The 144,179-nt window shown below is 39.2% G+C and overlaps 2 protein-coding genes and 1 non-coding gene across 5 annotated transcripts; 2 read left to right on the top strand and 1 right to left on the bottom strand.

Moving 5' to 3' along the window:
- Positions 1 to 13,953: 13,953 nt before the first annotated feature.
- Positions 13,954 to 86,863, top strand: ADAM28 (ADAM metallopeptidase domain 28). 3 transcript variants are annotated; one of them, XM_047091828.1, is made up of 24 exons: positions 13,954 to 14,069; positions 19,578 to 19,681; positions 26,282 to 26,358; positions 29,167 to 29,245; positions 30,612 to 30,688; positions 32,527 to 32,719; positions 35,423 to 35,494; positions 36,394 to 36,465; positions 41,378 to 41,547; positions 44,485 to 44,569; positions 52,106 to 52,236; positions 53,508 to 53,685; positions 55,946 to 56,035; positions 58,276 to 58,471; positions 63,526 to 63,628; positions 66,276 to 66,435; positions 67,389 to 67,469; positions 67,778 to 67,856; positions 81,495 to 81,603; positions 82,558 to 82,636; positions 83,301 to 83,366; positions 83,881 to 83,946; positions 85,239 to 85,298; positions 86,098 to 86,863. In XM_047091828.1, exons 1-24 carry the CDS (start codon positions 14,012 to 14,014, stop codon positions 86,116 to 86,118), a joined length of 2,406 nt encoding a protein of 801 aa, XP_046947784.1. In that variant the 5' UTR covers positions 13,954 to 14,011; the 3' UTR covers positions 86,119 to 86,863. The 3 variants fall into 3 exon arrangements, with proteins under 3 accessions (XP_046947784.1, XP_046947785.1, XP_046947787.1); XM_047091829.1 differs by lacking the exon at positions 85,239 to 85,298; XM_047091831.1 differs by lacking the exons at positions 67,778 to 67,856; positions 83,301 to 83,366; positions 83,881 to 83,946; positions 85,239 to 85,298; positions 86,098 to 86,863.
- LOC124521448 (U6 spliceosomal RNA) lies at positions 60,133 to 60,237 on the bottom strand. Its single transcript, XR_006964532.1, has one exon. It is a non-coding gene; the product is annotated as a U6 spliceosomal RNA (small nuclear RNA).
- Positions 86,864 to 119,163: 32,300 nt separating the features above from the next.
- On the top strand, positions 119,164 to 134,730 carry ADAMDEC1 (ADAM like decysin 1). The gene is made up of 13 exons (XM_047092322.1): positions 119,164 to 119,277; positions 120,961 to 121,037; positions 121,982 to 122,060; positions 123,492 to 123,568; positions 124,614 to 124,800; positions 125,019 to 125,081; positions 125,975 to 126,046; positions 126,212 to 126,381; positions 126,741 to 126,822; positions 127,539 to 127,669; positions 129,108 to 129,285; positions 132,449 to 132,534; positions 134,046 to 134,730. Exons 1-13 carry the CDS (start codon positions 119,164 to 119,166, stop codon positions 134,050 to 134,052), a joined length of 1,323 nt encoding a protein of 440 aa, XP_046948278.1. The 3' UTR covers positions 134,053 to 134,730.
- The last annotated feature ends 9,449 nt before the right edge of the window (positions 134,731 to 144,179 follow it).

Below are 144,179 nucleotides of genomic sequence, written 5' to 3' on the forward strand. Positions count from 1 at the left end.
CCATACGTTGGGGAGCCCCCCATACATGGGGGGTATCCCTTACTTTGTAGAATGGGTTCAGGATTTCTAATCCGGAGAAGCTGGCCCTCCTTGTCCTACAAAGGATCACTTGGAGGGCCTTCTTTGATATGCAAATGTAGGACACATTTTTCTAGGAATAGTGGATTAGTATATAACAAGTCCTTTCACTCTCTCTCTCTTCTTAATGGTTAAAAAGTTGCAATACCCATTTGGTATGCAGTAGATCTCTGTGGCGAACGTGACGATTTAAATAAAGAGCACTGGGTTTTCTAAGGAGGAAAAGGTCAAATCGCAACCTCTATGCCCTGTGATGATTAACTGCATGTGTCAACTTGGCTAGACCGTAGTACCCAGATACTTGGTGAAGCAATATTCTGTTTCTGTGAAGGTATTTTTTCAGATGAGATTAACACTTAAATCAATAGACTTTAGTAAAGCAGATTACCCACCATAATATGATGCGTGGGCCTCATCCAATTTGTTAAAGGCCTTCATAGAAAAAAGACTGACCTTCCTTGAGAGAGATGGCATTCTGCCAGCAGACTGCTTTCAGACTTGAGCTAACATCAGCTCTTTTGGGTCTCCAGCCCGCTGGCATACCCCGCAGAGTTTGGAGTTGCCAGCCTCCTGAATTGTGTGAGGCAACTCAGGGAATGCTTCGGGCCTCTGAATTACGTCACACGGGAGAAAAGGGAATTTAAGCTGGAGAGTTGGGCTTTAGATAAAGATTTAAGTTTGATTGAGAAGAGTTAGGTTTGAAGCAGTATAGAACTGTTATCGCCTTTAGATTTAGTTACTCTGGAACGAACAAGTCAATGTGAACAGCATCTAACTAAGCCCATGTGAACTAAGAACCTTAATGCCCTATCTGAAACACCATCGTAGGGAAGTGTAGGGAAGGTCCAGGGCCTATAAAAATGCTTCTACAGTATGGACCAGTTTCAGATCAATAACTATACAATTGCAATAACAGACCAGCCAGAATCCAATCCTCATTCTACGCCCAATATCTTGGAAGGGCATGCCATTCTATCAACTATGTAAAGCTGTAAAAGTTATTGAGTGATTTTTGGGAGTGGGGGTAAAAGAGAAATACGATGGACTTCCGGACAATAGTGTGTAAGGAGGGCTCATACAGGTTACTGAAAACTTTTCTCAAGTGAAAAATCTGTACCAAAATTCTAGGTTAATAAATAACAGAATTCTTCCTAGAAAAACTTTCAACAATCTTTAATTTAAATTTGCTCATTTAACCAATATTAACAAATATTTATTGGACACTTGCTCTGAAGCAAGCACAGTTACAAGTCCTGGGAATAACTTATTGAACGATTACTTGCCCTTATGGAACTTGACATTCAGGTGGGCAGGAGACAGACAATAAAAATGAGGAAATAAGTAAACAAATGCATAATGTAGAATGCTAGTGTGTGATAATTGCAGCAGAAAAAAATAATAAAAGACAGGGGGGATAGGTTGTGCTAGAGAGGAGAAAAATGAAAATTTCTGATCAGGTTACCTCTCATCGAGAAGGCTATGTTGGCCCAAATACCTGATGTAACTGTTACTGGAGATGTCTGTGCTGAGTGCTTAATAATGCCTATTACTTACCCCATTGGTGAGGGAGAGATTCCTGCCCTATTGTTATGGGGATGGCTGAAACATAACCCCATACACTGGAAAGATGAGATCAACAACAATTTATGTCACAGATACTCACAACCCAGAGCTGGAGAATGCCCATGGCATGCACCCCACACCCAAACACCCAAGGGTTGCACTAGGGCATGGAGTGAACCAGGGATTGTGAGAGGTAGGCTTAGTAGTATCCAGGGGATGGGGTACTCTCCACCACCACCCCGAGCCCCCCCCTCCCCCTGCCCCGGTTCCCATGGAAGTATGTGATTGGCTTGTTTGGATAATTCTGTAGGTTCATAGGGAACTGAAGCCTGCTATTCAGGAGATAAGCAGGAACTGTGCCTGCCTGGTCCTGTTAACCAAGGGGGCCTGACCCACGGAAATAAGGGTAGAGAGGGAAACTCATAGTTAGGCCAATCCAGGCCCTCTGGTGTTTCCTCAGATGTCAAGGAAGGCATAATATCGTATCTTAATTTTAGTTCTTATGCCAGATGGAGGGCTGGGGGTGGGGGGTGCAGGATGGAGCACAGAAATTGAAGGATCCGTTATGAAGATGGACAGTGCCCATCCTCATTGAACCTGGATGACAAAGTGATCTTCTAGCCCTTGGTACTTAATAAGCCCTCATCAGCTTGTTAACTACATTAGATTATGCAAATGGCGAATCAGCTTGATTAGACCCAATAAGTCTCTGCTGATCACCTATTGCTTTTAGATTCAGATTTTGCATGCGGAAAGGAAAGACCACGTTGTATTATGCGTATACCTAGGAAATATTGTGGGTTCAGTTCCACAACACCGCAATGTAGTGAATGTGGCAATAGAGTGAGTCAAATACATTTGTTGGATTTTCAATGAATATAAAAATCATATTTACACTGTACTGTATAGTCTATTAGGTGTGCAATAGCATTACGTCTAAAGAAACAACATACCTACTTTAATTAAAAAATACTTTATTGGGGCGCCTGGGTGGCTCAGTCGGTTAAGCGGCCGACTTCGGCTCCGGTCATGATCTCGCGGTCCGTGAGTTCGAGCCCCGCGTCGGGCTCTGTGCCGACAGCTCAGAGCCTGGAGCCTGTTTCAGATTCTGTGTCTCCCTCTATCTGACCCTCCCCCGTTCATGCTCTGTTTCTCTCTGTCTCAAAAATAAATAAACGTTAAAAAAATACTTTATTGCTAAAAACTGCTAATCGTTATTGAGCTTTTAGTCAGTCATAACCACTGATTACAGGTAACCATAACAAATATAATAATGAAAAAAATTTGAAATATTGCAGGAATTACCAAAATGTAACACAGAGACATGAGGTCAGCCAATGCTGTTGGAAAAAACGGCACCAATAGCCTTTGTTGGTGCGAGGTGGCCACAAACCCTCAACTTGTAAAAAAAAAAAAAAACAAAAAAACCCACACAATACCTGCGAAGTGCAGTAAGACGAGATATGCCTGTACAAAGAACCTAATGGAATGTAGCAGGTTTTAAACTAGCTAATAATTTTGTGCCAGAGGGTTATTGGCTGGTTATAATAGCAAAACCTAAGCAAGAAACTAAACTCTTATGTAAATATAGTACCTGAAAGGCGATAACAAAATCTCTCGGCCTTCTTATGTAAAAATGTATTTACTAAGCTTAGAAGCAAATCGCTTTCTTTCATTCGTGTCACGGTATCTACTTACCACAGGTAGGAATATGATAAGTTAGAAAAGGGAACCCTGAGGCTTTAAAGGGGTTTTGGTTTTAAAAGACTAATCGCTATTTTTCCTCCTTTTATTCTAAGACTCGGCTGTTGATGGCTTGTGGTTCATAGGCTCTGCTTATTTTTTAAGTGATCCTCCTCTAACCATTAATTCAGTGTGCAAACACACATTTAGTAGCTACTCGTTTCGAAGAATTACGCTGGGGTCTTGGGATATGATGATGACCAGCCCACATCCTAAAGGAGAGCTCAGTTTAGGGGAGGGAAGCCCTGTCAATAATTTTGTAAAATATTTTGATTTTTTGGTATTGATTATATAAGGTTTAAATTATTAAAAACAAAATAGCAACCACTACTTAAGAATCAAGAAATACAGAAAGAAAGAGATAGAAACCGTCCATCTCCCAGCACGTATAGGGGCACCTGGGTGGCTCAGTCGGTTGAGCATCTGACACTTATTTTGGCTCAGGTCATGATCTCATGGTTCATGAACTTGAAACCTGGGTCAGAGAGCCTGCTTGAGATTTCTCTCTCCTTCTCTCTCTGCCCCTCCTCCATGCATGCTCTCTCTGTCTTTCTCTCTCTGTCTCTCTCTCTCTGTCTCTCTCTCTGTCTCTCCCTCCCTCCTTCTCTCCCTCTCTAAATAAACAAACAAAAAAAGATTGTCTTTCTCTCTACCTTTCCCCATCCCCCCTCTCTAAAATGTAAATAAATGAATAAATAAATACATAAGAAAAGAAAAGCTTCTCCAAATATTTTGGCTTTTTTTCCCTGCTTTTGTTTTTCATTCCGAATAGGTTTGTGAGGTTCTATTCAGATTTTGATCATTTTGTATATAGCTTTATTGCTTTACTTTTGTTCTAGGATCATAATGTAGAGACTTCCCATAGTACCAAACTTCATTGCACAGGTAATTTAAAATAATGGTTTAATATGTCACTGAGTGTAGCAGGTTCCATAGCTACCTTCGTATTTGGGGGATAATTTGGTTTTAACCTTTTCCTTTAAAAATAATGTAATTAACGTCTTGCTGCATCAAGCCCGTTTGCTACCTCAGACAATTTTCTTAGAGTGATTCTCAGTGGTGGAATTCCTTGTTTCAAATATACGAAAATATTTAAAAATGTTGAATCTGACGACCCGTCTGCCTGCTCTTGGAGATGACGTTCCCACTTTAAGTTTGTGCTTTTGGTTGTTCTGTTACCGGAAGTGGAGGTAGAGACGTGACTAGGTGAAATTTCAACATGTGTGCATCGTGTGCAGAGGACAGAGAGAAGGAATATATCCAGCCAAGTTAACACCTGCGCTCCGTATGCCCCTTGCCATTGGCCTTTAATAGCATCCCTGGAGGCGCTGACTCAGCACCAGCTCTGAGTGTTTTTTTTTCTAGGTGCAGGCTAAACAGTGGAGGCAGTGCCTCAGTGTTCAGGCACCTTATAGTCCGTCTTTGGCTTGAAGGAGCGGTATGGCTGTGTCTGTTCCAGAAGCAATTGCAACGGCACGACAGTTTAGAAAAGTTTTCATTAAGTGAAAACTTAAAGATCCTGTACTCAAGGGTGCCCGGATTTGTCCCACATGCTTGGAAAAGATCAACTGTCTTTGATTTTTCAATGCTACTTCCTTCTCAAGGTTGTGGCAAGAATGGATCCCCGCAACGATCTCACAGTTCTTGAGTTCGAGCCCCGCGCCGGGCTCTGCGCTGACAGTTCTGGATGTTCCGCTTGGGATTCTCTCTCTCCCTCTCTCTCTCTCTGCCCCCTCCCTACTTTGCACACTGCCTCTCAAAAATAAAACAAGCAAGCACGCAAGCAAACAAACAAAAAGATGGAATGATCCATGCTAATGTGAAGACTGGCATACTCTGATCACCCAGAAGGACTTTGCTCCCTTCTCTCTTCCTCTTAGGAAGACCTTGCATCCTTGGCCTAAGTAGGTGGGGACCGAATTATCTTTTCCTCCTGGTTCCGGTACTAACACCCTCTGCTCGTATTTCTACACGACCGTCTTTGAAACAATTAAATTGGAAAGCAGAAAGGATAGTGAGGATTCTGGGTTGAAAAGAGATTTTCGTAAAGCGAGGAAAGATACCATCTTCCACATGTGTAATTCCTTTTCTGCCCTTAGTGACTAGAAAACCTGGGAGTAGAGGCATTATGGTCCTGGGAGTGAAACAGTTACAGTAACGTCTTCCTGGTGCTCCAGTAAGAACCAGAAACAGACTCAGTTTCCTGGAGCCCCAACATCACCCCTCCATAGTGACGGCAGGGACCGAAGGCAAGAAGGAAATGGCAGATACAATGAAATTTCCTTATAACCTGCAGGCCATTGACAACTACTTGAGGAAGGCAGAGTAAAGCTTTCTCCAGGAACTCCTTACTGTCTTAAGGCTAACGTTTTGCTAGAGGGAAAAATAACCTTAGCTTAACAATAGCTAGGCCTCCAGTCATCTGTGTCTTCTTTAGCGTATGAAAATCTGTTGGAAAACTTCCTCTTGACTTTACCTCCCCAACTCCCAGGTATATAATCAGTCTCTCCTCAGGGTCCTGGGACAGCTCTTCCTGCCCCCAAATCCTGTCCCTGTGCTTTAATTGTAGTGGTGAGTCACACATAGCGAGTCCCTGGGGGACACCGAGGTTTTTCTTTCCAGGAAGCAGCAGGGGCTCAGCGGGCTAAGACCCTAAAGTCCTGTATATGATAACATACAGTCTGAATGGGCGGTCTCTGTTACAGAGTCATGAGGAATGTCGCACATGCGCATAGAGCCAGGTTGCCTTCCCTTGAGGTTTTCACCACATTCCTTAGGCAGGTGCTCTACCATATAATAAAATCACCTTTTTTTGCACCAAGGATGTCTCAAGAATTCTTTCTTGGCCTTTGGCTCCAAACTGCCCCACCATCGCCCCAAAACCTCATCAGGTGCTTTTCTGGCCTTTTGTATTTTAAAAGACCTCTTTTTCCCTTTTTTTAAAGTTTTAGGAATGGGGAATGATCTAGATAAGAGTTCCCAGCCATGTTGAAAAACTGTATTGTTGCTGGGGCCTCATTTCTAATTTTTGCAAAGAGTTGCAAGGTAAGGACAGTTGCTTTCAATACCTCAAGGGATGTCAACCCAAAAGACGTTGTAGGTTGCTATACCCATCTGGTTCCATTTCATCCTGTGAGTATTTCTAGAAGCTTCCAAGTACCAATGAAAATATGCATCCTGCTCAGGTTGTTTAGTCTAATAGCTGGCTTTCTCAATTTGGGTGCGTGTATACACTCATTAGATATCTTTTAAAAGATCCTCATTTAGGCCATTTGAGTGTTAAAGTCATCCTCAGTGTAATCTTCTTAAAACTTTCTTTTGACATTCCTCATCTGGGAATTTCTAGGCTCTGCCTGAACAGAAGTATTCAATCTGCCAGTCCATTTACCAAAGGGGGGCTTTCTCTCTGTCTCGCTTGCTTGTTTGCTTCCTTCCTTCCTTCCTTCCTTCCTTCTCTTTCTTTTGTTCTTTCTTTCTTTCTAATTTCTTTCTTTCTTTCTTTCTTTCTTTCTTTCTTTCTTTCTCTTTCTTTCTCTCTTTCTTTCTTTCTTTCTTTCTTTCTTTCTTTCTTTCTTTCTTTCTCTCTTTCTTTCTTTTCCTTTCTTTCTTTCTCTTCTTTTTTCCCCTAAAAGGGTATTTCTCTTAAAACACTTCCCCAGAGATCTCCCTTACCCCCCACTGCTTTAGATAAGGGCAAAACCCTAAAGCTGATTTGTAGGGTAATTGCCTCTCACCTCTCTGAAGGAATTCTCTGATTAAAAGCTCCTGAGTGGCCACTGAAACTGTTCAGTAAACCAAGGTACACAGACTAGACAAATCAAGTGCCAAGGAGGATTCTCCGATGCCCCCCACCACCGGCTCCTGCAACATAGATGAGCTGGACCAGCTGAGCTGTGGCTGCCCACTGCATTGCTTACTGGGAGCTGGGGGAACCCTAAGGGGTTAGGCCAGAGGTCTTGCCTGGCTCCCCAAATCTGTAATTGAACTCAAAGGATTCACTGCTTGGGGTGCTTTAAATTGAACATCACCCAAGGGAGTGTTGAAAGCAACGATTACTAGCAAGGAGACAGGGAGATTGCTCTCAAAGTGCTGTCTCATGTAATCCCTTTCCTGTGGTGTCTTGTAATACACAGAACCATGGCCGAACTACTGCAGCAACAGTTTGTTCACTTTCCCTTTTCCCTTCCATCCTTTCCTCCACCATTTCCAATAGGATATCTAACAATCCCTTGGGCTTTTGGGGGGCGTCCTTATACTCATGTGCTGGTCAAAAAGCCGGGACAAGTCTCTCCACATAGAGGTGACTGGCCAGCTTGGGATTTCCCCCAAGGACAAGAAAGAGGCTTTCCCTGGGGAAGGGCCCCTTTACCCCCATGCTTGTTTCGTTTTTCCATATCCTGGCTGGCTGGCCAACTGTTAGAAGATGGAGGAGAGGCAGCAGAGTAACCTCCAAACTGAGAAGGCACTTGGAGACCAAAACGCAAAGCAGGACCCCGCATACAGTTTACACAGAGTTCTATTCAGAGTAACTTACTGACGGGGGAATCGGGCCGATGATGATCCTGACACCTGCACAGACGTTCTCCACCAAGTCCAAACCTGCGTCTGCAGATTTTGTAAAGTGAGGGGATCTGCAGAGGGTGTGTGGCAAAGTCAAAGGGTCCACTTACTTGGTAGCTAACATTTAACAGATCTCGCGATACCACTGGTGCACAGGAGTGGGGGGGGGAGGGACCTATATTATCTCTACCAGTTATCTAAACAACTTTACGGAAGAGCAGAATAAGCCTCCCTGCGTTTCTGTTGGGGTCTCCATTAATGTCCAAGGGGCCTGGAACATGTAACCCAGGGAAGGTCATCTCACGAACACGGATGAGATGAAGGGCCAAGTGTGGAGTCGGTATTGTGGGCACGTCTACAAAATGCTTTTCAAATGTATGATAGCCTCTGATCCTTGTCAACTCCAGCGAAGCAGAATGCTAAAAGTTACCCGTTACATGACTTTGGAACCTAACTTTATCTATAATCAAGGTTTACAAGAAAGTCATAATCCCTATATAATACAGCAAGAGGCAGAGTGGGACTCGAACCAAGATCCTGTGCTCTTCCTCACGATACAACAACACAACAACATCTACTACTGTAATTGCCAGATTTCGGTGAGAAATAAGGGCGATCGCATCTTCAAAGCATTAGCCAGGTTTCTGGCACTTAGTAAGTGTTGAAAGAATTAGCTCTCACCATCATTATTTTGTTTTTAGGGGTAGTCGTCTAAATCTCTATTCTGATAATGTCTTGCAATGTGAATTTGGAAAACCTAATTTTTTTCTGAACAAAAATACCCAATCGCGCTATTAGAAAGAAGTTATTTCTGTGGATTAATAACTGGGAATCCCTTGCAAGATGACTGTAAGCTCAGTCCATAGCATTGTTATAAATTAGTGTGCATGGAGCAGGAGTAGCACAGGAGGAGTTCTCTCTTGGGCGTGGGGATAATGTGACATGTGTTTCACTCAATAGGAGTAGGGGACCATGTCCCCAAACCACATGTCGTGTGATATTCATGGTCCCTGTAGTAGTTGTAATGAAAGAACTTTTTGCAAGACGAATTAATATAAATAAAGCCCACAATGAGATGTTACATCATACCTGTCACAATGGCTAAAATTAACGACACAAGAAACAACAGGTGTTGGTGAGGATACGGAGAAAGGGGAACCCTCTTGCACCGTTGGTGGGAATGCAAACTGGTGCAGCCACTCTGGAGAACAGTGTGGAGGTTCCTCAAGAAATTAAGAATAGAAACTACCCTATAATCTAGCAATGGCACTATTAGGTATTTACCCAAATGATACAAAAATACAGATTCTAAGAGGCGCATGCACCCCAGTGTTTATAAGAGCATTATCAACAGTAGCCAAACTATGAAACTATGGAAAGAGCCCAAATGTCCACTGACTGATGAATGGATAAAGAAAATGTGATGCACACACACACACACACACACACACACACACAATGGAATTTTTGGCCATCAAAAAGAATGAAATCTTGCCATTTGCAATGACGTGGATGGAGCTAGAATGTATTAGGCTAAGTGAAATAAGTCAATCAGAGAAAGAAAAATATCACATGCTTTCACGTATATGTGGAATTTAAGAAACAAAACAGATGAACATATGAGAAGCGGGGGGAGTGAAGAGAGGGAAACAAACCACAAAAGACTCTTAATGATAAAAAACAAACAGGGTTGATGGAGGGAGGTGGGTGGGGGGGATGGGCTAGATGGGTGATGGGCACTGAGGAGGGCACTTGTGATGAACACTGGGTGTTGTGTGTGAGTGATGCATCACTGAATTCTACTCCTGAAACCAATACTGCACTGTATGGTGGCTAAAATTGAAATTAAAAAAATTTTAAAAATAGATTAATAAAAATTCTTTAAGGATTTGGGATGCACAAGATTGTGGGGATCGACAGCAAAGACTGTGACATGCTTTTTAACCCCTATTTTGAAATTTAAGTAAAGAGGCTCTTTTTTTATGAATAAAATAATAATTTGAGATAGCATAGAAGTTTATTCATCCACAGAAACTTATTAGAGATTGTGACAGGCCAGAGAATTCAAGAGGCCCTGTAGATGGCCATGTACAGGTCTGACCCTTACGGCATGCTGCTTGGGTCTAAAGCTTGCTTCTTTTGCAGAACAACTGCATGGTTTTGCCTCACATCTTTTTACCTTAGTGCATTCCTTTTAAAAAAAAAATGCTAATAAAAGTATTACTTAGTTCACAAGAAAGTTGTGAGGATAAAAATACATTAACTCACGTATAAAAACTCAATACGTGTGAACAATCATTCTTTGAAATAGATCTCTAGCTTGGTTCCAGACCTATCTATTTGTTTATTTTTTAATTAACAACTGGACATCCTGTCTCCATGTGACACATCCCAAACTGGTATTTTTCTTCTTACCTGCTTTACTGCATGAATCCACTCTCTCAGGGAATAGTACAAGTGTGTGTATAAGACATATACCTAGGGGCGCCTGGGTGGCGCAGTCGGTTAAGCGTCCGACTTCAGCCAGGTCACGATCTCACGGTCCGTGAGTTCGAGCCCCGCGTCGGGCTCTGGGCTGATGGCTCAGAGCCTGGAGCCTGTTTCCGATTCTGCGTCTGCCCCTCGCCCGTTCATGCTCTGTCTCTCTCTGTCCCAAAAATAAATAAACGTTGAAAAAAAAAAAGACATATACCTATATCATATGTATCATATATATATAAATATGTATGGCACCATTGATCACTATAGTTTATCACAGTCTCTGAGTGCTAACTTGTGCTTTTTCACACTGTACCGCAGTACTCTGAGCTAAGCATGTTATGAAATGTATGTGGCTCACTCATTTAGCTATTCTTTCTGTCATTTATTTTCTGCTCCGGCAAAGAGTTTGACCAGTAACGATGAAAGATGTAAGCAGTAACGTCGCATCTATCACAAGAAACAAAGGGGAAAATTAAACTAAATGTCAGAATTCAACTTTTGGGGGACGTGGGTGGCTCCGTCTGTCAAGCGTCTGACTCGTGGGTTCAGCTCAGGTCATGATCTCACAGTTTGTGAGATCGAGCCCCGCACCTGGCTCTGAGAGTACAGAGCTTGCTTGAGATTCTTGCTTTGCCCCTCCCCTACCCCCCCCCCCCTTTGCACACATTCTCTCTCTCTCTCTCTTTCTCAAAACAAATAAACTAAAAAAAAATTCAATTTTTATGTTTGCTCCATACATCTTCTAAGAAATAATGAGGAAAATAGAGAATAAAATTCATTTAGAGATTGGTTTAAATTATTTGACATGAGAGGGTACTATAAATATAATTCTAGGCTATGCAGAGTGACCAAAACTTCTGAGAATGACAGCTGGAAAGGCATGGTATGATTACAGATTTAAAGAGAACTGAAGGACGATCGTCAGTTTAAAAATGTCATATGCATCCCTACGCAGACCGAGATCATTCTTCATTTCCAATGCACTGCCCACTGAAATGGGCAAGTGTGCAAGTTGCCACATTGATTAGAACCTGTCAGTGGTGCCCATTCCCTACAGGGACAAAGCCAGAAATGAACTTGTTCTGTTTAGTAGGATCTCTTCCCATTCTTCCAGGTACTCTGCTCCAACGATGCTAAAGTATTACCGTAAACGAGAACGACATTACATCCTCATTTTTTCTCAAAGTTAATTTTTCATTGACCTCATTGTTCCTGCCTCCAGGAAGTCTTCCTTGCCCTGCTAAGGGTCGCCTCTGACCCCCATGCCTGCATCTTTCCTAGCCTAAAGCACAGTGTATCATAATGTATAGGCAGCACTCACTTAGCACATCTTTGTGGGACATGTCCTTGCCTATCTCCCTCGCCAGGCTGTAAGCATCTCAAAGGGAATGACTACATTTTCAACTGTGATCTCAGGGTCTTTCACCTTATAGGTACTAATGAATGTGCATGGAATTAATGGGGGAAATCATGTAATAATTAAAAAGTGGGTATAAACTTAAAAAAACATTTTTTAATGTTTATTTTTGAGAGAGACAGAGACAGAATGTGAGTGGGTTAGGGGCAGAGAGAGAGGGAGACACAGAATCTGAAGAAGGCTTCAGGCTCCAAGCTGTCAGCACAGAGCCCGACCCGGGACTTGAACTCACGAGCCGTGAGATCATGATGTGAGCCGAAGTCGGATGCTCAACTGACTGAGCCACCCAGGCGCCCCAAAAGTGGGTATAAACTTTCTGTTCCCTGAAAAAGACAAAGCAGTAGAACTTGGATTGAGAGAAAAGAAACCCGGGAGATTCCTAATCCTACAGCTGAAATGCTCAGTAAGTAGATACAAAAATTCCCTTGTGGTTGTTGGCTGATGCCTATATGACATTTTGAGAAATCCCTTTTCATTGAAATCTCTCTATTACAAAAATGCGCTTCAGAATCCATAGAATAATGCCTAATTTTAGTGGATTAAGAATGGATTTAATAGTAATAACCTCAGGATTAGCTCATGGAATGTGTATTTTATAGGAATATATATATATATACATAATTTCTCAACAGAAATAAGACTGAGTGTATAAATCAGCTGTTAGAATGTGTGACTAAGAGCTCAAACAATACTAGGTTCAAATTCCACTTCTGCTACTTACTAGATAAAATGACTTTGGGCAAACTTTTTTTTTTATTTATTTTGTGTGTGTGTGAGAGAGAGAGGGAGTGCAGGGGAGGGACAGAGAGGGTGAAAGAGAATCCCAAGCCCTACTTGGGGCTCGAACCAGGGAACCCTGATATCATGACCTGAACTGAAATCAATAGTGGGACGCTTAATCGACTGAGCCCCCCGGGCACCCCTGGGCAAACTTCTTATTCTTATTTACTATATAAAGGAGGACAGCTGAGTCTCAATCTTTTGAATCTTTTATCTTTTTATTTTGAAGAGGCTTTTTTTTTTTAAGTTTATTTATTTTGAAAGGTGGGGAGGGGCAGGGAGAAAGAGAGAATCCCAAGCAGGCTCCACACTGTTAGGGCAGAGCCCAACGTGGGGCTCGAACCCATGAACCGTCAGATCATGACCTGAGCTGAAGTCACGAGTTGGACTCTCAACTGACTGAGCCACCCAGGTGCCCCTGAATCTTTTATCTTTTTAAATCCCAGGTTTTTATCAACAAAATAGGGGTAAGATGGCATTTATCATACAGAAGTGTCGTAAGAATTAATATGATCGTAATATCAAGGACCTGGAACTTAGTAAGGGAGCTCACCACGAGCCATTTAGTGAGTCATACACTGTGCTATCTGGACATGCCTGCTCAGCCTCACTACCACCAATGACAGCCCCTCAAGGTTTTTTCTGGAAATTACGTCCTTTGGGTCTAATAAGGCTTTTTCCCACTCCTGGTTGTTAGTGATGACACTGAAGATGCCCTTGGAGATCTGAACAACCCTGAGCTTGTATTGTCCTACATTCTTATTTCAGGATGGCTCAAGCTCCCTGAGAGCACCATTGTGTGAGAGCAGAATACAAGGTAACTGGAAAAGAGAATTTTATCTAATAATTGGAGTGGATTAGAAATTGCTTCACTGAACCGCATCTGTATGTGCGGGAAGAATGCCATTCGCAAATACATATATAGCAAATACATCTGTAAACATAGCATATATTTAGCAATGCATATATAATACATAGCAAATACATATATAAACATTTGCATACATTTATAACATACATAATAAATGTGCACACTTACCAAGGTCCATCCAAGCCAGTTAGCCCAAGGTAGCTTCGTGGGCTATAGTCATATACTGGAAATGTACTACTCCAGAGTGGGGAATGCGGGAAGCACGAAAGAAAGAGAAACAATAGCTTATGGTAAAGGAGCCTTAGAGCCAGGAGGCAGCCAGAACTTCCTCCTGCAGGGCCATTGTTGCAGGACAACAGCTTCAGGGTTGTGCAACACCTTTAGTAAACACTTCCTGAAGCAGAGACAAGAATGAACCCGGGAGTTTCATTCTGTCTCACTTGAGAGGAGTCAGGAACAGATCAAGCAGTGCACCCTAAGCGAGAAGGGCAGGCACTCTGCCCCTGGGCTCATCCAGCATGCTGCAGGGGCTTCTTCTGACGGTCACGGTCACGTTCCTCCTTTCTCCAGTTCCAGGTCGGTGTTTAATTCCTTTTTGGGTTCTGTTAGATACGCCAGTGAACTGCTTGCTTTTCACCTTCTCTCAATAGCTTTTTTTTTTTTTTAAACCAATTTTACTCACCAGTTGGGCTGGTTTTAGTCTGCTGTTTGGGGGGGGGGCTGTGACTGCTGTAAACCCTCAATGTAAAGGAGAGGGAAGGGGACGACTTGAATCCATTTTCCTATGTCTGATATGGGAATACATAGCCATCAAAGGGAAAACTTCATACAGCTTAATTGAAGCAGAGAATATGATCTTCGTGTCACAAAGCGGAATTCGTCAAATCCCGCTTGTCATTTTCAGAGCAGTAAAGATGCAGAGGATTTGACTAGCTACCGCTGTGCACAAGGCTTTCAGAAAGTATCCGCTGTAATTATAGGGACCAGTTTGGCTCGTCGTGTTCCTTTTGAGTGCACGTTTTTATGTTTGGTCCCGCCATTACTGGTGATAATAAGTATGACTAATTAGGAATAAACAGGTGACCAGCTTGATATTTCTAAAGCATTGTGCTATTACCTGATCAAAACAAGGTTATCGTTAAGCTTAAATGGATCATTTATTTCTATTTTGCTGGTTATCAAACACGTAAGACTTCAAAAGGAGAGAAATTTTACTTCTCCATAATAAGTGACTTCTGGCATGTCCCTCCATTTCTGAGAAATTCACCAATTAGATGTTGGTTAAATTTAATTGGGTAACACATTTCCTTAACTTATTTCTATTTCCAGAGCTTATTTAAGTCACCACATTAGCTTCGGTGCGTGAAAATCCTTCCCATTCAATCTTTTCTTGGGTTTTAGAGTGCTTGCGGAGACGTAGGAATGGGAACAGATCATCAACAAGAAGTATAGGGTTAGGGAGGGAAAGATTCTCTTCTCTCTCGCACTCTCCCTGCTTGGTCACTAAAAGTAATTCTCCCCACCTCCTCCCCACTGTTTCTGATTTCTTTTCCAGGCTTGTGAGAGTTTTACTTCACATCATTAACTATAGAACTGTACTGGGCATTTAAGTTATTGACTTCAATTGCTACTTTGGGAGTCAACCTTAATAGAAACCTTCTTTCCCTACATGTCTCCAAAAGTGCTATCTCTAAAAATTCTTTGGGATCCCTCACTTGGTTGGCCCCTGAGAATTGCTTGGGAACTAGCTTTATTGAACAGCATAAAGATCAAGCAGGATCCATTAACAGCTAACCCTGGAGTCCACCCACATGACAGGCTTTTCACCACATTGGGCATACTAGCTGATTCTGTTCTCTCATCTTTGCATTCACAACATGGCACCAAGAGACGGCTTCCTTAGAAACCATGCCTAAAACTGTGATGTCTTCAAGTATTTGGTGGTGGGGACAGAGGGTTTGCAGTATCTCTTGTGAGAACAGGGTGACCGACAGACAGTTACCCCCTCATCTTCTATCTTGAACAGAGAGTCCCCCCTCCCACTTTACCTTCCATTTTTTGTTTTCAAGACTGTCTCCTTGGCAGTGAGTATTATTCCCACTGATATTATTCCTACATGGATTTCTTTCCCAGCCAGAATGTAAAAAATAAAGCAATTCTCATTTTCTCATCTCTTCCTTTTTGTTGATCTGCCCCCACCATCCAAAGAAAAAATATGTGCCTCGGACCACGTCTTGTGCCCAGTTTCCATAGACATGAAATAAAAGAATGAAGTATAATTAGGCCAGCTGTTTGTACGCACTTCACCATCCCCTGAGAAAAATAACTTCTAGGATTTCATCATAGGAAAAAACCCAAATATTTAAAAGGATGTAACAGTTGTTTGGGGGTGAGATGTACGTGCACTGACAAAAGAGAAAGTTCTTTAATATATTTCAACAGGATATCCAGAGGGTACAGTACTTTTTAAAATCATTTTGTTTCAAATTAACAATTCTTTCTTATCTTCATAAAATGACTGGATGAGCCTCAAGAGCATTTATAATTTAATCTTCATAGCCAAAATGATAGATTTAAGAGGATGGATTTTTCCTCGATGTTTGTCGTCACTTTTACTACACTAAGCTTCAAATCGCCAGAGTTTGAGGGGGTGCAGCGTAGCCCAGATCTGAAGTCAATATTGAATAAACTCTGATCCAGGGCTTAATGTCATGTGTTTAGTTTGGAAAGACATTCTTTAAACGATTTGGAACAGATTTGATCAAAAATGAAAATGCCAAATATTATATACAAATGTGCTAAACTCCAAAATTGCCCCCAAACACATTAAAACAAAACATGGCAATCCAGACCAGTGCCTGTGATATTAATCTTGCCAATGAGTATTCACTTTTCTAAAACCAATATACAGTAAAATCATTATCTCAGGCAATCCAAAATAATAGTTTTGTTTTTTCTCGATCTAGTGTTGCCGGCCAGAAGTAATCCAACGTGTGAGTTCTGTGGGAGAGAGTGAAAGCGAGTACTAAAATGAATTAGTAGAAACATATTGTGTTACATCTCGGATCTGTGTAATCCCAGGATGGCAGTTAGTTGTGTTTGTTCCACAGGCTTCCAAGTAATTAGCCTGATTTTATTCAGCTGGGAGGAGGCTGCGTCATTTCCATCAACCTGAAGGATGATTGAGCCAAACGATATTTCGGTTCTACTGTGTATCTCTAACTTGTGTCATCTGTGATCATTTGAATCTCATTCTTTCAGGGGCCTTCTTGGTCCCACAAAAATAAGAGCCATTAAGAGAAAGTCTGTTTCCTGTAGAGAATGTACTATGTTGCAAGAGCGCCGAAAATCTGTTGCTTGCACACTGAAGATAGTGAGAGGTTGCCAGAGGCTTTTTAAAAAAGTACTCTGGTTTCTTTGTTGATAGATTTTATTTGCCATTTGGAAGTGTGCAGCCATCAAAGAGCTGGAGGTAAATTTCTCCGCTAATGTATATATTTGACTTCGTATTTAAGTCAATTGGTAGTTTCCGATTTCATGAAATGTTAAGATTTAGATACTAAGTAGAAGCATGGAGATGCGTGTATATGTCAAGAAAACTTGCATTGGCCGGATGGCCTGTTTCCCTCACCCCTTCTGAAAGGGGAATGTGTGTGTGCTATCATTTTTTGCTTTGATAAAAAGAATCCACCGGATAGTTACTATTTTATGACCCAAGGGCAACTTGGGCTGATATTTACTCTTGGAATAGTGTATCATGGATGAAAACCAATTTTCAAACAGCATTGTCAGAAGAGTTACTTTGGCTGCACATTGGTGACTATATGGCTTCATGAACTCCATATTAATGGGACTAATTGCACTGATTGGACATAACCCACAAGACAGCATGTGGTTGCCTTATGGTGTGCTTGTTTGGTATTACAGGTTTGCAAGAAGCTTCAGGGAATTGTGTCAATGCCGTCAGTTAATTTGTGGCAAGAGTAATTTTCTGAACCTCTTGGCATCTTATTATTTTGACATAATTATGATAATTAGGAAAATTTTAACTCAATGCCAAAATGATCGATTTAATGCTCCTTTAGGCTTTTTAATTTCTGTTATAAAATTTTTTGATAAATAATATTATTGTTTTCCTTTACAAAAAATAAATTAAATAGAAATAAAAATGCCCAGTGATTATCTCTGCAACAGCAAGAAGGTCTTGAGGTATCTTATCTAGTTCTTGAAGTCTTGTCTATGTAATGAGACTTATTTTATCTAAACCAATCAAAACTTTATCCAAATGATCCTCATCTCTTCAAAGAGATTACAGAGAATTCGGTATTTGTTTGCAGAAAACCATAGACTACATGAACTGTCCTTAAAGGTCATTTAATCTTCTGTCTTTTCAACCAATTAAAAAATTAGAACCAAACCCAAAGTTCCAGTATCCTAGGGTTGATTCCATGATTTTAAATGTTTTCAAAATGTTTTCAAGAGTAAATCTCAAGTAAATCTCATTGAAAGAAAAGCTATTGCATATCCCTTTAATGGCCTGGTTTTTACCTAATGAGATTTAGCCAATGGCTCTTAAGTGGTCAAGTGCATTTAGCCATCCTAAAATGATAAAAGAAAATGGACATAACTAGGAATTTTTTAAAGTTTCTGCTTTAGGGTCGCCTGGGTGTCTCAGTCAGTTGAGCATCCAACTTCGGCTCAGGTCATGATCTTGCGGTCTGTGAGTTTAAGCCCCGCGTCAGAGCCTGGAGCCTGCTTTGGATTCCATGTCCCCCTCTCTGTCTCTGTTCCTCCTCCGCTCGTGCTCTGTCTCTCTCTGTCTCAAAAATAAATAAGCATTAAAAAAAAATTAAAGCTTCTGCTTTAGTTTCTAAACAACATTTAAAAACAAATATTCTCTGGTACATCTTTGGGATAAGCGTACAAGTCACCCAAGATGACTGACAAAAAATGCTCAATGTTATTTGTTAAAAGATCAAAAAATAATATAAATTTATATTACCATAGAATTTAGGTTTGAGTGCTTTAATAAGTTGGGATTATCTTTAGAAAGCACTCTAGTCATTCATTAGCCAGAGAACTAAAGCCCTTCCAGACCACAGTGTTAGTAAATTGCCTGCCTGGGCCCATACTTTGATTTTTGGTTTCTACTGCATCTATATTCTGGGTAGACCAGTAGCCCCTTCAGAAGCCAAAGAGCTGATCTATTGACATTTACTTAGACACTATTCTACACGGAGGAAGGACTCCATCAAGTGGGAAAATAAAAAAGAAAATAGAAAATTCAGTGTTAGTTTTCGGAAAGCTGAATCCATCTCAAAAATAACTTGTAGAAACAATGCTGAGATGAGAATTCAAAATGTAGATAGAAGGTTGGATGAGATAACTGTTCAATTGTCTTTCCATATGGCTCCAGGCTCAAAGTTCCCTTCCGGACCAGTAATAGTGCTCTAATTGTTTGCTTCTCTAATTTTTATTCTTTTCATGCTTTGTATGCAAAAATAAATTTACCTGTATTGCAAAAGCCAAGCATTCTATGGAGCTGGCATTGGAACTTTATTACTGCATCATAGTTTTCTTCGTTAATGTAAAATATTGCTATTGGACAATACGAAAAAATACTAGAATCAGAAATGGCATACATCATTGATTTCATTTTTGTAGCACTGTGGAGTTTTCAGAGTGCTTCTACTCAATTATGCTGACACTGATAGAAGATTGTCTTAGAAGATTAGTTTGGTTTCTGCCTTCCTGTGCTGGCCTGTATTGCTTGCTACGTTCCTCCGCAGAAGATTCAAGGTAGCAAAGAGAAATGGAAAAATCCAAAAGAAATACTTTCACAAAATAGAGATACACTTGCAAGCTTTCAGTGGGGATGTATGTGAAGGTCTAGGCTAAAGATCTGAGGGGAAGAGTGGGTTTCTGATTTTGTCTCTCTACTCTTAAATTACTCTGGCGTAAAACTCAGTTAAGCCTCTGTATGTGGCATTATTGCCGAAACGCAATACGGCTGATTATTACCAACCGGTTTGTTTATTTCTTCTGCTTCACTCAATCTGCTCTTACCTTTTTTTCCCTCCTCAGTAAACGCGATAAAAGAACTCTCTGGAGTGAAGAACTATGAAGTGGTTTATCCCAGAAGACTTCATTCACTACATAAAAGAGAGGTCAAGGAGCCAGAACAACAGGTACTTCTTTTGACTTAACGAAGAGTCTTGAAAAAAAAATGCATATATTTACAGGTGGTATACATATAGATATATAACTCTAATATATAAATATATACACATATTTATATAGAGACATTTTCATTTGTTATTTGACCTGTATTATTTTTATTAATCGTCACAATAACCCAATGTTCTATTTTGAGCCTCATTTTTTTGCAAATTAAGGTTCTGACGGTTGAAATAAACTGTCCAAGGTCACACAGAGAGTAAACCTTAATACTTTTATGGTAATTTCTAATTCTGTGTACTTCCAAAGAAATTAGATACAGTTTATTTTATCTATTATCTACTTATCGATCATCTGCATATCTATGTACACACGTACAAACAAAACCATGAACATTAAAACTGAAGTAGAAAATAAAATATTGTGAATCAATTAATATATATATGCATATTAAGTTAAGATGAATTACTGTAATTAAACATGAAATTTATTTTTGTCTTTCCTAAAGAGAAAGTTATTAAAGTTTGTAGAATTCTTACTACTTAATGAAACAACACAGTCTCAGTCAAAAGCTAAAAGCTAAAACATGATGATCCATTCAACAGTTTTCTCATTACCTGCACTCAGGAGTCTTCTGCTGGGAGACAGGAAAAATTCAGATAAATGAGACACAAATAATAACTTGTAGAAATATTGTAAGATGCAACTCACTGGGAGTACATATCCCCCCCCACTGGATAAGCTTTCCCACAGATGATTTCTTCTAAAGCAAACATGTTTATAATAGCAGAACTCATAGGAGACCCTGTTTATTGAAATGATTCTCTCTCAACAAAATGTTTCTGGTAAATTTAAATGGGACCTGTATGCACTGGGTTCCTCATCAGTATGGCCCTCTTCAAATGCTTTCCAGTATTCTCTTAAAAACGCCAGATACCTTTTGTCACTGAATATTTTGAGGAAAGTTAATACACGTCCAGTGTTTTAAAGTGAATCCCTCATAAAACAAATTTAAGCTTTTGAACAGTTTATTTTGTTGAAAAACTCTAGAATAATTACTGACACCTATTAGATGATCAATCTTAAGTTTTGGAAGAATTGAGTGGATGGATGCAGTTGATACAATGTGCTTGATATTTATTGCCAATACATTATTTTTCTAGTCCACAACTTGATTCACTGATTGTATAAGCCTTATCTTTTCTTGATTCATAGTAAAAGTAAAGGATCCGAATTCAGAAGGCTTGTTTGTATTCACATCTTAACTTTGTTAATTTTCTCTGTTAGACACTGATGAGCTTCAGTTTTTTTCATCTTAAAATTGAGATAATAATAGGAATGCTTATTTTATATGGCTATTTGGAGAAAACTTACGTGCAAAGCAAAGCAGGATGCAATTATTAACTCCCTGCTCATGATTATGCTATGGCACTGTCTTATATAACTCACCACCTTCTACTTCTGACTAACTGTCATGGCTCTTTTGCTTAATATAATGGTTTATTAAGCCATTTTATTATCTTTCTGCTTCTCAACACAACCTCCTTTTTAGTCAGCTTTGGTAATCTCAAAGCCTTTCTTGGCATTATGTTTATTTCTACCACTCGGCCCTTCTTAGGGATTTTTTTTCCTATTTAACATGTTCTCCCCATATGTAACACCCAGTTCATATTCTATTCTTGTAAAGTAAACATGGAATATTTGTATATGTACTGATAGATCCTTTTCCTGGAGTCATGCTTCAGGAATGGCCAGTGTTACACCATTTGGCTCTTGATTTTCTCTTAATATTGATTTCACTATCATTATCGTGTGTGTGTGTGTGTGTGTGTGTCCAAGTGACTGTGAGAATAAGTTTAATCTTCTCATCTGGGTTGAAACTGCCCACGTCAATTAAAAAAAAAGTGTTTTTTTTCTACCTTTAACATCCTCTGCTCCTCCTTACCCTCACCTCTCAATCTGTCCTATGGAAGGTATTCCATAAATGTTCATTGATTCAAAGAAATCCCCACAGAACACATCCATCTTACCTTTTGGAGGAAATAAAAACATTACACCAAATTCCATAGACAACCAAAGGGAAATGCACCTAAACGATTGGAGGGGTTTAATGTTCCTTTATAGGGTGAATTTTATTTTTATTTTTGTCGTTTTGTGGAGTATATTTGCAAGAGTCTCCTTGCTGCCTTCAGTTGTCGACAGTAGGAGGTAACATGTGATTAGCCATGAAGAATGTGACAGGGCGAGGACTGAATGCTTCCGACCATCTCACAAATACATGTAACTCGGTCATATTTGCCTTTTAGTATTATTCAACTAGCATTGATGTTCTCAGGTGCTGGTTGATGCCTTTGAAGTATGGGCCAGCAAGAATGTGATCAAACCATTAAAAACCACAAAAAACAATTCCTGGCTGAAGAAACATTCCAAAGGCATTGATCTGCTTTTCCCAGTCACTGTTTTCATCCTCTGATATTTCAGAATCTCACCTCCTTTCCCTCGTCACAGATGTCTAGCTCTCATTCTTACAGTTCCTGGACTACTGTGTATAGAATCACCAGATTCTAGCAAATAAAAATACAGGACACCCGGTTAAATTTGGATGTCAGATAAACAATGAAAGCTTTTTTTTTTTTTTGTATACGTCATCTCCAATATCATCTGGGTCATGTTTGTATTTAAAAATTATTCACTTTATCTGGAATTCAGATTTAACAATGCCCTGTATTCTAGGCGGCGATCATACCATGGGGCTTTTTTCACGTCCCTATGAACGTGTTCTGTCTACAAATATAAGGTCCTGTGCTGCTGCATGTCTGATATTTCAGGCCTGCCTGGTCAGGCTTGCTGAGTTCTGCCATGACACTTGTTTCACAAGCATAGACTATAGAAGCCAGGGCCTCCTTGTCTATCTAACACGCAGCAGGCACATTCTCTTCCCTTCCACAGAATCTTCTCTTTTTGTTCAGCTTATGGCCAATAAGAACTCTGTTATACAAATAAGCCAAGTTGTTAGAAGCTATCTTCGTAGGGGAAGGAAACAAAAAGAGGTTAGAGTGGGAGAGAGCCAAAGCATAAGAGACTCTTAAAAACTGAGAACAAACTGAGGGTTGATGGGGGGTGGGAGGGCGGGGAGGGTGGGTGATGGGGATTGAGGAGGGCACCTTTTGGGATGATCACTGGGTGTTGTATGGAAACCAATCTGACAATAAATTTCATATATTGAAAAAAAAAGAAGCTCTCTTCGTGGCTTCTGCATTGAGACTATTGGTCCTCCTTGTGCAAAGGATTGATTAGCAATTATTCAAAATAACTAGAATTTGGAATGCATGTGACGGAAGGGATCTCTACATCCTGAAGATGTTATATACATTCTCAGTGAAATTAATCACTTCTCAAAGCAGGGAAGATGAGGACTTGTATACTTATTATTATTTTTTTAATATTTTTTAATTTTTTAAATAATTTATTGTCACATTAGCTAACATATAGTGTATACAGTGTAGTCTTGGCTTTGGGAGTAGATTCCTGTGATTCATCACTTCCATACAACACCCAGTGCTCATCCCAAGAAGTGCCCTCCTCAATGCCCATCACCCATTTCCCTGCCCTGCTACCCTGCCTCCCACCCTTATCAACCCTCAGTTTGTTCTTTGTATTTAATAGTCTCTTATGGTTTGTCTCCCTCTCTGTTTGTAACTTATTTTTTCTTCCCTTTCCCTATGGTCTTCTGTTAAGTTTCTCAAATTCCACATACGAATACAAAGATATATCTGTCTTTTTCTGCCTGGCTTATTTCACTTAGCATAATACCCTCCAGTTCCATCCATGTTGTTGCAAATGGCAAGAGGTTTTCCATTGTGTGTGTGTGTGTATCTATATCTATATCTATATCTATCTATCTATCTATCTATCTACCTATATCTTCTTTACCCACTCATCAGTTGATGGATATTTGGGCTCTTTCTATAATTTGGTTATTGTTGATTTATCCAAAGGATACAGGGGTGCTGATTCATAGGGGCACATATACCCCCATGTTTAATAGCAGCGCTATCAACAACGTACGTACTATTAATCAACTGTGCCCTCTACTGGTCTAGAGAACAGGTACTGGCTTTACCTTCAGCTGTGCCAAGAGCATGGCCCCATCCTTCTGACTTCATCATGCCTGGCATCATGAAATAGTCCTCTGAAAAATTTTCTGGAGGGAATACTCAGGGGCTGAGTAGAAACTTGCATGTTTTTTTCATTATTGTATTTTTGGTTATGCTGTATATGCATGGCATAAAGAAAACTGAATAAGTATTTGTTGAATAAATGAGCAAATGGATAATAAACAAATGAACAGATGGGCACATCCATGAATTAGTGTAACTGGAATATATTACCCATATATCTGCATAGAAATGTATTCAGTAAGTACTTAATTAAGGTCCCGGGTGTTGGGAACTTAATATTCAAAGGTAATTCCTATCTTCCCAGGATTCTGCCTATACAGCCCACACACTTCCTTTGAGGCCCAAACTGCCAGGCTCTTGGCTCATGTCACAAAATAAAACATCTGGCGGCACAGTACCTTCCTTATGTTGGGAACAATTTCAGGTGTTAGCTGGGTCCACCAGCATTTCTGGAGGCCTCAGACTACTGTATGTCATGGCAACAGTTGTAATACTGGAACCACACCTCCCTGGGACTTCGAGGGCTTCCTTGGCTATTTATTTTCTGTGTGCATGGGCATCATCTTGACTTCATCCTCTTGCTCCCCTCCCAGGAACGTCCAGGATGGTGGCCTTCTCAATCCACCCACTAAACCTTACCCATGGATGGTGTTTCTCCTGGAGGAAGTGTTTATTTATATGTCCCTATGGCCAGCTAACCGTATTCATTGGGCTCCAAATAATTTCCATCTAGTGGACACTGTCCAAATCAAGGTGCATCTTTCCTCTCCTAACCCATAGTTCAGGACCCAGGTTGTATACAAGTAGGATACGCTTTTTATTAGCAGGCATTGCTTTCCACCATGGACTTGTACTTGGAAAGTACAGTTATAACATCACCTAGAACACCCTCTTTCACAAAGACTTGTTTTCTTCCTTGCTGTTTCCTTTCATCTATAATCTCTATGCAAGTGTTGGCTAAAACTTCCAGTCCAAAAGCAACAATCTTTTCTAAAACCACCACCAAATAAATTTTAGGTGAAAATCTACAAAAATCCATTGCTGACAGGAAATGCATATCTGGAAGCCTCTTCTGGGTGGAAGATTACATTTACTATCCTCCAAATATTTTAATTCCATCTGGCCTTTCTTAAACCTGAATAATAAGTGGTTACAATGATTCCCTATAATTTTTATTTTCAACCCTGAGGTTTTTTCCCCCCCAGCTCCTGGTGTTTATAAACATGAAGTGAATTACAGCAGCCTCTCCTCATCTAGATCCACACATTGTACTTAGGAGTTTTTGACTTCAGAGAAGACTCCAATAATTGATCATTTAAAGGGAATGTGGGCCATAATGGTTGACTTTGGAGGTGGCAAACCCCGGCACAATCCTCCTGATCTGGAGGCCCAAATTCACTATCGTCCCTTGCTGACCTCAGGTATTGCTCTGGCCAGGAGACAGAGGAGAGAAGAAAAGCAGAGAAAACCACACTCAGTCATATTTGGTCTGCCATATTTAGATCTCTTTAATAACAATGTCCTGGCACTCCGCAGGGAGTTTTTAGATTCACTGTTTTATAGAACAGAATCAACATTCAGCACACAATAACATCTTCTTTAACACACTTCTGTACAGTCCTATCTCCTCTTGTATATAAAAAAAAAAAATCTCAATTTCCAACCATTCTCCTTTTCTCCATGAGGTTTATGTGAGGTAATACTTTCCCATTCTGAACTCCTAAGACTTATTTTCTTCCTGATGACTTCTTTCTGCTTTCGAATACATATTTCTGTTGTTTTGTCCATATTCTAGCTTCCATTTAGCCTTGAGAAGACCTCCAGACCAAAAATCATCCGTAAGAGTCTTTGAGGTCTCTGGGTCTGTGTGCTTACTATTCCTTCTTCTCAAATAACTTCCCCACCCTGCTTCACCTGGCTAATTCATGTCTCCGCTTACATGTTACTTCCTCAGGAAAGCCTTTTCTGACCTTAAGATGTTAGACACCCTACACTGCATTCATATTTATGTCCCTTATCATATAAATCATTTTTATTATCTGTATTTCCACAAGATTTTAAGCTTCCTGACAGTTGGCATCAATTTTTTCTTGCTTAGTGTTCAATTTCCGGAACCAAATAGAGTCATGCTTATAACTCAAATAATATTTGTATATATCATGCCTATAACTGAAATTATATTTGTAAAATGCATGGGTGGATGGGTGGATGGATGGATAGATGGATGGATATACAGATCTCAGGTAATTTGTCCATTCAGGTGGCAGAGTTGTGTGATTTGTTAAAAGAGACCAGAAGCAGACATTTGCTATTATGTGGACTACTGCTAAAGAAAGCAGGCATTGTTTGCTGATGATTAGAAGATGAACGCAGCCAAAGCAATTATTTGTGTATTTATAACTACCAGCGAATGTTTGTGCATTTTTGCAGGAAAAATTTGAAACTGAATTGAAGTACGAAATGACAGTTAATGGGAAAATTGCAGTGCTTTACTTGAAAAAAAGCAAGTAAGTGTTTTTACTTCTCACATTACCCTCATCAACAAAACGTTAGCAGGTGGAAACTGTGCTGAATGAGTCTGTTTCTGCCTAAGGCTCTCAAAAACCTCAGCTAATAAGCTTTTTCTCTCGACTGGCCCACGGGGTTGGGTGAATATATGTTCCTACTGAAGTGGTTTACGTTGAGCAAAACAATAGTTTATTAGTGTTTCAATTCTTCTAGTAATAAAACACAGTGAATGAGGTACAAGCAGATATACATTTTATCAAGTTCAAGGAAAAGGCAGATTTCTAGACCTTCCCCTACATTATTTTGTTATTTTAATATTTTAATTTTAAATTTATTTATTCAAATTCAAGTTAGCTAACGTACAGTGTAGTATGCGTTTCAGGAGTAGAACCCAATGATTTATACTTGCATATAATCCACAGTGCTCATCTCAACAAGTGCCCTCCTTAATGCCCATCATCCATTTAGCCCACCCCCCGCCCACCACCCCTCCAGCATCCCTCAGTTTGTTCTCTGTATTTAAGAGTCTCTTACAGTTTGCCTCCCTCTCTCTTTGTAACTTATTTTTCCTCTCCTTCCCCTGTGTTCATCTGTTGTGTTTCTTAAATTCCACATACGAGTGAAATTATATGACATTATTGTATTTTATTTACTAGTACTGAAAGATTAGATTTGTTTATTTATTGAGAGAGAGAGAGAGACAGAGAGAGCACATGGGCTGAGGAGGGGAAGAGAGAGAGGGAGAGAGAGAGAGAGAGAATCCTAAGCAGGCTCTGTGTTGACAGTGAGGCTTGATCCCATGAACCTCGAGATCATGACCTGAGCTGAAATCAAGAGTCTGACACTTAACCAACTGAGCCACCCAGGTGCCCCCTGAAAGATTAGGTTTTAAAACAATTCGCAGTCATTTCCATCAGGAAAAAAACAAAAAAGGATATATCTAAGTTAAATAACCCCTAGGACCAGTTGGGCTCTCCTGATTCCAACCCCAGTGCTCTTTCCCACCCAGTTACACACTAACCCGCCCACTTTCTCATGCAATTACATTGTCCTCGGGCTCCTCATTCTCTTTATTCACGCCAGCCACAGGCAACATTTCTTGCAAATTTCATGGCCTCTGCTCTTGCCCAGATCTTGATCATCCTACATCTTGACTATTTCAAACGTAGTTTCCCCACCGAATTCTGTGCTTTCAAGCTCTTTCAATCCTTTAATTATCCTATGTAGTACAGCAAGATTTTTTTTTCATTCAAATAGACTCTTTGCCTTTTGCAAAACTTCACAACAGCCTGGAGTTTGGAAATCACGTGGCAGGGTGGAAATAGTACAGGTGTGGACTTGAAGCAGACCTGGATATGATCCTTTGCCACTGGAACTGTGTAATTGTTAAGGAACCTGGCCTGGATCCACCCAGCCGAAGAACCAAGCGGCACTCAGGGATCTCGGAAGGCAGGAGGTTTATTTCGCACAGGCGGGCTCAGAGAAGGTCACTCTCCAGAGGTCTGAGTTCGTAAGCAGAGGGAACAATTTATAGTCTGTGACTTACGCATTCCGCATTAGTAGTAATTTGGCCAGTGTGGCAAGAGGGGTAGGAAGAGGAACCGGGAAGGGAAGTCTTTGGGCAGGGACTGGAATTTCCCTATCAGTCCTGTCGGCCACCTTATAACAGATTTTTCCCTATCATAATCTCATCTGGAAAATAATGTGAGTCATATTTACCATGTAAGACTTCAGAAAGGATGAAATGAATGATCCATGTAAAGTGTGTAACTCAGGTGGCATTTTACACCTACTAGTTTCTTCCTTTTCTCCCCACCCCGCCTCTTTAAAAGGTATATCCAGGGGCGCCTGGGTGGCGCAGTCGGTTAAGCGTCCGACTTCAGCCAGGTCACGATCTCGCGGTCCGTGAGTTCAAGCCCCGTGCCCGGCTCTGGGCTGATGGCTCAGAGCCTGGAGCCTGTTTCCGATTCTGTGTCTCCCTCTCTCTCTGCCCCTCCCCCATTCATGCTCTGTCTCTCTCTGTCCCAAAAATAAATAAACGTTGAAAAAAAATTAATAAAAGGTATATCCAGACTCTTATGTGCTGGTGGGTCACTGAAAGAACTCAAAAAAGCTTGGTGAAAACTCTGGAAGGGCCCTACCTACCAAATGCAGGTCAGTTCCCAATAGACTTTCACTGCTACGGTTGTTAGCAGTCGCTGGGAACTGAAAAGGACTGGCGAAAATATAGTTATCGTAAACTGGTGAGGGACGCTGCCCTTTTTAGTCATTTTTATCAACTCTACCCTTCTCACTTCCATTTGGAAATGGAAATTTATCTCCCCTAAATAAGTATAAAAGTCTGATGAAAAGGCAGATACTGTTCCATGCTAGTCAGGCATATCTCTGGCCCTCTCAGTCTTCATGCTTGTATTAGTCTTGAGGGGTTAGGAGGATGAGCTCAGGAGCTAGAACATTCCTGCGCATCCAGTGAAAGCTTTCATTTTGATAACTGGACTTTTTAAAAAAATTTTTTAAAATGTTTATTTTGGCGAGAGAGAGAGAGACAGAGAGAGAGAGAGAGAGAGAGAGAGAGAGAGATGTGAGCGGGGGAGGGGCAGAGAGAAAGGGAGACAGAATCCAAAGCAGGCTCCATGCTCTGAGCTGTCAGCACACAGCCCGACATGGGGCTCAAACCCATGAACCGCGAGATCATGACCTGAGCTGAAGTTGGACACTCAACAGACTGAGCCACCCAGGCACCCCTGATCACTGGACTTTTCAATTAGCGTGAGTAACCATGAATTTGTTTTTCTTTTTTTCTTCAGGGGTCTCCTTGCACCAGGTTACACGGAAACACATTATAATTCCACTGGAGGGGAGGTCACCACCAGCCCACAGATCATGGTAAAATAGAATATCCTAGATTCATTGTCAATCAGGGTATGACTCACACACCCAAAGGCAGTGTCATTGGCCATACAAACAGGGAAAGTGAAAGCATTTACGACATTGGTGCCTTTTCCAGCAGTCGTAATTTCTTAATTGATCCTCCAGTATTCGTACAGTTTGACAAGAACAAACGCATTTCTTGACCCATGGTCAAGACCCATGGTAACCCTTTCCAGCCTTCAGGGGCTCTCTCTAGGAGAGTAGGCAGGAGTTGCTCATCTTCATTAGAAGAGTGAAAAATTGAATACGTCTTGTGTCCTTTTTTTTTTCCTTTTCTTTTCTTTCTTTCTTTCTTTCTTTCGAGAGAGAGAGAGAGAAAGCAGGGGGTAGGGGCAGAGGGAGAGAAAGGGAATCCCAAGCAGGCTCCATACTCAGTGCAGAGCCCAACATAGGGCTTGATCCCACAACCCTGGGATCATGGCCTGAGCCAAAATCAAGAGTCTGACACTCGACCAACTGAGGTACGCAGGCGCCCCTACATCTCATGATTTTAGTCAATGCCAATCACCTCACTGGATTGTATAGTCTCTTGATCTCAAGACTATTTCCTCAATGACAGAACTGTAGAATTCTGTTTTTTTGTAAATACTTTCTTACTCTTAACTCCTATTTAGAGAAGGCAACTGTGTTAAGTAGTGTGAGGGGTATTTTATCATTTCCATCTTTTCTGAGCTCCATTTTGCTTTTGGAAGGCTTTCACTCATTCTCCTCATAGTGATGGCACAGACATTTATGTGGGTCAATACTCATCGGTCCCAAAGCAGAAAGGTGTGCTTGATTAAAGTACATCCATATGGAAAAGTGCTACAGTTGGGCATTTTTCTCCAAATGGAAGCAGAGATGTCATACTAATCCAGTTAATCTGCTGAAACTTTTTGATTGCATCAAGAAACAACAACACAATCTGGAAAACCTATTCATTGGAAAGAGCTTGTAGGTGTCAGAAAAAATAATTAATGAGCAATCAGCCCAGGGAAAGAATATTGATGTTTTGGGGACTTGGGTTTTCAATTTTCATCTGCATGTTGTTTCTTCCAGACTGAATTCACCCCTCTTACCCTTTTTTCTGCAAGACTTATATTCACACCAACATTTAACAAATGTTCCTTAAGCATTGGGCTAATTAACTAAATATTAAAGGTTTTAACCATAAAAATCTTCTTAACCATTTTTTTTTTGTATCTCTAAGTTGACTGTTGTTCACCATAAAAGGACTTGAAAATATTATAGATCTTGTTGCCAGATTTCAAATTCAGATTTAAGAGTGGATCTAAGAACACACACACTTTCCTTTACAAAACTCTTTTTTTTTCTTGTTTAGGATGACTGTTATTACCAAGGACATGTCATTAATGAAAAAGTTTCTGATGCTAGCATAAGCACGTGTAGGGGCCTAAGGTAAGGCTTCAAGAATGGTTTGCGTATATCTGCGGTGATGGGTGAGTGTGTGTGTTTTAATAAAGCTGAAGAGGGGCACCTGGGTGGCGCAGTCGGTTAGGCGTCTGACTTCAGCCAGGTCACGATCTCGCGGTCTGTGAGTTCGAGCCCCGCGTCGGGCTCTGGGCTGATGGCTCAGAGCCTGGAGCCTGCTTCCGATTCTGTGTCTCCCTCTCTCTCTGCCCCTCCCCTGTTCATGCTCTGTCTCTCTCTGTCCCAAAAATAAATAAACGTTGAAAAAAAAATTGTTTTAAATAAAGCTGAAGAATCTCAAATATAATGAATTATATTGTAGTTAATTATGAATCCTAAGGGATCAAGAATTTGAAATTTGAAGGAAACAGGTCTCTTGATAGTGGTTTGTAAATTACACATTTGAATTACTTGCAGAAGTGTGTTTGTTTGTCTGCTTTTTTTAAAAAGTGGGGTTTTTTTGAGCTCGAATCTTTAGGAAACAGGAGCTCCTCTCCACCTTCTCTCTTTACTCTAAATTCCCTCTTCAGCTTGTCCTATCCAAGCCTATGACATCATTTTCTTCTGTAGGCATCTGTCTACAGTGAGATATCTCTTCTGATGCCCAGACTTGATTATCTAATTTTGTCTTCCATATCTCCACATCTCTTCCATATCTAGATAGCTTAATGAAATCTCAGTCCTGATGAACCCCAAATCAAACTAATGATTTCCTCCCAAATCTGGTGTTTTTCCAGTGGTCCCTATGCCAGGGAATGGTATAATCAACCAACTTCTTGCCCAATCCAGAAACCTAGGTTCCTTGATGATTTCTTGCCTCTCAACTACCCACTTTCAATCCATTATCAAGCCCCATTGATTATATGTTCTAAATGTTCACTGAGATTATTCAGTACATTCTCACTCACTGCCACATCCTAGTCCAAGGTAGCATGATCCTTTATGCAGATCATTGCAACAAACCACCTACTTCTCTCTTCACATCCAGTCTTGTCTTCTAATTCAATGTACACTTAGTCCAGTCTCTTGCTATATATTCTTATGCTTTTTCTTCATAGCTATTATCTGTAATTATGAATATTACATATAATATATGTACTTGTGGGTTAAATGTGACTCTCTGATCCACATCCATCTTCCTTGTTTGACTATAAGCTCCACAAGAGGAGAAACCACAACTCTTTTCTTTCTTACTGTCTGCCTTTAATCCAATGACTAATGAATAATGGGAAAGCCCTAAATATTGGTGAAATGAATCTTAGCTTGGGGCTCCAGCAGGGATAATTGATAAGAAATTGATAATATTTGTTGTTCAAGTGCTTTATATATTATGTCCTTCAATCCTTACAATCATTCTAATAGGTAGGTACTATTCTCATTTTATAAAAGGAGAAACTTGAGGCTGTGTGGGTCTAGGTACTTTTCCCATGGAATCAGAGCTAAAAAGTTATAGACCCAGATTTTTAATCCTTATTTATAGGACTCCAAAGTCTTAATTCGCAGGCACCTTTAATGCAGACAAGGCTTGAGAATTGGAAGAACAATGGGTGAGAATCAGGAAATTTCCATTCTAGTGTCAGCTCTGACACAACAGGTGAGCTATGTGACATCACAATAGTCGCTTCTCTCCAACGGGCCCCATTTCCTCATAGAAAAAATAAGTTGAGGTCATCTCTAAGTATATCTTCAGCTGCAATGTTACCCTATTTTCCGTGGCCGTGAGCTTGAAATTATACGGCACTGGTAACTTTTTGCGATCTCTAAGTCTATAGTGCTTTCAAAAGCAGGAATATTTTTTAAGAAGCCTGGGTTCTCATGTTTTCCAGGGGCTACTTCAGTCAGGGAGATCAAAGGTACTTCATTGAACCTTTAAGCCCCACAAATCAGGATGCACAGGAACATGCACTCTTCAAGTACGATCCCGAGGAAAAGAAGGCTAACAGCACCTGCGGGACGGATGACATATTGTGGGTACACGGATCTCGGCAGAATGTGGTTCCACCTGCCACCAGTCTGGTGGTATGTATACTTTTATTTTTTATTTGCAGCGCTCGCATGTATGTCGTCCTGGTTGCCCCGTCTTCCAGTCTCAGTAGTTGCGATTAATGGAAACTCGATAGTCGTTGTCGAACTAGTAGCCCTATGGTAGGCTCTAGAGACACTAACATCTTGTTGTACATTGATGATTTATTTATTTATTTATTTATTTATTTATTTTTTCATTGATGATTTATTTAATAAGTATTTACGGATCGACTATTATGCGCAAGGTTAAAATGCGTAAGGTTAAAACCTATCGATGCGTAAGGTTAAAATGAAGTGTAAATATGATGCTTGCCCTCTAGGAAAAGGCAACTTCGCCAATGCTACAACACACAACAAAGGTCTAAAGCATTACTTTGATGTTAAATATCCTGCCGTCTTAATGAATGAACTCATTCAACAGATTTCTTTCTTGGAGTGCTGCCATGGGTGCTGGGGATGTAGCAGTGAGCAAAAATAAACACAGGATGTGTCCAGAGGAATTTAGAATGCTCTTACATACATGAATTCATCTTCCGGTCACAGAAGAAAAGTGAATATGGCTTATTTGAAGCCACAGGTGGATCTAAAAAGTCATTGCCATAATTAGTCTCCTTTCCTTCCGGAGACACTATATCTAATCATTTCTTCTGTTTTCAGAATCCATTAAGCACGGGGAAGAGGTGGTCTGAATAAAAGAAAATCTCAATCCGCTGGGTTTGATTTGAGTTCACTTTGCTGTGGGTTTAAATTCTACCCGTGATATGGTATCTAGGAACCCAGAGGAACCACTCCTAGAGACGAAGACTCAAGGATTATTTCCAGGTTTTGGCCTGAGCAAATGATGAATGGGAGTACTGTTAACTGAGGTGGGAGAATGAGGGAGAAGCAGATTTTGTCTGCAGTTTGGGAATCGGTGGTTGTAATTTTGACCACGTTAAGTTGTGGTATCGGACATTCGAATGGATGCATGAAGTAAGGAGTTAATTATAAGAGTCTGGCCTTTAGAGAAGAGGCCAAGACTGGAGATATACGTTTGATAGTAATTAGTGCAGGGTTCCTATTTAAATAAGGCAGAACACATAAAAAGCTACCGATGCCACATAATTTCAAGCTCATGGCAGTAGAATATAGTATAACATTGTGATTCCCTAGGAAGATTGCCTGGGTAAAGCAAAGGGTTGAGCTTTAATGACAGCCTCTAATACTTAGTGGTCAAACAGAGGAGAGGGTTACAGGAGTTACAAACCCCAAATGGTTAGGGCCCCGCTTCCCTCCGTAACCTCACCTACCTTCTGCTCCCCACCCACCGATGACCTCCCCCATTATGTTCTGACAAACACAACCTGTTTTCTCTGTGCTTTCAACATGCCAATATCAATTCGATTTAGAGTCTTGTTCACTTTTTTTTTTTCCTCAGCTGGAATTATCTTCCAATGTGTCTTCCCTTTCCTGGTTTCTCATTTTCATTAATAATGTCTGCTGCACGACCAAGTCTTCAGAACTAGCCATATATTCTGAAATAACTCCCTTGCCACTCAATATCCCATCACTCCATTTATTCCTTCGAGTAACGCTAAGGTCACCACCTGATAGCCCTATGCCTGTTTGTCTACTGGGAGCTCCTTAAGCCCATGGACCATGCCTGGTTCACTACCTTATGCCTGGTGCCCCCAGCACTGGTGGTGGGGTTAGGTGCTAAATGAATGTGCTGCTCCTGTGGAGGGTGGGAGGGAAGTGCATAGCTCACTAGATGACGCCTAGAAGTCTTGCTCATGGAAGTTTATTCACCTGTTAAAAGACAAGCACTTCCTGAAATGCAACATGATAAACTTTGATAGTTTATCAGTTAGTACGAATAATGTATCTGCTGCTTTTCAGTGGCACAATCCACTATGAAATGTGTCTTTTGTTGTCGTGGTTTAGTGGAGAAAAGGGAACAGAAAATAGGGAAGCTTGGAATGTGGGAAAGAGATCTAGTCCTGCCTAAGGAGAAGCAAGCAGAGGGGCACCTGGGTGGCTCAGTTGGTTGAGCGTCCAATTTCTGCTCAGGTCATGATCTCCCGATTCAGGAGTTCAAGCCCCGCCCTGCATCAGGCTCTGTGCTGACAGCTCAGAGCCTGGAGCCTGCTTCAGATTTTGTTCCCCCGTTCCCCCCCGCCCCGCCCCTCCTCTCTCTCTCTCTCTCTCTCTCTCAAAAATAAACATTTAAAAAATAAAAATAAAAGAGCAGACTAGGTGCCATGGTAGCTCTGGACATTGCACCATTGCTAAGGAAGGAGGTATTCACTGGGAGAGGAATGAAAGGCTACTTAAAAACAAAAGCTACAAGAAGAAAACACTGGGAGGTTGCGGAAGTCAGAGTTTCTCTATTTCAGGGCAGGAGAGTGGGAAGAGTCCATGGTTCAAAAAAATCCAAAGACTTTGGTTTTAGTTCCAGCGCACTTATTAGTTGTGCAATCATTTAAATTCTGACAAAATGAAGGGGTCAGACTAGAATATCACTGATATCCCTGCTAGTTCTGGTATTCTGAGCCTCTCATCATAGTTAATTCTGGTTGGTTAGAGTTCAAATGATAATGTTGTCTTTATTGCCAGATACCAACCCATCTCTTAGAAAATTACACATTTCAAAGAAAAGAATGACTTTTGCGGAGAATGATGTTGTCTCAGTAATTTTCCTTTTTATATTTATTATAGAAATCAAAAGACCGGAAGGGTCGGGAACGTAAGAAATACATAGAGTTTTATTTGGTCCTGGATAATGGTGAGGTAATTATACCAGATACCTATGTCTTTTCAAATCTCCTATATAAATTTATTGTGTGAAATATTAAATATATGGATCAGTTTTCAAAAATCATGAATACGAGCTATTCCTTTTTTTGAATTGTTCTGACCCTAGGAAATTTGACATTTAATTAGAGTGTTAATGACTTCTCCTTTTCAGGAAGGTACACCTGATATGATATGTATAAAGTGAATTTTTTGCACTTTATCCTTTCTTTTTGTCTCCAAACTTAGCTTCCAATTAAGTTCCTTTGTTATTTTGTCTTTCATTAAGCGGTTAAATCATTGGCAAGTTAGAATATATGCTCATCAGAAAGTGGTAAATGCATAGGACTCATGAATGGAATCTTCTGAAAAAAGGCACTTTTGGGGGGTAATATTCATTGTTCATATTCTTTTGCAAGAATTCATTTTCATATATTGGAAATCTAAGGTTCACATGTATGCTCCCACAAGGAGAAGTTTTATGCTATGATAATCTAAGTTAATTTGTTTAAGTCATAAAGCTTGGCCTCTAATTCTACTAAGTTCATTTACCATTTACCATTCATATATATATTTTTAATGAATAGCATATTCCTTGCACTGAATCTGCACAGCTTATGAAACCATGGTATTTAAGTGGAAATACATTTGGGATAATTCCATAGAGACTTATACTGAGCTCCTACTGAAGGCGTAAAACATCATCTCTACTCCAAAAGTGCTTTAATTTAGCTAAAGCAGTAAGGAAGCATTTTGCATCTTTTAACTGTTAACTTTCATAACTGTTTGTTCATTATAACCACTGATAAGCAAAATAACCTGAAGTTGTCTTTTTTCACTTCTAATGATATTCATTTCTATCAATGCCCATATCTTGTCTCATTTCTTGTTTGTAGTTTAAAAAGCACAATCAAGATCCAGAGGAAATAAGAAAGAGGGTGTTTGAAATGGCCAATTATGTCAATATGGTACGGTATATTTTATTAAGTGCAATTTCAACAATTTGTGAGGCGGTGCCATTGGGTTTTTCTACGAATGCTCTTGAAGCAGGGAAAGAAAGTCACCACTCCTGACTAACAATGCTTGATTGGCTCTTGAACTTTTGCTACTTAATTGAATATTAATATTACATGATAGAGATATTTCTCACCTACTTGCCACACTGTTCTCAGGTTGAAGAACGTATAAGAGATGATTTTGTTTGAATCGTTTTTGTTTTTCTAAAGCCTGGGGAGACATCACTGACCAGCAAATCCCAACAGAAATCCAAATCTATGGAAGAACATGGAAAAACAAACAAAATCAGCTGAACGCTGGCACAGAGTTATTTCATTTAATCCTCAACACAACTCTGAGATATTTCTAAGCCTTAATATTATAGCTAAAGAATTAAATCCTGGGACGCAAAGGAGCTTGCCTAAAATCACAAAGTTAGGAAATGGTAGACATAAGATTTGAACTTAGATTGGTTGGATTTCCGAGTCCATTTCGATTGGAAAGATGTTGATCTTGGTCTGTAAACATGATTTTATCATCTAATCCACAAAATCTTTAAAAAATGATTTCCGTATCCCTTCTGTTTAAATCTTAATTGTTAGCGTCTTGTTAGTTAAACATCTAGTTAGTCTGCCTCCTTAGATGAGTGAGTCACTTTGTGGCAGCCTGCAAGTTCTCTAAGGATAGAGGAAAAAATGAAAGTGGATTCAATGACCAACATCATCTGGGTCTCGTCTTCTCACCACAAAGACTTCTCCCAAAGAACCCCAAGAATTGGCCATATTTACTGAGCATCTCCTTTGTAAATTTGTTTTTAAACATTTATCTGTTATTGAGAGACAGAGAGACACAGAGCATGAGCAGGGAAGGGGCCGAGAGACGGAGAGACACAGAATCCGAAGCAGGCTTCAGGCTCTGAGCTGTCAGCACAGAGCCCGACGCGGGGCTCGAACTCACGAACCGCGAGATCATGACCTGAGCCAAAGTCGGTCGCTCAACCGACTGAGCCACCCCGGCGCCCCACTGAGCATCTCCTTTGTGACAGGAACTTTTTGATGACAGAAATAAAGTGGGGAACAAAACTGACAAATATCCCTCCCTTCAAGGGAGTTTACATTCTTGTCCAAGACAAGCATAAAAATACCAAATAAAGAGTAGGTAGGATGGTGATTATAAATGCTATAAAAAAGTAAAGCAGGATAAAAAAAAAAGAGAGAGAGAGAGAGAGGCAGGTTCCTCTCTCTGTGTTAAATAGGTGAAGCCTAAGTCCAAGATGTCCAAGGTGACATTTGAATATGGAAAGGAAAGGAGAGAAGCATCTGACCCTAAGGGAGCATGTGCAAGGCAGAGTGAGGTTCTGAGGACAGAACCCAGATTGTCCTATTTGAGGAACAGTGGGATGGCCATTGTGGCTGTATGTGGTAAGCCATGGAAAGGGTGGGAGCAGATGACACATGACAGGCAGCAGTGGCTGGAAACTGCAGGTCCTTGTAGACCTATGTAAGGACTTTGTTATGCTGCATGGGTGAGGAAGACATTGGGGGACTGAGCTGAGGTGTAACATGTTCTGATGTGTGTCCTTAAAAAATCACCTTGGCCACTGCATTGAAAATAAACTGAAGGAAAGCAATTGGCAGAAATAAGACCCGATAGGGGATTGTTCCCTAATTCAAGGCAAGAGATGATGGTGGTTTGAGAAAAAGCAGTGATGGTGGATCTATTGAGACTAGCTGGTCTCTGAATACAGTCAACAGAGTATATGAGGTAGATGAGAGATGAGACGTGTGAGAAAAGGAAAAGATGAGGTGACATCAAGGATCTTGACCTGAGCAACTTGAAGAATGGGTAACGTATTGGCAATAGTGACTCAGAGGAACGATTAGCATTTCCATTTTGTACACATTCATTTTGAGATATCTTTTTGTATAAAGATTTCCAGGGGGACATCATTATGTTGTATACCTAAAATAAATATAATGTCATAGGTCAATTGGATTGACAAAAGTATTGTTTCTTAGCGGAGGTGACAATGGGCAGTGGGTTACTACTTTTTATTAACTGTTCTATGACTGAGTACTTTTTAAAAATACGTTCATGTTTCGTGTTACATTTTTATATTTAAAAATGAAAATATTGGAGACCCTACATTTCAAAAATCAGAGAAAATGCTAGGAAATTTCCCTGAGATCAGGGGTAGACATGTCCATATTGACAATGACCCCCACGTGTCTAGACCCTACGAGGTGCCACATTATATCATTGTATGTATGTGCCGATGGATCATTAAGGATTAAAGAGAAGATTCGTGGGTGAAAAAAGAAAAAAAGATATCCAGGTAAAAATGCTAGATATACAAGATTGTTTGAAGTTTTGAAGTCTGGGTGGAGAGATAAATCCAAAAGTCTTTTTTTTTCAAGTTTATTTATTTATTTTGAGAGAGAGAGAGAGAGAGAGAGAACTCGCATGAGCAGGGGAGGGGCAGAGAAAGAGGGAGAGAGAGAGAATCCCAAGCAGGCTCCGTACGGTCAGTGATAGGCCTGATGCAGGGCTTGAACTCATGAACCGTGAGGATATGACCTGAGCCAAAATCAAGAGTCGGACACTTAAATGACTGAGCCACCCAGGTGCCCCTCAATGCTCAGAATGGCATAAGACGTGGGCCAGCGGACTGTAGCCTGTGGGCCGTATCTGGCATGCTGCCTTTTTATAAAACGGTTTTATTGAAACATGGCCACACCATTTGTTTACGCATTATCTGTGGCTGCTTTCCTGCCACAGTACTAGTGGTGAGGAAGAGTTACAACAGAGACCACGCAGCTTCAAAGCCTGAAGCAGTCTCTATCTGGACCTTTAAGGAATAAGCTTGCCAACCTTGGTGTAAGATAACCAAAGGAATGGTGTAAATAAGTAGAAAAGAGACCTAAGAACAGGTCCTTGAAGTGCTTCTTTGAGGAGAGGTCAGAGTACAGGAGAAACCGATAGAGACCAGGAAAGAGGAGACAAAGAGCTTCAAGGAAAACCAGGGGACAGTGTGGTTCTGGAAGCCGCTTGAGACAAAAACCCATCAAAGGAAGAAATGATCAATGACGTTAGATGCTTCTGAGGACTGAGGATTGGCCATCGGATTTAATAGCGTAGAAGTTACCAGTCGCCTGCATGAAGAACATTTCTGTGGAGCGTTAGAGTACGGGCACGATTAGAGTGAGCCCAACGAGAATAGGAAGTGGAATTAGAGACAGCAGATACAGAAAATTCTCTTCAAAAATTTCGCTATAAATCGAAGCAGAGAAATGGTGCGTAAGTGACGGGGGGAAGGGTCGTAAAGAGATCCTCCCCACTGTGATGGGTCATTCTTTTTATGCTGATGGGAATGGTCCGTGGAAGGCTAAGCAGAGACAATGCAAGGAGGTTGGAAGAATTGTGGAATCATCTCCTTGATCTGGGGAGAGATTGGAGGTCTAGCGCATGAGTAGAGAAGCTGGCCTTCGGCTCACATGAGCATTCCTCTGTAGAGTAAAGAAGGTGAGCACAGGTTGTTGGAAGAAGTTTAGCTCAGTAGGTAGACAGTGGTGGGAGCCAGTCAAAGTTCTCTTCTGATTGCCTCTTTACTCTGAGTTTGGAAGCAAGGGCATCTGCTCAAAGTGAGGTTTCAATACTTTAAAAAAATTTTTTGTTAATGTTTATTCCTTTTTGAGAGGAAGGCAGAGCGCAAGGAGGGAGGGACGGAGAGACAGGGAGACACAGAATCCGAAGCGGGCTCCAGGCTCTGAGCTGTCAGCAAAGCCTGACACGGGGCTCGAACCCATGAACCTCGAGATCAGGAAGTTTAACCAACTGAGCCACCCAGGCACCCCAGATTTTGACTTTTCTTTTGATGGTTACTGCATTCCTCAATGCTTTTATTATTTTCCAAACTACTTAAAAACATTTCTTCAGGTTTCTCAGCACAAAGTTGACCCATGAGGAAGCCTGTCACCATGGGTTTTTTTTTTCTCCCCCAGCTTTATTGAGATATAATTGGCATAGCACATTGTGTGGGTTTAGCTGTTCAGTATGTTGGTTTGATATACTCATAACACTGCAAAATGATTTCCACCATAGGTTAGCGTCATATAATTACCATTGCTTTTCTGCGGTGAGAACATTTACGAATTACTGTCACCAATGTTAAGGTATATAATATGGTATTACTAACTATAAGTACCAAGCTGTACGTTATATCTCCAGAGCGTGTTCATCTTATAACTGGAAGTTTGTACTCTTACCAACACTGTGCAGTTACATCAACTATAGTAGCAACTTAAACTTTTGAGAGTAAGCATATTGTCTTATAAGTTTAACTGATTATTTCTAAAAGTTACCCTGTATGCATCATTGGTTATTTGGCTCATTCCAGGTTTAAGAATCAGAGGACCACTTCATTGCGACTCACGGGTGCAGAGCTTTTTCATATAGCACGCTCTTTTTTCAATGTCCAAACCAGCACTGAGTCAACCTTACTAATTCTGGAATGTTCTGACTCAGGGAACAATGCAAAGCATTTGAGTCATTACACTTACATTGAAGTCATAGTAGTGAACTACTAACTGAAAATTATAATCTGCCTTAAGGTGGCAAGCAAGAGAAGTTTATTTTGACAGGACTTTTGCTCTGAAAAACAGCAGTCTCCAGACCTGAAATACCTAAGGGTGTCTGCCTTGCCTGACTATGGGGGTGCTAGCATCCGTGAAAAGAGGTGGTAACTTCCATTTCACAAGTATGTTTGGAAAGAAAGTTTTTACCATGCTGGGAGAAATAGGTTTGAAAATCTAAAGTACATTGAAAATATTGAAAGATAACATTACCACCTATGTCATTCCTTTGACATGTATTCTCTTTGGACAGCTTTATAAAAAGCTAAATACTCATGTGGCCTTAGTTGGTATGGAAATCTGGAATGACAAGGATAAAATAAAGATAACCCCAAATGCAAGCTTCACCTTGGAAAACTTTTCTAAATGGAGGGGAAGTGTCCTCCCAAGAAGAAAACGTCATGATATCGCTCAGTTAATCACGTATGTAGAGTTTTTCCCTTTTGTGTGTTAAATGGTATTTAGCGTAGAAAGTTTCCAAAGCCTGGGCAAAGCAGGTGGTTTCTTGGGGTATAGGGTAAGAGGAAGTGGCTTACACAAAGGGGATAAAAGTTTAAAAAGTATTAGATCGAATCTTGTGTTGAATATGCCCTAACTTTTGTTATAAGTGTTTCTTTTTTTTCTTTTTTAAAGAAAAGCTAACAATTTAAAAATGATTCATCAGAAGTCTGTTTTGATTGGGTATACAGAAAGGAAAGACGGGTTTAGATAATGGCAAGAGAAGTTTCAATTCAGTGTTTTAAAAGTCCTGACTAGCTTTAAGTATTAGTGAGGACAAACTTCTAGGATATAAAGAAAACTGCATATCATATTCTAATCCCACACCTCTCTACCATACTGCTGAAGTGACTAATCAAAAACAGGGGCAAGGAGGAGAAATAAATCTAGTGACTATAAATTAACACAAAACCGCTGAGCATATGCCTCAAAAGAAATCGAGAAATTTCTTTTGAGGCATATGAATATGCCTGGAATAGTTTGCAGCTGGAATCAGATAGAAGGAAACAGCAATGAATAATTGAAAATTATTCAAGAGTTACTTCCTAAGAAAACAGTAGGTGTCATAGCACATAAGAGGACTAGGTCCTGTCAGAATTAATTAATATTCTGAATTGGTTATTTACTACACATGACACATCAACCCACAACTCCCTGACTTAAAATAAGTCTTCTTGACTTATGTTTCTGGTTCCCTGCCTGGTAGGGCTGGAGCACAGGGGCTGGTTGGTCATCTCTGTCTATATAACTTTCAAGTGGCTAACTTGGACTGCCTCCAGCATGGCAGCCTCAGGGGTCTGGGCATCTTACAAGGTGATTCTTCTTACAACCAGAAGAAGCATTGTAAGAGGACCAAGAGAAAGCCTCAAGTCTTTTCATGAGCAAACCTCAGAAATTACAGCGTCACTTCTGGTGTATTCTGTTGGTCAAGAGCAAGTCGTAGATCTACCCATATTCAAGGGAAGGTACTACACAGGATAGGGATACTGCAAGCCTAGCTCACTGGGGGTTATATCTGAAGAATAGCTGCCATAGTTCCTTAATTTTGAAAGGTGAGTGCCTTAAATTTTCAAGGGTTCACCGCAGGGTGAGCTCATTTTGTTTGGAGAAAGTTAGTATTTTTTTTCAAGGACTCACAGCTCATAGGTAGTAAGGTAATTCAACTCTTACCAGCCTGCCTCCAGGGCCATGCTCAAATTATAGTAAATTCCCATACTTTGAACCAATAGGGTAGAGAGATAAAAATCACAGACAAGATGACAAATGCATAGATAAAAAATGACAAGCCAACGGGAAGAGTAGATTTCCTGTCTAGACTGGAATAAACTGGATAAAAGTACTAAAAAGATATGGTGGAAAGAAATAATTGCACTTTCATTCAAAAATTTACCTAATCGGGGCGCCTGGGCGGCTCAGTCGGTTAAGCCTCCCACTTCGGCTCAGGTCATGATCTCACGGTTCGTGGGTTCAACCCCCGCATCGGTCTCTGTGCTGACCGCTCAGAGCCTGGAGCCTGTTTCAGATTCTGTGTCCTCCCCCTCTCTCTGCCCCACCCTTGCTTGTGCTCTGTCTCTCTCTGTCTTTCAAAAATGAATAAACATTAAAAAAATTTTTTTTAAAAAAGAAAAAAAAATTACCTAATGAATTAACAAAAGGTTGTGTCTATACCTAGGCATAACAAGGTAAGAATTTTGTGGTACAGCTATAATCTATCCACTAAAAAGAGTAAATAGCTAACTCTGTAACGGGGGAAGATTTATTTATTATAAATGAGCTGGTAGTGAGAATTGAACCCACACAAATGCAGACTTAAGTATAAGTAATTTTTTTTAATATGAAAGTTATTGTCAGATTGGTTTCCATACAACACCCAGTGAAGTATAAGTAACTTTATAACATAATTTTTAAAGAGGATATAAATACTGCAAATCTTTAAAATATCAGGTATAATGCAAAATATCATTTCAAAACAATAGATATCTGAAAACTGTCCAAAGGAAGTATAAAGTGGGACGAAGTTCTCTAATTTTCCTTATTCTGCATGGCAAAATCAGTACTCTCCATTCTTGATTATGATAAGTGGGAAAATATAGGTTCAACTTTTTATGTAAATGCATCTACTAAGGGCATTTTTTAAGTAATGCATTCTTTGAAAATTACTAGAGGCAACCCAGGGTCAGGCTCTTGATCAGATCACAGAATAATAACAAAGGCAGCACATGGAATCATTGCAAATGGAAAGAAAAAAAAGTGAAGAAGACTAAAAAAAGAAATTAACATTACTAAAACCAAACCAATAGTCTATGCAAATAAATGTAAATGGCTCAAATTCCTTTTAAGAAATATTTCAATAACATAAACGCTTCATAACGCAAATACATTCAGAATGGGCCCAAATTCCAAATCCCACTATAGCTTAAAACAGTGCTAAAAGTGAACGAAAGTAAATGATATAAAAATATATGAGAGAAAATATAAATTAAAACAAAGCATATGTGAAAATATTAATATTCAAATTATATATATATATATATATATGGACAAAAACATTCCTGTTTATTTACTTCCTGGCAAGAGATGAATTCCACAACAAAAAATATACAATAATGAATGAGAGATATAAAATATTAAAAATGATTATATCCGGTGATTATATCCGGGTGCTTATATTTAGTTGATATGACAACCATTGCACATTAAAAAAAATGCCTAATGCAAATTCAAAAACTGAAGGAAATATTTAAGAGTTATTATTTACAATGTGAGTTTCTCTGTTAACCATTTAGAGTCCTGGATGAGTTGTCTATAGAAAATATCATTTAGAATCATAAGTTGTTGTATCAATTATTTTCTTTCTTTCAGAGCAACAGAACTTTCTGGAACAACCGTGGGCCTTGCCTTCATGTCTACAATGTGCTCTCCTTATCATTCTGTTGGCATTGTTCAGGTTTGTTTGAAGATAAATAGTTGTTTCTGCAGTTCAAGTCTGTCAAATGCTCTTTTTTTCTGAATCATGTAGGGTTTTTTTGTTGCTATGGCAAATAACATGGATTGAACTTCAAATGTTGAAACAGTCTTGCATATCAAATATAAACACATCATTGCCATAACGTATTATCTTTTTTATTTATTGCTGGATTCAACACACTAACATATCTTGAGGTTTTCTATATTCTGTTTAATCCTGAGGGATACTAGTCTGTAGTTGTCTTTTCCTGTTATGTGTTTTTCATGTTGTGTTATTAGAACAAATATCGGGTAAATCTGGCCACATAAAATGATGTGTGCCCAACGTTTCAATTTTATGGAATGTTTTAGTAAAATTGGTATTATTCCTTCCTAAAATGTTTGGTACAATTCATCAGTAAAACTATATGGGTCTGGCATTTCTTTATGTTTTTAACTATGAATACAATTTCTTCCATAGATAACAGAAGTATTCAGGTTATTTATCTTTTCTCAGATGATATTAGCAACTTATGTCTTTTTCTTATGATCTTACTAAGGACTTATTAATTTTATTGATTTCAAAGAAGGAGCTTTTGCTTTATCGACGTTCTCTACGGTTTTCTTGACTTCAGTTTCATCGATTTCTGCTCTTGATTATTGAATTTCTTTTGCTTTCTCTGCATTAATTTGCTATTCTTTTCTATTACTTAAGGAACATTTTTAGATTATTCATTTGAGGCTTCTCTCTTTTTCAGATATAAACATTTACTGCATAAATTCCCTACCATGCACTGCTTGACTGCATCTGTGATATTTGGATATGTGTGTTTTTATTTTCATTCAGTTAAAAATATTTTCTAATTTCTTTTTGGATCTCCTTTTTGGCTAATGTATTGTTTAGAAGTATACTATAATGATTTCTATTATGATTTTCTTTTAGTTTCATTATATTATGATCTGAGTATTCATTTGCTAGGGCTTCCATAACAAAATACCCCAGACTGTATGGCTCAAACAACAGAAATGTATTTTCTCAGAGTTCTGGAGGCTAAACATCCAATATCCAGGTATTGGTAACTTTGGTTTCTCCTGAGGTCTCCCGCTTGGTTTGCAGATGGCTACCTTCTTGCTGTGCCCTCACATGACCTTTCCTCTTTGCACACATCCCTTCCTCTTCAGTCATGTTGGATTAGGGCCCCATCCTAACTTATATTCTCATTTAACCTTAGAGGCCCTATCTCCAAATACGGTCATGTTGGGGGTTAAGATTTCGATATACGAATTGGAGTGTGGGGGGGTGGGCACAATTCAGTTCCTAATAATCTGGAACATACCTCGTAGAATGTTAATATTTTAAAATTTTTTGAGGTTTGTTCTTGGTCAGTACTGCATATGAACTTGAAAAAGATTACCTTCTGCTGTTATTGAATGGAGCATTCTATAACTGGCAACCATGTCAAGTTAACTTACAGTGTTCAGTTCTTTTGAATAGTTTATAGAGAGTGGTTAAGTATCCAAGTATAATTGTAGATTTGTCTATTCTTTCAATTCTACAAATTTTCACTTCATGTATTCTGAAGCTCTATGGTTAAGCAAATACACAAAAACAGTTGTCATGTCTTTTTGGAGAATTAATCCATTATTGTTTCATGTTCCTCTTTTTTCCTGACATATTCCTGTTCTGAAGTCTACTTTGTCTGATATCATTAGAGTTACTCCAACATTTTGTGGCTAAAGTTTGCTTGATGCAACCTTTTCCTTACTTTCACTTTTAGCATATATTTTTCTCTACATTTAAAACTTTCTGGCATATAGTTGAGTTTTACTTTTTATCTAACCTGACAATCTGTCTTTTTTTTAAATTTTATTTTTTATTTTTTAAAATTTACATCCACTATCAACAATGGCCAAAGTATGGAAAGAGCCCAATGTCCATCGATGCATGAATGGATAAAGAAAATGTGGTGTATATAAATATATATGTACATATTTATATATATATACACATATATAATGTAATACAATATATATTTATGTATTAATGTATTAATGTAATACATTATATAATATAATGTATAATAGTAATACAATGGAGTATTACTCTGCAATCTCTTTTATTTCCTATATTTAAATCACTTATGTGTAATATAATTACTGATATTGAACTAAAAGCTTCAATTTTTTTTCTAGATGTTTTCTATTCCATTTAGTCTATTTTTTATGCCTTCTTTAGGATTGAGGATTTTTAAAAAATAATTTCCTTTATCTCCATTATTGGCTTTTCACTGTTACCTTTGTTTGTTTATTTTTAATGGTTGCCCTGGTTTATTATATACCTCTGTTTGTTTTACGTTGAAATGATACTGAGCTGCATCACTTGTAATATAAGAATGTTATAAGAGTACACCTCTAATTACTCCCTTCCAGTTTTGTGCTATTTTTATCATTTGTTTAACTTTACATACATTATAAATACACAATATATTGTTGCTAATTTTTCTTAGACAGTCATCTTTCAGCACAGTTTAAAGTAAGAAAAAAATTGAGGCACCTATGTGACTCAGTTGGTTAAGAACCCAACTCTTGATTCAGGCTCAAGTCATGTCCTTATGGTTTGTAAGTTGAACCCTGTGTTGGGCTCTGTGTTGACAGCATGGAGCCTGCTTGGGATTCTCTCTTTCCCTCTCTTTCTGGCCCCTCTCTGATCTCTCTCTCTCAAAATAAATAAATAAACATTTAAACATAATAAAAGAGGGGCGCCTGGGTGGCACAGTCGGTTAAGCGTCCGACTTCAGCCAGGTCACGATCTCGCGGTCTGTGAGTTCGAGCCCCGCGTCAGGCTCTGGGCTGATGGCTCGGAGCCTGGAGCCTGTTTCCGATTCTGTGTCTCCCTCTCTCTCTGCCCCTCCCCTGTTCATGCTCTGTCTCTCTCTGTCCCAAAAATAAATAAACGTTGAAAAAAAAATTAAAAAAAAAATAAACATAATAAAAGAAAAAGAGTATTATGTTTATCTTAGCTTTATCTACACTCACCTTTATTTCATTCTCAACCCTCTCCATTTCTTTGCAGAGTTTCTATCTGGTATGATATTTTTTATTTCTTCCCAAAGATTCTTTGAAAATATTTCCTGTAACACAGGTGTGGTGTGGGTGAATTTTTTAGTTGCTTTCAGATGACTTTATCTCTCTTTCTTTTTTGTATACATTTTCATTGAGTTTGTAATTCTGGCTTAGTAATGTTTTTTCTTTCAGTACTTCTAATAATTTCACTTCACTGTCTGCTGGATTACAGAGTTCCTGATGAGAAGTCTGCTGTAAACTTTATCTTTGTTGCTCTGAAATGTATCTTTTTGTTTTCTACTTCAAGATTTTCCCTTTCTTTTTAATTTTCTTTAGTTCGATCATAATTATGGTATAATTAAGTGGACTTTGGGAGAAATGGGTAATATATCACATTTAGTGTTCCTTGAACTTCTTGGGCCTGGGGCTGTATCTGTGATTAATTATGGAAAATTCTGGGCCGTTACTTCATCAAATATTTCTTCTATTTTATTCTCCTCCTTTTTTCTTCCAGGGATACAAATTCCTATATCTATGACCATTCTATATTGCCCCTCAAAAGTTATATGCTCTGCTTTTCTATTTGTTTTCTTTTTTATCCTTTTTGCACTGTGTGTTTTCATTTGGGTAATTTTTGTTGAACTGTTAGGTCAAGTGATTATTTTCTCAGCTATTCCAAATCTATTGTTAAGCCTGTTGAAGATATCGTTCGTCTCAGTTACTGTCTTTTTCATTTCTAGCATTTCCATTTGATTCTTTCTTATAGTGTCCAGGTCTGTTGAAATTTGTCATCCAGACTTGTGTGCTATTCATCTTTTCCACTGGAGCTTTTACCATATTAATCGTAGTTATTCTAAAGTATCATCTGATAGTTCTAACCTCTGTGTCAGATATGAGTCTGGATATGTTCATTGGCAAGGTAGGCCTTTTTCTTTATTTTTTTCTTTTTTGTTTTTTTTTGGATGCCTTATTATTTTTTGTTGAAAGTCAGGCATCCTGTGAAAGGCATTATCTGAGGGGTGTGTGTGTGTGTGTGTGTGTGCGTGTGTATTTTTTCCTTGCCTGGAAATCATCACTTCTTTCCTTCCTCTAGGCCTCTTGAGTAAGGTTTGAATCAATCTAGCAGGAGTTGAGTTGGATTGGGGATTTTGTTGTTGTTGCTATGACTAGCCTCAGTGCATCACAGGCTTTAAATTCCTCTCACATTATTTTATGTTTAGGGTGAAGGCTGGTTTTCCAGAGGGTTTTTTTCTCAGTGTGTGCTTCATACTCATTTTTAGGTCTTTACTGGATCCCCCAGAGAGTTTCTTTGTGCTGCAGACTCTCTCCCTTTGGTAGGTGGTTGTTACTTGTTACTGGATGATCGTTAGAATTTTGGTGGGCAGAGGGCATTTTCTTTCGCTTTATTAAACCTCAGTCTTTGGTAAGTCCTGTGTCCTATAGTGTCAGGGGTAGGTCCTTTTAGTGCTCCTGCTCCACTGCCAGAGGTAGCGACCTCGCATGGACATAGCCCAATATGTATTCCTGCCCTTCCTTCTCCTTCCTTCCAGGGGTAGAAGCTTTTCACGTGTTTTATTTTCCTTCCTGTTCCTTTTCTATAGTTGTATTGAGACTTTACCAGTGCCCTGGGTGGCAGGATTTGTTGCTCTTTCTCTCAGAAGCTTAAGCCCTTGGTTTAGGGCTAGAATTAGAATGAGGCGAGTGACACGCTCATTTCACCCTGGACCTTGTCATGTTTGTGCCGTAGCAGAGAGAGGAGAATGATCTTCGAGTGATTTCATGCCTTTTCATGCTCCTGTTCCCCTCCCCCAGGCCCACACTATGAGGGAGGCTTTCTCAGAGCTTTCACGTGGTGAGGTCTGTGTGGAGAAAAACCCATGAGTAGGTGAGAATTCCCCTATGTCTGAAGCTCCCACGTTTGGTGTATTTTCTTGCTGTACCACACACACTCTAACTATATGGGTTTTAAGATTATTTTATACGAGTTATTGCTGGAACCTGGTCTGTTCCAGGTAAACATTCATGTCCTGACTTTCCCTGTAGCTGCCAGCCTACCTTTCCTTAGGTTGCCTTGTGGCCTCAGCTCTGGATGAGTTCTAGAAAATTGTGAATTGATGGTCCAGTGTTTTTATTGATTGTAAGTTTGGAAGTGATGCTCTCCCCAGACGTCTACAATGTGGTGGTAAGGAACAGAGGTGGGGGGGGGGGTTCTCCTTTGCCTTTGTCTCGTTTTGGTCTTAGGCAGGTCCTGGGTGTCAGAAGCAAAGCTTTCTTAGGGATTCTTTCCATCCTTCCCACAGCAGCAAAATTCTGCTTTCTATTTTTTGCAGATCTTTTGAGGAAGAGTTTTCTGACCATCCCTCAGTAGGAGAAAATCTCGATGAATATTACTATAGGATCCTGGGCTCAAGATGTTTGTCTTTTTGTTTCAGGAGTAGAGGGTGTGTGTGTGTGTGTGTGTGTGTGTGTTTAAACCCATCCGTTAACCATGTTGGGTCTTCCGTTCTACCCTAGGTTTTCAGAGATTACTGTTTCTTTCCCCAGTGGCTTTAGGTTTCTATTCCTTAAAGGAGAAGGTTCTGGATATGGCTTCAGGCTCTTTTCTTGCAGCAGTTGCTACTTTACTCCTTCTGGACTACTCCACCAAGACAAGTTCTTTCTGTTCTACTACCTGGCTCCCAAAGTGTGCCCTGAGCTCCTAGAGGAGGTCCTTGGAGAAGAGTCTCTAAGTGTATGCAAAGCACCCTTGTTTCTGAGGTCCCGCGGATTCTATACTCCGGCACTGGCCTGTCCCAGGCCTTTAACAATTCACTTAAGAAGTTAAGTGAATTAACTTCCCCACTTGTAGGATCCCTGGCATCTCCTCCTCTACACTTTGCTGGAGACAAGCCAGTTCCGTCTGTCCTTGGGAGGGCCTATTTTTAGTTTTCAGGTTCTGTGGATGTTCTGCAACCACAACTGACTGATAGAGTCAAGGAAAATTATCATTATCTGGCTAGCCCTTGTTGTTAGTACAAGAATAATGCTTTTTCCAGCTTTGTACATCCTAGGTGGAAGTGGAATATATATAATATATATATATGTGTGTGTGTGTGTGTGTGTGTGTGTGTATAATATATCTTATAAGTCTGGGTTTGTGACAAGCTTTGTAAGATGAACAGAGGAGATAAAATATGTACTTTCTAACCTGAAAGAGTTTACCATAAAGTCGGAAGTGGAATCGGACTACTTAAAGCAATACTTAAAATATATGATAATAGAATAGAAACCTGCAGTAGGAATCCAGAGGAGAGAATTACTGATGAAGATTCACGTGGTCAGGAAAAGTTGCTTGAAAATAAACTTCAAAGGGTGGATAGGGGGAAGAGAGAATAGAGGTCATTCCAAAAGAAAGAAACATTTCAGTTAAGAGAATAATGAATTAAAGGAAGACACCATGCATTTAAAGGGACCTCAAATAAGGCAATCTGCAAAGTCTAAACACATTTACATTTTTTCCAATTTTTTTTTTGTTTGTTTTTGTCCCCATTTGAGTAACTCCATCTTACTAAAATAGCAAGCTTTACTGGTTCTTCTTGACAGGACGATACAATATCGTGAATTGTAAATATGAACTTCCCATCTTACACAGGTGTTCCTTATTTGCCAGCCTTGTACCGTGCCTTCTGGATCTCTTTATTTCGTTCTTTGACATGAAGTAGATAAGGAAATCAGGCGTCTGTGCGTGGGTGTCATTGGCAGATTCCTGTCTCCCCTGTGGGAAATTAACAACCTTCAGTGATTCTCTAGTGTTGTGTTATTGTTCTTGAAAAACCTGGAGCCCCCAGTCCAACACTTCTAATCAGAAATCATCTGGTAATGAAGTTGCCTATGGGCTGGACTTCATGCCATGGGGCAAGTCTAGAACTGACTGAGGTCTAGCTTGGCAGTAACAGAACTGAGAGAGATACCAACGGTACTAAAGTCCTAGGTTAACAAACACTTTTGGATCCCTATTAGCTAAACACATCCAAGACCCCCAGTCAATTAGAAGGCATTGAAAAACAAGCCAAGGGGAAGGAGGTAGATCAGTTTTAAGCAATTCTGATTCCTTATCATTTTTGAAGACCTTTTGCCACTGTCTCTCATGGCAGGAAACCACAAAAATGTTTCTCATTAAAAATATTCCCCATTTACAAGAATAAAGAGAAAGCAGTGTGCCCTGTAATGGGCATTCAGTACCAAAGTTGTGTGTGTGTGTGTGTGTGTGTGAGAGAGAGAGAGAGAGAGAGAGAAACAGACAAACAGAAATAGAGACAGACAGAGGCAGGAGGGGAGAGGAAAAGGTGGGGAGAGAAAGAGAGATGGTGATTAGTGAAAAATCTGAAGCTGGAACCATTCAATCTACCCCACTTAGTGGAACTATTTAATTATACCCTGAGTGATAATTTATTTTAAAAACCAGAGGATCTGTTTTCCCTGTTCTTGCCCTTAGGACCACAGTGAAAATGTGCTTAGAGTAGCAGGAACGATGGCCCATGAAATGGGCCATAACTTTGGAATGTTTCATGACTCCTATGTTTGCAAGTGCCCTTCTACAATATGTGTGATGGACAGAGCACTAAGGTGAGGCTTTCTTGGAAAGATGCGTTCATATCCCTGTTTTTGGTTCACTCTGGACTGTGCTGTTCTTTTGTCATCTTTGGCAACACATCCAAGACTTTAAATATCATATAGCATAATCATGAATGAATACACCAAACCGCCTTCCCCCTCATCTATGTGCATTTTTTTTTCATTAACTAAAGACATCATTTAAACATATTGTGTCTTTGCTGTTGGGGTGACTTGACATTTTTAACTTCAGATTATCTACACCAGATCTGGTTTCGGAAAATAATTGGTATTTATCACATTTTCAATAAATTCAGATTGGGTAGTGGTAGGGAGAAAGTTCTGGGAGAAAAATCTAATTAAAGAAGAACGTTCTCGAGGAGCCTGGGTGGCTCATCGGTTGAGCGTCCAACTTCGGCTCAGGTCATGATCTGACGGTTTGTGGGTTTGAGCCCCGCATCGGGCTCTGTGCTGACAGCTCCGAGCCTGGAGCCTGAATTCAGATTCTGTGTCTTCCCCTCTCTCTGTTCCTCCCCTGCACACACTCTCTCTCAAAAATAAATAAAGATTAAAAAAAATTAAAAAAAAAAAGAAGAACGTTCTCCCAGAAGGATAAAGAGATTATACATTCCTGCCTTGCCTAAGTAAACTTACTGTGGAATTTTATCCTTAAAAATCCCATAGTCCCTTTCATATATATATTTCCTCTCTTGTATTTCCCTTTCCCAGCTCACTCAACCTAGGGTTCCACAAAATTGTATTATGGCAGCATGCCAGCTACATATCTTATGTTATCTCTCTCAGATACTACTGCGTTTTTAAACCTCATCTTTATTTGTGAAAAGAAGAAATTCTATCAAAAGTAATTCATCCGGGGTGCGCGTGTGGCTTAGTTGGTTAAGTGTGCAACTCTTGATTTAGGCTCAAGTCAAAATCTCGCGGTTTGTGGGTTCGAGCCCCGCGTCAGGCTCTGTGCTGACAGCTCAGAGCCTGGAGCCTGCTTCAGATTCTGTGTCTCCCCCTCTCTCTGCCTCTCCCCCGCTCGTGCTCTGTCTCTCTCAATCTCAAAAATAAACATTAAAAAAAAAAAAAGTTGGAGGTGTTTGTGTCCATCCGGAAGGGCTAATTTAGGCACAGAAATGAGCTCATGATTTAGCCATTGGGCACTGGATTGGATTTCATCTTTTGGGGCAGGTTTGGGGTGTATCATCCCCAATGTGTGACATTGCTCCCTTCATGTTCAGCATGACTGTGTTTCATTCTCTTCTTCCTTGCCTTCACAGCTTCTATATTCCTACAGACTTCAGTTCCTGCAGCCGTGTCAGCTATGATAAGTTCTTTGAAGATAAATTATCAAATTGCGTCCTCAATGTTCCATTGCCTACAGATATCATATCCACCCCAATCTGTGGGAACCAGTTGGTAGAAATGGGAGAAGACTGTGACTGTGGGACTCCCGAGGTACCACCAAGTACTCTCTGTGGTTTTTTAAAATAATGTTTGTTTATTTATTTATTTTGAGAGAAAGAGCGTGAGCAGGGGAGGGGGAGAGAGAGAGGGATAGAGAGAATCCCAAGCAGGCTCTATCTGCCCTGTCAGTAAGGAGCCCGAAATGGGGCTCGATCTCACAGTTCGTGAGACCTGAGCCAAAGTCAAGAGTCAGACACTTATCTGACTGAGCCACCCAGGCGCCCCCAACCAAGTACTTTCTAAAATGATTGAATGTGTTTTTCAGTTGCTAAGAAGATAAACCATAAACCTGTATTACGCAGGCTCACTCTGAAATTGTGTGTTTCTATAATTTTGCATATGTTCAGGCCGGCTTTTCTAACAATGAATGATGCATTGCTTAAAAGACTTCCTACTTTCCATCTTGGGGTCCCTTCCCCATTTCTTTTTCTTTTTCTTTTTTTTAAGAACAATCAACAATTGAGTTTTGTACTCTCTTCCCTCCCATCTGGCAGACATACTTAATGGCTCCTATGTGCCTACGACCTCTTGAGCGGTTACTTGAGGCACAGCACTGTGACAGTGCTCAGAGTGCAAATAGCTTGGCCAAGGTCACAGAGCTGGTGAAGGGAGGAGCCGAGACGTGGACCCAGGTGTTTGTGTCAGCAATCCCAGAACCACCCTGCCCTGGGATTGAGTTCTTCCCTTTGGGACTGAAGAGTTTTTATCGTTAGGAGTCCTGGCTTGATCCCACCGTATTGATTTGGCAGCCAGGGTTCTGAATGGGACCTTTGCCCCCATTTTGCGAAAACTTGACATGAGTAGCACGTCAAGCCCTCGAGGGGTCAGCTTTTCAGTAACTTCAAAATATGACCATAAATTTATTCATTCTGTGAGAAAGCAGAATCTTTTCCAAGATGATGTGTATATTTGAAATAAGGGTGGGGGCGCCTGGGTGGCTCAGTCGGTTAAGCGGCCAACTTCGGCTCAGGTCACTATCTCGCGGTCCGTGAGTTCGAGCCCCGCGTCAGGCTCTGTGCTGACAGCTCAGAGCCTGGAGCCTGCTTCACATTCTGTGTCTCCCTCTCTCTCTGACCCTCCCCCGTTCATGCTCTATCTCTCTCTGTCTCAAAAATAAATAAACGTTAAAAAAAGAAAAAGAAAGAAAGAAGGGTGAGAGTTTTAACCCTAACAAGTTGTAACTCTAAATATATCTTAGGGATACTAAGCAGCTATAAGAGGAACTTTCTGAGGTAGGAATTTCCCCAAAACCTCATGCAGGTACCTGATTTCCTAGAAGCAAGGTGGGGAGAGCAAGACAAAGTCTATTGTTTAACACAGAGTTGGATTAAGAGTCAAACTTGGATAAAGAACTACACTTTTAGCTTTTTAGTGTCTGCCCTGGAGATTAAATTTACTGCTGGGTAGGTTCATGACTTCAACTAATTATGTTTTTAATTATTTAGATAAATTTTATTTTATTATTTTTTTAAATGTTTTATTTATTTTTGAGACAGAGAGAGACAGAGCACGAGCAGGGGAGGGTCAGAGAGAGAGGGAGACACAGAATCTGAAGCAGGCTCCAGGCTCCGAGCCATCAGCACAGAGCCCGACGCGGGGATCGAACCCACAAACTGTGAGATCATGACCTGAGCCGAAGTTGGACGCTTAACCAGCTGAACCACCCAGGAGCCCCGATAAATTTTATTTTAAAAGACTGTTCCTTTTCCTTTTGTTTTCACTCATATTCTACTAAAAATAGATCACTTGCAGTACTATAATGGGAGGCTGAGCAAACTAGAAGAGATATTCAAATTAAAGAAAGAAGGTGTCAGTAGCATTCAGGTCATAACAAATCACCAGTGGCTCCAAAATCTGTTTTTTTTTTTTAATGTTAAACTTTGTTCTTTTATTTTCATGAAAATTATATTCAGACTTACCAAAGTAGGGTTTATGTGATGAACAAATAATATTTTGAATTAATATGAAAATAGGGGCGCCTGGGTGGCTCAGTCGGTTAAGCGTCCGACTTCAGCCCGGGTCATGATCTCGCGGTGAGTTCGAGCCCCGCGTCGTCTCTGTGCTGACCGCTCAGAGCCTGGAGCCTGCTTCGGATTCTGTGTCTCCCTCTCTTTCTGCCCCTCCCCTACTCATGCTCTGTGTCTCTCTGTCTCAGAAATAAATAAACATTAAAAATTTTTTTTAAAATATGAAATGAGAGCAAAATTTGAGGCCCAAACCAGCATTTGTATTTATTTCTGGTATTTCTTAGGAATGTACCAACATTTGCTGTGATGCTAAAACTTGTAAAATCAAAGCAAGTTTTCAATGTGCATCAGGAGAATGCTGTGAAAAGTGCCAGGTAAGATTATTACTTTAGTCTCTTTTAATAATTAAATACTGTGTATTTTTCTATATTAAAAATCTCCGAGATTACGTTGAATAAAATAGCAGAGTGCTAGTTTTCTGTCTATAAAGTAACGCTGCTTACCATTTATATATGAGTGCTTTACAAATACAGGCTATTCGATTCTCCGACAACATTTTAAGTTAGATATTATCATCTCATTTTGCTTTTGAGGGAATAGAGGTTCAGAATAGAGAACGTGTAAGATAATAGGGCCGCTGAATTGGCAAACTCCAAACTATCAGTTCCAAAGCCAAAGCTGGGGACTCCTACCTGCCACTGCTTCTGATGAAGGGCCTTCTTGCACCAAACCTCATAATTGGTTGCATATTTCTTTTGGTGGAAAAGCTTTTATTTTAAATCTTGTGGAGTCTCCCCTATCTTGACACTTAGAAGTCACTTCAGGGTGAAATTCTTGGAAAACAGATATAAAGGATTCTGTGTCCTTTTCTCTGTGGGGCTCATTGACTTTCCTTTCAGGTTCAAGTTTAGAATTTTACATTCCATTGTTGCATAGGATTCTCTATTATGATTATTTGTTTATGTGTCTCTTTACTGAGTTAGACTGACTCCAAAGGGCAGGGGGCTGATTCATCCTCGCCTAGCACAGAGTTTCATGCATTTTAAATGCTCAAAAACTGTTCTTAGAAGGAATGTGTAGAGTTATAACGTACCAGATTGTGGGTAGTATTTGGGAGAGATTGGTTTCTTTTAATATCAGAGGGAGAAGAAAGAAAAAAAAGAGACCAAAAGGAAGAAAACTTGAGAACATAAGTAGCTTTCAACAAGCGTTGAATAAGGGCTATTTGTTAGAGATTGTGGGAAATTAAAAAAAAAAAAAGTAGTCTTTGACTTCAATGAACATGCTGTTTCTTTAGGGTAATGACATACATACCTGAAACATATGAAAATACCGTGCATGATTAAATGCCCAGGTAGACGTTATAAAGATACATGCCCTTTGTGTAGCTTTTCACTTAATTTTCATAATGGCTCTGTAAAGGCAGTATTAGAAAGGGAATTGGGTTTTCAGAGTGATGAAGTCCATTTTCAGCACCTAGCCCCTGGCAGAACCAAGATTCAAACCCGTATCTTCCAAATCCAAATTTAAAGTTCTTCCCACCCTGTGTAGAAAGGAAGGACTGTGTTGTGCACTGAAGAAGACAGAGGGGGCTTCATGGAAAATGAGGCTGTCGCTAGTCTTAAAGTAATGTGTAGAGTTTAGATAGCAGACAGAAAGAAAAAAAATCCCCAAAAGAGGAGACTGAGGGAAAGAATAAAGATAGAACAGGAGGTATAAGTGTGGCTCAGGGGACAGCTGGTAAGAAAGCGAGTCTGGCTGGAGCAGTGGGGGTTGAATTTGGAGGGTCTTGTATGCTCTTATTAAATTTTGGATTCCATTCTGTCATCACTGTAAAGATTTTGAAAGTTTTCTGATGATAGGGGAGCATGCCTGCTCACCTCACCTAGGGAAAAAGATGCCTCCAGTGTCCTCACAGCCTTCCTCAGATTTGCATAAATGGCAGAATTGGTTTGACTAAGATTTCTCTGAGGAAGTAAGACCAAGGTTTGCAATAATAGATGGCGATGCAGTTAACACATCAAATGTGCATCCGGTTATTTCTTCTCCACAATAAGTCATTTCATAGGAAGAAGTGAGTTGAAAAGAAATATTTGAGCATACAATGAAAGGAATTAAGGATTAGGAAACACGACGCCTGGGAAAGTCTCAGAGCATACTGATCTGGTGCTTGTAAAAACTTATTTTCTTTAATCCAGAAGGTTCACTTCACCAACACATCTCTGAAGTTGCACATTTAAATCTTGAAAATCTTGACAAAGATGCATTCGGTAAAGGAAAAGATAAATCCCTTCTTGGCGTTTAAGATGAGGCTTGGTTTTCTTCTGTATTTTTCTCATTGATATTTCTATAGTGCTTGCATTATAAATTCGGAAATATTGATTACTTAAGGACTCCGGCCATTGGGCACAGTCAATAGAAGTGATACAATAGACGTCTTTAGTTTATACAATGCAAATGTAAGCATCATTCTATCTTACCGAAAGGCAACTCCTTTCCCCAAAAAAAAGGCCAAAAGGAAAAGATTATGCGCATCAATTTGAGATATTAGGTTAAGTCAGGTGGGGGAAAAAAAACAACAACACAACTTCTCTTCACTTTTATTTCCCTGCAGCTTAAAAAGCCTGGTGCAGTGTGCAGACCAGCAAAAGATGAATGTGACCTGTCAGAAATGTGTGATGGCAAATCTGGTATTTGCCCTGATGATAGATACCGAATCAACGGCTTCCCTTGTCAAAATGGGAAGGGCTACTGTTTGATGGGGATGTGCCCCACTCTTCAGGAGCAGTGCACCGAGCTGTGGGGACCAGGTAGGAGGGCAGACCCCCGTGTTGCGGGCATTCCTGCCTCTCTCTCTCTGCGCACGCAAGGAAAAATCGTATTATAACGGGCAACAGTGTTTAATCATGGCCAAAGTAGTCTTCTGTCCCAGTCTTCTTTCTTAGAAATGGTGCATCCGCTCAGAATCCGGGATAAGTGCATTTTTAAGACATATGGTCAATTTGGGGACTGCTAGATTCAGCAAACAAAAATAAGGATGGCCCAGTTAAATTTTAATTTCAGATTAACAATGTTTTTTAGTATCAGTATGTCTCATGAAATATTTGAAGTAGACTTATACTAAGAAAACTTGGTTTATCTGAAATTCAGATTTAATGAGTAAAGCAGGAAAGAATATCCAGTGGGAAAAAGACAGTCTCTTCAACAAATGTTGTTGGGAGAACTGGACAGCAACATGCAAGAGAATGAAACTGGACCACTTTCTTACACCGTACACAAAAGTAAATTCAAAATGAATTAAAAATCTTAATGTGAGACTTGAAACCATAAAAATCCTAGAGGAGAACAAAGGAAGCAACCTCTTTGACATTGGCTGTAGCAGCTTCTTTCTAGATATGTCTCTGGAGGCAAGAGAAACAAAAGCAAAAATAAACTATTGGGACTTCATCAAAATAAAACGTTTCTGCCCAGAGAAGGAAACAGTCAACAAAACTAAAAGGCAACCACTGGAATGGGAGAAGATATTTGTAAATGACGTATCTGGTAATGGGTTAGTATCCCAAATACATAAAGAACTTACAAAACTCAACACCGAAAAAATGAATAATTCAATTAAAACATGGGTAGAAGACATGAATAGACTTTTTTCCAAAGAAGACATCCAGATGACAACAGAGACATGAAAAGATGCTCAACATCACTCATCACCGGGGAAATACAAATCAAAGTTTATAATAAGATATCACCTCACACCTGTCAGGATGGCTAAAATCAACAACACAAGAAGCAACAGGTGCTGGAAAGGATACGGAGAGACGGGAACACTCTTGCCTTATTGGTGGGAATGCAAACTGGTATAGCCACTCTGGAAACCAGTATGGAGGTTCCTTAGAGAGTTAAAAATCAAATTACCCTATGATCCAGCAATTGCGCTACTAGGTATTTACCCAACGAATACAAAAAGACGAATTCAAGGGGATCGTGTACCCTGATGTTTATAGCAGCATTATCTACAAGAGCCAAGATATGGAAGCTGTCCAAATGTCTCTCAAGTAATGAATGGATAAGATGTGGTGTGTGTACATATATGTGATATATATACATATAAGTATATGCATATATACTTATAGATGTGGTATATATATATACACACACATATATATGTGGTATATACATATAAGATGTGGTATATATATGGTGTATATATATATATGGTGTATATATATATGATATATATGTATATATATATATATATGGTGTGTGTGTGGAGGGTATGTGTGTATATATATATATATATATATATGGCCCAGTTAATATATATATATATATATATATATATATATATACACCCCCCCATACACACAATAGAATTTTACTCAGCCATCAAAAAGAATGCGGTCTTGGCATTTGCAATGACATGAGTGGAGCTACAGAGTATAATGCTAAGTGAAATAAGTCAGAGAACGACAAATACCATATGATTTCACTCCTGTGGAATTCATGTGTTCTTTGCACAGGGACCATGTGAATCTCTGTATCGTTCCAATATTAGTATATGTGCTGCTCCAGCAAGCACACTCACATGTGCAATTTAAGAAACAAAACAAACAAAGAGGGAAAAAAAAGAGGGAGGTGAACCAAGAAACAGACTCATAGCTGAAGAGAGCAAACTGATGGTTCCCAGAGGGGGTTGGGGGGCATGAGTAATAGAGGTGATAGAGATTAAGGAGGGCACTTGTGATGAGCACTGGGTGACGTATGAAAGCGTTGATTCACTATATTCTACACCTGAAACTAACATTGCAACTATGTTAACTAGCTCGAATTTAAATAAAAACTTAAAAGAAAAACAAATTTCACTGGGTCTCCTGTGCTTTATCTGGAAACCCTGATCAAGATCCTTCTCAGATGAGTACACCCCTGGAAGTCTGTGGAGGGGGAGGGAGCGGTGTGCCGGGAGATGGGCAGAGTACAAGGAAAGGGGAAGAAAAGAAAAGAAGGGCTGTGGGAATGCAGAGGAGCAATCTGGGAAAGCCAAATCTCTTAAATGTCCGTTTTGTCCGTCATACTGGAATTTTAGAAGACATATTCTCTGATTACGCCATAAAAATAAATTAAAAATAAAAGCATAACTTAATCTCCAAAACTATAAACTGAAACTTCCATTGTGCTCAACAGATTGATCAGAAAGGCAATTTTAAAAATATCAGTTCTCCGGACTTTCTGCATAGGATGTCCATTGTGCATGTATATTTAATTTTCATACCCTCCTCTGCAACACTTCCAGATTCTTACCTAAGTGGCTGAAGGAATTTTTTAAACAGGGGAAATACGTCTTCCTAAAAATACTTGACGAGGGCTACCACATGCCAGGAACTTTTCATAATCCCTGAAAATATACATAAAACAAGAGAAAGGAAAGCAACATTGATCGCTGATTTACAACACACCCGGTAAAAGAGAAAAAGAAAAAGAAAGAAAGAAACCTGAGAAATACATGGACTGTATTTCCTGAATAAACCCTTTGGATCAGGCAAGGGTGGGCTGAGACACAGTTTGAGGAGAACGCTGGATACCCCTGGTGCCTCAGGAAGTGCGCTGACCCCAGGATTCTGGCCTCAGCAAACCTCCCGATCACAGGTCAGGCGGACACGGATGCGAAATTACAGGTGGAAACAAGGATGGGTTTGCGGGTTAAAGAAACATGGCTTCCTTGGCTGACGTCAGTATATAGCAGAAACCTGGGGAAAGAAAAACTTGAGCACAGAGGTGAAGCTCTGAGCTTCCCCTTTAGTATCTGGTGACAAAACCCTGCAGGAAATGCTTTTACATGGTCCTTTTGCCCGACCCTTCACTATCTGCCTCACCTGCGAATCTGTAAACTTCCCAGTACCTAGACACTATGTATTTTGTTCACAACTGTGTTCCCAGGGGGTCCTAACACATTGCCTGACTTTAGTAAATGTTCAAAATTATTGAATCAATGTGGAACATATTTATCTGATATTAGAATAGGAGAGATCTTTTAAATCATACATTCAAAGGCAGCCCTTATAAAAGACCGGAGAAGCAGATTTGCCTCAATGAAATTCCAAATTTTGCCGTTCATAAGGGCTCACAAATTTATTTCAAATTAATTTTCGAAGTTTGAAAAGTCTATCGCATATATATAGAAGGAGGTCTCGAGATCACTATTCAATATCAAATCATTTCTGTAAGTCAGTTGCCATTCCAAATATTAGAAATGTGGCCCAGGCATTAATAGGCAATTTGTCATAAAGAAGTACAAACATCGGGGCGCCTGGGTGGCGCAGTCGGTTGAGCGTCCGACTTCAGCCAGGTCACGATCTTGCGGTCCGTGAGTTCGAGCCCCGCGTCAGGCTCTGGGCTGATGGCTCGGAGCCTGGAGCCTGTTTCCGATTCTGTGTCTCCCTCTCTCTCTCTGCCCCTCCCCCGTTCATGCTCTGTCTCTCTCTGTCCCAAAAATAAATAAAAAAAACGTTGAAAAAAAAAAAAAAAAAAAGAAGTACAAACATCTAAAGAACATTAAAATCATCTTAACTCACTAGCGAGAAGTAGAAGTACTGACACATTAATGAGTCAGGAGACATAAATATAGTAAGAAACAGGAGCGAAAAGTTGATTCCTTCCACGTTTGTCAAATTGGCAAAGCTTTTCTGCAGTTAATGCTCAGTTTCAGTGAAGCTGTGACAAAACACCCAGTTTTATAGTCTGGTAAGAACATGAGTTAGCACAGTCTTTCCAGGAAGAATTGGAAAAATGTATGTAGAATCTAAAAAGAAAATGCACTCCTTTCCCCGGGAATCGTATTCAGGAATATTTGTTTACAAAGGATTTTCAGCCAGCACTTTTTAAAAAAATTATAATGAGTAATTGGGAAACATCTCAAAGTCCAAGAGTGAGCATGAGTGAAAATAAATTATATAATATTTATGCAATGCAATTTTTATAGCTATGATTCTGCAGAATATGTAGTCATTGGGGAAAGGACAAGTGTATTGTTAATTGGGAAGCAGCGTGGTACCGGGAGTATGAATGATACCTTCCACAACATTAGCACCAAGACCTCTGAAGCTTGGGATTAGGAATCTGCTTTTCCTTATTATCCAGGCCTAGTTATTCACTTTTCTCAGTGTAGATATTTTATTTTATTAAATAACAAGGAGCCTGTAAATGTTACTGAGACCAAACAACTAAGAAAATACGGTAATAAAACTCATTTTATCATCTTGGACATTGTTCTGGAAGGGCATGGACAGTGAGTTGAGTTACAGATAAACCCAGAGGTTAAGGCACTTGGCCAAGGTCACACAGCTGCGATTTAGCTCCTGAACCCTGAACCACTGTATTCTGTTGCTCATCTGATGGGGCTCTAAGAAAGATTACATGAGAAATGAAATACGTGATGCTTATTGTTGTGCGTGCACAAAGCAGTTTGGCTAAACGTTGTAAGAAATGGTATTTCTCCTGGCAAGTATTACCAGGAGAGCATTCCAATGTCTGCCTGTGGGTTGTTAATGTTCTGATTGTGGCTCTCCAATTAAGTCTTTACATTTAGATGGAGTTTTCTTAATCTTAAGCATGTCAGCCATATTTCCAAATGTGTAGCTATCCATTGTTCAAAAAATAAATATTTAAAACATCATTTTAAATTCTAACCAGCTTTCTTAGTAACAAATTATTGCAGCCTGTATTTCTGACAAGGGTCAATGGGATTATGCCCTAACAGTGCTTCTCATGCTATGTATTTCATTAATTTGATGTTTCATGAACCCTCTGTGGCATCGAACGCCTTATCTCTTTTCTTTTCTAATATGTCCCTGCTGACCATGCCTGGTTCCAGGGACCAGCGTTGCAGATAAATCATGTTACAGCAGGAATGAAGGTGGGTCGAGGTATGGGTACTGTCGCAAAGTGGATGACACACGCATTCCCTGCAAAACAAAGTAAGTGGCCTTGTTGTTTGAACCTTCCTGCTCCACAGACTAGGGGACTCACTCTCTTCCAGACACACATTCTGATTCATTCCAGTTAAACAGAAGTGAATTTGGACATCGCCCATTTGATAAGCATCCATTAGGTGACTATTATGTGCTAGGGTTTCAGGCTACCGACTGAGTTAAAAAGACAAATAAGAAATGATCTCTTTTTTCCAGTCCCTCACGGCCGGTGTTTCAGATGACATCGAGTACAGTCGTTGTTAAATAGAGTGAATGTTTGGATGAAACACGCAGCAGTGAATGGGCCTGGCTGGAAATCTATACGTGGATTTAATAATATTCCTTAGGTGCTTTTCCACCTAAGTCTTTCATTATGATTCAAGGAGTAGAGACATTTGTCTACTCAGAAGAATAACCAATATAATGCTTATATAGTTTTATTTAAACTTGCCATGGTAAAGCATAAGAGACTCTTAAAAACTGAGAACAAACTGAGGGTTGATGGGGAGAGGGAGAGAAGGGAGGGTGGGTGATGGGTATTGAGGAGGGCACCTTTTGGGATGAGCCCTGGGTGTTGTATGGAAACCAATCTGACAATAAATTTCATATATTGAAAAAAATCTTGCCATGGTATTACAGAAAGAAAAAAAATACAGTAAGAAAAGATTGACAGTTCATCTGGAGAATTTGTTTTACTTTTTGTATTGATATTCTGGTGGGGAAAATTCTAGCATATCACAAGCAATGGGCTTGAAATTTCTCTTGATGTTTATTTATTTATTTGGAAAGAAAGAGCAAGAGAGTGAGTGGGGGAGGGGCAGAAAAAGAGGGAGAGAGAGATTTACAAGCAGGCTCCGTGCTATCAGTGCAGACCCAACGTGAGGCTCAAACTCACAAGCTGTGAGATCATGACCTCAGCCGCAATCAAGAGTCAGACATTTAATTGGCTAAACCACCCAGGTGCCCCAGGACTTCAGATTTTTGTATAAGATCTTTTTTTAATTCCACAGTTTTCAGACGACTTTTAAAATTCAAATTATCACAGATTAAACTTAGTACCTGCTCCAGATTTTACACAAAGTACTGCATAGCAAGAGACTGAAGACGGTTAACATTTCTCAACGCTTTTCTATTAAACAATAATTGTTCTAGATGATAAGTATTACCAAACTATATTTTGGACATAGTATCATCTCTTGGGGGTCTGGGTGGTCTCTCCTTTATAAGAAATCGGGACAGATTTAAAAGGGAAGACAGTTATGTAAAAAGAAATGTGTATGTGTTTTGGGGGGACCAACGTGTGGTTTGTGAGGTAGCGAGTGCGAAAGAGAGCAGAGTAGCTCCGTTTCCCTATGAGCATGTGCGCACGCTATTGTCCTGTATAACCGTTTGTATGAGCACTGGGTCATTTCCGCAACTAGCGGCACAAACGTATCATTCTTTCCACGGCCCGACCTCCTAGTCACTTCTGAGTAGTCATTGGCTGTAGTGGAGACTACGCCTGGAATTCTCTGTGCTCTAGAGCCTTCTGTATAAAGTGACTCCAGAAAAACACCTTCTCCGTTTTGGAGAGAATGTATGCCTTTCTCCACCCCGCAGTCACATTTCCTCACAGCTACCAGAAGCATCAGAAGAATCTGATTCTGTCACTCTCAGAATAGTTTTTCCGAGCCCTCCTCTGAATTCTGCATGAAGCAATTGGCTCCAATTTTATTGGCATCGACTTGACTCACCTTGGCAGTAAGTGGATGGCTTTACTGAGTGCTGAGCTGTTTCATCTTTATTTGCAGGGAGATAGTTCTTCCAGTAACCACACATGATGCCTTGCGTGCCACCCAAGACTCAGCCTTAGATAGACACAGTTACAGTGGGGAGAAATCCTCAGTGCAATTCATGAAAATAAGAAGTAACCTTAGGGCACCTGGGTGGCTCAGTCGGTTAAGCGTCCGACTCTTGGTTTCCGCTCAGGTCATGATCTCTCGATTCGTGGGTTCGAGCCCCGCATCAGGCTCCGTGCTGGTAGCACGGAGCCTGTTTGGGATTCTCTCTTTCTCTCTGCCCCTCCCCCATTTACACTGTCTCTGTCTCTCTCCAAATAAATTAAGTAAAAAAAAAAAAAGTACCTTAGCTGAAACAAAATAGAAACGGACTCCCTGTGTGCCCTTCATGATGTTACAAGTCCATTCTCCTTTATCTTGAAAATGACCTTCATTCCCAAGTGTTTCTTTTGGTCTGTCATGGCTTCTCCAGCTCCAGCCACTGCATTCCAATAAGCCAAAATGAGGAAAAATGAGGAATAAGACATATTCTTTCACGTAAGGCCACCTGCAAGAATTTGCACGCAAGATTCTGCTTTCTTGCAGTTGGCCGGAAGTTAGGCACTTGGCCAAAAATTAGCTGCCCGAGAACCTGGGAAATCAGGATTTTGTTGTGTTTTGTTTTTTTGTTTTTGAGTAGCAGTGTTTCTTGTTACTATGCACTAGTTCTATTACCGAAGAACAAGGGGAACTTTGATATAAAGGAGAACTAGGAATCTCTGCTCTAGGGAGAAATGCCATTAATTAAATACCGATAGGGAGCTGTGTTACATTTGTGGAAAACTGCAATTTGGATCCTGGTATTTTAACTGCAGCAAATTTTGGCTTTTCCTCAGTGATGCCCTGTGTGGGAAGTTGTTCTGCCAAGGTGGGTCAGATAATTTGCCCTGGAGAGGACATATAGTAACTTTCCTGACCTGTAAAATGTTTGATCCTGACGACAGCAGTCCAGAAATAGGCATGGTAGCTAATGGAACTAAGTGTGGACACAGGAAGGTAAGTTGAAAGTGTAGCTTTTAATCAAAATGTTCTTTGGTCTTGTTTTTTTGTCTTGATGTTTGCTACTCAAGGCCTCCTTCTGTTCCACGGAGGACAGTTTTCAAAGCAATACTTACGCCATTCTTTTATGCATGCCTACATTCACCCCGTCAATATTATTTAACAAGCAACTATTATGTGCTTAGTACTAGGTTATTAAACCTAGGTAAATTTTATTGCCCCCAAATCAGTAGGGTCTCAATAAATTATAAGCCATTCTGATAATAATAAAGAGAATAATAAAAATACTACTCATTTTTAGATAAATGATAATTGTTTGAATATTCCAGATGACATGATATTAACATGTTTTCCATAATGTTTTTGTTTGGAATGGGTGCCTTGTATCATGTGCAATGCTTAGCTCAGTGCTAAATATTTGTCTCAGGAGTGGACTGAAGGTGTAGATAAACAGAAAGACCCATGAGGAATGAAGTCAAATAAGGAAATATTCTCTAGAGAACTTTCTAAATATTTAAAATAAATATTATCTAGATCCCATATTCTTATTTGCAAAAGAATGTTGTTATTTCCCTAATAAAAAGGTCAGTTTGGGGGCACCTGGGTAGCTGAGTCGGTTAAGCATTCGACTTTGGCCCAGGTCATGATCTCACGGCTTGTGGGTTCGATCCCCACATTGGGTTCTGCACTGATAGCTTGGAGCCTGGAGCCTGCTTGGGATTCTGGGTCTCCCTGTCTCTCTGTCCCTCCCCCGCTTGTGCTCTCTCTCTCTCTCTCTCTCTCAAAATAAAAAAAATAATAATAATTTTAAAAAATTTTTAAAAAGGTAAGTTTGATAACAATAGTAGTGGCTAATAATATAAGACTAAATTCCAAAGGCTGAGCAATTTGCAGAACTGAAGCCATCGGGGATTGATGTGAACTCAGTGTTTTTTTCACATCACTTTCAGGTTTGCATTAACGCAGAATGTGTGGATATCGAAAGAGCCTACAAATCGACCAACTGCTCCTCCAAGTGCAGAGGGCATGCCGTAAGTTTTGAAAACGTTTCCCCAAGCTCGCCGAATCTTTTGGAAGTTCGGGTCAGTCCTGACGATGCTAAAGTACCGTTTCAGCGCTGAATGATACTAAGTCTGCCTAACCGCTCAATAGTTTGGTTCGATGTAAAAAATTTTCTTCCAGGCATCTGGTATTGAAATTCCCATGATGGATCCATACACTACGGAGGTAGTTGCAAGGGTGCAGAGCAGGGGTTAGTCCTTCTTCTGAACGGATGAACAGGCTCCTTGGGTTGGTGGTCAGCCCAGTGTGGAAACTGACAGGATCACTGCTTGTCTAGGTGTGTGACCATGAGCTCCAGTGTCAGTGCAAAGAAGGATGGGCCCCTCCTGACTGTGATGACTCCACAGTGGTCTTCCGTAGGTAACATTATGCATCTTGCTCTCCTCTTCCAAGCTTGTAGTTCGTAGTACATTAGATTTCGTCGCCTTTTTTTCTCTCCTCTTGGAATTCTCGTTCCGTAAATATTGAATCTAAAATATTAATCTTCAAGGTTTCTAACAACTTTTCAATCATATTTTCTAGTCCTTATGCTCCTGCTCGACATACGAAAAGATCTCCTCAAATTTTAGAGCTGCGATCTTATTTTAATTTCCCCCATTTTCTCGCTTTATGATTATTCTATTTTCATAGCGGGCTTGGCTTAATGTACAGATATAGAACTCTCATAAAACTCTCTAAGAATCTGGCTTCGGTTATTTTTGTAGGTTCACTGCTGTCCCTTGAATCATCTCTGTTTCTTTTGAGTTTGATTGATTTGTCTTTCACCCTGTCTCTTATTTCACTGTGCTGTTTTTTTCTTCAGAATATGGGACCCTTGTTGAATGTGGGATTAGGCTGACTCGAATTAGCTTGCATGGGTTTTCTTTGTATGTTTTTGTGCTTGTTGTACCTCCTGATACCTCTCTGGATGGGACATCTGGATGTGAGCTCAGTCGGTAGATAGAGAGACCTCCCTCTAGGACTTCGGAGTGGTAAGCAGCCAGGGTGGGAATCCTCACCTCCAGTCACCATGGTGAAGAGTACTTGGCCCAGGAGAGAGCTCTTCATTGCATTTACTTCCCGAGAGAGCTGCTTTTCCTCCACGCTCTTTCCTTGATCCTCCCTTGTCTGTCTCATCTACTGTGGGCATCTGCAGTTAGCCTCCATTGTGTTCCTCAGGCTCTTGAATCCCCCATTGCTTCTAGAGAGCAGTTCTTGGGTCTTTGCCCAGAGGCATAGCCCACTATTATTCTGCATACACAAGGGATGGGGGTGCAGGTGGGGACAGGCCTGACCAAACCATCTGTCCCAAGTTCAGATTCTCTGTTGGCTTCCCAAGAAAAAAATGGCATCTACTTCTGACGTTTGGGCTATTTAAAAAAAAAATTGTTGGTTCTGGGGTGCCTGGGTGGCTCACTTGGTTAAGTGTCTGACTGTGGCTCAGGTCATGATCTCATGGTTCATGGGTTCAAGCCCTGCATCGGGCTCTGTGCTGAACGCTTGCTCAGAGCCTGGAGCCTGCTTCAGATTCTGTGTCTCCTTCTCTCTCTGCCTGTCCACCACTTGTGCCCTGTCTCATTCTGTCTTTCAAAATTAAATAAATGTAAAATTAAAAAAAAAATTTAAAACAATTATTGGTTCTTTGCTAGACTTCTTAAGAAAGAATAGCATTTACTTCTGATGCTTAATTATATATATGCTTTAATACATATATATATAATTCTGATGCTTCTGAGCTATAATTTACTTTGTTTCTGTCCACCTAAATCCCCTAAAAATCCTTTTAAACTATGACTTCCCTCATGTTGAACTTTGTTTCTTCTCTTGATTGGCTAAATCACTTCCATTAGTAATTTTTTCTTTCTTTTTACATGAAACTTAACGTTTTTAAGGATTTAACTCTGTTGCTAAGTAGAAAACATGAATAGCGGATAGGATTGGATTAGATTTTTTAACTCACAGTTTTAACTTCATGACTCTTGAGAAGTAGATACTGATATTCAAAGTTCAAAACCTGAGGCTACCCTTATTTTGTTTGTTGGTGTCGTTAAATAACCCCTTAACAATAATGTTTCTTTTCTCTTAAATGTTTTCAGAATTGCTACTTAATGAAAACCAGTCATCATGTTATGCCTGGGTAATGTTTTCTTTTTATTATTTCAATTGTTTGACAGTGAGGTGTTTCAAAGTGAGGATTTGTTTCTTCAGTTCCAGGAATGTGTCTATTATTACAGATTTTAAAATGGATTCTGTTCCACTTCTTTGGTTTCTAATTCAGAAATATAAATTATTTGTATCAAGTATCTTGACTAGATGGCCTTATTATCTTTTTTCTTGGCATTGTCTATTGCCTGTTAATTTTTGGGAAAGTCTTTCAAAATTATTTTCTGTAAAATACAGTGAATTTTTGGCAATGTTAAGACTCCTATTTATTAGTTATAATGACATTTTATTATATTTTATTTTTTTTAGTTATAGTGACATTTTAAAATATTCAGTGACATTTTTGAGTTTCCTTAAAGCACTTTTTTTTTTAAATCTTTATTTATTTTTGAGAGAGAAAGAGAAAGAGAGCACAGCAGAGGAGGAACAGAGAGAGAGGGAGACACAGAATCCAAAGCAGGCTCCGGGCACTGAGCTGTCAGCACAGAGCCCAACATGGGGCTCAAACTCACGAACCGTGAGATCATGACCGACCTGAGCCTTAGTCAGATGCTCAACAGACTGAGCCACCCAGGCGCCCCTCCTTAAACCACTTTCATATCATTCTATTATCTTCTCATTTCATGTCTTCTTTTTTTATAATCTGTTGTCATTTTGTTCAGAAGACCAAGCAGATGCCACCCTAAATTTACTTTGACTCTTTATAGCTTTTATTTCTGAAAGCATAGATTCTATATGTATTCTACCTCTGCATATTATTTTAAACCTAATCTTTTTTTATATTTTTATGCTTTTTTCCCCTCAATTGCATATCATCCAATAAAGGAGAATAAACTCCAACACACATTGTTAAAGTATTTCTTGAAAACTTTAAATCCAAGGACTGGTGATGCAAAGATACATTATACTACATCAAATTTATATCTTAAGGGAATCAAGGAGGCAGCTGGAGTGGTTCATGATACAATTGGGGACGTTTTTCTCCGAATCACTTATGCTCCTTGTTAAAACCACTGTGTCAAGATTCAACTTCATCCATTAGGTTTTCTTTTTGTTTTGTTTTTGTTTCCATTTCTGGTACTACCTCTGACCCAACCGTCAAGGAAAGCCTCCACCAGACTGGTGAAAGTCCTCTAATTCAGGAAAGTGTCCTGCCTCCAAAAGGACAGACCTCAGCGGACAGTTTTCATGATATCCAGGCTTCGCATCTAAACCTGAATGAGAAAAATTACGTTTCTATTTTTATTAAATTCTAACTAGAATTCAGAAGTTTCTACGATTACAGGGATGTAAGGCAACAAACCACCATGGTCTTAGTAGTTCCCATGACTTTGTCACCCATACAAATCATATATATTTTTATATCACATTGTGGTTGCTGCATAAATCTTTATTTTTTAAAAATTTATTTATTTAAATGGAAGTTAGTTAACATACAGTATAGTGTTGGTTTTAGGAGTAGAACCCAGTGATTCATCACTTACATATAACACCCAGGGCTCATCCCAACAAGTGCCCTCCTTAACGCCCATCACCCATCTAGCCCATCCCCCCACTACCTCCCTCCAGCAACCCTCAACTTGTGCTCTATTGTTAAGCGTCTCTTATGGTTTGCCTCCCTCTCTGTTTTTATCTTATTTTTCCCTTTCCTTCCCTTATGTTCATCTGTTGTGTTCCTTAAATTTCACATATGAGTGAAATCATATGAGATTCATCTTTCTCTGACTGATTTATTTCGCTTAGCATAATACACTCGAGTTCCATCCGTGTTATTTCATTATTTTTTGATCACCAAGCAATATTCTGTTGTGTATATATATATATATATGCATATATATATGCATATATATATATATATATATATCACATCTTCTTTATACATTCGTCAGGTGATGGACATTTGGGCTCTATCCATAATTTGTCTATAGCTGACAGTGCAGCTATAAACATCGGGATTTCCCTGATGAGGAGTGATGTTGAGCATGTGTCTGTTAGCCATCTGGATGTCTTCTTTGGAGATGTGTCTGTTCATGTCTTCTGCCCATTTCTTCACTGGGTTATTTGTTTTTTTGGGTGTTGAGTTGGATAAGTTTTTTATAGATCTTGGATACTAATCCTTTATCCAATATGTCATTTGCAAATACCTTCTCCCATTCTGTCGGTTGCCTTTTGGTTTTGTTGATTGCTTCCTTAGCTGTGCAGAAGCTTTTTATCTTGAGGAGGTCCCAATAGTTCATTTTTGCTTTTGTTTCCCTTGCCTGCGGAGACTTGTCTAGTAAGAAGTTGCTGTGGTCAAAGAGGTTGCTGCCTACATTCTCCTGTAGGATTTTGATGGCTTCCTGTCTCACATTAGGTTTTCCATCCATTTTGAATTTATTTTTGTGTATGGTATGAGAAAGTTGGTCCAGGTTCATTCTTCTGCATGTCACTGCCCAGTTTTCCTAATACCATTTGCTGAAGAGACTGTCTTTTTTCCATTGGGTATTCTTTCCTGTTTTGTTGAAGAGGAAATGGCCATGCATGTATGGGTCCGTTTCTGGGTTCTCTATTCTGTTCCATTGATTTCTGTCCGTTTTTGTGCCAGTACCATACTATCTTAAGATTACAGCTTTGTAATATAGCTTGAAGTCCAGAATTTTCATGCCTCTAGCTTTGATTTTCTTTTTCAACGTTACTTTAGCTATTTGGAGTCTTTTCTGGTTCCATACAAATTTTAGAATTGTTTGTTCTAACTCTATGAAAAATGCCGGTGTTATTTGGATAGGGATCGCACTGCATGTATAGATTGTTTTGGGTAGTATAGACATTTTAGTAATATTTAGTCTTCTAACCCATAAGCATGGAATGTTTTTCCTTTTTTGTGTGCGTCTTCTTCAATTTCTTTCAGAAGCTTTCTCAAGTGTTCAGTGTACAGATCTTTTACCTCTTTGGTTAGGTTTATTCCTAGGTATTTTATGGGTTATGGTACAATTATAAATAGGATCGATTTCTTGATTTCTCATTCTGCTGCTTCATTATTGGTGTATAGAAATGCAACCAAATTCTGTACATTGTTTTATGTTCTATGAATTTGCTGAATTCATGGATCAGTTCTAGCAGTTTTTTGGTGAAGCCTTTTGGGTTTTCCACATAGAGTGTCATGTCATCTATGAAAAGTGAAAATTTAACTTCCTCCTTGCCTATTTGGATGCCTTTTATTTCTTTTTGTTTTCTGATTGATGAGGCTAGGACTTCCAACACTATGCTGAATAACAGTGGTGACAATGAACATCCCTGTTGTGTTCCTGACCTTAGAGGGGAAGCTCTTCATTTTTCCCCATTGAGGATGATATTATCTGTGAGTCTTTTGTATATGGCCTTTATGATTTTGAATTATGTTCCTTCTATCCCTACTTTCTTGAGGTTTTTTATCAAGAAAGGAGGCTGTATTTTGTCAAATGCTTTTTCTGCATCCATTGAGAGGCTCATATACTTTTTATCCTTTATTTTTACAATGTGGTATGTCACATTGGTTGATTTGTGAATACTGAACCAGACCTGCAGCCCAGGAATAAATTCCACTTGATTGTGGTGAATCATTCTTTCAATGCACTGTTGAATTCAATTTGCTAGTATCTTGTGGAGAATTTTTGCATCCAGTTTTGCCAGGAATATTGGCCTGTAATTTTCCTTTTCAGGGGGGGTCTTTGTTTAGTTTTTTTTGTTTTTTTTTTTTTTTAATTTTTTTTCAACGTTTTTATTTATTTTTGGGACAGAGAGAGACAGAGCATGAACGGGGGAGGGGCAGAGAGAGAGGGAGACACAGAATTGGAAACAGGCTCCAGGCTCTGAGCCATCAGCCCAGAGCCCGACGCGGGGCTCGAACTCACAGACTGCGAGATCGTGACCTGGCTGAAGTTGGACGCTTAACCAACTGCGCCACCCAGGCGCCCCCTTTGTTTAGTTTTAAAATCAAGGTAATGTTGGCTTCATAGAATGAGGTGGGAAGCTTTCTTTCCATTTCCATTTTTGGGGGTCAGTTTGAAAAGAATAGGTATTAACTCTGCTTTAAATGTCTGGTAGAATTCCCGTAGGAAGCCATCTGGCCCAGGACCTTTGTTTGTTGAGAGATTTTTGATAACTTATTCAATTTCTTTGCTGGTTATGTGTCTTTTCAAATTTTCTGTTTCTTCCTGTTTCAGTTTCGGTAGTGCATGAGTCCCTAAGAATTGATCCATTTCTTCCAGATTGCCCAGTTTGTTGGCGTATAATTTTTTATAGTATTCTCTTAAAATTGTTTGTATTTCTGTGGTGTTGGTTGTGATGTCTCTTCTTTCATTTGTTATTTTATCTGTTTGGGTTTTCTCTCTCTCTCTCTCTCTCTCTCTCTTTTGATAAGTCTGGCTAGGGGGTTTATCAATTTTGTTTCTTCTTTCAAAAAACCAGCTCTTAGTTTCATTGATCTGTTCTGTATTTTGTCTGTTTGTTTCTGTATCATTTATTTCTGCTCTAATCTTTTTTATTCCCCTTCTTCTGCTGGCTTTAGGCTTTATTTGCTTTTCTATCTCCTTTGGATGTAAAGTTAGACTGTATATTTGGGACCTTTCTTGCTTCTTGAGATAGACCTGAATTGCAATGTATTTTCTTCTTAGGATTGTCTTTGCTGCATCCCAAAGGGTTTGGACTGTCATATTTTCATTTTCATTTGCTTCCATATATTTTTTATTTCTTCTTTAGTTTCCTGGTTAACCCATTCATTCTTTAGGAGAATATTCTTCAACCTCCATGTATTTGAGGGCTTTCCAAACTTTTTCTTGTGGTTGATTTCAAGTTTCATAGCTTTGTGATCTGAAAATATGCATGGTATGATCTCGATCTTTTTGTAACTGTTGAGGGCTGATGGCTACATGAATCTTTAAGTATCACATATATGTATCTCTAGTTTGAAATTACAGTGGTTATTAATCTACCATTAGATCTTATAATTTAGGGCTTAAAAAGAAGCAAATATTTAACTATATTGCAGATTGTTTTATAATATTTTGACAAGTGTATTCCAACATCATTGGCTTCCTTTTTAGTGCTATACATTTTATTAATGAATTTAAAAACATTCAGGGAGGGGCGCCTGGGTGGCTCAGTTGGTTGAGTGTCCACCTTCGGCTCAGGTCATGATCTCACGGTCCGTGAGTTGGAGCCCTGCGTTGGGCTCTGTGCTGACAGCTCAGAGCCCGGAGCCTGTTTCAGATTCTGTGTCTCCCTCTCTCTCTGACCCTCCCCCGTTCATGCTCTGTCTCTCTCTGTCTCAAAAATAAATAAACGTTAAAAAAAATTTTTTTTAATAAAAAAAAAAACATTCAGAGAAAGGGCTTACAGGTTTTATCAGATTTCCAAAATGATCTGTGGCACATAAAAGGTTAAGATCCCTGCTCTATAGTATGGCCATATATAACCATGGGCTTTCAAGCTTACTTAATTAAAGCCACTTTTTCAGTAAAATTTATACAGAAAACATATAAATAGATACATTCAATATATTATTTATATACATTTATACTGTAACATATATATATATGTAATATAAATTATAAAATGAGTATTCATACAATGCAATCTGGGCAAAGGAACAGAGCATTGCCAGCAGTCCAGACATCTCCTCCCCTGGCCCCATACCTGTCCTAATGTCCTCTCTCCTTCTGAAGGTTAACCCTTTCCTCTATACCATGTTTTCAAAATCATGCATGTTCTTACATGTATCTGAAATTAGTTTATTTTTGCTATTGTGCATAATATCACAATTTTGTCATGTATTGGTGTAATTATATATCTATATATCTATCTATATCTATATCTATATATCGATATCGATATTGATATAGATATAGATAGATATAGATATGACAATTTCCTTTCTTACTGCTTTTATGGATACTTCAAGGCTATGTTGAAAAAAATTTCCATAAATGTTATCATTCAAGTCCAGTTTTTTAAATGCTTATTTATTTTTGAGCGAGGATAAGTCGGGGAGGGGCAGAGAGAGAGAGAGAGAGACAGAGAATCACAAGCAGGCTCTGCGTTATCAGCACAGAGCCCATGTGGAGCTCGAATTCATGAACCTTGAGATGATGACTGGAGCCGAAATCCAAGGTCGGAGGCTTAACTGGCTGTGCCACCCAGGCACCCCACATTCAAATCTATTTATCTTAACTATATCATACCAAATTGTTTCTGGGGTGGTTGTACAAATTAACACTCCCAGCAGCAGTGAGTATAAGTCCCTATTGTTCTACCACCTTTAAGCCATTTGCCATTGGCAGATAGCAAATTTTAGCCCCTTTGGCTAAGTTTTTGTGACGGCATGTTGGGTTTTCAATTTTGCTTTCTGTAACTACTACCACTCTGAATAATAAAAGAACATTTCTTTATCTTTTGGCCATTTGGATTATATTTTCTGTGAAGTGTTTGTTTAAGCCTTTTTGTATTTCTAGTGAGTTGTCTCTCCCCATCTTTTTATTCACTTGTGTATGTTTTAATATTATATTTTTCATATCAACTATTTTCAGTTATATATGTTAAAAATAACTTCCCTCCTTCTGAGTTTTCTTATGCTTTTTGTGGTGTTATGTGATCATCAGAAGTTTTTAATGCAGTATAGTCAATTTTTTCATCATTTCCTTATTGTTAGTTTTGTGTGTGTGTGTGTGTGTGTCCTTTTTAAAGGAAATTTTCCCTACTCTGAAATTGTGAATATATATCTGTGTATTGTCTTCTAGAAAGCATTATTTTATTCTCTTTTCAAATTTAAGTCTCTATCTGAAATTTTGTGTATGATGCATATGTTTAATTTCATTTTTATCCCAGATGGATGCCCGATGGTCACATCATCATTCATTTGATCATCCTTCCCTAAGGCTCCACAGTGACACTTATCTAATAAAGCAAGTGTTCATATATGTGTCTTTCTGGGATATCTGTTCTTTTCTGGTGGTCCTATTTATCTGTGTACTAGTATGGCACTCTTTTACCACCAGGTCTTTGAAATAATTTTGATCTAGGTGGTCCTTTAACTCTGTTCTTTATGAATGATTTGGTTAGTAGTTTTTTGTACTTTCACATATAATCTCAAGTTACACACTCAATTCCTGTTGGGATTTTCATTTAACATAGACCACATCTGTGGTCTCTATGGGAACAATGAGCACATATAAGCTGTTGAATTCTGAATCTATTGACAAAATGTCTATCCGTTTATTTAGTTTTTCTTAATTTTGCCAGCTAATACTTGATAGCTTCACCACAACAATTTTGCATATATTTTATTAGGTTTGTTCCTAGGAATTTAAGTTTTCCTGTATATTTTAAATGGGCTCTTTTGAAAAATATCTTTCAGCTATTACTGGAATATAGAAATTCAACTAATTTTTGTATATTCATTTTTGTGCCAAGCACCTATACTACCTCTCTTAATAATTCTAGTAATTTATCTGTAAATTTTAGATTTCCTACATAATCATATTATTTCAGAAAATGACAGCTTTGTTCGTATCTCTCTAATCTTTACAATTTTAATTCTTGCATTTGTTTTCCTTCACTGAATAGAGCCTCCCGTACAACAACGCAGAATAGAAATAGTGATAAAAAGTTTCTTTGTTTTTCTTCCAATCTCAAAGACTTGCAGTATTTTGCCCCGGTATCTGAAGGTATTCTGTACATATTTAGATCTTCTTCAGATTAGGAAAATTCACTTCTATTCCTACTTTGCTGAGAATTAAATCAAAGACATTTTCTTTCTTTATTGGGTGAGATTTCTTACCCCTTTATTCAGCTAGTATTTCAAAATAAATTGATTGATATGTGAGCATGTATTTAACTTTGCAATCTTTGGATAAACTCAACATAGAAACAGTGTGTCTTACACATATTGATGGATGATGTTTGCTATTTTATGCCTGTGAGTGATACTGTCCCGTAATTTCTTTATACTGTACTTGCTCAGTGTGGGTGTTGTTATGGTATGTTATGCATAGAAAATGAATTAGAAAGTATTCATTTTTTATATTCTCTGGAATACCTTGTATAAGAATAGAAGAGCCGATTTCTTTAGTAGTTATAAAACCCTTCAGGCTTTTAATTTCTTCATATATAAATTTTGTTATATTATGGTTTCCTACACAGTTTTTCTGCTTTATCTAAATTTAATTTGGCCATCACATTTACTTTTTTTAAGTTTATTTATTTATTTTGAGACAGAGAGGGCGTGAGCAAGTGTGAGCAGGGGAAGGGCAGAGAGAGGGGGAGAGAAAGAATCTCAAGAAGGCTCCACACTGTCAGCGAAGAGCCCAACGTGGAGTTGGACCCACGAACCATGAGATCATGACCTGAGCCAAAAGCGAGTTGGATGTTTAACCGACTGAGCCACCCAGGCTCCCCCTCACTTTTCTTTCTATCAGTGTAATCTGTAGAATCGTTTTTTCTCTTTTTAAATATCATCCAAATACAAATTTTCAATTGTTGTTATTTTTTTATTGTTTTTCTTTTTTTACATTTTGTTTGCTATTTCAATTTATACTGTAATTTATCCTATTCCAGTCCCTTTCCTTAAGTTTATTTTGTCTTAAATAAATTCTCGAGAGGGATATTTGGTTCATTAACTTTCAGCCCCCTTTTTCAATACATTTTTTGAGGTTTATAAATCCATACATTTTTCTCTAAGACCTCTCTTAGTTGTCGTCCATTTGCTAAAGGATATTTTCATTATCGTTTGATTCAAATTATACTGTGTTTTCCATTTTCTCTCTTCTTTGGCCCTTGAAATGCTTAGACATATGTTTCTTAACGTGTGTGCTTATTCAGACTTTCCACGTGTTGTTAAATTAATACTTCACATAATCCCATAAGGATCAGAGAAACTACTAGGGTAAGAATCTGTTGATATATGTGGAGACTTGCTTGCTGCGTGGCTCGGCATGTGCCCGTACTTGTGCGTCTTCTGTCTGTGCACACAAAAATATGTATTCTACGGTTGTTCTGTGCAGCATTTTCTATGTTCGTGAGGCCGCCTTTGTTCACCGTGTGTGCGTGTATCAATCCCTGCTGATTTCTTGTTTGTTTGTGCTATCAGTTACTGAGCCAGGAGTCTTAGAATCCCTCACTATAACTGTGAACTTGGTTATGACTTCTTGTTCTACCAGTGCTTAGATCTTTTGTGACCACGCTACTATTACATAAAAGTTTAGAACTGTTATGTCTTCTCAGTGAACTGGCACTTTAATCCGCATGCAATGCTTCTGTGTATCTCCGGTCTTCTTCTTTTACAAGTTTTTTTTTAGTGTTTGCTTCTTTTTGAGAGAGAGGAGGGCAGTGCGCGAGAGGGGGAGGGGCAGAGAGAGAAGGCGACAGAATCCAAAACAGGCTCCAGGCTCTGAGCTGTCAGCACAGAGCCTGAGGAGGGGCTTGAACTCACAAGCCACGAGATCATGACCTGAACTGAAGTCGGCCGCTTAGCTGACTGAGCCACCCAGGAACCCCTTCATGCTTTTTAAAGTCTATAGGAAGACTAATATAGCTGTACCAAATTTCTGTTGGTCTCCTTTGCATTGGTATAACATTTTTCCGTACTTGTTCTTTCATTCTTTCTGAAGCATCATGTTTTATATCTGTCTCTTGTTTTTGAAAAGTGTGGAAATATACACATTCTTAAATTTTTAGTCTTACGATATATATTTTTAAACCAGGGTACTTAGTCCATTTAAATTAAAGGTAACTACTGATATACTTGGGTGTAATTTACAATCATATTATATGATTTTTATTTGTTCTCCTGTTCTACGTTCCTTTTTCTCTTCTTCCTTGCTTTCTTATGGACTTACTGAGGATTTTAATCATTCTATTTTTCTTTTTATTAATTCAGAGATTATGTATTTATTTTATATTATTTTAGTGGCCATTATGAAAATATTCATTTTATTTGGTGTTTTAAAAAATCGACATTACTTTTTAGAAAAGTTTTGGGTTCACAGCAAAATTGAGCAGAAAGTAGAAAATCCCCATATACCTTCTGCCTGGCCATCCTTCCCTGACGCAAAGCCTTCCTCACTATCAACATCCTCCACCAGAGTGGTACATTGTCACAACCGATGACACACAATTGTCACTCAAAGGCCATAGTTTAAATTCGGGTTCATGCTTGATTTATTTACTTTTCATTCCTTCCTGCATTTCTGAACTTCCAAGACCAGGATCATTTTCCTTTCTGTCTTTCTGGGTTCCTGCCCTCTCACTAATCTTTCATTTTCCCCTATTTCTTAAATTTAATTTTCTTAATGTTTGTTTATTTTTGAGAGAGAGGAAAAGCACGAGACAGGGAGGGGCAGAGAGAAAGGGAGACACAGAATCTGAAGCAGGCTCCAGGCTCTGAGCTGTCAGCCCAGAACCCAACGTGGGGCTCGAACTCACGAACTGCAAGATCATGACCTGAACCAGAGTTGGACACTTAACCAACTGAGCCAGTGAGATGCCCGTTCCCCAAATTTTTTTTTCAAATATTGCATAACTTTAACAACTTTTGTTTTTTTTTTTTGGAAAAATGTCTTAGTTGCTCTTAGTGGGAGAGTTAGTCTGAATTTCCCAGACCACCATTACCAGAAACAGAAGAGTGTATTTTCTCTTCAATTATTTCCATCTTCAAATGCATACCTACTTCCAATTACGATACTTCTCATCTGTCTTATACCCCAGCTTTCTCTGCAGACCTTGTCCTTTCAAATTAGGGGTGTTTGTGAAGCAGTCAATTTCCTCTTTATTTCTTCTGGTGCCATGTTAGTCTTCCGAAAATAGTTACAATTTTAATGTTAGTGCCAGTCCTTTTTTTTTTTTTTTTTTTGATTCTGAATATATCTATACCATATTCAACACAAACCCTTCAGAATTTTATTTCCTTTGGCCTTTTGGATCGGAATTGTTATGCAAGGTGGAAAATATTAGATGTTTGTTATTATCTTAAAATTCTGCTTCTGACATATTTGCCTCCGTCTGCACGTATGCGTGTTCACACTTGGGAGTTTTTCTCGCGTTTCTGCAAAATTTAATCTTATTATTGCTCTGCTGAGCTCTAATAAGAAAGCAGTAGTTGTTTGCATTGCCCCCTCTCACTTGTACCTCCTGGTCTCTGAAGCTTCTATTATAAGAGAAATTAATGTCTGCGGTAGCAAAAGATTGAAGTTGCCTTCATTACTTAGATCAGGAATTAAAACAGAGGAAACACCATCTAGATCCAGGAAACGTGTTCAAATCATGCCGCAGTTCACTGGGTCACATGATCTCTTTTCTGTCCGTAATCATTCTGCTCTGGAGCCAACATCAGTAAGACACTCGCTTGTGTCGCTCTCAATTCTGGTCTTCGTGTCTTCACTCCTTATTTGCTACCGACAGGAATATGATCTCAAGCCTTCCGTTTCTTTTTCTCTGCTTCCAAGGCTGAGTGTGAAAAGTGTGCCACTCCTTTTTTTCCATCTCCTGACTTCGTATTTCCTCTCCTCTCCCAGCCCTACACTTTCCAGAGGTTACAGACGTCGTGCCTTCTAAGAATTCTCAGCAGCATGAAGCCTGACTTCCCTCATATGCAATGTTTAGTAAAATATGGATTTCCCCTTTACTTTCTCTATCTGCATAACATTACAACACTCAAGATCAAAATGCATTTTTATTTTATTGACTATTAGAGATTTTCCAGGGAATGCGTGTTTTGGACGGGGGGTGGGGGGCAGGTGGGAAACGGGAGGTGGAATTTGTGATGAGAAAAGAAATAAGGACTAGAGTGATGCATGTTTGTGAATTTCTCATGCCCTCACCAGCTCTGCTTCTCTTTGTTGCAGACTTCTCCATTGTGGTCGGGGTGCTGTTCCCCGTGGCTGTCATATTTGTGGTGGTTGCTATAGTAATCTGGCACCAAAGCCCCAGACGAAAGCAGAAGAAAGTCCAGAGGTAGCCTTCTATCTTGCTTTGGGGACTTTTTGGCCTTTAATTTATTTTAAATTTAAGGAGGTGACCCAAATTCTCAAAGTTAATTAGGGTTCCCTTCGAATACTCTGAAACGAGTCCGGATGCATTTTTTTCTTGGACCAGATGCTGGGTGTCAGTTTTACTGGGAAATCCTGCACAGTAAGACATGTCTTTTTGTGTTGATCACTGTATTTATAATTAATAAATATAATTAATAATATAATTAATAGAGTTATTCTAACTCTCATCATTAAGGATTTTACAGCCATTGTAGGAATATAATGTGTAACACTTATCGGTCGCTAGCTTATGACACGTGCTGTGCTAAGTCTTTTTGCATTCATTATCTCTAATCTTCACAAGAAGGTTGTGAAGTACTAACTGTTAATGCCATTTTATAGATGAAAAGGTATTGTATATTAATTCTTACAACACTCTTGCAAAGCCAGGCACTTTACACTTGTCCTAAAGTGGAAGCAAAGGTTCAGAGAGGCTAAAAATATGTTCAAAGTTTTACAAAGTAAATCAGTGGAATCTGGCTTTCCACCTAGATTGCCTCGTCTTTCAAACACGGTCTTGACACTGTAGCGTCTTTCTAGCATTTTTAAAACACCGACTTACTCACATGTAATGGGTTTTCCTAAATATTGAGTGACTAAATCATTAATGAAATAACATAATTTTTACAACCGTTGATTCAGTGCCATCGTTATTAGGAATTCAGGGCTCTGTAGAGAATCACAAAGAAAATTCGTGGTGGTGATTATGAATTCCAGGACAAGGAAACGTTAAGAATGTCCTAGAGAACAGAAGAAAGGCCAGTCAATGACCAAAGATGATGCAACAGGCAAAGGAAATTGGCAAACTTCTCTTGAATGTCCTCATCATGGTGAAGGAACTGCTAAGTCAATGTATATGATATGCTTTCATATACAGGCCAGCATCTACCACTGGCACCAGGCCTCGCAAACAGAAGAAGAACCCACAGACGGTGAAGGCTGTACGACCCCAAGAGGTGAACCATAGTTGGTAGTGTGTTTGCCTTGGGCCCCGGTTCATGATTCTCTCATTGTCTCTTCTATCGTTCCTACTCAGCGGCGTTTTACAAATCCAGTCCACCAGTTAGTATATAGTAAGAATTTGGGAGCTCCGTAACTACACATTCAGAAATTTCTCCTTTGCCTTTGTTTTAAATCCAAAAGAGTTTTCCCCAAATGCAGAGGCTCTTTGCTGAAGTTCACAAATGCAAAGAAGAGAACAAGGAAGGCAGACTCCAGATCTCTCTCTCTCTCTCTCTCCCCCCACCCACACACACTGACTGTAGGTAGATCCTTTCCCTTTTGCAAATGTCCCAATAAAGACAACGATATGTATAGTTCCATGACAGCATATATAATATGTATAACCCTTAAAGCCCTGGCTGTGTCTTGCAAGTTTAGAAATTCGGGTAGAGGTTGGTTAATGGCAATGCCATTGGCCGTGATGTTTAATGGAAACTTACCTGTCTCTAACAGCTCTGGTTACAGCAGAATGCAGCAGCGGGGCCACTGTGATTTCCTGTCTGGTCTCTTGTGTCATCTCAGTTTCTGATCTCCCGTGTCTTGGAGGACTGCTTATTTGGAAGTTGAACTTAGGAAACCGATCATTTCATTTTCAGATACTATTATTATTTTTTTTAGATGACTCAGATGAAGCTCCATACACCTGATCTGCCAGTAGAGGGCACTGAGCCTCCAGCTTCTTTTGTGAGTTAGCAACCTCTCTTAAATATCGCTTCCAATCTAATAGCAGGGAAATACTAGCAAGAGACATAACCCACGATAGCCCATTGTTTCCTCAGAAGAATGTGAAAATCTGTGCGAATATTTATATGAAAGCTAGATTTTCCTGCAAAACTTTTTGAAAATGCAAAATGTGAGAAGGTGGGCTTTTCCACTACATTCCTACGTTTAACCTCTGAACCTGAATTATGGCGGTAGGAAAAGTTGGTAACTTAATAATACGAGAAGAGTAGAAATCTCCTGTATAGAGTGCCGTCTTCGTCGTCTGTCTACTGGCGCTGAGCTTATTTCTGAATCGCACGTGCATACCTAAATGAAAGCACTTGAACTTACAGGTTTAGACTATTTTCATGGGCAGGATCATGAGTTCACCATGTCTAGAAATGATTGAAGCCTTTCCATTCAGCACATCTCTTTTCAAGGCCCCATCTTTGCATTATTTTTTTATTTTATTTTATTTCTTTTACCTTTTCACTAGCTAATTACGAAGCCAGATTTTCCACCGCCCCCAATACCTACAACCGTGTCCACTTCCTCTTTCCTTGTAAGTATCAGGTAGTCACTAGTGACTCCTTAAATGTCATCTGGGCTGGATGTGAATGGCGTCTGTAAATCTATAGATTCTTTCTCAGGATATGTGCTCCCTAGGTCAACCTGAGGTATTGTAGCACACAGGTATATCTGAGAAAGCAAGGCCTACTTACTATCTATAAATTAGTATGGGTATTAATTTTTTGTTGTTAAAAATAATTCTTTTATTTTATTTAAAAAATTTTTTTTATTATATGAAATTTATTGTCAAATTAGTTTCCATGCAACACCCAGTGCTCATCCCAAAAGATGCCCTCTTCAATGCCCATCCCCTCCCCTCCCCTCCCTCCCACCCCCCATACGTTAAAAATAATTTTACTGTTACATAATCATCAAGAAATGATGACTAGTTCTGCTATAGGAGGTAAACAGTGTCCTTCAAAGGATAGTTTCTAGATGCTTACTTTGGAGAATATAAAATTTTAATATAAATTATATTTTACTTTTTAATATGATATAGACAGAATAAGCCCTATATTAGCCACAATTGTCTGTGGAAGATAGGATATTAAAAAACAGACCAGGGGCGCCTGGGTGGCTCAGTCGGTTGAGCATCCGTCTTCGGCTCAGGTCATGATCTCGCGGTCTGTGGGTTCAAGCCCTGCATCAGGCTCTGGGCTGACAGCTCAGAGCCTGGAGCCTGTTTTGGATTCTGTGTCTCCCTCTCTCTCTGCCCCTCCCCTGTTCATGCTCTGTCTCTCTCTGTCTCAAAAATAAATAAATGTTAAAAAAATAAAAAAATAATAAAAAATAATAAAAAAATAAAAAATAAAAAACAGACCATATGTAGGCAAACCTGCAATAAAAGTCAGGCACTACGAAGTAAAATAGGATTCATTCACTTGAGTAATTACTGAGCACATTGTTTCTTCATACTTGGTACTCTGTTGTGGGTAAATGAGAAAGAACTAAATTTTTTTTTCAAAAAGTTTACATGCTTAGTGTGTAAACTAGTCATATACATATAGAGCACTTAATTCCTCGCGTATTTTTTTGCACCAAAGCAAGTCATACGAACGAGAAGAATGTGGTCAAAAGGGAAATGAATGGGGTCAGATTAATTTAAAGTAAGAAAAAGATCCATTGACTATGTGGTTAGAATTTGAACTCGACCCCGAAAGTTGGGTAGAATTTAAATGAGTGATGGGGAGGTAAGGAATGATTTAAATTAGGAAATAAATATACCGAAGATTGGAAATGCATAGCATTTCTAATGACCTACTATTATTTTTGTCCCTAATATAGTATGCCACAAAAGTGCTTCCCTCTACTGTTTTTAAGGATAAAACAACGTCAACACCTAAGGTAAGAGATCAATAGCCAAACTGTTGAAATCTTGTCACACTCCTACTATGAAGGAGAGAAGTTCTAACCATGTCTTCCTGGAAGATGTTTGCTAAGAACAGTGTTTGTATGATTATAGGATAGGAGCTAAGATGTCTTCCTTCTTTTTTAAAAAATTTTTTAAAAGATTTTTTTTAAAAGTGTATTTATTTTTGACAGGGAGAGAGAGAGAGATAAAGCATGAGTGCGGGAAGGGCAGAGAGAGGGAGACAGAATATGAAGCAGGCTCCAGGCTCTGAGCTGTCAGCACAGAGCCCGACGCGGGGCTGGAACTCACGGACCGCGAGATCATGACCTGAGCCGAAGTCGGACGCCCAACCGACTGAGCCACCCAGGCGCCCCTGAGATGTCTTCCTTCTAAGTTTGGTCAAACCCAAGAGGAAGATGGAAGGGTTTTATCTGGAAAGGGATGATGATCCTAATATTCGTCATTTTCTCAGAAATATATCCCAGAGAAGTGAGATAGAGGACATTTCTCATAGAATAATCATCCAATGTCTCATAAGTTTTCTGTTGATCCCTCACCTCCTTCATATTATACCAATTAGTCAGATGCGTATTTGGATCCCAGTGTGAGGTTTTTCTCACTTTCTTTCCCTACCTTCCCATGTTTCCACCCCTTCACTGTGATATATCAAATAATCTATAAAATAGGATGTGTGACTACACAGAATTTATTTTAATTTCTTAAGAGTTCAAAAGTTATATAATATCTAAATTTTTGGAATAAGTTGATCATTTAAGAACTTGTCTTTTTCAGGGTTCCAACCCAAAGGTCTGAAGCAGCAACTAAGCAGGTGGTGGGTAATAATCAACTTAGAAGACTGGACAGTCTGGACGGAAGAGAAATGTACTTACTTTCCCCTTATTATTTGCTTTTGATACCCAAGGATGTTAACATTTCTTTCTTTCTTTCTTTCTTTCTTTCTTTCTTTCTTTCTTTCTTTCTTTTTGCTTCTGGATGGGAGAGGGACTGGGAGTATGTTAACATTTCTTGATTCATGTTCTACCTTGAGGAGATTAAACAAAAATTTTCTAGAGAGACATACTTTTGAGAATCTTTGTATGAATTTAAGATTTCTATTCTCCATATTCACGGGAAAGAAGATGATTCTAAACAAAGAGCTATGAATCTGACGTGTCTAATTAGATGACTTTCCTAGACACCCCCCTCTTCTTACTGTTGTATTGATTACTAGTTCCTCAAATATTTTGAGTATCTTGATTTTCTCATTTAGTAAGAAGTAATTTGCCCTCTGCTTAAAGCCAGCAAACAAACAAATAAAAACCCTGAGTAAATTACAGGAAACTGAGAGGGATGGAAGAACATTGTATATTCATCATTAGATAACTAGCAACATCTTGATTGTTTTGACAATTAACCTGTCAAATTAGAACACTGACAACAAAATCATATAAACATTCTCTGATTCATATAACATCTTTTTTCCTACACCATTTATTGCAATCCTTATTAGCTATGTCATTTGAAGTTTACTATAAGTGAATAAAACTTTATTAGTTAATTTTTTTCCCAGAAATTTGTATAATTCAGTTACTGGCAAGGTTAAAGTGAACTTTGCTTTCTAAGTGGAGAAAGTTTTAGTTACATAAATTCATAACGTAAACCAGAGGTTTTAAACTGGTAGTTTGCAGGACATATCTGGACTACAGAGTTGTTTTATTTGGATGGGATGATTTTGGTCATAACGTATTTTAAGATGTTTTGAATGCATTGCCAATATTTAAAAATTGGGAGATCTTGCATAAACATCCAGAGTTCCAGCTTTTTAAAAGTAATCAAATGATTTGGCAGCCCTGGAATCACATTGCCCACAGCAACCATTAGTCTAGTTGACTGGTGTTGGCATAAACATTATTGGTTGCCTTCCTTGCTTTCAGAACACCAGTTTTATTCAGCTGCCCATGTTTTAGAAAAGGCACTCCAGACTCCATCTCCGGAATAAATTGCTATTACTGTAAAGCAGTCATAATAATCGTATTTCCGTTACTAGTGCTTGATTTGGTAAGTGTATGACTTCGCTCTTTTTTGTTTTGTTTTGTTTTGCCGATGAGACAAGAGAAAAGATACCTTAGGAAATTTCTACAAAATATATTCTTCTGGCTGTCGGCATCTGGATAGCCTATCTGGTATTGTTGCAACCATGTTGCGATTATGAGGGCAAGGCTGATATACTCAGTAAGATAGAGCAGAAAGGTAAAAAGAATAAAACCTGGTCTCTTGATGATGTCATTGAACTGGTAGATTAATAACTGTTGAATTTACCCTATACTTTATTGGGATTTCCTGTTATGTGATCAATAAAATTTGCTTGCTGTTTAAGCCATTTCAAGTTGGGTTTTATTTTTTTCTTTTCTTTTCTTTTCTTTTCTTTTCTTCTCTTCTCTTCTCTCTCTTCTCTTCTCTTCTTTCTCTTCTTTTCTCTTCAAGAGACAGAGCATGTGCACGTGAGCAGGGGAGGGGCAGAGGGAGAGGGGGAGAGAGAATCTTAAGCAGTCTCCATGCCCAGTGCAGACCCCCAATGTGGGGCTTGAGCCCGTGAACCGTGAAATCATGACCTGAGCTGAAATAAAAAATTGGATGGCTTAACTAACTGAGCTGCCCAGGTGCCCCCCCCCCCCGATTTTCTTAATTGCTTCAGAAGTCATCCTATCTAATAAAGTAGCCGCTACCATTATCGGGGCACATGCTTTCCATGTGGGAAATTAGGGCCACTTAATCTTCACCGTTTTGTTTGTTTGTTTGTTTGTTATACTTGGCCCGTTTACCAACTTCCACCATGGACCTGGTCCCATACACCTTCCTTTCCATGGGGGACTTTACCCACCAGAAATTTGTTTCGTCTCGCAGTGTGAGTTTCTATATAAGCTCATTCTGGCCTCAAAAGTGAAACTCAGTCCCCAGCAAACCCAGAATCCATCTGTCAAATCACTCCTATTATAGCACCCTTTCCTTCCATGTGGGAGTACACTAAAGAACACATTAAGCCTATGGATCTTTCCTGTATTGTTTATTTTATTTCTTTGTTTGTTCTTCGGTTTTTGTTTTCATTCCTGTCCCTATCTCACTCTTTTTAATACTGATAAAATAGAAAACTAGCTACCGCATGACCCAAGCTAAAAATCAAACATCCGCTCTCAAGAGGAGGCATCTGAACTTCTCTGTAAATTCTGAAATGGTGGCCGTAGGTGTCTAATGCAGAGACCTCACAGCTCCTTATGAAGACAGATACCTCGAGGACAATGACGGTAAAATGATTCTCTTATCCTAAGACTTTGAACCCAAGCCCTGCCGAGTTTCCTACTGAGCTAAACTGTGGGACAATTTAGACAGTTCAAAGACTTTGATTTCACAGTCCTGTTTTCCAAATTAGATCTGCCACTTAACCAACCTTAAGAGAATTCCTCGATGTGACGTTTAAAAAATTTTTAACATTTATTTGTTTTTGAGACAGAGAGAGACAGAGCATGAACGGGGGAGGGTCAGAGAGAGGGAGACACAGAATCGGAAACAGGCTCCAGGCTCTGAGCTGTCAGCACAGCGCCCGACGCGGGGCTCGAACTCACAGACCGCGAGATCGTGACCTGAGCCGAAGTCGGCCGCTCATCCGACTGAGCCACCCAGGCGCCCCTCGATGTGACGTTTAACCACCTCGAGTATGCTACCGAACCTGCTTGTATAATTGGTTGTTTTTACTTTCTCTGCTTTAAGATGATAGATTAAACTATGGTCTTTTTCAGGTACTGTATGGCTGGTGTAGCATGTGGTTTCTCTAAATACTCCTTAGCACCTCACCAAGTTACTGCTTTTTATGAGTTTTGAAAATGTTTTTAACTTTGCATGAAATGACCAAGTTGTGTGAGGTACGGGTGACAAAGAGCACACCTTTTAGCTGCAATCAGAAATTGTGGACAGGGTGAAACTGTATTATTACTTAAGTGAGTAATAATGCCACTTATACGGTAACGACTTGAGGGTGGCCTCTGAGCGACAGCGTGAGCTGCACGTGTCAGGCCAACAACACGGAAGGGGCTAATTCTGCCAATGAACATGGAATGAGCTCAGGAACAGCCCCCATCCCAGGTAGACCTCAGCTGCTATCTGATGAGAAAAACAGAAGCAGAAGACTCAGCTCCGGTTTGCCCAGATTCTACAAAAATAGAAACTTTGAGAGAAGAAATACATGTTCTTTTCAGCTGCTGTGGTTTGGGGAAAGTTTTTTGTGTTTATTTATTTATTTTGAGAGAGAGAGAGAGAGAGGCAGAGAGAGAGGAAAAGAAAGAATCCCAAGCGGGCTCCGCAATGTCAGCGCGGAGCCCGTCACAGGGCTCGATCTCACGAACCGTGAGACCACGACCTGAGCTGAAATCAAGAGTCGGACACTCAATCAACTGAGCCACCCGGGGGCTCAGGTTTGGGGAAATTTGTTATTCAGCAATAGATTAACTACTGCAAAGGAGTAGAGATCAAATGTTTTGAATATTCCAGACAGGTTTAGATAGAATTAACCACTATCTTTAATAGGAATTCCATAATCTCAATTTTTTTTCTCTCTCCCTATTCTCTTTTACTTATTCTTCTCTCTCTCTTTTTTTTAAGAGTATCAATGATCTGGGGCGCCTGGGTGGCTCAGTCACTTAAGCCCCCAACTTCAGCTCAGGTCATGATCTCACGGTTGGTGAGTTCGAGCCCCACACTGGGCTGTGTACTGACAGCTCAGAGCCTGAAGCCTGCTTCCAATTCTGTGTCTCCCTCTCTCTCGCCCCCTCCCCTGCTTGCACTCTCTCTCTCTCTCTCTCTCTCTCTCCCTCAAATAATAAACATTAAATTTTTTTTTAGTAAAAAGTATTGGTGATCTGCTTGAGATCTCTGCTATCCAGTCTTCTCATATATCATGTTCTCTCTCAGATTTGTTCGCCTGTTTCCTTGGCATTTTTGAAGAATTCCTTAAGTTAATCTTTCGAATTTCCGGTTTTATGTTTTACACTGTCCGTGCTCCTTTTTACTAATTTTACGGCATTTTATCGTTGTTTCTCAAATTTGCTCCACAACAGTCTCTTCTTTCTCATCTTATGTTAGTCGTGTAAAAGCCTGCTAATGACCTAGTTTTGCCTTTGGTTTCCAGAATTTTACTTTTAAAATTCAGTTGACAAAGCAACTTCTGTTTAGACCTTGTTGGTGCTTCTCAAAGTATTTTTCAAGAGTGTGTCCTTCTTCAGCCGCTTGAGTACTACACTGCCGGGATGCCAGACACACGATTGTTTTCACAGATGTGGCACTGCCACTTTCCAGTTGGCTCCCCTTCATGTCCCGAAAGTTCTGTCCTGACCTGTAATATTCTCGCAGTTTATATCCTTGTCAAAAGAATCAATCGCTTCAGCTAAAGAACTTCAGTACGCTAACATCCTGAGTGTAATCTGCAAATAAGTTGGGCCATGAGTAAATCTTCCATGTTCTCCTCGGCCCAGATTCTCTTTGCTTTTTAGCTAAAACCATCTACTAGGGCCAGACCAGGAGTGGCTGACCTTGTCGGTGATACTGAAACCTACCTCATCAGGCTTTCCTGCTTCATTAGGGGAATGTCTCCATCGACAAAATCTGCAACCATCTTGGCGTATCTGCTCTTGAATTTGCCCAGTTTTTTCTGTTGCTTCCAGAAAAAGACCTTCCCTTGCCACTGACAACTTTAGACATTGCTTAGCAACTAGCCCCGGGCAGTCTGCTATGCTGACATCACTAATACAATATCACTATTATTATCACGCTAAGTCAGGAAAATTGTTATAGAAGCTAAATCCTTAAGCAGAAGGAAATTTTGGTGTGTAATTTACATGAAGGCATCTCCTTGTTGATATTTAACTCTTCTCTCTCTCACACCTCGTGTTGAAGTCCAAACTCTTTTTTTTAAATCCATTTAAAAAAAAAATTATTGTGGTGAGAACGCTTGACATGAAATGTACCCTCTAACAGATTTTTAAGTGTACAATAAATACAACATTGTTATCTATAAGCACAATGTTGTGCAGCAAATCTCTAGAGCTTCTTTTTCTTACACAGTTGAAACTGTATGTCCGTCGATTAGCTGCTTTGCTTCTATGAGTTTGAGTGTATTAGATACTTCATGTAAATCAATTCAGGTAATATTTATCCTGCTGTGGCCGGCTGATTTCATTTAGCATAATGTCTTTCAGATTCACCCACGTTGTTGCATATATCAGGATTTTCTCTCTTCTTTAAGGTTGAATAGTACTCCATTATACGTATACGTCACATTTTGAAAAACCCATTCATCCGCTGATGGACGTTTACATGGTTTCTACATTTTTGGTATTGTACAGAGTGCTGCAATGCACATGCGGATTACAGATAATTCTTCCGGATTCTGATTTCGATTATTTTGGATAAATATCCGGAAGTGGAATTGCTGCGTCATATGGAAGTCCTATTTTTAAATTTTTGAGGATCTTCCGTACTGTTTTCCACGGGGGCTGCACCAATTTACATCCCACCCAACAGTGTAAAAGGGTTTCCCTTCTCAACACCCTCCCCAAACCATTGCTGTCTCTGGTCTCTTTTGATAATAACCAGCCCAGTAGGCGTAAAGTGATATTTCATTGTGGTTTTGATTTGTGTTTCCCTGATTAGTGAAGTTGAGCACTTTTTCATATACTTGTTAGTCATTCGTGTATCATCTTTGGAAAATGTGTCTGTTCGGGTCCTTTGCCTATTTTTTTTTAAGTTTATTTATTTTTGAGAGACAAGGGGGAGGGACGGGGAGAGAGGGAGACAGAGGATCTGAAGTGGGCTCTGTGCTGTCAGCCCAGAGCCTGATGTGGGGCTCGAACTCATAAACTGTGACATCATGACCTGAGCCAAAGTCAGGTACTTAACTGACTGAGCCACCCAGGTGCCCTGCCTTTGCCTATTTTTATTTTTATTTTATTTTATTTTATTTTATTTTATTTTATTTTATTTTATTTTATTTTTAATATGAAATTTATTGTCAAATTGGTTTCCATACAACACCCAGTGCTCATCCCAAAAGGTGCCCTCCTCAATACCCATCACCCACCCGCCCCTCCCTCGCACCCCCCATCAACCCTCAGTTTGTTCTCAGTTTTTAACAGTCTCTTATGCTTTGGCTCTCTCCCACTCTAACGTCCTTTTTTTTTTTTTTCCCCTTCCCCTCCCCCATGGGTTTCTGTTAAGTTTCTCAGGATCCACATAAGAGTGAAAACATATGGAATCTGTCCTTCTCTGTAGGACTTATTTCACTTAGCATAACACTCTCCAGTTCCCTCCACGTTGCTACAAAAGGCCATATTTCATTCTTTCTCACTGCCACGTAGTATTCCATCGTGTATATAAACCACAATTTCTTTATCCATTCATCAGATGATGGACATTAAGGCTAAAATCTGGTTATTTGGGGGGGTATTTTTTGAACATCTACACAACAAAAAAGCTACCGTCTTAACCATTTCAAATTTAAAGTTCAGTGCATTAAATACATTCACAATGCTGTATAACTATCATTACTATCCATTTTCAGAGCTTATTTATCATCCTACCCAGTAAATATCTTCCCTTCACTCTTTCCCCCAGTCCCTGATAACCTCTATTCTACCTCTGTCCATATAGATGTGCCTACTCTACACATTTGACGGAAGTGATAATATACACTATTTTGGCTTGTTTCACTTACCATACTGTTTTCAAGGTTCCTCCGTGTTGTAGAATGTATCAGAATTTCATTCTTTTTAAGGTTGAAGAGCCTAATATGATTTTAATATATCTCCTTTTCTGTTTGAAGCAGCTGGGGATAATTTCTGGGTCTCCACATATGCATTCATATTGAGATTGCTCTTTATCCTTGCTTATTTTCTAGCCAAATAATGACTTTTACGACTTTGTTTTAATCTGTACTTCTGAGCAGGGCGGAGAGAGAGCGGGACAGAGGATCCGAAGTGGGCCTTGAACTCACCAACTGCAAGATCATGACCTGAGCTGAATTCGGATGCTCACCCCACTGAGCCACCCAGGCGCCCCATAAATCAGGATCAGTTCTATCTTCTTCTTAACAACAAACAAACAAACAAAAACATGTCTGAGATTGCTTTCTTAGACTCATCTGCCTCAACCGTCTTATTAACCATCTGTATCATTTCAGTGTTGAAATCCACCGTGTACAACCCTGATGGGAGAAGGAGCGAGGAAGTTCGAAAATCTATCTTAGGTAGAAAACAGGGCGGTGACACTAGGGATAGAGATAGTGGGCTCCTCCTGAGTAATTTCTGAGGAGAAATGGTCTCAGCCTCGGAACTGCAGAAATCCTTGTATTTCTCACAGTGGAGACCCCGGATTCACAGGCCAACTGTTGTGGCTTCGCGCCTAGCACGTTTCCCTGTAAGTCCATGCGTGCCACCAATTCGGCTTTCGAAACTCTTTAACTGCTGTGAAAGAGCTCACAGAGATGTGTGTGTCTTTTGGGACATGCTGTAGCTATCGATGGAATGGAGTCTACAGGAGTCTGTTCCAGGCAGAGACTTCTTTTGTTTTCTTTGCCAATGGCAGAGCCGAGCAGATCCCGTGGGAGCTGGAGCATCAGATGGGGAACCAGGAAGGTCAAGAGAAAATTCAGTTGAAATGGACAGGCGAAAATAAGAATTTTTTCCCCCTGAAAACAGGGCTAAAAGCAGAGACAGACCCCTTGCTCTTCTAATAACTGGCTTTTTTTTAGACCTAGTCAATAATTTAAACTCTTTGGGCATCTTTAAATTTCCTCACCCATGAAATGGAATGAACAATTCACGACTTCCCAATTTCCAAAGAGGGTTTTCTAAGACACACGTTAAGGCATATGAAAATATAAAATGGATAAATGGGGTGCCTGGGTGGCTCAGTCGGTGAAGCGTCCGACTTCGGCTCAGGTCCTGATCTCGCGGTTCGAGTTCAAGCCCCGCATCAGGCTCTGTGCTGATGGCTCGGAGCCTGGAGCCTGCTTCGGATTCTGTGTCTCCCTCTCTTTCTGCCCCCCACCCCCGCCCACCGCCGCTCGTGCTCTGTCTCTGTCTCTTTAAAAAAAATAAACATTAAAAACAATTTTTTTTAATATAAAATAAAAACAGAAGAGAGATTCTAAAAGTATGCCTCTGTCCTTGGATTTGTCAGAGATGAGGCCCCTCTCTGCGTGGGCTACTGTTTCAAACAGCTTTGAGCAGGAGTCCAGCCAAAATGACTTATTACTTGTACATAGTTCATTAGTGAGCCTGTATTTCTCTTGATGTTTTATTCTTCCTCTGAAGTGTGTCAGGGAGTAAGAATTCCTTCAAGGGTCCTTCTAGCTGGACTAAGAATCGAATTGACACGAGACAGATTAACACGAGGAAATCAAATTTAAGAGTGTGACTACGGGGAATCCACCCAGACGGGAATTTCAAAGACAAGCAAAATGAGGTATAAACGCCACTCTGAAATAAAGAGAAGGGGTTCTGGGGCTTCAGAGGACAGGAATGCACTTCACGGGGCATTAAGAAAAAGGGCAGATGTTGGGTAACTAGATGTCACACAGATGGGTCACTCAGATTAAATTGATCTCTGCTAACAATCCTTATTCTGGGAAAGACCCCCAATTTAGATTTTCCTAGGTAGTTAAGAGAGGGGCACAAGTTTCTCGTGAGCTTTATAGAGTCTCAGTTGCCTGCGGCACAATAATCTTCATGTCACAGGGGCCCATTTTGGGGTGGCCTTCCCTCAGCCGGTCTCCACCTTCTTACATTAAATCTAAATCTCAGGCAGAACTTCTGGGGTAGATCAAACACTGTCCTAGATCTGAGGCTGTCCTGTGCAATGATCCTTGATTCTGACGATTCTAATGGCCTAGATCTGAGGCTGGCCTGGGCAGTGATCCCGAATTAATGATTCAGGGACATCAACATGTACCTGAGTCCACAAAGCCATTAGAAACAATGAAATTACAGCAGTGATGATTTGTTAAATGAGACTATCATAGGGTAACCATAAAAGTTTACATTTGTAGCAAGCGATAGGATTTCTACCAGTATGTGTTTCATTCTCTCAACAAATTGGTGTGAAAACGCATGTGTCGTCATTTAACAGATGAGAAGCCAAGATACGATAGGTGATTTTCCTCTACTTCACACAGCTAGTAAGTGTTGGAATAGGGATTCAAACCCGACTATTCCGAATCCAAGTGTTTAGTTCCCTCTATGCAACCACACTGCTTGCAGCAAAACTATTTTGCACCAAAAGGCGCTTTAGTATTACTGTACTAAGTATAGAAATTCCACTTTATTTCCAATTACAATTTCACTTTTTGTCTGTTTTTAGCTTACTGTTTATTTTAATTTGAGTACGGCTGTCAATTTCTTGTTGCAGTCAAATCTTAGGCCCCCTGACTGCCCACTCCTAATGAAAATCACTTCCGATTTTTGTCCCCATTCTCCTGACTGGTGATCACCATAGAGCCTTGAAAATGCAAGTCATCAGGGGCACCAGGGTGGTCCAGTTGGTTAAGCGTCTGATTTTGGGTCAGGTCATGATCTCATGGTCTCATGGTCCGTGAGTTGGAGCCCCAGGCCCTGCTCTGTGCTTTCAGTTCAGAGCCTGGCGCCTGCTTCAGATTCTGTGTCTCCCTCTCTCTCTGCCCCTCCCCCACTCATGCTGTGTCTCTCAAAACACGAATAAACGTTTAAAAAAAATTAAGAAAATGGACGTATTCAAAAAGTCTTTGTTTTACAAAGGTCTTCCGTCAAGATCCTGGATTTATGCATTGTGCAGTTATGCACTTACCTGGATGGGTTTTTTTGTTGTCGTTCTTTAATTCAGACATTTACAAAACCCTCATTCACTATGTTGCCACTGGGAATGGGAAGAATAAACTCTTTTCCCTGCTTTCCAGGGATTCACAGCCTCTTTTGTTATTATTATTGTTTTTGTTTTAAGGTCATTTATTTATTTTGAGAGAGAGAGCACGAGCAGGGTGGGGGGCAGAGAGAGAAGGAAAGAGAGCGAGAGAGAGAGAGAGAGAGAGAGAGAGAATCCCAAGCAGTTCAAGATCATGACCTGAGCCAAAACCAAGGGTTGGACGCCTAACTGACTGAGCCACCCAGGCTCCCCCTAAGCCTGCTTTTAAAGACTGACATAAATAAACGCATAAATAAAATAATTGCTAAAATAGAGGCAAGTTGTTAAAACACCAGCACTAGGGAGCACAGAGGAACTGTTCATCAAGGGAGGGCACAAGAAGTTTCTCAGGGAGGTACCATTTAAATCTGAAATCATAGGTGGTTTATCAAGACTGTAAAAGAAAAAAAAACATACAAAAGGGGCTCATTCAATATAAATAAAACGATTTTTCTTCAGCCTCGCCTCAGTAAACCTGATGAATCATGACTTCATACATTGTCGAACTCACGAAGCATAAGAAAAATCACATAAACAGAGCCAAAGCAACCAACCAAATAAATAAAAGTCAGTGGCTCAGGAGTACAGCTCTTCTGCCTCTGAAGTCTGAAACAAGTTTTCGTGACCAAATCTGGGAACGTCTCTTCCCTGGGCTCTCACACTGATGTAGGCCCTAGGTATTTCGTATATACAGACTCCTGGCTCCCTGTGCCAAGCCCCCTTCTGTTCACACCCAGTGAGAAAGGTACCCCAGCAGGGAACAATGCATGCACTCAAGTTAGGGCATGGCCCAACCTTTTTGTCAGTGACTTTTACCACTTGTCAAGGTAATGGAGTAATTATTTTTAGTTTTATTTACCATTTTTATTATTTATTTTTGAGAGAGAGAGAGAGAGTGTGAGTCGGGAAGAGGCCCAGAGAGAGGGAGACACAGAATCCGAGCAGGGTCCAGGGTCTGAGCTGTCAGCACAGAGCCCCATGCGGGGCTCGAACCCACGATCCATGAGATCATGACCTGAGTGGAAGTGTGACGCTTAACTGACTGAGCCACCCAGGCGCCCCATGGAGTAATTATTTTTAACTGAGCTGCACACCATGAATTGAGAAACCCAGTAATAGCACCTTCTCAAGCTATGATCGCATATCAACCTTGAGCAAATAAAATAGGCATTTTCATCTGTTTTAAGGTATTAAAGGGAATTTTTGTAAGTTTAATTTAAATAATTCCTATACCCCACGTGGGGCTCAAAATCACAACCCTGAGATTAACGGTTGCATGCTCTTCCAAATGAGCCAGCCAGGCACCCCTAAAGGAATTTTTTTTAATGTTTATTTCATTACTTTGAGAGGGAGAGATAGCAAGCAGGGGAGAGAGAGGGAGACAAAGAATCCTAAGCAGGCTCCACGCGGTGAGTGCAGAGTGCAGAGCTGGATGCCGGGCTCAAACTCACGAACCATGAGATCATGACCTTAGCCAAAATCAAGAGTCAGACACTTAACCGGGCACCCCAGGAATCTTTTTCAGGTGTACATCATAACATATGTAAATTTTCCGTGGAGGGAATTTAATACCTGAAAAAACAATGGCTTTACACTAAGTGACATTGCTTATATTTTCTATCACTGCACAAACATTAGTTATAAATGTTTCTATCTCAATTAATTATGTGAGAGCCTTAATCTATTTTACTTTCTACAGAACCACTCCTAGGCTCATTGAATTGATCTTTTATGTTCACTAATATATACAGAGAGTATCACAATATTTTCTCTCTTACCCTGTAATGATTGCATCTGTCATCAATTCTGCTTGGAGTAAAATAAATAACAACAAAGTTATATATAACATTTTTCATTTTCTAAAAATCAATAATGAGAGGGGTTTTCATGTATAATGATTTTTTATTGAATTACAATTGACATGAAATATTAGTTTCAGGTGTCCAACATAGTGATTCCAAATGTTTATACTTTATGATATGATCACCTTGATAGATCTAGTTACCATCTGTCACAATACGAAGTCATTATTACTGATGCCATTCCCTATGCTGTCCATAAATCCCTTGACTTATTTATTTTATAAGTAGGAGTATGTACCTCTTAATCCCCTTCACCTATTTCACCTGAACCCCAACTTACTCTCCCCTGTGGCAACTGCCCCTTTGTCCTCTGAATCTATGAGTCCATTTCTGTTTCCTTTTGTGCGTCCTTCTGCTGTGTTTTTTTAGATTCCACGTGCATGTGAAAGCATACAGTATTTGTCTTTGTCTGACTTATTTCACTTAGCATATACCCTTTAGGTCGTCCACATTGTCTTTGACTTATTTCACTTAGCATATACCCTTTAGGTCGTCCACGTTGTCACAAATGGCAAGTTTTCATTCTTTTTTTTTAATGGATGAGTAATATTTATATATGCCATACCTTCTTTATCCATTCTTCAGTGGGTAGACATTTATGTTGCTTCCATATCTTGGCTATGGTAAAGAATGTTGTCAAGAACAGAGGGATATACATATCTTTTCAAATCAGCGTTTTCATTTTCGTCAGATAAAAAGCCCAAAGGGGAATGGCTGGATCATAGGGTAGTTCTGTTTTTTAAGTTTTTGAGGAACCTTCCTCCTGGCCTCCACAGTGGCTGCACCAATTTACATTCCCACCCATAGTTTACTCTTCTCCACGTCCTCACAGACACTTGTTATTTCTTGTCTTTTGGATAATAGCCATTCTGACAATTGTGAGGTTTTATCTCATTGGCATGTTGATTTGCAGTTCCCTGAAGATTAGCAATGTTGAGCATCTCTTCATGTGTCTGCTGGCCATGTGGATGTCTTCGCTGAATACATGTCTGTACATGTCTTCTGTCCATGTTTTAATGGGGCTGTTTGTTTTTTGTTGAATTGTATACATTCTTTACATATTTTGGATACTAACTCCCTTTCATTGTATCGTTGACAAATATCTTCTCCTATTCAGGAGGCTGCCTTTTCATTGTGTTGATGGTTTCCCTCACTGTGCAAAAGCTTTTTAGCTTAATATATTCCCATTGATTTATTTTTGCTACTCTTGGACTTTGCAAGGAGATAGATCCAAAAAAATGTTAGAAGTTCAATGTCAAGGAGCTTACTGCCTACTTTTTTTTTCCAGGACTTTGATGGTTTCACCTCTTACATTTAAATCTTTAATATATTTGAGTGTGCATGTTTGTGTATGTGTGTGTATGCATATGTGTATGCTGTAACAAAGTGGTCAAGTTTCATTTTTTTGCATGTACCTGTCCAGTTTTCTCAACACCATGTAATAATGATTCTTGACCAAAAGTGAGCAATGAAATCATCTATCTTACTTTAAAAAATACCCCTGGGTACTCCTGGTTAAAAACCAAAGGCTTAATGGGAATATTTCAGCCATTCTTTGCTACCTGTATCTTATTCCCATTGTTGATCTTTATTATTCAGGTAAGTTAATGCAGGAGGGGCAAAAGTAATTGGATTAAAAACACTTAAAAATATTTGTTTTCCAGTAATCTCGACTTCTTATCCAAAGCATTGTAATTAAATTCTAAACATAGGCTATTTCATTGGTGCTCTTGATAAAACCCCAGGGCTTTAATTGGAATAGAAGGAAAACAAGGTTAAGTATTAGAAACTAAAGCTACAGACCATATTGAAAAATAAGCTTGTAAATAATCAAGAATAAGCAACATTTAGACTTGAGGCTATCTTTTTCTCTCTTAGTGGTTGATAAGCAAACAAAAAAAATGTATAAGGATATCAAGCATACACAAGAATATGCATGCAGTTGTAGGGGAGGCCAAAGCACTTTGGGGTAATCTGGTCAGCTGTAATGCACACTCATCATTCCCTTGTTCCTTTGTGGTTCGTGCCCATGTTCAAACAGAGGAGACACAACTTGTTTAATAATGTAATATCTATAGCAGTTCTTGGTTCACTGAGTGGAAGTGAAAGGATTTCCCATAGATTCTCTGCTCCTCATATGTACAGTCTCCCCACCTCCATCGACATCCCCCTCCGGAGTGGTGCATCTGTAGGGTTGATGAACCTAACATTTTACATCATTATCACTCAAAGTCCATCGTTTGTCTTAGGGTTCAAACGTAGTATTGTACATTCTCTAGGTTGGACAAATGCATAATGGAATGTATCCACCAGTATAGTACTATACGGTGTATTTTCACTTCCCTGAAAATCCTCTTTGCGTCGTGGATTCAGTACCCTCCTCCCCAATCCTTGGCAATCACTGATCCTTTTACTGTGTCCAAAGTTTTTCCCTTTCCAGAATTCATATAGTTGGAATCTTATAGCATGTAATCTTTCTCAAATAGGCTTTTTTCACCTAGGAATATGCATTCAAGTTTCTTCCTCGCGTTTTCATACTTGATAGCTCTTTTTTAGCACTACATAAAATTCCATTTTCTGGGTGTACCACAGTTTATTTATCCATCCACTCCCTAAAGCTTGCTTTGAATTTTAGTAATTATGAATAACACTGGTACAAACATCCACGTTCATGTTTTTGTGTCAACGTAAGGTTTCATTCCTTTGGGTAAATATTAAGGAATGCAGTTTGTGCTTTGTATGGTAAGAGCGTGTTATGTCAAACCTTCTTCCAAACTTCGCCATTTTGCCCTCCCACCAGCAACGAATGAGAGTTCCCGTAGTTTCCCATCCTTGCCAACATTTGGTATTGTCAGTGTTCTGGCTCTTCTAATAGGGGTGTAGTAACAGTTTCTCACTGTTTTAATTTGCAATTCTTAATGATATTCTTGATTCTCTTAATTCTTAATGAGTACTTTTTATGTGCTTATCTGCCAGACACAGCCTTTTGAATCCAACCCAGCCCCCTTTTATTTTGTTGTGACTGGAGATAATGCCACAAGAGAACTTACACTTGAATCCTTTCATCTCAAGTGGTGAATTTCCCACCTACTGAGGTCAAATGACCTCAGATAACCCCAGCAGCTTCGTGCAACAGTATCCCACAGCTGACAGCACGTGAGGGGTTTGGGTTTAGACTTCTGCTTTCCTCTTAAAGCACAAAATGGAAACGCAAAGAGGAGGGAAGGAAGCTAGGCTGATACAAAGAGCCCTTATATTAAAAAGAGGTGTTGAAAGATCCACTCAACGGAATGATCTAAGTAAATTTAATAAGGAAAGACTACCTGTATATCTTGTTTGCATAAAAACAACATCCAGCCACTTCAAGCCAACTCACTAATGTGACACAGCCGCCCTTTTTCGCAGAAAGAACTTTGGAGAACTGGCAGGATCCTCCGGAGAACGTGGGAGTGGGGGTGGGTTCGTTCCCACACTTCTGTGTGGGACTGTAGGCAGTTTGGAAGATAGAAGGCAGTTTGGTAAGGCTCTGAGAGGGTGAAAGTGGAGGAGAAAGCGATATTTTACTTCTCCGGCTGCTTTCCAGCGTTGTCTTGAACCCACGGCGTTGTCTGTATCCTGCAGCGGGGTGGGGGGACTAGGCCTGGTGGCTCAGGAATGAAATCAGGGCAAGAGAGAAGCCCTGTGCCGTGGAAAGCCAGGGGAAATGAGACCAGCCCCTGGCAGTGGCTGTCTTACCCCATCCCCTTGAAACCCACAAGGGAAGTGGCATCTAAGGAGTTTTTCTCATGCAGCTTCTCTGGGGACAAAATGTGATGATCTGACCCGAGAGCTCTCTGTGGGTGAGTAATTGACTGGTTTTCTAGTACCTTAGGTTTCCCCAGAAACCTGGTAGCAGATTCATCAACTCCCCACCCCCTTACCTTTTCTAGCTGACAATATAGGCTGCCCTTCTCCACATGCATTGTTTATTAGAATCAGCAATGGCGTCATGTAAAAATGAAACCCCAAAACAGCACATTAGAGAATACAAACATTTCCAAACAAAGCCAATATATTGGATTACAGATTCCAACCTCAACAGAAATGCTAGAAGACAGGAGCCAAACATCATACTATTAATAAGTATAAACATATTAATAGGTATAAGGGAAGACACTCCAAATATAAAACCAGAACCGGGAAAAATTAAAAAAAATATATATTAGGTGTAAAAAATGTGAAAGTTCACATGCAGAATAAAATAGAACGAATAGAAAAATAAATTGGTAAATTGCAAAGATAAAATGTAGAAATTTTTCCAGAAAGTTTCTGAAAAGTCATAAAAAAGCTAGTATGGCTGTATAAATATCAGAGAAAAGTAGATTTTTTTTACAAGAAATACAGCTGGCAATAAAGAGGAATTTTCATCACGAAGACATAATCATCTCAAATGTTGTGCACCTAGTAATAAAACTTCAAAATACATGAAACAGAGACTGATAAACATTAAAGGAGACATAGGTAAATCCACAGTCATTGATAGAATAACCAGGAAAAAATGTTAACAGTACAGTTACAGAAGATTTGAACAACACTATTGACGAGGCAGCTAGTCGGGCCTAATCAATAAAGAATACTACGTTCATGACCACAGAAAATATGTGTTCAATGTGTCTCGTATATTTCAAGAGGTTGAAATATTACAAAGTATTGCCCAGCACACCACAGAAATATGTTAGAATTCCATTAAGATGTGATATCTCGGAAAGCTCCAAATATTTGGAAATTAAGTAGCACACCTCGAAATCTCGTGAATGAATAATAAAAACCCTGAAATTTGGAGATATTTTTAACTGAAAAACATAAATATATGATACAGAAATGTATTGGACAATGCTGGGGTATAGATGCTTATGCTTCCCAATGCTTATGTTAGAAGTTTGAAATCAATAATTTATCTGAATAATTAAAAATTAATGATTTACATTTTTGGTGTTTATTTTTGAGAGAGAGAGAGAGAGAGAGACAGAGCACGAGGGGGGGGGAGGGGCAGAGAGAGAGAGAGAGGGAGACACAGAATCAAAGCAGGCTCCAGGCTCTAGCTGTCAGCACAGAGCCCGACGTGGGGCTCAAACCCATGAACCGTGAGATCGTGACCTGAGCCGAAGTCAGATGCTTAACCGACTGAGCCACCCAGGTGCCCCAAAAGTTAACGATTTAAATAAAAATCAAAGTAAATTAAATGTAAAGTTGTAAAAATAAGGAAAAATGAAGAGACACACAGAAAACCAATCAAGGAATTAACAAAGCCGTAATCTGATTATTTGAAAAGGAAAACTAAATTGGTAAAAGTTTACCAAAACACATCAAGTATAAAGAGCAAGTAGGAATTGCCAATATTAGGCATGAAGGAGATGACATCACAATTAGATCCTTTAGCTATTAAAAGGATACCAGTGAAGCGGCATGAACACTTTATTGTAAAAAATTCAGCAGCTAAGATAAAAGAGAAAAAATCCAGGGGCGCCTGGGTGGCTCGGTCGGTTGGGCAACCGACTTCGGCTCAGGCCATGATCTCAATGTTCGTGAGTTCGAGCCCCGCGTCGGGCTCTGTGCTGACAGCTCAGAGCCTGGATCCTGCTTCAGATTCTGTCTCTCTCTCTCTCTCTCTCTCTCTCTCTCTCTCCTCCTTCCCTGCTCACGCTCTGTGTCTCTCAATAATGAATAAACGTTAAGAAAAAAAAATTTTTTTTAAGAGAAAAAATCCTTTAAAAGCCATTGAATCAGGAAGGCGGAGTAGATGCACTTTTTCCTCATTTCCCTTATTAAATACAACTAAAAACCCTATATGGAGTATAGATAATAAACATAATAAAGGTCTAAAAGGTGGAAAGGAAACAGAACTTCTAGGATCTCAGGATGCAAGAAAAGATATAGCAGTGGGTTCGCTGGGTTTTCTTTTACGCCCAGATTGGCTCTAGAAGCCATTAACCTGAAAGTGTCCATGGGCACAGAAAAGTCCCAACGAAAGTCTTTTTACTTTAGCCAAAGGACCAGGAACAACACCTGCGAGGCTGCCCCTAGCCCTCCGAACACCATCCTGGGGAGGGGGGGGGAGGGGGGCGGCGGTGAGACTGGGCTTAGTGGAAGCCTGGGCCTTTCATTCTCACCGGACAGTAATAAGCATGACGGCCCCGCCTCTCCTTGGTCTCCGTGGGAATGAAGTAGAGAGCCTAGATTCTACTACGTGGCAAGAAGGCGGTGGTCCCGCCCTACTCACCACAGGGGGTGTTGTCAGAGGACTCTCAGTGGACAGTCAAGGATTTCAACACCTCCCCGGAGTAACAAGGCCACCTTCCTGAATCAAGGTGTCCATGGAGGCCAGACAGAGGCCAGTAACAAGGTGATCCTACCCCTCCAGAGAGGGAAGTATCAGTGGAGACCTCGTGGAAGGCTAGAACCCCCATTCCTACCCAACAGTAATGAGAAACACGCCCACTCTTAGGTGTCAGTGAAGCCCAAGTAGAGAATGTGGATTTCTACCTGTACTAGGAGGTAATGAGGCAGTTTCCCCCTTCTCCTGTCAGGGTGGTGTGAGAACAAGCCAGTAAAACAGAAAACCTAAGTACTATCGAGTTTCAAAACATAATATCCCCAGGGTGCAAGTTTAATAAGAAGCCCCTAGATATCTCAAGCTGAATTAAGACAAAACAAAACAAAACAAAAAATCCCCCACCCCCCAAAATAAAACCCACGTTATTTATGACAACATTGAGATGACAGAGATTATAGAATGATCGGATGAAGGTTTTAAAGTAGTCATTATAAAGATGCATAAAGAAGCAATTATTAACATGCTTGAAGCAAAAGAAAATAATAGAGATTCTTAGCAATAAAAGAAAGTCCCCGCTGGGGTGCCTGGATGGCTCAGTCAGTTAAGTGTGTCTTGATTTGGGCTCAGGTTATGATCCCAGGGTTGTGGGATCAAGTCCCACATCCAGCTCTGTGCTGAGCATGGAGTGTGCTTAAGAGTCTCTCTCTCTCTCCCACTCTCTCTGCCCCTCCCTGATGAGTACATGCTCTCCCTCTCTCTCTCTCTCTCTCCCTCTCTTTTATTTTTTAACATTTATTTATTTTTGAGACAAAGAGAGACAGAGCACGAGTAGGGGAAGGGCAGAGAGAGACACACAGAATCCGAAGCGGGCTCCAGGCTCTGAGCCATCAGCACAGAGCTCAATGCGGGGCTTGAACCCATGAACTGTGAGATCCCGACTTTAGCCAAAGTTGGATGCTGAACTGACTCAGCCACCCATGTTCTCCGCCTCTCTCTCTCTTTCTCAAGGGGAAGAAAAAAAGTCCCAGTAAAGAAATAAAAGACATAGAGAAGAATCAAATGGAAATTTTAGAACTGAAAAATATGGTCACCTAAATTAAACAAAAACCTCGAAAGATGAATTGAAGAGGAGAATGAAGAAAACAGCGGAAAGAGCCCGTGTATTTGAAGATAGAACTATAAAAATTATTTAGACAAAATAATACTGAGAAAATAGACTAACAAACAGAACCTCAGACCCCTGTGAGGCTATAACAACAACAAAAAAACAACATCCATTCCATTTGAGTCCCAGAAAGTAAGGAGAGGGCAGCACTGAAAAAGTAATGAATAAAGAGGTAACTACTATCCAAAAGCCAAACATATTTAAAAATACGTTTAATGCTCTAGGACAACTGCATAAATACATGTAAAAACAAAGCAAGAAATATCGAGAAAAGTAACTACAGTAAATAAAACAGTAGTGCGAAACAACTAGCAATAAATCTGAAAGCCGTGAAGAATGTTTACAAGAAAAAAACTATGTTTTTTTTAGATATAATAAAATCATTACTAAACAAATTGATAGATCGATCATGATCTTGGGTAGGAAAACAATATTTTAAATATACCAACTATCCAAAAATAGATCAGTAAAATTTCAATAAAATTCCCAGATTTTTTTTTTCATTTCAAAATGATTTTAAAACGCATGTGCAAAGGTGTGGCAGAGGAAACACGATGCATAACTTTTTACACTCTTGTCGTCAAGAATCAGAGTCTGTTTCCCGTTCTCTTACACGGTGTTTTGGTGGCCCGGCCAATTGAGTGATGTTAAGCCATTTGTAGGCTTAGCCTTTAAGGGAACTCACAGCTTTTGGCTTGGTCCTCCTGAAGTTCTAAGCCCCCATGACAGAAGTCTGTGTACTCTAAGTCTCCCATATACTCTGAAGAAGGCAAAACTAACCAGAGACAGACAGTAATCACCTGATTACTTCTGGCCAGCCCCTAACCATTTGGGTTAGTTCAGCAGAAACCCCAGGGATATCATGGCATGGAGGCAAATTGTACCCTGTCTAAATTCCTGACCTACAGAATAGTGGGAAATAATTAATAATTAATAATAATAATAACAATAATAATAATAAATTCTTGTTTTAAGCCATGAAGGCTTTAAGATAGTTTGTTATACAGCAATAGGCAAGAAGAACCATATGAAGATTCAGTAAGATTATTGCAAAAAGGAAAGGAAAGGAGTGATGAACACAGAATTCGAGACAACGCTTAAATTTAGATCGGGCAGCAGGCAAATAGATGTGTCAACCTGATGGATGGGGTGAGAGGTACGTTATCGTCAAAGGTTGTAGATTTGGTTTTGGGTGGTGGTTTCGCAAGTACTGACACATTACTAAAAATGAATAACTGACAAACTAAATCTTAATCTTTATTTTAAGTGAGCTATGTGTAGACTGATAAGAATGTGTTATAAACCAAATGTTGCAATTAATCCAACTTTCATCCCATGATATCCAATAAAAAAAAACGATCACTATCCATGACAATAGTATATTAAGTTGTATAAAATTTCAAGTCTCGAATGTTATTAGGTCCTAGTAGAATTTCGAGTCTTTCTTTTTTTCTTACTCTTTTTGTCTTTCAGTACCTTTTTTCAGGGTCTTTTTATTAGTTAACAGTGCTTTCCCAAGGAAAATAAAATGCACACTTAACTTCCTTAGACTGAAATTGCAGAATGATTATAGGAATTTCAACAGATGGAGAATGTTGGCAGAATTTAATATAACTCTTTCTTGATATTAATATTTGTTTTATCAGACATGCTAATCTTAGGGATAGGTTAAATCATTATGTTCCTTCCAGGAATAAATCTGGATGAAGTATACACATTTGAAAAGATATAGTAATTTCCTTTAGTGAAAGCCTTTATACTAACAGCCTGAAGTGTGTAGAGGCTCATAGAAATGTTTTCTTTTTAAAGAATGAAGATTTCATAACAGCCTCTTTAAAATGCATTCTTTATTGCATAAATAAGCCTGTAGCAATAACAGTTTAAAAAAATTTTAATAAAGTACCCAATAAACCAACTGTTTTAAATTGTTGCTATCCTATTCAAGACAAATATATATACATAAATACAAATGTTAAAAATTTTATAGAGGTGATATGCATATGAATATTTAGAAAAACACACAAAATTTCTAATGGTGCAGCTCAATGAATTTTTACAAGGCATATATCCCATGTAATAACACCTCCCTTAAGAAATGTGACATTAGAGCTGCCTCGGTGGCACAGTCAGCTGAGCCTCTGACTCTTGATTTTGGCTCAGGTCGTGATCCCATTGTCTTGGGATCAAGCCGTGCATTGGGTTCTGCACTTAGTATGGAGCTTGCCTAGGATTCTCTCTCTCTGTCTCCCTCTGTCCCTCTCCCCCAGTCATGTGCGCTCTGTCTCTGTCTCTGTCTCTCTCTCTAAAAAGAAAACAGAAAAAAGAAATGTAACATTAACATTGCCCTGGAAGACTCAGTCATATATCTTTGCAGTCACTATAGTTCTTCTTTCCCAAAGGAAACCATTATATGGTATCTAAAAACTGATTTTTGCTAGGTTGGGAATGCATTACAGTAGAATCATAGAGCCTGACTTTTTTTTCAAAACATGTATGTGATATTTATCCATGATTCTGCATGTGGCACTTGGTAGACTTTCATTGCTGTCTGGTATTTCACCGTGTGGATATATCAAACTGTACCTTTCCTTCTCGCAGGCGGTTAGTATCAATGTAGATCACTCTTAGTACAACCTGGGACTAAATTGACCAGACGCTAGTTTTCAACCTCTGTAAAGACTGGAGTATTTTTTGTTTGCCTTTACTAACATGGTGAAGTCTTTCAGAGATCCCAACTAACCTTCTTGGGGGACACCTAATTCCAATTTTTGCTTTTTTTAGTGCTTATAAGACCACTGAGAATTCTGCTCAGCTTCTTAATGTTTTAGTTGAAACCTATGAATTGCCAAGTGCCTGGCTATAAACAATATACTATAGTTTGTAGATATATATAAACTATAAAATAGTATATATATTATATATATTGTATACGATCATATATATATAATATATATTATATAGTATATAATTATATTATATAATATTATATAATATAATTATATACGATTGTATGTACTATATATTATATACGATCGTATATAATATATTTTATATATGATCGTATATATAATATATATAGTATAGTATATATAGTATATCTATAAAATAGTTTATATATATAAATGTATATCATATATGATATATATACATATGATATATATATACGTGTATGTATGATATATGCATTTATGTGTATATGTATGATATATGCATTTATGTGTATATGTATATATGATATATATGTATATGTATATACATGATATATACATATACATATATATATATCACTTGTGGAGGACTGGTCTGATTCAAGTTCATCCAACAGAGCTGGAAGCATTCCTTCATTGATACCCACAAAATACCCCCTTTTCCCCAACTTTATATTCTCCCCTTTTGCATTGTTCCACTTACTGTTCAGAGTAATTTTCTCCAAATTCTACTCTTCAATCTCACGTCCCCCAAAACACTTGCACAAAACCTGGAGTATAAATAGTTCTACATACTTGTTGACTAAATGGGCAAACTCTACGGAACCCTCTCTCACTCCTTTTACTGAAATATCTAGAGATCTTTCTTCACTGCAAACTTACCCCTCATCTTCAATTCCTTTACCATCCATAATACCTGAAATCTCACTCTCCATGCAAAGACCTTGTTACCTTTCAGGGATATTTTTCTCATACTCTGCTTATTTCCCACATAAGCGGGAAAACTACAAGTTCACTACAGATGGTTTTAAAACTTACTTTTTCACTTCTATTTCGCTTGAGTTTCACATTGCTCAGCTATATCACCTTCTGTTCTTCCTCATCTGTGGTACCTAACAACTTTTTATTTAACGAACACACATTAGAGGTGTGTGGCATATTTGTTCATCAGACCCATTTTCTTTTCCTCTGAGTCATATAGCTAGACTGTTGTCCCAGCCTCTCTAACTGCTCTGTGGGACCATGCATGCGACTGAGTCTGGCCAGTGGTGTTCCACGGATGTGATGTCATCATTTTCAGTGGAGCCTCGTAAATGCTCTATTCTTTCTCTTTCCCCATCTTCCAGCTGGGTATTTATTTCCATAGTAACATTGCAAGTTACATGTGGAAAATGGCACCCCCTTCCCCCCATCATCTTGTGTCTCTGAACGACTGTGTGGAGCAGAGCCCCTTGCTGCTGGTTGGATTTTCAATAAACTATAATCTGTATAATCACTGGGATTTGAAATTTACGTGTCCCTACCCTTAGAATTACCTTTGGTTATGTACCATGCTACTTCTCCATATTGATAAATTCTGCTATAATTCTAGAACTTTTTAGGATTTTAAGACCAAAAAGCACACTAGCATTGTAGTTCTTGGACCTTACCTTGGGAAAACTTTCACTGTAACGGTAACAAACTTTATTTCCATTTCTGAAAACTAGAGAACCTAACACATTCTCTAATGTGAAGCTCCTATACATCTAATCCTTCCTGTGATTTGTAACCTTAGTTATTTTATCAATACTAACCAATCTTTTCACCCGTCCTTGGCTCTCCTTCCATTGTTCTCAGCAATTATTCTGACTTCTCTCTTCTCATCTCAAAATTTTTACCCAGCCCACTAATTCCTACCCTCTCATATTTTCACAATAGGCTTCCTGAGGCATTGAAACCATCATAGATCTCTCCCACAATAAAATAAATATTTGAATGACTTCAGTTCTCATACCAAACCCTCTTCTACCTCCATGACTTGGGAAATATATTGCAGACTCTGTAAATCATTTGAAGTAAGTCACGTAATCTCTTTGACTCGTCTGTAAAATGGGATCTGAAATCTTTGAACTTACCACTTAGATCTATTATGATGACCAAATAAGGTAATATGTATGAAAATCCTGACTTTTTAAGGGATTATTGCAATTTTTATCCGTGATACTGTTCCATTTTCTTTTCTAGTTAGACAGTGTTTAAACACGCACCTCCCATTATCAAATATGCTTTGTTATGAAAAATTCCAGAATGTGAGTTGTAAGTTTTATGGGAAAAAAATTCTCTGTGGTCAGGAAGTGGATCTGATTTCTTAGTTTTATCATGATAGAGTAAGTCCTATGTTTAGTCATTCCTTGGATATTGTACTCATAAGGGTACACATATATGTCATTCCTCATTGCCTCCAGATGCAGCAAATAAACAATCTCTTCACTGTTGTTTTCACAGTTTGAATTTATAGGGTGGTAGTTAACTGTCTAATAAACAACATTCGTATTCCAACCAGAAAGTTCAGTTTAGAAACCTCTCTCACAATGTGTGTGTTCAATGAACATATTTGAACATCTATTATCATTGAGGAGATGCACTTCCAAAGGATATATCTTTAGGAGATATAACTGTGGGAGATATAACTAAAATGAAACTCCCGTCAACTGACCAGACTGGAGGATGCCATCTATAAGATTCACACAGTTGCTTCGGCCACCCTTAGAACCCATTCCAGATTCCTCTAGCTCCCTCACTTGCTACACCCCATCAGTGAGCAAGTCTGACAATTTTATGAGCTAGATGTTTCTCAGATGTGTTCCTTTTTCTTTAAGGTCTTCAGCATTTGTCTCCCCGTAACTTGACCCCACATGTATCACAAGTTTTATATCATATGCCTATTATTTCTAATGTTATATCCAAGCCATGGAGAACATATTATAGTCTACAAATATAATATGATTTTCTACATACCTATGGCTTTGCTCACATAATTTTCTCTCACCAGAATATCTATTCTCCTATTTGTTTTTCAGTTAATATTATTTGGTTCTTTCCACCCACCAAATGAAGTGCTTCTAAAATCTACCTGTACTCAATGCACAAACCTCAGCCATCATGTTTACCATCTGTATAGATTGTATCTGTTTTAAGTTTATCTTAATTAGGAGACTTGGTTGCGGGGATATCTCAATAGTAAAGACAGTATCAGGATCATCTTGGAATGCCCAGAAATGTAGTATTAACTTAGTATGAACTCAAACTTAACATGGTCTCAATAAATATTTAACTTATCTTGTAATACTTAATAAACAAAATAATCTCAATGAATAATTAATTAATAAAATAAATTCCACTTCCTAGATTGAAGGTAGAATTTTGAATTCTAACAATAGTTGTCAAAAGATAATAAAACGGCTCCCAAATACTGAAAGACATTGTCATTCTAAAACTGTATTCCAGCTAAACTATCATTAAAGAAGAGGATGAAATAAATGTCCTCTCAGCAAAAATTTAAAAAGAAACAATTAAAGTGTTTCTCTAAGGAAATTTTAATACAGTGTTTATCAAAGAATACAACTGACCCAGAATAACACAGGTTTAAATTGCATGGGTCCAATCCAAACGCTTTGGGATGCAGCAAAGGCAGTCCTGAGAGGAAAATATATTGCAATCCAGGCCTATCTCAAAAAACAAGAAAAATCCCAAATACAAAATCTAACAGCACACCTAAAGGAACTAGAAGCAGAACAGCAAAGACACCCCAAACCCAGCAGAAGAAGAGAAATAATAAAGATCAGAGCAGAAATAAACAATATAGAATCTAAAAAAACTGTAGAACAGATCAACGAAACCAAGAGTTGGTTTTTTGAAAAAATAAACAAAATTGATAAACCTCTAGCCAGGCTTCTCAGAAAAAAAAGGGAGATGACCCAAATAGATAAAATCATGAATGAAAATGGAATTATTACAACCAATCCCTCAGAAATACAAGCAATTGTCAGGGAATACTATGAAAAATTATATGCCAACAAACTGTACAACCTGGAAGAAATGGACAAGTTCCTAAACACCCACACACTTCCAAAACTCAAACAGGAAAAAATAGAAAGCTTGAACAGACCCATAACCAGCAAAGAGATTGAATCAGTTATCAAAAGTCTCCCAACAAATAAGAGTCCAGGACCAGATGGCTTTCCAGGGGAATTCTACCAGACGTTTAAAGCAGAGATAATACCTATCCTTCTCAAGCTATTCCCAAAAATAGAAAGGAGAAGGAAAACTTCCAGACTCATTCTATGTAGCCAGCATAACTTTGATCCCTAAACCAGTCAGAGACCCAGTAAAAAAAAGAGAACTACAGGCCAATATCTCTGATGAATATGGATGCAAAAATTCTCAATAAGATACTAGCAAATCGAATTCAACAACATGTAAAAAGAATTATTCACCATGATCAAGTGGGATTCATTCCTGGGATGCAGGGCTGGTTCAACATTTGCAAATCACTCAATGTGATACATCACATTAATAAAAGAAAAGGTAAGAACCATATGATCCTGTCAATCAAAGCAGAAAAAGCATTTGACAAAATTCAGCATCCTTTCTTAGTAAAAACCCTTGAGAAAGTCGGGATAGAAGGAACATATTTAAACATCATAAAAGCCATTTCTGAAAAGCCCACAGCTAATATCATCCTCAATGGGGAAAAACTGAGAGCTTTCTCCCTGAAGTGTGGAACAAGACAGGGATGTCCACCCTCACTGCTGTTGTTTAACATAGTGTTGGAAGTTCTAGCATCAGCAATCAGACAACAAAAGGAAATCAAAGGCAACAAAATAGGCAAAGATGAAGTCAAACTTTCACTTTTTGCAGATGACATGATATTATACATGGAAAACCTGATATATTCCACCAAAAGTCTGCTAGAACTGATACATGAATTCAGCAAAGTCACAGGATACAAAATCAATGTACAGAAATCAGTTGCATTCTTATACACTAATAATGAAGCAACAGAAAGACAAATAAAGAAACTGATCCCATTCACAATTGCACCAAGAAGCATAAAATACCTAGGAATAAACCTGACCAAAGATGTAAAAGATCTGTATGCTGAAAACTATAGAAAGCTTATGAAGGAAATTGAAGAAGAAATGGAAAAACATTCCGCGCTCATGGATTGGAAGAATAAATATTGTTAAAATGTCAATACGACCCAAAGCTATCTGCACATTCAATGCAATCCCAATCAAAATTGCACCAGCATTCTTCTCGAAGCTAGAACAAACAGTCCTAAAATTTGTATGGAATTACAAAAGACCCTGAATAGCCAAAGTAATTTTGAAGAAGAAGACCAAAGCGGGAGGCATCACAATCCCAGACTTTAGCCTCTACTACAAAGCTGTAATCATCAAGACAGCATGGTATTGGCACAAAAACAGACACATAGACCAATGGAATAGAATAGAAACCCCAGAATAGACCCACAAAAGTATGGCCAACTCATCTTTGACAAAGCAGGAAAGAATATCCAATGGAAAAAAGACAGTCTCTTTAACAGATGGTGCTGGGAGAACTGGACAGCAACATGCAGGATTAAACTAGACCACTTTCTTACACCATTCACAAAAATAAACTCAAAATGGATAAACGACCTGAATGTGAGACAGGAAACAATCAAAACCCTAGAGGAGAAAGCAGGGAAACACCTCTCTGACCTCAGCCGCAGCAATTTCTTACTTGACACATTCCCAAAGGCAAGGGAATTTAAATCAAAAATGAACTATTGGGACCTCATGAAGATAAAAAGCTTCTGCACTGCAAAGGAAACAATCAACAAAACTAAAAGGCGACCAATGGAATGGGAAATGATATTTGCAAATGACCTATCGGACAAAAGGCTAGTATCCAAAATCTATAAAGAGCTCACCAAACTCTACATCCGAAAAACAAATAATCCAGTGAAGAAATGGGCAGAAAACACGAATAGACACTTCTCTAAAGAAGACATCCAGATGGCCAACAGGCACATGAAAAGATGCTCAATGTTGCTCCTCATTAGGGAAATACAAATCAAAACCACACTCAGATACCGTCTCACGCCAGTCAGAGTAGCTAAAATGAGCAAAACAGGAGACTATAGATGCTGGAGAGGATGTGGAGAAACGGGAACCCTCTTGCACTGTTGGTGGGAATGCAAACTGGTGCAGCCACTCTGGAAAACAGTGTGGAGGTTCCTCAAAAAATTAAAAATAGACCTACCCTATGACCCAGCTAGCCCTGCTAGGAATTGACCCAAGGTATACAGGATTACTGATGCATAAGGGCACTTGTACCCCAATGTTTATAGGAGCACTTTCAACAATAGCCAAATTGTGGAAAGAGCCTAAATGTCCATCAACTGATGAATGGATAAAGAAATTGTGGTTTATGTACACAATGGAATTATACGTGGCAGTGAGAAAGAATGAAATATGGCTTTTTGTAGCAATATGGATGGAACTGGAGAGTGTTATGCTAAGTGAAATAAGTCCTACAAAGAAGGACAGATTCCATATGTTTTCACTCCTATGTGGATCCTGAGAAACTTAACAGAAGACAATGGGGGAGGGGAAGAAAAAAATGGTTAGAGAGGGAGGGAGCCAAAACAATAAGAGACTCCTAAAAACTGAGAACAAACTGAGGGTGATGGGGGGTGGGAGGGAGGGGGGGTGGGTGATGGGTATTGAGGAAGGCACCTGTTGGGATGAGCACTGGGTGTTGTATGGAAACCAATTTGACAATAAATTTCATAATAAATAAATTTCATGGGTCCACTTTACTAGGATTTTTTCCAAGAAATACAGTACAGTACTGTAAATCTATTTTCCCTTTCTTATGATTTTCTTAATAACATTTTCTTTTCTCTAGCTCACTTCATTGTGAGAATACAGTATACAACACGTATAATATACAAAATATGTGTTCATCCACTGTTATCGATAGACTTCTGGTCAACAATAGGCTATCCATAGTTAAGTTTTTGGGTGGTCAAAATTTACACACAGATTTTCACCTGCATTTAGGGGGTCAGTACCCGTATGCCCTGCATTGTTCAAAGGTCAACTACATGTTTTACTAGGAAATTTCTCTGAAAAAACAAACAGATGTTTAAAAATTTGTGAACAAAGAAATTGGCATATATGTGATTTCAAATGGCATCATCTGTATAAAACATACAACTAATGATAATGACTAACTTGGGCGTGAGAATCATGTTGGAACTAAAATACTTGAGAACAACGTGTACGGAGGCAAGGGGTGGGTTGTGGTTAAGTGTTAAACACAAAAAGGCCTGTGTTCTTTGATAGTGGAGATGTTAATTAAGGTTGTTAAATTTTAATGGCAACCACGCTAGGATGCATATAGAACGTGGATCTTCTGGACCAGCAAAATGTGCATAAAATTACAGAGAATATTTAAATGGCTCAAAAGGATGTAAGAGGACACAAAAGCGTATAGACATAGAGAAGTTTCTACAAAACTTGCATTCAGGAGCTAGCAAGTTCCCAAACCTATTGGTGCAAAGTAGTCTCAGCAGTTAAAAAGCATAGCTTTTTAGATTGGGAAAACTATAAATGGAAATGGAACTTGGCAACAATTCTCTGAGAAGTACCAGGTCAATGGATACAAAGAATCTCACGTCGATTTCCCTATTTTAACTACATAATACCATTTCTACTGATGTATCTGAAAGAAACCATTAGAAACGGTACTCAAAGAAATACACGCAGAGACGTACATGAATGCAAAACTGCTTCATGCTATGCAAAAATAGAACAGGTTCCCCGAACCCTTTCTCACTACAGTAAGAACTGTTATAAATTTTAATTTTCTTTTATTTCTTTTCTTTTATCAGTACATAGAAAAGAGGTAAAAATGCCACAAGGTTAGCAGAAGTCCTTTCTTGAGAATGAGCCATTGGGTGATCAATTTTTTTCTTCAATATTCTCTTGATATTTGTGACCATGAAAAAGCATTATTTTTGTAATCAGAAGTAGACTGTAATTTTTCTGCAGTAGAACTCATAGTATGCTTCGAGTGTACTTCATGTGCAGTATAATTTGGTTGAGTCTAACGCTGCCAAGGGAATTTACATTTGCACGTTTCTTTAAAGTCTTACATGTATATGTGTGCATGCACGTGTGTGTGTGCGTTGCCTCCTACAAATTTTATAAGAAGCTTGGGGTAGGTGTTGTTATTAGCCATTTTCACAGACAAGGAGACTAAAAGATCAGAGATCGTAAGACTTTGCCTAATGCTTGCTGTAGAGCTTCTGTGTTCTCTGTGCTGATTTCTCAAAAATGTACGGACCACTAATATATTTTCTAAATGTGTAGATCAATTTCTATAAGGATACTGAGCGGCAATTGGGATGGTTCTGTGTGGCGAATATGCAAATATGTGCACAGGCATCCCCGTCTCAGTGGATTCTTTCCCACCACTATAGGAGCATGAGAGCCAAGCAGTTGTCCAGATGGAAATTCCTTCACAAGCTGTAACCACAGATATAAACACCTCTCTTAAATGAGGAACATTCTCATGATGTGGTCACTGCAATTTTTTCACCATTTCCCAACACCATTAGGAAACATTCCTCAATCTCACAGACAGTACTTGAGGTTTTGTGCTTTTTTTTTTCAACTTGTAAAGATAAGTAGGGGAAGATAAAGCTGGACAGCTGGGGAGACCACAGTTTCAGGCTGTGTGCGACTTCTCAGCTACCTGCAGGAGGCAACATGCCTTTGGTCCTACTTTCTATCCTCTGGCTCATCACTCCAACTCAAGGTAAGCACCAAAATACTGACATTTTATACAAAAGTCAAATTGCTTAATGCATTTGAAAGTACTCTTGAGAAAATAACATGCTCATATGACCCAAAGATCACTGCATTTTGCTATATTTACTTAATCTACATATACTCCACGCTCATACTCAAGGTGTTATGATTGGTATAATAATTTCATTAGGATGCACCTCAAACTTTACCTCTTATTCAATATGCTACTGGATCTATAATTTTATTTTCTAAGGCACACAGCCTAAATGACACCAGAGAATTAACTTCCAGACCAGAAATCAAGAATTTCCTCCCCATCTCCAATGTTATCTCGAATAACATTGATATTTTCTACCCCGTAAGGAGACAATCATTTATCCAGACACAATTTGACCAAAAACTGTGCTAGAATGGATAACTCTTAAGTAAAATTAGCATCAAATTAGACATAATTGCAGCATTAAGCAAAATTAAAAATTAATTGGCCAACTGAAAATTTACTAATGGAGTTAAGACTAAAATCTATTAAAATTTATTCTCTCCTAAATCCCACAACTCTTTACATTAATTGGATTCACATTCTCCATCGTTAAAAAAAATTTCTAGTAATAAATTTATAAATGTCCTGTTTTCCTATGTGATGAATCCTTTCTAAGATAGCATCGTAGCAGAACTTTGGGGACTGGCTAGGAGAAATTTTTTACTTGAGAAGTTTCCTTCTGTCTTCTTCACATCAGCCAGGTGTAAAACTGCTTGGAGTTCCCAAGGCCACGCTGTCTGTCAGTGGGAAATTGTCTTTAAGCACAGACATTCATCTTTGAAAATGGGAGCATTTAAAAACAAGACTGACCTTACATCGAACAATTAAAAGAAAAAGTACATAAGGTGTATATGTCATCTTCCTAGACTGGCGCTACATAATTTGGTATATTTTATGTCATTCAATGTTTACACCGACCTCCGTTTTTTAAATAAGTAACCTGATTGGAAAGAAAAATAGCTTTTATATAAGGTCATTTGGCTAGGACTTAAGACCACATCTTTTGGCTCCAATATCAGCTCTAGGAAATGGTCTATGTAATATTATACCAAGTGTATCAAGAAGGACACTAAGTTCACTTAGTCTACTTGCTATCTGGTTTTCCTACTTGCTATCTGATGCTTTAAAGTTGCTTCCGCAGGGATCACAAAAACTTTGTCTCCCTATGAAATCTGGAGTCTTGAGGGCAAATGCTGATGAGACAAAGAACGTAACGCTTCATTGTTACGCTTTGAAAGAAAATAGCGGTCAGTAGGGTCTTCCCTAAGAATGAAGTATTGTCTGTTTATAAAAATTTGATTTTTGGGGGGCGCCTGGGTGGCTCAGTCGGTTAAGCGTCCGACTTCAGCTCAGGTCACGATCTCGCGGTCCGTGAGTTCGAGCCCCGCGTCGGGCTCTGGGCTGATGGCTCAGAGCCTGGAGCCTGTTTCCGATTCTGTGTCTCCCTCTCTCTCTGCCCCTCCCCCGTTCATGCTCTGTCTCTCTCTGTCTCAAAAATAAATAAACGTTAAAAAAAAAAATTAAAAAAAATTTTGATTTTTGGAAGGGGTAGTCTGAGGTTTCACCACAAAGAGAAAAAGACATGGAATCTCTGAGAACACTGAGAGAAAAATCCTCAATTTTGAACCAGACTAGAGAAGAGAAGAGGAGGGAACTGGACTACAGGGAAGGATTCCTGGCTTCCATAATCTCCCACATATTGAGAGATCATCCAACGCATTGCCATATCTTTCCAGAATAGGTAGATAGAGCAAAAGAAAAATTCTTTGTTATCCAAGGTGATAAGGAGAAGGAGGAAGGCGTAACTTGTTTCTCCTAAGGTTTACTTTCTGGACGGGAATTCGGTCTTCCATACCATTTCAACAAAACCAACCAACCCAAACCAAAACAATACCAAAGACTTTAAATGTGTTATATCAATATTACCTCTCTCTCTTTCTAGCAATGGCCATAAAGCAAACACCTGAATTAGAGCTCTATGAAGTAGTTCGCCCTAAAAAACTACACATTTTACACAAAAGGGAGATACAAAACAACCAGACAGAGAATGGCAAAGAGGTAAGCAGTGTGAATGACTATGGGATTTTACAAAGAACCAGTTAAGAGCCTCTTCACCCATGGAAGCGATGTCTAATAGTTGACTTTTGAAGCCCATATCCACAGGTCCCCTTTGTCCAGGAAAGAATGCAGGATTTCTCAGAATGCTTTTACAGTTAAGCCGTAAGAAGGCAGTTAACTGTTTCACTTGCTCAGAAAGAACAAAGCTGTTTGGACATCTCTCCAAATTTGGAGGATAGGGGGAGAGCATAGGAAGGCAGTCATTTCTAGAAGGTGTTTCTTACCAAGTTCACCAAACCTATGTATTCCCCCTACCCTCACCTCCTGTCCCACTGAATTGCCTTTTCCATGGTCATCTTGTCTGTAATGGAGAACTCAACATTATCCCATTAAGTAGCATGATTTACAAAATTTATTAAAGATGGGCGCCTGGGTGCCTCAGTCGGTTAAGCATCAGACTCTTGGTTTTGGCTCAGGTTATGATCTCACAGTTCATGAGTTCCAACCCTGTATGGGGCCCCATGAGGGCAGTGCAGAGCCTGCTTGGGATTCTGTCTCTCCCTCTCTCTCTCTGACCCTCCCCCACTCATTCTCTCTCTTACTCTCTTTCTCTCTTAAAAATAAATTAATTAACTAAAAAATTTTTTTTAATTAATTAAAGACATTGACTCTTCGACTATTACGTTGTTGCAAATATTTGTAACTTTTACTTTTAAAATATTTTTTACTTTATTTAATTCTTAGTAGGTTTTTACTTGGTTTTCTTTAGTATATTTGGTTTGGTTTTAAAATAATAAAAATAGGGGCTCCTGGGTGGCTCAGTTGGTTATGCGACCGACTTCGGCTCATGGTTCATGAGTTCCAGCCCCGCGTCAGGCTCTGTGCTGACAGCTCAGAGCCTGGAGCCTGCTTCCGATTCTGTGCCTCCCTCTCTCTCTGCACCTCCCCTGCTCGTGCTCTGTCTCTCTCTGTCTCTCAGAAAAAGAAATAAATGTAAAAAAAATTTTTAAATAATAAAAATATTACCTTATTATTATACCATTAGTGATCAATTAGGATACATAGGACAGTATAGTGTATAGTAAGGTAAATAATAAATCCTTATCTTACATCTTAGAACTAGTTTAACCTGTGAATATTATTGAATATTATTGAATAATAATAATATTGAATATTATTGCCTATGTTGAATAAGTCTATTACTTATCACCATTACTGCGCTACTGGACTTTTTGTTATTCCATCTTAATGTACAATTTAGGGGCGCCTGGGTGGCTCAGTCGGTTAAGTGTCCGACTTCAGCTCAGGGCACGATCTCATGATCCGTGAGTTCGAGCCCCGTGTCGGGCTCTGTGCTGACAGCTCAGAGCCTGGAGCCCGTTTCAGAGTCTGTGTCTCCCTCTCTCTCTGCCCCTCCCCTGTTCATGCTCTGCCTGTCTCTGTCTCAAAAATAAATAAACGTTAAAAAAAATTTTAAAAAAATGTTCAATTTATGTTTTGTTTTATATATTTTGTATAGATAAAAGAATTATTTTATCCTATATGCATTTGTAATTATTCTTCTATGGATACCACATGTATCATTTATTATAATATAATATAAATTGATATCATTTTTATATCAGACACATAATTGATATCAGAAATATAAATTGATATCATTTTGTTATTAAATATTTTTAGGACAGATATGAACCTGAACTTCAGTATCAGATTACATTAAATGGAGAAGAAGTTGTTCTTCACCTACAAAAGAGCAAGTAAGTTGTACTTCCTGAGTCTAACCAATAGATTATATTAAGAGAATGTGGAAAAATACACCTTCTTGAGACTCTATTTCGTGTGATTTGAGATAGAAGGCATGAAGTGTATTGGGTTTTAGATGTTATTAGGCTGTGCTAATGTTATCTAAGAAGGTTGATACTTTCTGAGGAAATTACATGCAAAGTATAAAGAAAGGGAAGAACACAGATAATGCCTTTCTTCCTTCATACTTCCCCTGATTTACTGAAAATCTTTTCTACCCAGATAAACTCAAATCTTTGACGTGACCTCCCATTACTTTTATAAGAACATATGTGGGGCGTCTAGGTGGCTCAGTCAGTTGAGTGTCCAATTCTTGATTTCAGCTCGGGTCATGATCCCAGCGTCATGGGATCAAGCCTTGCATCGGGCTATGAGCTGAGCGTGAAGCCTGCTTGAGATTTTCTGTCTCTCTTCCTCTGCCACTCTCCGCCTCTGGCGCTCCTTCTCTCTCTAAAAAAAAAGAACATATGTAGGAGTCATTCAGGACACACAGCCCTGAGATAGATCCCAGGGGATGGGGCTCTACCAAGTTCTACAACTGTCAGTAAACTTCTCCCTGAATACAATGGTCTTTTATGCATATTTGTGACCCAACACCCTTCAGAGACCCTGTGGTGACTGTGTCTTTGCTGTAAAGAATCTAAAAATAACGCAGTTGAGGATAGAGAATTTGCAGCTGAAAAGTATCTGGGGGTATTTCTTCCCTTGGATCTAGTGGGTATAACTAAGGCTTTGGTTGGCTTCAGCAGCAGAGTTCCAATGTTAGAAAAGAATCAGTGGGTCAGAATGTTCTTTCTCATCATAGACATAATCATTCTTTTTGTGCTGCAATGCATTTCAAGAACATTAGCCCTTATTACCACCTTACGTGTATCATGCAACTTTTTGAACTTTGCAGACATCTCTTGGGGCCAGACTACACCGAAACGTATTACTCACCCGGAGGGGAGAAAATCACTACAAGCCCTCAGAACATGGTAGGTTCTGAATGCTTTCTGGGACTTTTTCTGGGATCTACTACTTATGTTGTACGATGCATAGATGCAAGGGCAAATAAAAAAGAAATCGAAGGACTAGGAACAAAGGTGCTCATCTATGACCGATGAGAGAACAAATGAAAAAATCATAGTCAGCTTTTTAGAAAGGTAAGGATACAGTAGGAGGCTTTCAAGTATTATATTTGTAGAAGCAACTACCAGTCCACTTTCCCTTAGACCATCTTATCAAAAAGTTAGAAATATCTTCCCCAGTAGCTTCTTGAAAAGTCATGTAGCCATTTATTATTTTTGAACAATCTATGCATATATCCTGAGGTCAGTAATGGGACATCAATTATTTAATTCATATAACACCTCGTTAAACCACCATGCTATAGATAATGCCAAGGCCTAGAGGTCAAACATACAAAATCAATGCCAAGGAAAGGGCAGGAAGAGAACACAGAAAGACTCAATCATGGAGTATTAAGAAGTTAAATGAGTTTCTCAGAGCCGCTCTCCTTGGGCACCCAAAACATGTCTCTATAAAAAGACAAAACTTCTGTAATAAAATGGCTCTTTGTTCCCTTCTCACATCAAAACTCTCATTTCAAGGATATCTTGATTTTTGCTAATATTTAAATTAATTCAGGCTCAAATGTGAATGGCTGATGGCATATTAATTTGGTACTTTTTCCAAATCCTCTACAAGAAAATGTTATGATGACAAGATTTCTTCCAAATGCAAGAAAAACATATATGGAATTTCAGACCCTGAGACCAGTTTATTTTGAACAAGAGTTTCTTCAATGGCTTTGTTGGATCGTTCTACATAAGGGACCCCCTACTTTGCTCATATGGAGCATGAACCATGTCTGAATCTCTAGGATTCCACTAGCACACAAATTAAAATGATGAGTTGGACCAGCAATTATGAGGGGCTCGGGAGTGGTAGTGTGGCTTCTTGAGGAGCCTGGTATCTAGAAAAATGCTTTCCTCATTTTATACACATGTGACACACAGTGTCTTAGGGACTCAGCACAGGGAAGCCAAATTCTCAAAAGTTGGTCCTCCAACTTGAGAGCTCTCTGGGAGCATCGTCGATCCCAGGGAGACTCGCCAGTGTTCAAAATGCAGTGTCCAAGTTCACCATGAGCCCACTTAGGTTCATACTCCCTGGACTTTTCTTTTGTGCCATGAGTGCCAGAAAGAGAACATTGCTGTCAAAGATGGAGTTTCCAGGGTGAGTAGTGGAGCAGTTCATAAAATCTCTGAAGTTCTCACTGTTTTTGTGTCTGGGAACTGGTCTGGCCACTGCCACTAAGTGAAGAATTTTCCTACATATTCAAAATAACAGCTTTCACCCCAACTGTGATACATTTATTCTTACAGTTTAAAAAAAATGTGTATATTTCTCGTTTCCAACTTTAGGAGCATTGCTACTATAAAGGACACATCCTCAATGAAAAGGATTCTGTTGCCAGCATTAGTCTTTGTGATGGGTTGAGGTGAGAGCCATTTGCAAAAATATTAAACAGCAAGCACCATTCTAATGGCACAGAACTGAGTCTTCCTGGAAATCATGTCTTCCTATCTTGGTAAAATCTCCTGCAGGGGTAAAACACTATTAAAATGAAGAGTCAGGTATCACTCTTGGAATCATTTTATAATCGGTTAAAAATTATGCTGAACGTAATTTTGAGAGTGTATGTGTGCGCACGTGCACTTGTGTGTGTGATATTTCTGTTTGCAAAGATAATTCTTGCCAGTTTGGAAAAATTTGAGAAGTAAGAAAAAGCACCAACAAAAAAAATAATAACCACTGCAAAATTGTGCTTATAAATGACACTATCATTAACTATTTGTCATGCTTGCAGCCTTTGTGCATATAGACATATATTTTCATCATGTGATCTCACAAGCCTCTTCCCATATCACCAAATATCACATATCACCCATATCACATATCACCCATATCACAAGCCTCCTCCCATATCACATCTGCATTCATAGATGTAATGTTTGATGACTATCTATGTTGTATTTGTCACATTCCATCATATGAATTCACTTTATGTTTCTGAATTGATTTTCTTACCAAAAAAGACAACTTCTCTAAGTTACTCCTCGTTCCAACCTGTTCCTCTGGCTGATTTGCTCATCATTTTTTCTCTTCTCTGGGGTTCTTAGTATCTCAATACTCTTTTACTCCATCTTCCATTATATTCCTAGGAGCTTTCAAGAAATATTTGTTAAGTGGATAAATGAACTATGGACAAACATTCCCTGAACTTATGCTCTGAATGTCAAATCCTTTGGGATAGCTTCATCTGAGCAATTCTTGTTTAGAATTTTCTAGTAAATAATATAACCCTCATTTGACGATTGACAAGTATGGATTATAATTTAAATTAGCAAAAGTTAGCTGGAAGGCCTATGAATGAAAACTATGTGCGTGAGCTTAGGATTTAGGGAGAGGTATACTCCATTCTGGTCAGTTTTGTGACTTTGTGTGGCAGAGAATCTTGAAATACGATTCTCTGTGTTTCACAGAGGGTACTTCGCGTATCATGACCAAAGATACATGATAAAGCCTCTGAAAAGTACAGACCAAGAAGAACATGCTGTCATCACATATAACCAGGAAGAGCTTGACCTGGCTAATCACACCTGTGGTGTAAGAAGTGTTGGCAAGAAACAAGGCCATATTCGAACCTCTAGGTCACTCAATAGCCCGGAGGTAAGTGTAGCTTTCCTATGTCATCATTTCTTCCACTGTCTCAGCAATGATGTATGATATACCATTGTGTTCAACAGTTACTGCTATAGGTAAAGGCTATAATTCATTTACTTATTCTTTGATGGAATTTCCCCCTGGCAAAAAAAAAAATATTGTAAGTTTTTCCAGTCTTTAGGATAAAGATAGTTATTAATGATGTTATTTTACTCTTTGTAAAGCAAGAAGACTTTCTTCAGGCTGAGAAATACATTGATCTCTTTTTGGTGCTGGATAATGCCTTCGTGAGTATAAAATATGGGTGCTTCTGGGGCAGTTAGGTCAACTGTTAAGATTTCTCGGGGCACCTGGGTGGCTTGGTCGGTTAAGCGTCCGGCTTCGGCTCAGGTCATGATCTCACAGTCCGTGAGTTCGAGCCCCGCGTCGGGCTCTGTGCTGACAGCTCAGAGCCTGGAGCCTGTTTCAGATTCTGTGTCTCCCTCTCTCTGCCCCTCCCCTGTTCATGCTCTGTCTCTCTCTGTCTCAAAAATAAATAAACGTTAAAAAAAATTAAGATTTCTTATCCAGTGAACACAAGCCATAAGCTATTCTAGCTGAAAACTCAGGCCCTGCCCACCTGAATGTCATGTCTTTTCCACCTGCCTTGTGGGCGATGGTTGTCACTTACCCACCCCCTTTAATATCCACCTGCTGCCAGTATATTCAGATATTGGAAGCATACTCAATACCAGATAGCTCCAAGAAATCAACCATAATCATGAAAAATTTAAAGAATGGGTTATTAAAATATTTTTTAAATTCTCACTCCGTTATGTAAACATAAAGCAGATAGAAAACTACATATATTTTACAAATTATATTTATATTTACACAGGTACTAGAATCTGTGATTCTAGCTTAGCAAATACTGCTTTATAATCAAATTTTAATGTTGTTGAATTGGTTAGAAACATTGAAATCGTTCATTTGATTTCTTCATCCTTACAAATGAAAACCACTGAACACTAAAGAATTCTTACATTTAGAAAGAATTTGTTGAAACACAGAGTGTTATATAAGTCAGACATGAATGAATACACGTTTACTTATGTTGAAATTTGTAATTTTTCTTAAAATGTTAAATTCTGTGCCACATCCACTTTATTTTTTAATCGTGTTCGCATTTTGTATTTTACAGTACAACATATATAAGGGGAATCTAACTTTGATAAGAAGCTTTTTGTTTGATGTGATGAACCTACTCAATGTGGTAAGATATTTGCCCTGTAAACATGCATTTCCACATAGAAGCCTGGGGAGTCGCCACAGAAGGAGTTTTCGCCAAAGAAGGAGTTGGGAGGGTCACAGTGGCTTGACATCAGCAGTTTTGGGAAACCGTAAACATTTTCATGAAAAAAAGACGCTCTTCCCACAGATCTATAAAACAATAGATGTTCAAGTGGCATTGGTGGGTATGGAAATCTGGTCTGACGCTGATAAGATAAAGGTGGTACCCAACACAGGTACCACCTTTAACAACTTTCTGAATTGGCATCGTTCCAACCTGGAGAAAATGAAGATACACGATCATGCACAGCTACTCAGGTGAGCACGTGCTGGCCAGGGCAAGGCGTAGGTAGGTAGGGTGGATAGTTATCCCAAACGGCTCTTGGTAGAGATTTCTGTTCAATGCTATCTCCCCAAGCCGTTGTCGGGGAACCTGAAGTTCTGCCATTAGGAGTTCACCTGTAAGAATGTGGAGACCCATGTCAGGTCACTAAAATGGACTCCTGGATGTGGGATAACCATCTGTGATCGTTACAATGCTATGGAATAGCAGAAGACTTTCTGGGGCCTACTGAATATGAAAAGGGTAGAGAAACAGGAAATCTAGAGCATAACTGACAAAAGCTAATGGTTCCAAAGACTTACGTTGTGACAATATGCCTGTAACTTTCACACAGTGGAATTGACTTCACCAATCGACATGTAGGAATGGCAGCCACGAATTCCTTGTGCTCCCCATCTTCAGTTGCCGTTATTGAGGTTGGTAAACTCATAGTAAGGCTCCCTGTGGTTCCATATCCTCTATGATAGACCAGAATAATGCCTTCTACAGAATTAGCACAACGAACATTTGCTGAGTCAGTAAATAAAAGTAGAAATTAACCTACTGGTAGATCATTACACTGAAGCTCCTTTAGATTATACAAGAGAATATTTCCTTAGACTGGCCCTCCCAGAAGTATTCATTCTTTTGTTGGTATTAGGGAGTAAAAACAGGAAATTGGAACAGAAAGGGAACCAAGATGCCCTCTGTGGCCTGAGCCAACTTCAAATTAGTCATCTTCAGTATCAATGGCCAGAGAGGTCAGTCAAGGTGCATTTTGGTGTCATTTGGCCAAGCATTACCAATGCCAACCATTCTGGCAATTGTTCTTGGAGGGCTTTGAAAACATAGTATTGTACTTCCTATGAAGAATGTAATTACTTCAATTTAATCATGGTTTACCAAGAACTCCTCATTAGTTCAGCAAGTATTTATTGAGCACTGACTAGGTGGTTGGATTTACAGAGGCCAACCAGTTCAAATGTCAGTTCAACATTTTACGATAGCCAATGGCGGGGAAAAGAGCTTAATGACTCATTATTTTTCATCTGTCAAACTATTTTTTTTTAGCTAGGAAATAACTAAATATCGTAAGTAATAGATGTTTTTGGTTTTTGTTTGTTTGTTTGTTTGTTTGTTTGCTTCTTTCTAGGCTAAGAAAAAGAATAGTGTGTCTCTTGTAGGAGTGATGTCACATGAATTAGGTCATGTCCTTGGTATGCCTGATGTTCCATATTACACCAAGTGTCCCTCAGGGAGTTGTGTGATGAATCAATATCTGAGGTGAGACTTTGTCATGCTTGAGAAAAAAATATATATATTTCTTAAATTTTAAAGAATTCAGATACAGTCAATATAGTGAATGGATTCTTGTGTTTTGGGGGCTTTTGTTTGTTTTGTTGTTTTTTTGTTTTTTGTTTTTTTTTGTTTTTTTACTAAGGGCTGTGAATCCCGTTAATTCACACTCCAACCTATTGATGCACAGGTTTTACTAGCTTATCGGGGCTCATTACTTCAGATTTCCAAATATGCCAAGTTAGAGATTATGAGTATGGTAACCATGTTATTTTAACTTAAAAGACTTTTTAATGGCCAAGATATGGAAGCAACCTACATGTCAATCAATAAGTGAATGCATGGGGCGCCTGGGTGGCTCAGTCGGTTAAGCGTCCGGCTTCGGCTCAGGTCATGATCTTGCGGTTCCTGAGTTCGAGCCCCGCGTCAGGCTCTGTGCTGACAGCTCGGAGCCTGGAGCCTGTTTCGGATTCTGTGTCTCCCTCTCTCTCTCTGACCCTCCCCTGTTCATGCTCTGTCTCTTTCTGTCTAAAAAATAAATAAACATTTAAAAAAATTAAAAACATTAAAAAAATAAGTGAATGGATATACATACATATACATAAATATATATATACAATATAATGAAATGTTACTCAGACATTAAGAAGAATGAAATCCTGCCATTCATGTCAATATGGATGGATTTAGAGGGTATTGTGCTAAGTGAAATAAATCAAACAGTAAAAGACAAATATAATATTATTTTACTTATAAATGGAATTTAAAAATCAAAACTAATGAACAAACTAATAAATGAATAAACTAACAGAGAAAACCAGAAATATATTCATAAATACAGAGAACAAACTGGTGGTTGCCAGAGAGGGGAGGGGAGGGGGATGGGAAACATAGATGAAGGGGATTAAGATGTACCTACTTATTATTATTAAATAGTAATATATTTTCTTAAAATATCTAAGTAAGATGATGACATCTAAGTAAGTAAGTCAGTAAGATGATGACAACATTCTTATATATCCCCATCACTAATCACTCCATCCATTTTTATGTTATTATTAATTACCTTCTAATGCCAGGAAATTTGCAAGGACTTGGGATAGAAAAATGAAAAAAAAGATACTTTGCTCTTAAAAGTGGTCATGAATAGGAAGAGAAATATGTTCATAGAATTGGCTCATTCATCACTCTTGCCATTTAGGACAGTACGGAATCCACACAGGAATTTAAATTCTTCCAGTTCTACAAGCTCAGTCTAGGAAAACAATTTTCCAACTAGCATAGTATTTATGCCCTTTTGCCCTTCACATATAACATAGTACTGTCCTAGACAAATACTGAATTTGGAATTTCCATTGAACCCGGGGATATAGTTAGACAAATCAGTTTCTCACTATATATATCATGACTTTTCTTCTGGTTACAGCTCAAAATTCCCAAAAGACTTCAGTACATCCTGCCGTGCACATTTTGAGAAATACATTTTATCTCAAAAACCAAAGTGCCTGCTACAAGCACCAATTCCTAAAAATATAATAACAAAGCCAGTGTGTGGGAACCAACTTCTGGAAGTAGGAGAAGATTGTGATTGTGGCCCTCCTAAGGTAGGAAAATATCCACGGTTTGAAATTTATTATAGAGTTATTGCAACATGAGAATTATGCTGTTTTCTTTTCCTTCTTTAAAAATGTTCTTTTGGAAAGTCTTTCTAAAGATAAGCTTGGCATCACAGTAAAAAAGTGGGCTGCTGTTTTTTTTTTTAATTTTAATTTTAATTTAATTTAATTTTATTTTTTTATTTTATTTTTTTATTTTAATTTTTTATTTAAAAAAAATTTTTTTAACGTTTATTGATTTTTGAGACAGAGAGAGACAGAGCATGAACAGGGGTGGGTCAGAGAGAGAGAGGGAGACACAGAATATGAAACAGGCTCCAGGTTCTGAGCTGTCAGCACAGAGCCCGATGCGGGGCTCGAACCCACAGACTGTGAGATCATGACCTGAGCCGAAGTCGGATGTTTAACTGACTGAGCCACCCAGGCGCCCCTGTGCTTGTGTTTTTAATACTGATTTTAGACATATTTTGAAAGGCATTTCAAAAGCCAGGATACACTTATGACATGATTATATAAAGCTCAATGTAAAGAAGTAAATCATTAACTATAACATGTCATTTATAATCTTTCCTAGATATATTAGTCAGAAATCCTTAAATCACCTCAAGTCACAGTTGATCATTTGTTAAGCAAAACCAATTACAGATCTAGACGTAACTTCTTTCCATAGAGAGAGCTGGCCTTCACTCAACAAGCCAGTGTATAAACCAAGCAGTAAATGAAACAGGGAAGGAAAAAAAAGAGAGAGAGAAAATCGCATAAGCCTGTAGAAAATTAGCTGTTAATATAAAATGTCTGAGATAATTACTATAATTCTGCCAATCTTTACAAAAATCTGACCCCTGTCGGGCATCAGTGTCTCTGAAAGAATATTTGCCAGCTATCCCACATTAAATCCCACGTTCCATTCATAAACACGTTCATAATCGCCCTATGCCTCTGCTATTAATGTAGACATTTTAAGCTGTTGAATTACATTAGAACATTTCATGGTGTAACAATCATTTGTAAAGGATATTATAAATATTCTTTTAATTGTAATGAGAAATGAAATTTTACAAATAATGTGGTGCTTTATAATGAGTTAGCTTTAAGTTTATCTCATTCCCACCTTGCTTACACTCCAGTAAACCTGCTTGGGTAGAAGACAATTGAAATCATTTATGGTCTTAGGTGCTTCTAATGTCAGCAGGTGCATGGCATATAGTCAGTGCACACAGACAGAGAGATGAGAGAGAGAGAGAAAACACTGTCTATATTATGTGAAAGATCTAATATTCTTTAAGTGTATCAGCCAACTCCTATATTATTTCCATTTTGTGTTGATTTTCTTCCTTAGGAGTGGAATACAACTAGGAAGTCAAGCTTATGAACAACTGAATTTTTCAACAGCTGTTTTCCTACCCAAAAAGTAGTATATAACCTTTATATAGTATTTTTTAGTGAATAGTCCTATTTTCTATGATCTAATATGCTATTTCACTGTTTTGATCTACATATTTAAGCCTTTTTCTAGATCTTAAAAATAACCATAATATCCATTGGTCTAAATATTATCACAGCATCCTGCTATTTTAATGACTGTGACTATGCAATGTATTTTAATACCTTCAGTGGCGAGTGTGTTTACTTTTTCTTTTTAGTTTATTTATTTATTTTGAGACAGAGAGAGACTCAGAGAGCACAACTGGGGGAGGCAAAGAGAAAGGGAGAGAGAGAGAGAGAGAGAGAGAGAGAGAATCCCAAGCAGGTTCCATGCTGTCAGCACAGAGACCGATGTAGGCTCGAACTCACCAACTGTGAGATTATGACCTGAGCTGAAACCAAGAGTTGGACACTTAACTGACAGAGACACCCAGGCGCCCCAAATGTGTTGATTTTGGGGGGTGGGATTTGTGTAGTCATTCCTCAGTGTTCATTCTTCCATATAATTCTTGGTATTTTGTCAGTTTTCCCACAAATAAAATTGGGATTCTGATTGAAACGCATGAAATTCGTATTTCACTCCAAAGGCTACTGTCACTTCCACAGTATTATTGTTTTAGACTAGTTGTGTTTTGAGTTTCTCGGGACAGTTAAATATAAAGTTCTTCGTGTAGCTCTTACTTTATTATGAAAGCTTATTCTCAAGTATTTTCTATTTTTCTTTTTTCTATTAGTATGTGTAATGTTTACTTTTTTATATTAGGTGATTTATTACTTTTTTAATGTTATTTTATTATCTTAAAGAGCTATCTTAGTGACTCATCCAATGTTTTTCGAGTTGATTCTCTATTTTTTACCAGGTCAAATATTTTATTACATACAAGAGATGAAAATGTGATTTATACTTTCCAATTATTGTTACATTTTCATATCTTTTCTTTCTCTCATAGCATGTCAGAATTTCCATAAAAATATAGAGTATCAATAATCCATGTCTTACTGTTTATTTTATTGGATATATTTTTGCTATTTATCAGATAGATTTTCTTTCTTTCTAAATTATCTTTATTTTCTAATCTTTGCCATCTATCACAATAATATTAGTTTTTTTCTACCCTCAGTCTCTTAATATGATGGATTATATTACTTTATTCTGTATAGTTGAGGCACCCTTGTACTTTTGGTGAAAAAAAAACACCCAGCATCGTTGTAATGGAGAGTTATTATATTAATAAACTGGTGTTTTACTAATATTTTATTCAAGCTTTTGTACTTCTATTCGTAAATGAGAATTGGGTGTGCATACGTGTGTGTGTACGTGTGTGTGTGTGAGTATTCATTACCAACTCTCATTACCAGAATTATGGAGGCTTAGTAAAATAACTTGAGAATTAACATTTTTTCCCCTACCTTCAAGTAGTTTGAGTAGTAGAGAAGTATTCTCCCTTGAAGTTTTAAATTAACTTACACGTAATACCAGCTAGACCAAATTTATTTGTGGTAATTCTTGGAGAATTCTCTTTTTGTCCTTTACGAAGTGGTTTTCATTGGACTTAACATGTTTTTCTACTATGACATTTCCTTGGTCATCTCCTCTGTAATTTGTAGAGCAGAGTAATTTAGCTTAAAAAGTGAAATTTCTTTGCCATCTTGTACTAAAAATTGTATGAACCTAGTGTGTAGGAAGAAATGCTGAACCAACTTTCCCTGTCTGTGTGCTTTAAAGAAATGTTCCAATCCTTGCTGTGAGGCCATGACCTGTAAATTAAAATCTGGAGCTGACTGTAGAGGAGCCACTCTGAACCATATCATGTAAGACCCTTTTTTTCATTCTTTGTTCCCAAATATGTTCTCATTTTTATTTCAGAGTTGAGAAAGATGGGCCACTAAGTTCTATAGTACAAGAAAACACAACTCACTTTATATTTTCGTTTAATTCATTTGTTAAAATTTATTTTATTTATTTATTTTTTTACTGCACATTTTTCAAATGACTCCATTTCAGAAACAAAAAAAAAAACCCACCATAGTGAACAAAAACAACTTAGGGTTTCGTGTCTACGAATATACTAATGAGAAAAGTGGCTATGTGGTCATCTGGGAGTTTAAGACTGCTTCAGTCTATGCTAAAAACTATGAATTTCTCTTAGGTAGTGATGAGTTTAATACAAACTAAGATGAGAGTAAGAAAAGTTCATTTTTTTTTTTAATTTTTTTTTCAACGTTTATTTATTTTTTTTGGGACAGAGAGAGACAGAGCATGAACGGGGTAGGGGCAGAGAGAGAGGGAGACACAGAATCGGAAACAGGCTCCAGGCTCCGAGCCATCAGCCCAGAGCCCGACGCGGGGCTCGAACTCACGGACCGCGAGATCGTGACCTGGCTGAAGTCGGACGCTTAACCGACTGCACCACCCAGGCGCCCCAAAGTTCATTTTTAAGAAGTCTCTTTTATTCTTGGTAAAGAGCTGATAGTTGTAATTTACAAGGTAGTCTGAAAATTAATAATATTTAAGAACATACTACACCATTTGGTGATATTTCTTTTAAGGTGTCTCAATAAGCTATAATCCATGTATTATTTTTGTGTTTTATAGAACCCTACATGAGTTGGGTTAGGGAACCCAACTGGTCCGACTGAATATGGTATTTGTTTCAGTGAAAAATAGTCCCTGAACAATGAAAAAATCATAAATGGGGAAAAACCCAGGATAAAATACATGGAAAATATTAATCCTGCCCACCCCCTTCCCTGAGTCTTTTCTGGAGTTAAACCTGTAGAGAGATTATAAAGGGAATAATCAACTCAGACACCATCAACTATCACTTCCTTAAGAAAAAAAAAAAGCGAGGTTCTAAGATCAGGAACAATACTCATTTCTTCAGCCAGCCTCATTTAACAAGGCCTGCTCAACCTGACATGTGATCCCTCGGCAGGGAGTTCTGGAAATCCTGCCCAGCTTCTTATTCTGTCACAGAGACCAAAAGCTTAGCATCTCAGAAGATATCCATTCAACTCCTCAGGGACTTGGGATGCTAGGTGGGCATGTTCCATTACTGGGAAGATTGACAATCTATTATCATGGAAAGGAAATTGGGTTTGGAGTCAGGAAACCATTTTTCTTAGTTCGGCCCCAAACTAGCTGTGGGACTTCAAGCCTAGTTACTTAATTTGTTTTCTCACCTGTGAAATGGACCTAAAGCTGTTCTCACTCAGGAGGGTCGTTAGTATTACGTACATTTTATAAATGTTAATTATCAATTACATAATATTTTATAATTTATAATAACCATGACTTCCAAATTTTTTTTTCTTTTAATCAGGCAGTGAATCAAAAAATCTCCTTCATTGAGATGCTACTTGCCGGGACAAGAATCAAGAGATCTGAACTCACCAGAAATCTTGTGTATTTTCACTGTTGCATTTAGATATATTTTGCTTTCCATTTGGAATTGTACTTCTTCTATTTTTATCAGCCTAGCCAACAGGTAAATAGAGGAATTCAGAGAAATTGCCTGTTTTCTAAAGCCTGATTTTTAATGTATTTTTAAGGATGGTGAAGCTAACTCTGCTCTTTGGGGAACAAAAGAAATTAGCCTTTGACCAAAACGCCTCAAGGTGCCGCTGAATTAAACAGGCTTAATTAAGAACTGTGAAGCTACAAGTGACTGACATTTTTACCCCAATCTCATTTTGCTTGTATAGCCCATGGCAGAGCAAGTCCACTCGATGAGAGAAGCTTTGGCAGAAGAAGGGAGGACAGAATTCATGTGTCATTTTATTACCCTTCAGTATTCTACTTATCTTGTTCTTAGAAGTGTGGTATTTGTCTATATCATGTCAAGACTAATTACATAGAAACATATTGCATTTTATCATGTATGATCCTTTCTCACCATCACATGTAATGCTAATTTTGAGAAGGCTTCATGCTCACATTTTGATTTACTATCAAAGAATGTTTTATTCATCCATTGATGGAATATACACCTTACTGTCAATGAATAAGACCGCAAATGTTTGAGACTTTTCTGTGTGGTCATTTTTTTTTAAGTTTATTTATTAATTTTGAGAGAGAGAGAGAGAGAGAAAGCACACAAGCAAGGGAGGGGCAGAGAAAGAGGGAGAGAGAGAATCCCAAGCAGGTTCTGCACTGTCAGCACAGAGCTGGACTCGGGGCTCGAACTCATGAATCAGGACATCATGACCTGAACCGAAACCAGGAGTAGATGCTTAACCGACTGAGCCACTGTGTGGCGCCGCTTTGTGGTGATTTTCAAGCATGAGTATTTTCAACCTTCCGTGTAGGTTTGCGTAAGGTGTTAAAGCCTCACATATTTAGACTATTTTTTCCTACAGTCCTCTAACAGCGTTGCCATAGATAACCAGGCATCACAGTGTGGAGATGAGATGGGGAGATGTGGAGATGAGATGAAGGTCATAACATCTTTTAATGTTCACAGTGAAATGACTTGAGGTCAGCCACGTGAGATTGGACTTCTTCCTGAGGTTTCTGTATTCAAATGCTTTTTAACAGTTACTCCAAACATTACTCAAAATTCCATTGATGCTTATACTAGGAGAACAAGAATTTAAACACACGTCTAAAGATTGAGCTTTGAAAAGAACAGCCTTCCGGAAAGCCCTGCTTACTGGTGTTGACTGTCTTGCCATTATTGGTGGGTTTGGCATTAGCTGGGCTACAGATAAAGCTGCACGTGCGATGTCACTGAAAGCCATGAAACAGTCCCAAGGCACGAATCGTCCATATTTTCATTGTCCGCTGGTCTGATACAAATTTCCAGCCAATTCCTCCGAGGCCAAAAGGGTTTTTTTTTTTTTTTTTGGCATACTTCCCTCCCCTACCTCCTACTCAGGTAAAGGTTTCTTGTAGTAAAACTGTCTGAGCTGCAAAAATTATAGACCATGCCATGCTGGAAACAGTGAGTAGGTGAGTGCCAATTGTTAGATTTTCGGGACTATTATGAGCTGGTTATGAAACCCAGCCATTACTCAAAAGCAACCTGTATAACCGTAACTGTATACACCTGCTCCATGTTCAGCGATGTCATATTGGTAGCTTGAGATGGACCGTGGTGGGAAAATTTTATTACAGAAAGAAGCAAATGCTACGAATCAATGGATTTGCTTGTTGTTTATGCTTAAGAAAGTGACGCAAAAATGTTTGTAATGCAGAGTAAATTTTTAAGAATGAGTCTTTGTAGCAATTATGATGTGAATCATACAAAAACCTGAGATAATGCTCTTTCAGCGTTTGAAAACGATTGTCGAATTTGTTGCTCGCATCTTTGACATAGGAGTGAAATTCCAATATACATCTTTGTCGTTTTGATTTCACTCATTTGCAGCGAAAGCATTCTGTGAGAATCAAATGATTGTATGGAATTTACAACAAAGAGTTATATGTTTTATTATCTTAAAATTATATGCCACATATCCTTTATATGAATAACATTCATAGTAAACATATGTATTTATGTGCATACATGCATTTGTTATTCCAGAGAGTCAATTATTAAAAAGTTACCAGCATACGACTGATGAGAGGACTTAAAACAAAGTTTTTAAGTCATATACATGCAGCCATTTCTCCAAAGCACAACGGTGTATTCAAAATGGCCAGGTCATGGAATAGGTTGGATTCTATTAGCCTAGAAATATGATCACCAACCCTACTCCACTCTTTTCTACCCTACTGAGTAAATACAGGTACATAATCATGTCCTTGTCTCTTTTTTTTTTTTTTTTGTCCAAAAGATCCCTTGTGTTTTTCTGAAATTTGTTTTAATCAAGGCTACTCCAGCCTATACAACATGGAATTATATCTATAAATCTCAAAGACAAGGAGTCAGGATTCTGATTCTTTTCCACCTTCAAAGAATGTTCTACCCCAGTTACTTGAGACAGTATAAGATATATGGGCTGGGGAGTGAGGTACAGAGGGCACTTTCAAATTCTAATTAGTGGCATCCAAGCGTCAAAAACTGGATGGCTCAGTCAGTCGAGCGTCTGACTTCAGCCCAGGTCATGATCTCCTGGTTTGTGAGTTCAAAGCCCCGCATCGGGCTCCGTGCTGTCAGCTCGGAGACTGGAGCCTGCTTCCGATTCTGTGTCTCCCTCTCTCTCTCTCTGCCCCTCCCCCACTCATGCTCCGTGTCTCTCTCTCTGTCAAAAATAAATAAACATTAAAAAAAAGAAAAAAAAAAAAACTGGTGTAGATCGTGGGGGAGGGGCAACACCTAACTACAAGTGGCTTCAGTGTCTGAGTCCCAAGCCCCAGCCTAGTGCCAAAGACCTATTACATTATTTTCAACTTCTTAACGACTCTGCATTTGTCATGAAAAGATACGCGTCTTCACAGAAATGGCCTGGAGGTCTGGGCAACTTTCAAAGCTGTGCATACCTGGCAGACCATCAAATAACCAGTTTAAATGAAACTTTTTCCATTGAATTTATCAGGTATCATAGAATTCTTCAGAAAAAAAAAAAAGCATCGCTATAATAAAGACTTAAATAACTCTTTTTTTGAAAACCTCCAGATGGTTGACATATTGGTAGACCAAACATCTGAATAGTTTCCTTTTGGTGTTTGGCACCATGCAAACAGTCTAACAGTTAAATGTGATGTGTTTTTATCATCTGGAAATTACTTTCAAAAGCAGAATTCTGTTTCCAACCAGAGCAAAATCAAAAGACTACCATATATCTGCTCCGCGTTCTAAGTTTTTCAAAGTATGTTTACATCTTTTACCAAGTTTGAGTCTTAATGAAAACATTAAGAGACAGGCATAACGAGTGGTAGTGTTTTCTTTTCATAATGGAAGAATCTGTGGCCAAATAGGTTGTTTAGTGATTTATCCAGGGTTCTATAGAAAACATACGGAAGGCGCACAACTCACTCCAGTGCCCTGAGTCCTGAAGCAAGTCATTTACAAATAATTTAGGCTTCCACCATTTTGTTCTCCATTCTGATGAGATCATCTCTTGAAATGGTCGAACCTCACGTCTTACAGCACTTTATTTATTGATACTTACAACAGGTCATAAATCCTAAGAGAACCCGGGATGGTGTTGGAAAGTGCACATGAGCACAAAGGACAAATGTCTATGAATAGCGCTCAGTAATTTGCTTTCTAAAGACACTGATTGCTTCTTTCCCTCCCCACCCTTGACTAAATTGCCTGGCACTAGGATTGTATTTTTATTTTTTTCAAAATTTTTAATGTTTATTTGTTTTTAAGTGGGGGGGGGGGGAGGGCAGAGAGAGAAAGAGACACAGAATCTGAAGTAGGCTCCAGGCTCTGAGCTGCACAGAGCCAGACATGGGGCTTGAAGTCATGGACTGAGAGATCATGAGCTGATGTTTAACCAACTGAGCCACCCAGGGGCCCCTGGGAGTTTATTTTTAAAGTGAAAAATATGGATTCTTGAAATTTACATATAAAATTGACAATATAGTAAGAGAAGAAAACTGAATTCATACAAGGATAAACAAATGTATACTGTTTAGTCATTGAAAAACACATGTATTCAAATAGTTTCAACCCTAGTAATAAATAGGTTTGTTATATAATGGAAGCTATTTGAGCTAGTATATATCTATTATACTGAGTATATTACTAAGTAATTAATGAATGTAGAAAACAGGTAAAACATAGTTATTTTTCTCCCTGGAAATTTTTTTTTTCATTTTTTAAAATGTTTATTTATTTTTGAGAAAGAGACAGAGTGTGAGCGGGGAAGGGCAGAGTGAGAGGGAGCCATGGAATCCAAAGCAGGCTCCAGGATCTAAGTAGGCTTCAAGCTGTCAGCACAGAGCCCCACATGAGGCTCAAACTCATGAACCACCAAATCATGACCTGAACCGAAGTGGATGCTTAAACGACCGAGCCACCCAGGTGTCCCTTTTTTCTCCCTGGAAAATTTTAACTTTGTGAGAACAATGGGCAATCCACATAGCCTAGAAGAGTTGAGCTTCTGGAGGAGATATGGCTTGACCTAGCTGTTGAGGAATAACACGATTTGAAAAATCAAAGTGACTTTTGGGGGTGTGGACACAGTTTCCAAAAAGGAGTGCAAACTTAGAGACAGAAATGAGAATACTAAGCATGGGACAAGGAGGAACAATGTGTTCCCTCCTGGCCCATTTTCATCGTGGTCTTGAGTAAGATGCCACAAGGCAGAATGTAGAGTTAGGTGAGCCACGGATTGTATTTAGGATCCGTTAGGCAGGGAATAACATTTATTCTAAGTGCCAACAAACACTACATTAGGTTCTGGCCACCCATTGCCTTACTTAATTTTCATCATACACATTCCAATTTCGTCATTTTTACATTTTGCAGGTGATCACATTAACATTCAGAAAGATTTAACCAACGTCACACAGCAAATAAATGGGTAACTTGGGTGCACCCCAGATATGGCATTCTAGTTCCATGGTAGCTTGCTGAATTTTCAGAACTTGAAAGTTATTCCTTGAAATTTATTGAAATTTATTTATCGTGTATTTTAGACTTTAATAATAAAGTGAAAGAATAGTTAAAAATGTGGCATGAAGAAAATGATTCACGTATTTAAATAGTTGTTGCACCAAATCACCTTTTCAGTGTTTTGTAGAAATTTAAAAAGACAAGATAGCAGCATATAAAATATTTCTGTGCAGAGGATGATGACTAATTATACTTTTTCATCCATGAAGAGGCAAAGAAAGAAATAAGGAGTTAGATATACTAAGTAGCTTTAAAGGCTTTAAAATATTTTTTCCCCTAGAAATCAGGAGAGAAAAGTAGGTTATTATAATGTTTCTTCTAATCATCTTATTCCCTATAGTAGGAAAGGGATTTAAAATGAACAGTAGAAGCAATGGCACTTGGTCCCTGAGGGTCCCCTCAGTGTTGAAAGGCATCCAGGTACTTGGGCCTGGATTTCATCCAATTCCTAGGATTCTCTGGAAACGTTCATGTCATAACAGCTGACCAGGAGAAAAGTAGATCTAAATGGCTCTTCATTCATATCATAGTTTTTTGTATGTGGTTACTTTCTTGGTCTAGAAACAAACCAGCAAAATGACCTTACTAACTTAACTAGACTGGATGAAAAGAGACTGACCTAAGCAAGCCATAGACATCCCTAGAGCCAAGGGACTTATCAGTTGTGTGTGTGCGTGCATGCACACAGGCGCATGCACGCATATGGGCGTGTGCATGTTCTCAGAGCATTCCATTCAAACATGGAAAGATCAGGACACAGCCAGACAACGGAGAACTGAGGGACAAGCTGTCCCAGGACATTACGGTGAGTGAAGACCACAGAAATGATCAAAGCAGAGTACAGTCACCCATGAGAAGAACGCAAGGGCCACGTGGGGCCAGGGAAGGGAAGTGGCATTGCTGTAAAGATTTTACTGATCAAAATGATTTCCTGTGGATGGTGACAGATGAAGAGAGTCCAAAGTACAAAGACAGGGAGAGGTTAAAGAGAGCTTCCTGACTCAAAATGGCACTGCATGGCAGATAAGGAAACAAAGTCAGAGACAAGGCAAAGACCTTTTGGCAAAGGAAGTTGTATGATAGATAGATAGATAGATAGAGATAGATAGTTTTTTTTTTTGAAAAGGAAGTGACAAATAAGACTGTGACCATTTAAAGGGGGAGACTGAAATATTTTAATTGTTTAAAATAAATTTTTTTAATCTTTATTTATTTTTGAGAGAGACACACACAGAGTGCCAGCAGGGGAGGAACAGAGAGAGGAGACACAGAATCCGAAGCAGGCTTACAGCTCCGAGCGGTCATCACAGAACCTGACGTGGGGCTCGAACTCACCAACCGTGAGCCGAAGTCGGACGCTTAACCGACCGAGCCACCCAGGCACCCTGATTTTGAATTACTTTTTAAATATTTTAAGTTTATTTTATTTGTTTGAGAGAACAAGTGGGGGAGGGGCAGAGAAAGAGGGAGAGAGAGAATCCCAAGCAGACTCCACGCCATCAGTGCAGAGCCCTATGTGGGGTCTGAATCCACAAACCTTGAGATCATGACCTGAGCCCAAACTGGGACTTGGATGCTTAACCCACTGAGCCACCTAGGTGTTCCTGAAATATTTTGAATTCTTAAGGAGTCCATGTTTGAAAAGAAGAAATATGGTTTAGAAGATGATCTTGTAAGGTCGGTTTTAAGACGGTCAAAACCAAATGAGAGATAATTTGAATAAGCACAGTAGAGAGGACTTTGCCTGCTGTTGACATACTGGAATAGACCATGGAAAATGGCTCTTCATTCATATCATAGTTTTTTATATGTGATTACTTTCTTGATCTAGAAACAAACCGAAAAAAGGACCTTAATCACCAGACTACATGAAAGAAGACTGACCTAACCAAGCCATAGACATCATAGAGCCAAGGGACCTATCAGTTGTGTGTGTGCGGGTGAAATGAGCACTGTGTTTTAAGGGACATATTCCTAGGTGAGCATTCTGGAATTTTATACTAGAAGACAGCCCTGGATTGGACTTTCTTACGAAAGCTTTCTTTAGAATGAAGGTTTGAGGAAAGCGTAGCATGGTGTCTATAGGCCTAGCACCTTAACACTTAGCACTTACCTTAATACTGAGCATGTAGCTTGGAACCAACCAGGCATAAAGAGGAAGGAAGGAAGAAAGGAAGGAAGGGAGGGAGGAAGGGAGGGAGGGGAGGAGAAAGAAGGAAAGAAAGAAAGAAAGAAAGAAAGAAAGAAAGAAAGAAAGAAAGAAAAAGAAAAAGAGAAAGGGAAGGGGAGGGGAGTGGAGGGGAGGGAGGAAAGGAGAGGAGAGGAGAGGAGAGGAGAGGAGAGGAGAGGGAAAGGAAAGGAAAGGAAGAAAGGAAGGGAGAAGGAAGGAAAGAGGGGGAAGGAAGAAGAAAAAAATCACGAAAGAATGGGAAAAGAGAGTTGTACACAATGTCTGAGGAAAATACATTTCCAATGTATAGGAAAAAAGAAAGAAAGAAAGAAAGAAAGAAAGAAAGAAAGAAAGAAAGAAAGAAAGAAAGAAACATGATTTTGACCTCTCCTGAGAGCGGGGTAGAATTCTCAAAGAAATAAAGTAAAAACCAGAGAACAAATTATGAAATGCAACTCCCTATGGCCCAAGTCTTGTGTTCTAGAGTGAAGGGGGATCAGTTATCTGTTGTTGGTAGAGGCCACCTTCAAGAGTAAGAACAAAGTACAATAAAACCATGTTCACATGAACAAATTTAACATTGATAATTTTGACAATTTGTAGAGAAATGAAATGGTCCGTGAAAATGGACTTCTGAGGTGTGCATCCCAATCTGTACAAGGGCTGCAGTGGAAAGCAAGCGCTTAGCCAGGGACTTAGCCAAGACAAATGCCAGACTCGATGACCTCACATGATATATTTGGTCATATTAGTGTAGAAGGTTTAATCGTTCCTTAGAAGTGAGAGAGAGCTAGAAGTAAAGGAGGCAGAGAGAGACAGATAGTGAGCAGTAGGGGGACAGAACCCCGAGAAACCTTGAGGGAACCTAGATTGGCTTGTCACCACCAACTGTGGACACAAATATATGGCAGGAGGTAAGGCCTTCTCTTCTCTGGAGGTTTTTCTGCAGAATATCATATTTGGGGCCCATTAAAACCTCAGCATTGAAATCTTCTCCCTCACACATCACAGTAAGTATATATACATACATATAGATACGGAGATCTCACTTTCCCTGTCATGTTCTACCTAATGGAGGGAGGAGAGTGGCTTTCCCTCAGCCCTTCTTCATTATTTCTAGATCTGTCCCCTCTTCTGTGTTGTTTACAGCATCACTTAGTATACCTCTCGGTGGTCTCCAACACCCTTCCATCTGGGTCATAGAGTCAGAGATTGCCTCATGTTCCCCTTCCTTAGCATTTTCCATGCCAATGCTTCACAAAAGCAACACAAATAATTGCTCAGACATTTTTAACTGAATATACTTCAGACTTCCTTAAAGACCAGTGGCATGCAACTTCACTTCTTGGAGCAAACCCTCGGAGCAAGCCTTCAGCATGTCTTGAATGCCTTGAATACCATCAATTAGAAATGACTTCTTGGGACACCTAGGTGGCTCAGTCGATTAAGCCTACGACTTCCGCTCAGGTCACGATCTCATGGTTCGTGAGTTTGAGCCTCACATCGGGCTCACTGCTGTCCATGGGGAGCCTGCTTTGAATCCTCTGTCCCCCTCTCTCCACCCTTCCCCCACTTTGGCACTCTCAAAAATAAATAAAACATTTAGAAATGACTTCTTTCTAAGGATTTGGAACTGGAACTTGCCTTCTATGACTGTTTCTGCCTTATTTTCTCATGCACTCTCATGCCTGCCTATTTTATGATGGGATTTGCCTCCATGTACTGATCTTCTTGTAATTATTTATACCTTTTCCCTCTCTTGACTTTCTGACCCAGCTGGAATCCCATAATTCGGCATTTCAGTGCTGTCTCCCTTATTTTAGCCTACCTTTCCAGTTAGGCTTATGTTATGTTACCCACACCTGACTTTGGTATTCTTACCATCCAGTTCTCAGATTGGCCGCAAGGTGCTGGTCAACCAGGCTACCACAAAATCGCACCAAATTGAGCAGGGCTCTTGTTACTGTTCAACATTCCTTTTATCGATCTCACATTCAACTCCTGAAACTTTCCCTCATGTTGGCTGTGTTAACTCATCCTCCCTCCTTTTCGGTTTGAGGACCGCTCTTCCCATGATGCTGAACTGAAGCTTTGGAAGTGAATTCCAGTCCCCAAATCTTCCTCCACCCATGTTTCGGGCCAGCTCTGGGTCCACATTCGTTCTGCCAGGACCAAATCTCCCTGGCGTCTGTGACGCCCACTCTTCTATTTGCTGCCTCGGGGAGGATGACTTCCCTTCATTTTCGACTCTCCTGTCTGTGTTCTCCTGTTTTTCTGTCCACTTCCTTCTTGATTGTTTCCATGTTGACTTGGATGTTGATTCCATCTGCTCGAATGGCTTTAGCGATCAGCATCCTTCTTTACTATTCCTGACACCCTCTTCAGTTACTCCTCCCCCCCCACCTCATTCTGTTCCCGTCCCTCCACCCATTCCCAACACCTTCACCATAAGACTCCCCCACCTGCTCTTGTGTGTCCAGTGGCCCCTTGCTTCTCCCTCCCTCCACTCTTCTCCCGCTACAAAAAGGCTTAACAGAGAGCCAACGGGGGAACACTCTGAGCAGGCAACTAACTGCTTTTCATCAAGAAGAGGAAGAATTAGGGGCGCCTGGGTGGCACAGTCGGTTAAGCATCCGACTTCAGCCAGGTCACGATCTCGCGGTCCGGGAGTTCGAGCCCCGCGTCGGGCTCTGGGCTGACGGCTCGGAGCCTGGAGCCTGTTTCCGATTCTGTGTCTCCCTCTCTCTCTGCCCCTCCCCCGTTCATGCTCTGTC

Source organism: Lynx rufus, unplaced genomic scaffold, assembly GCF_022079265.1.
Source record: "Lynx rufus isolate CCGP_SWC_20201006 ecotype Redwood Valley unplaced genomic scaffold, mLynRuf1.p SCAF_3, whole genome shotgun sequence".
Classification (NCBI taxonomy): domain Eukaryota; kingdom Metazoa; phylum Chordata; class Mammalia; order Carnivora; family Felidae; genus Lynx; species Lynx rufus.

What these genes read in the sequence shown, in the direction of transcription:
- ADAMDEC1 (XM_047092322.1), top strand. Translation starts at nt 119,164, where the DNA reads ATGGCCATAAAGCAAACACCTGAATTAGAGCTCTATGAAGTAGTTCGC. An exon ending in AGTCTTTGTGATGGGTTGAG is followed by an intron (nt 123,569 to 124,613) that starts GTGAGAGCCATT and finishes TGTGTTTCACAG; the next exon opens with AGGGTACTTCGCGTATCATG. An exon ending in GTGATGAATCAATATCTGAG is followed by an intron (nt 127,670 to 129,107) that starts GTGAGACTTTGT and finishes TTCTGGTTACAG; the next exon opens with CTCAAAATTCCCAAAAGACT.
- ADAM28 (XM_047091828.1), top strand. Translation starts at nt 14,012, where the DNA reads ATGCTGCAGGGGCTTCTTCTGACGGTCACGGTCACGTTCCTCCTTTCT. An exon ending in TGGTCCTGGATAATGGTGAG is followed by an intron (nt 35,495 to 36,393) that starts GTAATTATACCA and finishes TCTTGTTTGTAG; the next exon opens with TTTAAAAAGCACAATCAAGA. An exon ending in AAGCAGAAGAAAGTCCAGAG is followed by an intron (nt 81,604 to 82,557) that starts GTAGCCTTCTAT and finishes TTTCATATACAG; the next exon opens with GCCAGCATCTACCACTGGCA.